The 129,425-nt window shown below is 37.8% G+C and overlaps 2 protein-coding genes and 2 non-coding genes across 4 annotated transcripts; 2 read left to right on the top strand and 2 right to left on the bottom strand.

Annotated features, from left to right (window-relative positions):
• Positions 1-14,759: 14,759 nt before the first annotated feature.
• Atoh7 (atonal bHLH transcription factor 7) lies at positions 14,760-15,218 on the top strand. The gene has a single exon (XM_076834126.1). The coding sequence runs from the start codon at positions 14,760-14,762 to the stop codon at positions 15,216-15,218; it is 459 nt and encodes a 152-aa protein (XP_076690241.1).
• Positions 15,219-21,489: 6,271 nt separating this feature from the next.
• On the bottom strand, positions 21,490-121,356 carry Mypn (myopalladin). The gene is made up of 21 exons (XM_076834135.1): positions 121,318-121,356; positions 117,674-117,964; positions 104,561-105,463; positions 84,258-84,433; positions 82,048-82,099; positions 78,701-78,815; positions 77,171-77,242; positions 70,038-70,179; positions 67,646-67,669; positions 64,556-64,672; positions 63,098-63,470; positions 54,943-55,533; positions 53,613-53,751; positions 44,400-44,621; positions 43,073-43,222; positions 41,679-41,761; positions 40,360-40,486; positions 38,802-39,009; positions 37,039-37,204; positions 34,044-34,177; positions 21,490-30,885 (listed from the first exon to the last, which is right to left on the bottom strand). The coding sequence occupies exons 3-21, from the start codon at positions 105,460-105,462 to the stop codon at positions 30,716-30,718; spliced, it is 3,963 nt and encodes a 1,320-aa protein (XP_076690250.1). The 5' UTR covers position 105,463; positions 117,674-117,964; positions 121,318-121,356; the 3' UTR covers positions 21,490-30,715.
• Positions 48,658-48,761, top strand: LOC143381706 (U6 spliceosomal RNA). The gene has a single exon (XR_013088875.1). It is a non-coding gene; the product is annotated as a U6 spliceosomal RNA (small nuclear RNA).
• On the bottom strand, positions 102,754-102,960 carry LOC143381707 (small nucleolar RNA U3). Its single transcript, XR_013088876.1, has one exon. It is a non-coding gene; the product is annotated as a small nucleolar RNA U3 (small nucleolar RNA).
• Positions 121,357-129,425: the final 8,069 nt, after the last annotated feature.

Below are 129,425 nucleotides of genomic sequence, written 5' to 3'. Positions count from 1 at the left end.
TTACTCAGGTCCTGGTTAAATCAGGCATCCTCTGTTTTTCCGCCCTCATTCCCTTTTAGCATCAGGAGGCCACCTATTTAATTAGTTGAGGGTGGGAGCGTCTGTAATCTCCTGGGGGTGGCTTCAGCCCCAGGGTTGGATAAGAGGGTGAATCCGACAACGGGTGTGGCTGGCCTCTCCCCTGCAACATATGGGGAGCCCACCATGCCTTCATCCCAAGTTCCAGCAGCAAGCATTAGAGGAGAGGCCTTCCCTGCTGGGAACACACCCTGCTAAGCCAAGGGCAGGCAGCGTCACTAGTAGAGGTCAAGGCAGTTCTGAGAGCAAACAGCATCTGGCAAACTATGCCAATTGGAAATCAATGGCCCTCCCTGGGTGGGTTTAATTTTATGGTTATTTGCACAAACTTACAGTCCCTAATGGGCCGGGCAGAGCTCCCAGCATCCTCCCAGAATTGTTCCAATGGAGTCTGATGTCTTGGCAGCCGGTGAATAGGTTGAATTGAAGAGTCTGTTCCCTGGAGGCTGGTGCCGGAGTCTGGCTGTCATGCTACGCCAGAGTAACGGTAGGGTTAGCACTGGGGATGTGACGGTCAGCACACTATGTGGAAGCTCCCGAAGCCATACACACTGTCTCCTGCCTGAGGGAGACAAGCAGGTTCCTTTGCAAGCAATACTGAATCATTATGTTCCGTCTGCAGGTTCCATGTTTTTCTTAGAGGTCAGTGATTCTTGAATTGACATAAGATTTCACAGTGGTCAAGAGGTTGTGTTCTATAGTCAGGTAAATCCAGGTTCCATTTCTCACCCACAAAAGGATCTTGGGACAAATTTCTTGTCCCTCCCTGGGCCTCACTTGCCTCATCTATGAAAGGGGGATAATAATAGTACCCACCTTACTGAGCTGCTTTGGAGATGGAAACAAGATAACATGCTGAACAGGCCTAATAGAGTATCTGACACATTGATGCGCTTTAAACAAATTTGGGGTTTTCAAAGTGACAATAGGGACTGGGGATGTAACTCAGTGGTAGAGCGCTTGCCTAGCACGTGTGAGACACACTGGGTTCGATCCTCAGCACCACATAAAAATAAATAAATAAAATAAAGGTTTGTGTTCATCTGCAACTAAAAAAAATTTTTTTAAGTGACAATGAAGATAATAATTCCTGCCAAATATGAACAATCTGGGACTCAAAATTTGTTAAAATAGGCAGGAAGAGAAGACTGGAATGAGCAGCACTAGTTTTAAAATATTAAATTTTGTCAGGTGTGGTGGTGCACACTTGTAATTCTAGCAAATCAGCAGGTTGAGTCAGGAAAATCGCAAGTCCAGCTGGGATAACTTAGTGAGACCCCTTTTATTTAAAAAATAAAAAGGGCTGGGGATGTAGTTCAGTGGTAAGGTGCCTCTGAATTCAATCCCCCAAATCAAATAAAAATCTTAAATTTTAATATTTTTACCATTGAACTGTTAAAGTTCTTAAAGTTGTGTGGGAATTCTTTCACTTGCTCATTCGCCCCTTGTTCTGACTTATTAATCTTTCTTGTTTTTCATCAGCAAGATGATGATCCAGCCAATATGCTATATTTTGGCTGCACCCTGTGATAAATTGGTTATCACCGTGGAAGGCCTTCAGGCCAATCCTTGGGTCTAAACAGAGCCAGAACACAGGGAACCAGCAATGGTCATGGTGATGACTTCTGCTGTGTTTCTTAAATCATTCCAAGGAGAGAGATGAGCAATCTAGACCAAGTGATGACCCACAACAGAGAAAAGCTTTTATGTAGCTGGGGATGGGGTTGTTTTCTTTAGAGCCAGACACTAACACTGTAGTTCATAAAGGACCAGTGGACGTTTGTTATTTGAAGAATTAATATTCCAGTGTCACTTGTTTTCAAGGAAGCCCACTTAGTCATTTTGTGTAGTCACAAATTTGAGTCCCAGATTGCCAGAGGATTAGAGTAGGAGTAGATCAACTCGGTGAACCAACTGGCATGAGCATCTCCTTGCAGCTCTTTGCCTCTTGGGCCTTATAACTGGCATAGCTTTTATGGGGAGATTTTATGTTATGATGATGTTCTCAAGGTTAGAGAATCCAGAAATTACAAAATCCCAGACACTATGTGCCTCATGTTCTCTTCTCCCCCAACAGAGGCAATTTCATTGCAGTGGACACTGGGTGAACAGGAGTGCAGAGCCCTACTTCTGGATAGGGCTGGGTGAGGAGGACAGGAGATACAGGGCAGGTTCTCCCAGACAATTAGATGGCAGCCAGAAGAACCGCTCCAAGTCAGAGTCACGACTTCTGCATGATGCTTGGTTACTTTCTTCCTTAGTCTACAGCGTTAATGGGGCCCTATCATTGGGTGAGCCGGTCTGTCTTTCTCAAGTAGCCACAACTACAGTGGCTTCTGGCTAACTGCAGGTCCCCTGGTGACCATGTTGATGCTCCTTGTCCTGTTTTCTGGCTAAACCTAGAGCCACCTGACAAACTAGCCAACAAAATTTTCTCTCCTAGATTTTTGAAAACTTGTCTGGAATAGTCAAGTGGGTGGAGCAGAGTCCTCTTGTGATAGTGCTTGAGGACTAGGTCCCAGGCTGCTTTTGTTCATGGCCTGCCAAAGAATTGGTTTAAGTTTGATTGAGTGAGCTATTCTAGTGTTTTCCCTATAAGTCCCCTAATTTTTGCTTAAATTTGCCAAAGTGTTTCATTTTGTTGATTTGTTCATAGCATACAGCATACATGCATGGAGTATAGTTTCCCATTCTTGTGGTCATGCATGATGTGGAGTTACACTGGTCATGTATTCATTTATGAACATAGGAAAGTTATGTCGATTTATTCCGCTGTCTTTCCCATTCCTGTCCCCATCTCTTCCCCCATTCCCCTGTCCAATCTGGTGAACCTTCACTAAGACTGTTACTGTTTTTGCTTCTGAAGGAAACTTATGTGATAAGTCTTTCCTACTGAAAACTTAAAAAAAAAAAAAAGAGAGAGGATGAGGTTTTGTACAATAGACTTATGACATTTACAAGAACTCTTTTTAAAAATTTTAATTTATGTATTTATTTTACAGTAGAATGCATTTGGACATATAATCCACAAATGGAACACAACTTTCCATTGCTCTGGCTGTACATGGTTCAGAGTCACTCCACTAGTGTAATCATATATGTATATAGGGAAATAATGTCTGTCTCTTTCTACCATCTTGTACTTCCCATCCTTGCAATCCCACCCCTCCCTTCACTTCCCTCTACCCAAACCAAAGTTCCTTCATTTTTCCTTATCCCCCCACCCTACTATGGATCAGCCCCTGTTTATCAGAGAAAACATTCAGCTTTTGATTTTGGGGGATCGGCCTATTTCACTTAGCATGATATTCTCTAATTCCATCCATTTACCTGCAAATGCCATAATTTCATTCTTCTTTAAGACTGAGTAATATTCCATTGTGTATATGTATCACATTTTCTTTATCCATTCATTTATTGAAGGGTATCTAGGTTGTTTCCACAGTTTAGCTATTGAGAATTGAGCTGCTATAAACATTGATGTGGCTGTATCACTGTAGTATACTGATATTAAGTCCTTTGGGTATAAACTGAGGAGTAGAATAGCTGGGTCAAATGGTGGTTCCATTCCAAGTTTTCTGAGATATCTCCATACTGCTTTCCATAGTGGTTGCATAAATTTGCAGTCCCACCAACAATGTATGAGTGTGCCTTTCCCCCACATCCTCACCAACACTTATTATTGCTTGTATTCTTGGTAAATGCTATTCTGACTAGAGTGAGATAAAAATCTTAAAAGTAGTTTTGATTTGCATTTCTCTAATTGCTAGAGATGATGAACATTTTTTCAATTGTATTTCTTCTTCTGTAAAGTGTCTGTTCAGTTCCTTAGCCCATTTATTGATTAAGTTATTTGTTTTTTTGGTGTTAAATTTTTTGGGTTCTTTATGTATCCTGGAGATTGGTGCTCTGTCTGAGTGTGTGTAGTAAAGACTTTTTTTTCATTCTGTCGGCTCTCTCATTACGTTATTGATTGTGTCCTTTGCTGAGAAGAAGCTTTTTAGTTTGAATCCATCCCATTTATTGATTCTTGATTTTACTTCTTATGCTTTAGGAGTCTTGTTCAGGAAGTCATGTCCTAAGCCAACATGATGAAGATTTGGGCCTATTTTTTTTCTTCTATTAGGTGCAGGGGGTCTCTGTTCTTGTGTCTAAGTCTTTGATTCACTTTGAGCTGATTTTTGTGCAGGGTGAGAGATCTTCTGAAGTCTTTAACCTTGTGAAAATCGTCATAACATAAAATATCCCCCATAGAAGCCATTGGAGCTGTAAGACCCAAGAGGCAGAGGGCCGCAAGGAGATGCTTATGCCAGTTGGTTCACCAGGTGGATCTTTTCCTTGGTAATCCTCTGGCAATCTGGGACTCAAATTTGTGCCTACACAAAATGACTAAATGGGATTCCTCGAGAACAGGTGACACTGAAGTATTATTTCTTTAGATAGCAAAGTTCCACTGATCCTTTGTGACTACAATATTACATTTAGTGAAGAGCTGGAATGTAGCTTCAGCTCTGCCAATCATACTGTGAAGCAGTCCCTGGGTTTCCCACCATCATCACTGGAAAGAGCTTCTTTGGTGATACATATCTTTCTACTCTATGTTTGGGCACTGGTTCAGCCTGGAAGGCTCTGGCCTCATCTTCTCCAAAAGGCTTCCTCTAAGATCTTCCACTGAGGTTGGATTCATTTATCAGTGACAGCTCTGAAGCTGGATGACATTTTGAGCAAGAGATCAAAATCTCTCTCCCAGCTTCCTCAAAAGGGGAAACATTCCACAATGGGGTCATCAAGGATTGTGTACCTTTGCAGCAAAGCTGAAGACACAAGTCCCTGTTAGGACCAGTGCAGCTTGTAATCTCTGGTTGTGGAGCACATCCTCTCTCCCATGACCAGATAGCTGCCCTTGGTCCAGCCCATACTCACTTCTACAGGATGGACCCAGAATTAGTGGCACTGCTTTAGCTTATGGTAGACATCCACACGATCTACCAGAACTTCCCTCAGGCTTCTTTTCATGCTTTGCATTATCAATTAATAGCAAAACTTCTTCTGGTGGTCCCTCTGGAGGACTCTTGCCCCCACATTCATTTCTAAGTCTCTTATCTCCCTCTCCCCCTCGACCTCCGCCACATGTACAGTAGCTGATAGGATTGGGATCGGGACCAGGGAAGTAGCTGGGTATGTGTCTAGGCAGTCCCTAGCCCTAGTCATGGAAGCTCTTCCAGACAAGAACCACTGAGCCCAGAATAGGACATCAGTGGAGGAAGAGATCTGGGTTCAGATTTGGCCACTGTGTTTATCAGTTTAACCAGGGCCACAGGCTTCTTGGCCACAGAATGAGGATTTTAAGAGTCCCCACACAAAGGAGATAGTGAGGATGGCACTAACACCTGGTAAGCATTTGGCAAATATTCCCTCAATGAGTTTCTTTATGGTGATGATATCGGTTTCCTTAGTTCAAGTTCAGCCTTAAGAAGCCTTAGCCAACCAAGCAGCATATATGTATTTATTAAACATTCTAGCAAGACCCAGATATCTAAAATTTGCCCCTCCCTCAAAGAACTTATAACTTATTTGGAAAAACAGGAAATAAATTTTAAAGGAAAATAATGACAATATCAATTTTAAGTATTCAGATCATTCAGTACTATGCCTAGTGCCTAGAACAGTACCTGGCACATAGTAAGTACAATAAATAAGTGTTGAACGAATGAAAATCAGTTCACTGGGTGCAGTGACACACATCTGTGATCTCGGCCATTTGGAAGGCTGAGGCAGGAGGATCACAAATTTGAGAGCACCCTGTCTCAAACAAAAAAGGCGGGGCTGTGTGCTGGGTATAGCTCAGTGGTAGAACACTTGCCTGGGTTCAACCCCCAGTACCAAAGGTGTGTCTGTGTGTGTGTGTGTGGGGGGGTTGCCAACAGCACTAAAATAAACAGAAAATAACTTCCCCCTGGGGCAGGGAGCCGACATCAGCCCACCAGTGAAGCTCTGGGCTTTTACACTGAGCTGACTCAGGTACTGTCTGAAACCTGGATTGTAACGAGAGCCACCCTTTGGGGAAGTAAGCCACCTGCTCATTGCAAAACAGCGGATGCCACATTTTCACAGCAGAAACAAAGCAGCAGATTTGGAGCTATTGATTTTGGAGGACATGATTCCCACAACAGGGACTATAAGCAAGAGGAAAAAGAGCTGTGCTGCTGAGTGAACAGGGACTGCGCTCCCCTTGTGTGAGTCCCTTCAGTTATCTTTTCCTCTTCCTTTGCTTTTTTTCTCTCGGCAGTATTTCTGGATCATCTATTCTAAGTGCTCAAGGTACAGCTAGGAACAGTACAGAGGAAGCTCCTGAATTTCTAAAGTTTCCAAACAAAACATTAAGGAAACTGAACACCAGATAGAGTAGGAGCTGAATGACACAGGAGCGGGATCGGAAGATCTGGGGAAATTGCATTTGACACAGACGGGGCAACAGTGAAGAAGCCCCAAGTTGGCGGAAAGGAAGAGAAACAGCAGCCTTTTGAAGGGACAGTTGTAAAGACGACATCAGAGACACCAAAAATAAGTAAGAAGTGGTGTCATTTCAGGCCACCAGCTGAACTCCTTCTTCCTCCAGAGCATGATCCATGGCTCTGAGCTCCTAACAATAGTAACTGTGTACTGCCTCATACCTAGGAGAGTGGGTTCAATTTTTCTGGTCATGTCCTCCTACCACAAAAGGTGGGAAAGCAGGAGGAGGATGAGTACATACTCACATATAAGTGTATGCATGGATATTTTATCTTTTATAAAACAGACCTCCAAACCGAAATTTAAAGGATGAGGTAAAACAAGAATCAGTGAAATGTCTACTCTTTTCCTATATCTTAGTGTCCTCTCTTCTGTGCCTCTTAATGAGTAAGACCTGATTTATTGCTCGGGGTAGTTTATAACGTGTTGAATCTCATTTGTACAAATGGACTGTGGATTCCAACAGCCTAAAGGCTATCTTTCCTTGTTTGCCTAGCAAAGGGCTGAACGAATGGAAACCCTGATTACTGTCTGAGAGATAAAACCTCTAATTGATAGTTGGCTTCTGGTGTGGAGAGTCTCTTATACGAGGTAAGGTCCTGTGGTTTGCATGAAGTGTTCCTTGTTTCAATCAGAGTCCAACCAGGAAAGCAAAGTCATAGTGAGTTTTTCGGCAAAAGAATCAGATCTTACACAAGTAGGGGAGGAGTTAGAGACATGAAGGTCCAAAAGAGATTGTCAAAGGGTCAGAGCACAGTGCTGCTGGGTGAAAGAGTCAGAGCTTCCAGGAGAATCTGGAAGCCAGGAATGTCCAGCTGCTAAGGTGAGACTGGGTGTTGGGGCTGGTATAGAAGTCAGGTTCTTTGTGGCTCCCACTTTTGTAAGTTCACATGAAACCTCTACTGTCAATCCACAGGACCAGAAGTTGGGAGGGTAGGATGAGAGAGAACAAGGACAAATAGTTCCATAGGCACTTCTGTGACTGTCTCGAGGACTCTAACCAATTGTCTTCACAGAATGATGACTTCACTTCTGCCTCCCAGAGCTCATAAAACTTTATTTTTGCCCAACCCAAGTCTGGAACCACAGAGGAAAGGGCATTCTGAGAAATGTAGTGTCCAGCCTAAGTTTACCACAGGACAGTCCAGCACTCGTGGACTATATCGTTATAATTTGGATCTGGAATGACCGCAAAAGGTGCCTGTATTGAAGGCTTGTTCCCAATGTAGTGATATTCAGAGGTGGGGCTTTGATCATGAAGGCTCTAACCTCATCAAATAATCAGACCACTGATGGATTCATAGCTGAATGGACTATTGGGAAGTGGTGGAAAGTGTAGGAGGTGGGACTCTATCTTGTGCCGCCTGTTTCCTGGCTGCCATGAGGTGAGCAGCTCTCTTGTGCCATACCCTTCTGCCATGATGCTCTGCCTCACCGCAGGCCCATAGGAATGGAGCCAACTGACCGCGGACTGGGTTCTCTGAAACTCTGAGCTAGAAATAAACCCTTCCTCCTTTAAGGTGATTTTTTGGGGGGTTTTGTCATAGCAACAAAAAGCTGACTAATACACTCATGAAGGAATATCATGATTATTGATTTGTCTTCTGAAATACCTCAGTGTTAGGAAGGGCCTTGAATGATAACCACAGTAGATAGTTAAGCATCTCTTGAAATTTTTACTTCTGGGGGGGGGTAGTTTTTATGGTCTTATTTAAACACAAATAAAATATTCATATGAGCTTTCTGTTTATTTTCTTGGCTGTGCAGCCTGGCATTGGAATTGGTGAGTCTGATGACTGACTTTAATCTCAGCACAGTAAGATTTGTTGTACATCAGCAGAATTTCCAGTTCCTTAAAGTTATGGACCAAGACTCATAAGCTTTTTTTTTTTTTTTTTCATTGCTCCCAAATCAATGTTTGGCTTCAAGGTCTGGCCCTGGAATCTCCTCTGTATCTGTAATCCATACCTCTGGGTTTCTACCATTTATTCTGAATTTAGATGAACTTCTCAGTCCTCCTTCTGATAATCTTGGGCTTTGCAGGGGGTCTGAGGATGGCCATAATGCTGGGCAGGAGAAGGTGCCACTATTTAGGAAGAGAGGCTAGTGTGCAAGGGCTGATGGGGCTCAAAATTACACTTAAATATGTGTCTTCAGCTGTAAAATTGAACCTTAAACTATGATGAAACCACTAAATTACTACCCAGTAAAGCTTTGCCTGAGCTGACTTTCGTCTTCTGTCTGATATTTCAAGCTCAGATTGCTCCAATATCAAAACCCTAATGAACTCCTTTGAATTTTCCTTCCTCTTGTTCCCCCATCACTCTATGGTATAAGCGCTAAAGAATGGAGAAAAAGGAAGCAAAAATGAGCAGAAGGAGCAGGTGACTATTCAGCACCCTGGAAAATTGCAACAGGTCATTTAGTTTATTCAAGCAAATACCTATATCACATTTAATTGTATGTTAGGCATAGATTTAAATGCTTACAAAGAGCAACTCATTTGATTTTTTTTTTTTTCATTACTGGGGATTGAACCCAGCGGAGCTCTACCACTGAGGTACATCCTCAGCCCTTTTTATTTTTTAATTGAGACAGATTCTCACTAAGTTGCCAGGCTGGACTTGAACTTGCAATCCTCCTGCCTCAGCCTGCTGAGTCACAGGTGTTTGCTACAGTGCCCAGCTTAACTCATTCAATTCTGTTCCATGAAATTGACTTTATTATTAACCTTCTTTTACAGTTAAGTAAGAGACACAGAGAGGTTAAGGCGTCCAAGGTCAAAAATCCAGGATTCACACCATGAATTTATGTGTGAATTTAGCTTTATGTGTACAAGGCTCAAAAATTATTAATTACATCCAAAAGTTGTGGAAACTGATATGTTTACTTTCATTATAATTTATAAAATGTTTAGTATATGTATTCTGAGTTGTTGTTTAAAGGATGGCCTTTTTAGAGGCCAGGCAGAATCTTTTACAAGCACAATCTCATTTAATGTTCAGCGCTGCCTGTGAGGTAGGCATTATGATTCCCACCTTGTGGATGGAGAAATAGAAGTGATTTACTCAAGAGCATACAGCTCAACTAGTTGATGGAGATTAAGGATCTAAACCGGACTCCAAAACTGCAAAGATCCATTGGCGGGGGTGGGGGGGGTGGGGGGCCTGGGGTTGTGGCTCATTGTTAGAGTGCTTGCCTAGCATGTGTGAGGCACTGGACTTCATCCTCAGCACCACATAAAGATAAATAAACAAAGTAAAGGCATTGTGTGCATCTAGAATTAAAAGAAGAAGAAGGAGGAGGAGGAGGAGGAAGAGGAGGAGGAGGAGGAGGAGGAAGATCATCCATTAGCAAGAAGAGTGAAGGCAGAGTTCAAACTGCACAAATCAGTGTGGCTCATGGCAGCTGGAAATGAAAGCAGGATGCTGAATCAGAATTCTCAAGAAGTGTGTAGTCACTAGGGTTAGAGAATCCACTTGGGGCCTTTTGGAAAGCCTGTACTTTCTGGTGAGTGATAACTTCTGTGGCCTAGGACAGTGTTTCACATCATTGTCATTTTTTTTTTTCTGGATCCTATTATTAGTTTTCCCTTTTTAGTTTCTGCCCTTTTTGTGATTTTCTTTTTCCTGGACCTTTGAGCAGAAGGGAGTGAAAATCAATCCTGGTCTCTCCCTTCCTCTTTCTCTACATACTAATCATTTGGGGATTTTTTTTTTTCCTTTCTAGTAACTACATTATAAAGCTACAAGAGCCCTTAACACCTTCTACTTGTGGCCTTTAATAAAATGTAAGTGAAACTCAACTTTATCATTCCTTTTTGCTGCCTTACCTTTTTGTCTTTTGGGTATCCATAGTTCCCTGATTTCCACACCCTTCATAAAGAAGGCTTAGTCTTCTTTTCCATATTTTTCTCTAAAAATTTCAGGATAGACATTTTTGGGGGCCTCTTTTTTTTTTTTTTTTAATGGTGTGGAATTTTTGTTTTTTGGTGTTTTTTTTTAAGAGCTTCCATTGTTTATTTATTTGGTACCAGGGATTGAACCCAGAGGCACTTAACCACTGAGCCACATCCCCAGCCCATTTTATTTTTTATTTTGAGATAAGGTCTCACTAAGTTGCTTAGCCTTTCACTAAATTGCTGAAGCTGGCCTCGAATTTGCAATCCTCTCGCCTCAGCCTCCCAAGTCACTGGGATTACAGACATGAGCCACCACACCTAGCTAAGATCTTCCATTTTAAAAATGAAATACGGTTTTGAATAATACAAGAATGTTTACCATGGAGTCTATTCCACATGTGTAATAATTCCCAACCTTTGATGTTTTTTAACTCTAAGATAGTATTTCTCCCATTTTCTACCCATTTTACAGGTGTAAGCTCCTTCTTGTCTGCCCTACCCTCTGCCATCTCCATATCTTCACCCACCAATTTTAACTTCTGACCGACCGGCCACCAGATAATAGTGTCAAAACACAAAACTGCAATAACTTATCAGATCTTATATTTATGTCTTTTATTTATGATTCCAGAATTGGGCAGGCTTCTGAATCATAACATGTTCAAAGAACTTTGGCCAGGGACATGATTAGATAGTACTTACAAATAGTAATTACAGATAGAAAACAGAAGTCAGGTATAGCACTTAATTGGTTGTAGCTTTTACCTTAATCAGTTGTCTGCCTAGGATTGACTAAAGCTTTGCTGCTATAATTAATTGACAGTCAGCCATTTGTTATATGAGTATACTCCTAAGTCAATTAGTTTCATTTAGCATGAATGACTCCATATTGGTTTGGTCTGTGGGGCCCAATACAGGAACCAATTCAGATCAATGGTCTCTTATAAACTTTATTTAATAACAGTAACTGTCCATTCAACTGATAGGTCTTAGCCTCAATATAGGAACATTTTGGAAATTAGTCTAATGTGCAAAGGTTCAAATGCTATGTTTGAATTAGGTTCTTCTGGTCCAAATGCTATGTTTCTTTCTTTCTTTCTTTTTTAATAAAAATAACCCATTCTGCAAACAAAATATCGAACAGTTTCTGTTCTTCTTAAGTGAGGGGATGAAAATGATCAGTATGAGTTTATTCACTAGGAGTGTGATCATTCTGATCATTTTCTATCATTTATCTAATTTACTTTTCCAGTCATTTTATCTGGTTTGTTATTTTTAAGGTGCTGCTAGACACTAGAGTTGTAATATAAAAACACTATCCTTTAAGCACTACCTTTCTAATTATATTCCTGAAACTTTTATTCATGACTTGCTTGACTGGGCTGGATCTCTGTAACTCCATTACAAAATAAGGGTCCTAAGTGATCTCATAATTTTAAAGCGTCTAAAACCAAAGGACGCTGGAGACTTGACTTCTTGTTTTAATCCTGTCATTAAATGGCTTCATGCCTTCAAGCACAATGTTCAGTATCTGGATCTCAGTCTCCTCCTCTACAAAATAAATGGAAGATGCTAGAACAAGCTTGGAAAATTGTCCAAGGAAGGTTAATAGATCCTTTTAGAAAAAAAGAGTCTGTGTTCAAGCAAATGCTGAAGTCTAGGTCTAGGAAATGCGGAAGTCAATGTGGTGCTGAGAATAGAACCCAGTGCCTCACACATGCTAGGCAAGCAATCTACAACCACAACCCCAGCCTCATTAGGTTTTTTTTACTTCAGGATTTCTCAGAAACTTTCCCATGCCAATTCTGCTTCATGACTCACCAAGTGAGACGTAGTACACGTGTTTCCCAAACTTATTTGATGGTGGGATCCTTTCCCCAGAAGCATCTTTATAGTACTAAAAATGTCTTTCAGGATACATTTGGGGAATGTTTTACAATATGCTCATAGGCCCTTTAATTTCAGCAATACTCTCTATCCTTGGATCAATTTCATGTCACAGTTATCTTCTAGTTTATGTTCCAGTCTAGCTGTGTTGTTCACATAGTGCCATTTCCTTTTTCTCTTTGAGTTAATGCTTTCAATGCTTGGGTACATGGGCTATGCTCATGTACATGACTTGCAACCCAGGTACATGACTTGCAAAACCCAGGTACATGACTTGCAAAAGCACACATGTCATTACTGCTTTGTACAATTGTAACCAGAACGAGCACATGTACTGTTTTGCAGAGAAACATTCCATGGAGCAGCCCACAGGGAGCTCTTTAGGGGAAAGAGATTAGATAAATGAACTTGAGAAGCAATAGCATTAACAGGGCAGATTTCCAAGAAAAAATGGGGGAAAAAATCCTCATATATTTGACATTTTGATGACTAAATAACACAGTGTTTGCTGTCACAGGACTGCTGTTCCTAACCAAGACCGTTTAGGACTCAGGGTAACAGAGCTGAGTGGCTCCTTGCAAAAGTCTGTGTTCAACATCTGTCATGCTGAAGATCATTAATGTTCAATTGCATCCTATTGTCTTCATGTTATTCAACTTCATTTCATTGTCATCGTTTCAGCTGGGGATTAATCAACTATTTATGGGAAGATGGGACTTGGAGTCAGGGCAGTCACAATGGGGTTAAGTCTGAGGCAATGATGGGGGAAGCAAGTCACAGTTAAAAGACTTGATTTGTGAGAGCTTATTGATAATTAAATTAATCCAAAATATCCAAAAATAATGCTGACACATCCATAATTCAAAAGGAAAAATAACTTATCTGGTCTTCCTGAAATATCCAGAATTGATTCTGGATTAGACCTATTTGGAGTCTCTTGATTCCTCTTAAGAACAAGAAACAAGCTGACACGAGAGAATCAAAATAATAATTTTCCTGTATAAATCATATAATCATTACCAGTAGTGAAAATCAGGGCTTCGTTATTGTTCCTGAGGACTGGTAACATAACTGAACCATTTAAGTTGTATGAAATATTTTCAGCCTTAGGAGATCAGCAAAAATCTTTCAATAGGAATTATTTTTAAAACCTCACAAATTACTTAGATTTTTGAATTTTGCACTCCTAAGTGCATTATTAGCTTTTTTAGATTTAAATGTCAAATCACTAATAAGTTGTCATCTCCATGTCTACCCCACAAACATTTATGAATGGGGAAATGAAGTATAGATAATGAATTAATTTGCCTAGATAACTGAACTCATGCAATGCAATTACATAATTAGAATAATATAAAGTTTTAAATATACACGTTAATATCTTTTGATATAATCAGTGATTTTGCAGAAAACAGCCAAATTATTTGCACAGTAAAATTCCAGGTCTACGATATTAGGACTTACTGATTTGTTCCAATTTACTTAGTAGATAAAACAAAAATGTCAACATATTAGATCACCATTATGCAAAATTGTCACACTTCTCAACAAAGCTAGCCTATACTTGATTTCTGATACATCTATCTCATAATTCCAAGATTAACATCTTCACATAAACGATTTCTAGTAATTTAAAAATCTTAGCTAAGTTTTTGATATGTAAGCTGCCTGCTGATATGGGAAAAGATGGACCAAGCTCTTCCCCCACCCCCAACTCGTTATTCTTTTGGGGACAGCCAGGCCACTCCAGATGGTGTGTTAGTTAGTGTTGGACATAGCTTTGGAGAAACTTCAACAGACTAGGCAGTAATGTCAGGATTTTGCTGTGCGTCGTCCCCCTCCCCCCTGCAGTTCCCAGGGTAGGAAGGTGCTGAGATGGAAGCCGAGGGACGCCCGCCCACCTGCCACCACCTGTTCCCTCCTTTAGCCGTCGACTATAAATTCTCCTCGCTCAAAGATTCATCCCGCGCTCTCCGACAGCTACTGCTTGCGGTAAAAGCGCTCCTTCCTTAGCTGAGCTTCTGAAGAGATTTCATCTTCCTGGAAGCCAGCCTTGGCTTTTCTCAGAGGACTGCAAAGGCCTTCCCCGAACCAGCCACACTAAACTCTGCTGCAAGGTTTCCTTCTGTTTTTCAACTTCACGTTGGGAAAAAATGACTTTTTCTTGAGCCTCTCGATTCCCCCTACATTGGGGTAAGTGATCAGACAGCCTCAGGTCAATCAGCAGAACAGAAGGCCGAGCCCCGCACTCCCCACTGTGGACTGCTGGCACGTGAGTTATTTTGTTTGTGACTTATTTGCTAAGAAGCCGGGTAGACAAGTCCACGCACAGGTCCTGAGCCCGCGGCTGAGCTCCGCCCCTCCCACCTCGCGGCCGGGGATGAAGTCCTGCAAACCCTGTGGCCCGTCAGCGGGAGCACGCGCCGCGCCCCCGTGCGCGGGCGGTGCCGAGTGCGCGGGCACGTGTGCCGGAGCTGGACGGCTGGAGAGCGCGGCGCGCAGGCGCCTGGCGGCCAACGCGCGCGAGCGCCGTCGCATGCAGGGTCTCAACACAGCCTTCGACCGTCTGCGCAGGGTGGTACCCCAGTGGGGCCAGGATAAAAAACTGTCCAAGTACGAGACCCTACAGATGGCGCTGAGCTACATAATGGCACTGACCCGCATCCTGGCCGAGGCCGAGCGATTGGGCTCAGAGCGGGACTGGGTCAATCTCCACTGTGAGCACTTCAGCCACGACCACTACCTGCCTTTCGCAGGCGCAAAGCTGCCGGGCGAGAGCGAGCCGTACGGCCCGAGGCTCTTCGGCTTCCAGCCAGAGCCCTTCCAGATGGCCAGTTAGGGCGCGCGGCTCCGCGGGGGTGAAATGCCCAGGGATCCCGCTCCCCACCGCAGACTCCCCTCAGATAGCTGCAGTGTCTTTCGGTGGCCTAGGATTCTTCATATCAAATTAATAAACTTCCAGGTTACTTTCAATCGTATCATCACACCTACGGACGCAATCATTTTATTGCATCTTCCTTTTCTGTATTTTGTAGATTTCATTAATGAATCTTGTGAATTACATTGCTCTGATAATAATGCCCTATCCCCTTTCCTGGACTACTTTGAGGGGAAAACAAGCTTAACAGAAAATAGGATTAGCCTCTACTGCAATTTCAGTCCTCAGAGAAATAATCACCTTAAACTTTGTAAGTTTGTCGGGTTCGGGTGAAGTTACATGATGCGTTGCTTGTGTAGACTCAATACAGCTGCCCTCCCGTCGTGTAAATGCATTTATGCCCAGTGTATCGTGTGTGCATGCGTCAAATAGAATCAGACTTTCGCTTTTGGGTAGAGTTCTTGGGCATGGTTGCTTTGTATTTTTTAAACCTGTGTACACATTATTAAATATAGATTTTGTAAAATATAAATAATGGGGTTTGTTTTTCATGCCAAGCACTCTGCTAGTTGCCTAATATGTTGAGTGTTTCCCTGAATAAAGATGTGTAATGTTTAAATCTAAATCCCACAAATCAGCAAATGTGCTGTTTCCTAATACTTCGTCAAAATAGTCAAACTGATGAAAGTATAAGTAATTAATTTGAAAGTTTTCTCTGTTATCTTGGAAAAACATTTTTGGTGGCATTTAAAAAAAATTTAAATCGAAATAATATTTAGCTTTTAAATAACAAGACTTGTAGTTCCTCAATCTTATTTTTCTTACTAAGTTAATTACTAAATTCTTTCCAAATACCAAATATGTTTATTCCTAGATGTATGTAAGAATATATAATATATAGTACATGTACACACATAATGTAAATACATAAGAATATGTATTTGTATATATATTTCTACAATGAACACTGGGAGAAAAGTTGCTTGTAACCTGGTGCAGTGGCACAGACCTGTCATTCTAGCAATTCTGTAGGCTGAGGCAGGAGGATCCTAAATTTGAGGACAGTCTGACCAACTTAGGGAGACCCTGTCCCAAAATAAAAAATAAGCAGGGATAGGGATATAGCTCAGTGATAGAGTGCCCTGGGTTCAATCCCCAGTATCCTCCCCCACCAGCTAAAGAAAAGTTGCTTGTGGAAGTAATTTCTGAGTTACATCCCTAATCCTTCTTTTTTTTTTTTTTTTTTAATTTTGTGACAGAGTCTCACGAAGTTGCTGAGCCTGACCTTGAGGTTGCAGTCCTTCTGCCTCAGATGAATTATGGGGTGCACTACTATATCTGTGATTTTTTTTAATCAGTAAAAGTTTGAGTGATAAAGCCTTCACTACCATTATGGGTAATCAAAATGGGAGCAAAACAAATTAGGAAAATGAAAATCAAAATACACTGAGATTTAATCTCACTCAAGTCAGAATGACAGTCATCAAGAATACAAACAATGTCCATCCAGGCATAGTGGCCCAAGCCTGTAATCCCAGTGACTCAGAAAGGTGAGGCAGAAGGATTGCAAATTTGAGTCTAGTCTCAGAAATTTAGTGAGAACTTGTCTCAAAATTTAAAAAAAATTAATAATTTAAAAAAGGATTGGGGACGTGACTCAGTGGTTAAGCACCCCTAAGTTCAATTTAGTACCACCACTAACAACAAATATGAACAATCATAAATTCTGGGGAGGATGTGGAGAAAAAGGAACACTTTTACACCGTTGGTGGGATTGTAAATTAGTACAACTACTATGGAAATCAGTATGAAGATTCCTTAAAAGACTAGGAATGGAACCACTATAAGACCCAGCTATATCACTCCTCAGTATTTATCCTAAAGAACTGGTTATCATACTATAGTGATACATGCATACCCATGTATGGAACCAGCCTAAGTATCCATAAATGAATGAATGAATAAAACTCCATACACAGCCATAAAGAAAAATGAAATTAGGTCATTTGAAGGAAAGTGGATGGAACTTGAGACATTATGTTAAATGAAATAAGCCAAATTCAGGTCAAGGGATGTGTGTGTTTTCTTTCATAGTGAAGCTGGAGAGGAAAAAGGAAAAGAGAGGTGGGGTTTGGGGGATCTCATGGAAATGGAAGGAAGGTCATTAAAATAAAGGAAAGGAAACAGGAAGTGGGAGAAAGGAAGAGAAAGGGGAAATACTGGCGAATGATATTGGCCGAATTATATTATTATATTGTGTGTATGTATGAATATGTAACAACACATCTCATTATTATGTACAACTATAATGCACCAATAAAAAATGTGGGGGAAAGGAACAAAATAATGCACATAGTATTGTTTGAATTACTTTTATAAATTTGCTTAACCATTCATTCATTCATAAAGCAATCCTTCACGTAAAGAGTGACTTGTTGGTTAACTTATCACATGCATTTGGGTAAATGTCTTGCTCATAATTAGGAAAAGCAGAGCTCTAAGTTATATATGCATTTGGAATTTGTCACAAATCAACCAAAACAATTTTATCTTCCAAATCCTTCTATTATAGATTCCAAAACCCAAACTTACAGTCTCCTATCTGTAATCTTCTATAGAAAGCTTTCATCAAAATTATTTTCTTAGTTATACCTAGTTGTTAAAATCCATTTTGTAGGGCTATGGATGTAGTTTGGTGGTAGCTTACCTAGGATGTGAGGTTCTGGATTCAATTCCTGATATGCCCCCCCCCCAAAAAAAAAACAACTATTTGGTTTGTAATGTGGGAAAGAGACTTTAACTTACAAAATCACATGTGTTTCCCCAGGCATCCACAGGAAGACTGATGGTGAATTTCTTTTTCCACCTGATATCAGTTAATAGAAAACCAAGGAGCATTCAGAACTTCTTTCACTGCAGATTAAAGAGTTAAATATTTCACCTTCTTTTATCTGGAAGATGCTGTGTAGTGCAGCAGAAAAACAACACAGCTCTAGAAGTGACAACCCCAAGATATCTTTCCACTCTGCAGCCTGCATTGGAGTTGACAGCAAGACTCAAGGCAGTTGCCTAAGTCACTATCTGGGCACAACAGTCTGCTTGCTTAGACCTAAAAAGCTTCATTGATAACCTGAAGTTTGTGAAGTTTTAGAATAAAAAAACATTAGTGCTAAAAAAGTATGTTCCTTGGAGAAATTCTCATAAGCATTTTAAGATCGTTAGTCATTTTTCAGGTAGGGTGTCACATTTTCCTCTCTGGACCTTTTCCTTTTATATTTCCTCCTTAAGTAGCATCATCTACTCACAGGGAAATGGTTGGTTGCAGTTTTATGTTCACGATTGCCAAATACGTTCTCAAATTCCAAACTTTACAACTGGTTCATATCCAGCTGTCTTCTTTATTTCTCTAGTTGAATGATTAGTAGGCATTTCAAATTAACATGGCCCAAATTCAGACCTCATCAAAACTAGTTCTGGTTCAATATTTCCCATCTCAAAAAATGGTGCCTCCATCCATTCAGCTATTCTTTTACTCTCATACCTTATGAAAGGGAACCATACTTTTCATTATGTCTCTATGGATTCTAGTATAGGACCTTGGACAGAATAATTATTAAATAAATTTTTTATTTTTTGGCTATCAATTTAAAAACACTTTCTTAATGAAATAAAAAATTTAATTAAAATAATGAGATTCTAATCCCATAGTCTCTTTCCTCAACCTCACTTTCCCAAAAAATGGAAATTTGTCTCTCAAATATTATAGCTTTAGCTGTCTGCTTCTATGTTTTAGAAATTTCTAGAAGCAAGTTAGATCTTACCAAACTCCTAAACTTTCTACCCAATTGTATTGTTTGTTTTCCTGCAAGACACTGAAGGAAAAGTAAAATGATCAAAGTCAATGTTTGATAAAATCCCTTAAGCTGAATTTTGGGAGATTCATTTATGGTTCATAAATTAGTAGCTCAGATAAAGCATATAAAATCTTTTTCAAAGTCCAGATTCATGTTTTATTATACATAATAGAGTTTAGATTATCAAGCAATCCAAAAGTTGCCTCAGTTATTTTTAACTGACAGAAAGGGCATTCATTTATTTTTATACTGTTCACACTTGAAAATCCATTTTCTTTCTAGAAAAATATTTCAAAAATATTCTTGTACCTGGGCTCCCTTTTCTCACCAACAAATATTATTAAGTACCTATTCCTTCACATCTTATTCAATACTTTCCTTGCCTTTGGCAAGGCAGCCAAAAAGAACACACAAGCTCTAATCACTAAACCATTCTGACCAGAATATAAGTGAATCCTTCAATAGATTAGAATTAGTAATATGTGCTAGAAGAGATCCTAAGAGCAGGTATTAAATAATAAAGGAAGACCTGCCCCCAGGTAGGGTTTCAGTTTGACCAGCTATTATATAGGAACTCTCCTTGCATGCCATCTGAAGGTTGAGGTACCAAATCCCAAGGTCAGAATTCTTGAAGAACCATATAAAAGCCAAAGGAACTACCAAGATGGGAACAGCCAATTAACTTAGTGGCTTTCAATCCCAATTGCTCACTAAAAACACCTCAGGAGTCTTGGATACAGTATCCAAGCCTAGGGCCCCACTCCAAGAATTGATTTAACTTCTCCAGTGTGGGGCATAAGCACAGATCTTTAAATGCTCCCCTGGTGATTCTAATGGGCTGCCAAGATTGGAAAAATCACTTAATTAAACTAGATCTATGATTACACCATTAATTTCATTGTTCAAAACTGGTTGTGTTGACTTTCTATTTTTTGTAGATCTTAAAAGGAAATAGGCTATCTTTCTAAATCCAGTGCAGCCGGTTTCTTAGTTAACAAGGTGGCCTTTATACTAATAAGGATCTAAAATTTCTGCTCGTTACAGGCTAAATGGGATGTATTTGGGTTGTTCACAGAGATAAAGGATTCCACAATTATGGCTCAGTCCACTCAAATTTTTTCCTTGTTACAGTGAAAGCGAAGTTTTATTTTGGGGTTGGAATTTGACTAAAATATGCTCTCTGCCTAGGAGACACTGAAGATATTTCTTTTCTATACCTATGGGTAAAGAAATTTCAAAGTCCACATAAAACCATAAATACTGACCTGTCTTCTCACATGTATTCCTCTCCCCTTCTTTGGTCTTGAATATACTATGGAACAGAAACTTTAACAAGAATTTAATTGAGTTAACTTAGGACTTTGGGATTACCATTTCAAACTGATAGTGTCTCCTCAAATGCCCCCAAATGACTTAAAATAGCAGAGAATGCAAAACCAGAGACCAAAAGATATGCTCATTTTGGAGGGTCTTTATTTATCTGTTATCCTAAAGTCAATCAATTTCAGTGTAAAGTCGCTGACAGGCTGGCAGAAAACATTTCTAGGATTTGGAACAATATTATGGAGTAGTTCTGAGTGGGGAGAAAGAACTTACCCATCTCTTATACTAAGTATACTTGTTTACGTTCAATTTTTTTTTGTATATTATGAAATTCTAACATCTTAAAAACTTTTCTGATTGGAGAAAGACTGTCTCTCTCAGCGCTAGGCAATGCTAAGGGACAGAAAGGTCTCAAGATGTGCCTTTGATATGGACAGACTAACCAATACAGAGCCAAACCTTTCCATCTGCCACTATTGTATTGCCTTAATTATCTGAGGGCCAGGTACTGGGCATCTAGGGACCTCTCCTATAGCTTAGAGTCCTAAACAATTATTCAGTCCAGCCTTGACTTGCCTTTCTCGCAGAAACTCCAGTAAAGACCACATGGGGCTGGCGATGTCACTTAGTGGTAGAGCACTTGTTCAGCAAGCCAAAGGTCCTGGGTTAAGTCCCAACATCATTAAAAAAAAAAGGCTATGTGGTATAATAAATTTTGTTTTCCTCAGTCTCTCCTATACCTCCTCCCCCCCCATAATTATTTTTTAATTTGTTCTAATTAGTTATGCATGACAGTAGAATGCATTCTGACATATCATACATAAATGGAGTATAACTTCTCATTCTTCTGGTTGAACATGTTGTGGAGTTACACGGGTCATGTAATCATATATGCACATCGGGTAATTCCTGTGCCTCCTTTTGTGGCCACACCTGGCTGACCATCTGATGACAGAACAAAGAACCCTAAGTTGAAGACTAAAAACAAACCACCCAACAATTAATTGAGAATAAATAAAATTTTATTTAATGAATAAAGAAACAGTCCATCACATCCTCTAAATTGCCTTTAAAAACATCAAGATTAAATTAAATATGATTTTTGATTTTTCTTCTAATTGCAACATTTCCTAAGACGACACAACCCCAGCAAATCTTCAAGAAAGCATGGTGAGGGGAAGCAACAGGTGTCACAGAAATGATGTGGTCTACCAGAATACAGTACCATATACCTTCTGAGGAAGGTCACGACTTGTGCTCCCAAACATGTTGGCTTAAATGATCGCTTATTTTTCAGTTCCACAGAATGTCATAACATGCGTGATGCAGAGGAATAAGAATAAAAGCCTAGGTTGATTCATTACTAGTACTAGTGGCAAAATATACAGCTTACACAATCCACACCTTTCAAAACTGCTACCAGAGTTGCTTTTCCATTAAGAATTCAATAACCAAAAAAGTACTTTAGAAAATAAGTTGACTCAAGCTTCCTGGGAAGGAAGCATACCATATTTCTGAGAGTTGGAGGGCCTGGTGTGTCTTCAAGGGGAAAGAACTTATGCAAGGAGAGAAAGCAAAAGTGGTAAGAGGTGTCACTGATTCTGATTGAATTAAGTCGGCTGTGGGTGCTACAGGCTCTTCACTTGAAATGTGTATTTGTGTGTGGGTGTGCATGCACATGCATGCCATTTGTCAGTTTTTATGGGTTTGTATTAATATAGCTGAGAATGCAAAAAGCAGAGACCAAAAGTATGCTCATTTTGGAGGGTTCAAATCCACCTGTTTTTCTAAAGTCAGTTTGTTTCAGAATTAAGTCACTGACAGGTTGGCATGGATCGTTAGCATGAAGGTTAGGATTTGGAACAGTATTATGGAGTAGTCCTGTGCTGCTTAAACCAGAAGGGACTGCCTGTGGAATCACCATTTTTACTTGTTTCAATCACAGAAGCAGGAGTGGGCATTCTTCTAGGCCATTCTGCCTAGCTCAAATAAATTCTCCTGGAAGTCAGGCACGGTAGCACACGGTGTAATCCCAATGTAATCTCTGGAGGCTGAGGCAGGAAGATCACAAGTTCAAAGCCAGCCTCAGCAACTTAGTGAGGCCTTGAGCAACTTAGTGAGACCCTGTCCCAAAATAAAAAATAAAAAGGGCTGGGGAGGTGGCTCAGAGGTTAAGTACCCCTGGGTTCAATCCCTGGTGTATACACACACACACACACACACACACACACATACACACACACACAAAATCTCCTAGAATCTGTTTGCAAAAAACAAATAGGATATTTCTTAAATTCATTTGGTCTGCCTCCAGATTTATTTTTTTATTTTGTTGGTGGAGATTGAACCCAGGGCCTTGAGCATGCTAAGCACAGGCTCATCACTGAGCCACTACCTCAGCACCTATTTTTAAAATTTATTATTATTATTTTAATTTTTATACTACATACCACCTTGGAAGAAGAAAGTCCACAATTTTTTGTTACTCTTCTAAGGAAAAGCAAAGTTGGTGAGGGGGCAGGCAGGAAAGAAATGTGAATTTTAAAAACAGATCAACTATTTACTTTGGATTTTTTTTTGTTTGTTTTGACAGGATCTCACTAAATTGCCCAGCCTGGCCTCAAACTTGAGATCCTCCTCCCTCAGCCTGGGATTACAGGTGCACTCTAATTAGCCTGGCTGAGAAAGATATTTTTAACATTTTCCTTGGAATAAAAAAACCTGCTACCACAAGGTGGGGTGGCACACACCTGTAATCCCAGTGGTTTGGGAGGCTGAGGCAGGAGGATTTAGAGTTCAAAGCCAGCCTCCGCAAAATTGAGGCACTAAGCAACTCAGTGAGACCCTGTCTCTAAATAAAATACAAAATAGGGCTGGGGTTGTGGCTCAGTGGTAGAGTGCTTGCCTAGCACACATGAGGCACTAGGTTCTAAACCTCAGCACGACATAAAGATAAAATAAAGATATTATGTCCACCTACAACTAAAAAATGAATGTCTTAAAAAATAGGACTGGGGATGAGGTTCAGTGAAGGGGCACCCCACCAAACAAAAACAAAAAAAATTCTGGTACCCCTTTTTATTGGAGGGTCTCTAAAGTAAACCTTTCATAAGTATTTACTTATCCTACCTGCCATCCTGGGAAAGGCTCAAGTGTTTGGTTTACTTTACAGTTAAAGAAACAGAGACCCAAAGTTATAGTAAAATTAGGGAATGGATCTGAAATTCATTTTAATTATGAAAGTTCCCCTTAAAATTCACCTAAGAATTCTTAGAAATAAGGAGCTCCTATTATGCAAATTTTTATGTCTACAGGGAAGAAATGAAGGGAGAATCTTTGATCAAAGAAGCAAGGCCAAAGTTTGTAAAAAAAAAAAAAAGTGAAAATTAAGCAGAAAGAAGGATAAAGGATAAGGTATTTCTGAAGCCAAAATGCTGAAAGGATCAAACTTAATTTACCAATGTGTTAAAAAATACCATTGCATTTGAAGTTTTTTCATTTGAATACTTTCAGGATTTTTACTCTCCTTAAAATATACAGCAAAACCTCCCATACCGTGTACACATACACATTCAGTGATCTTTTGTAGTGACTACTTAGCCAATGTGAATACTTAGTTCACCGGATTCTTACACCCTAATTATGGCAAAATTACCAGAATCTATCTTTTGTTTCCAGATAACTCATTGAATCTCTGTAGAAACATCAAGTTCTTTGAAATTTTCTGAATATTGAGAAATTAGCTTTTATCATTCTAATCATCATAACATTATCTTCAAATATGAAGACAATGTATGCTTCTTGTAGTTATCAAACAATTTTTATTGTAATACAACTATACACATGTCTTCATTTCCAGTCTAAACTGGTCAAACCATCCCCATCTTTAAATCCCATTTTTTTGTGTTTCTGTTTCAATTAGAAAGCATTTAAGAATGAATGTTTATCTTAGAGAATTGAGGAACATTCTATGAGATGTCTTCTTCATGTGCTTAATATTTTAGAAAGACCAAAACACAATTATCTTTCTTTTACTGTAGAGTTATGTTATAGGTTATAACTCATGTAGTAATTTATATATTTTGATAGGGATAATTAAGAAAAAAATCACTTTTGTGCCAAATAAATTTGTACACTCAAAAATTGGTTTAGTCATTGTTGAAAAGTAATCTGTAAACTAGAACTATTTCCTACATTTTAAAGAAAAATGTCCATTCATTTCAGCCTTAATATATTTATCATTCAATAATATTGAGGTATTTTAATTTTTCTTATTAGGGAAACATTTTCTATGTTAAAATCTTCTAGCAAATTAGTGTTTATATGCCTCTTACACAGCAGGCTTTTTTTTTTTTTGCTTACTCTCGGCAGTTATGGCACAATTCTCAGAGGATTGGAAAGTGTGGTCTTTCTCTATTTCTTGCAATTTCAAGGCTATTGCTCTTCAGAGTTTGAAGTGGCTATTATTTACACTTAAAAAAAAAGGAGCTTGTTCATGGTTCTGTAATACTAAGTGTGCTAACTAATATAATTAGACAGAAATAAGAGGTGCACATATTTTTAACCAATATGCAATTTTTTTTGCACTACACAGATTTTTTAAAAACACGATATTAGCAACTTTTAAAGTATACTGATGACTATTGCATCGTCAAAGTTTTGAAAATGCTTGGCATTCTTCAAGCAGTGCCTCAGTAATTAACTCTTTAAATATTAATCCACTTAAAACATGAAAAGGCCATTAGTGGTGGGAATTACTTCAACAAGCTCTATCAAAATCTAGGTAACGGTTCATCTTACTGGTAAGGCACATTGATTTTCAGCTCAATCATTCTTGGAAATACTTTAAAGTTCCAGTTACCCAAGTACCCTGCAAGGAACCTTAAAAAAAGGCCATTAGGACTATATTTACTTATGCTATTTCTCCTGGCAGCTTTGTTTGCCACCAACTTATAAAAAGCCCATATGTAAACAGACTTAAGATCCCAGCTTGGAAGATAGATTGGGAGGATGTGTGGGAAAAGGGAGATGGGAAGAGACTATCATTAGCAAGAACAATTTAGGATCTGACTTAGTTTCCTCTCTCTCCCCTTACAGCCTGATTCTTTAAAAGCTCTGCCAGCAATTCTATCAATTTCTATTAAAAGTTCATGGGAGTGAGAAAATAACTGCTTCAAAAAATGCAGCACCTCTGTCAAGTAAAAGACTCTCAAGCATTCCAGAACCTATTCAGTTGGATGGCCTTTTTTTCCAAACACCATGCATGGAGCTAGACTTAGGTCACCGTGGAGCAGCAAACACGCTGGCAGACTTTGGGAAGGAGTGAGGAGATGGTTATAGCAGCAGATATTATAGAATGAGAGGTACAGGGGCCCTGAGGAGGAAAACAAAGAATGGGGGCTAGATGCAGAAAGGAGCATGAACACTCTTTAGCTTTGACATATCACAGACACGAAAAAGAAGGAAAAAGTCTTTTTTCTCTTACTGGCCACTTTGCCTGGATCTCAGTGCTTGGGTCCATAAACCAAATCTATTATTATAGATTCAGTCATGTTATTATAATTCAGTCATGAATGGACTTTTCTGGATTCACTTGGAAATCTAGTACTGGGTGATATGTATGTAGGGAAATATGAGTTTTGAACAACCAAATTACAAGTAAATTACTTATTTGAGGATTATCTAAATGGAACTGTCCTTACAAAAGTTGGCTTTTTTTTTTTTTTTTTTTGGTACTGGGGACTGAACTCAGGGGCGCTCGGCCACTGAGCCACATCCCCAGCCCTATTTTGTATTTTATTTAGAGACAGGATCTCACTTAGTTTAAGCTAGCTCTTTGAACTTGCAATTTTCTTGTCTCAGCCTCGAGGGCCACAGAGATTACAGGAGTGCACCACCACACCTGGCCAAGAGTTGACTTTTGACTTCTCTGGGAATGGTATGTGTCATCCAGAGCCCCAGGTTAACCCACTACTTGCCTCTTGACTATTTCATTTCTCCCTGGATGCCTACAAAAGTTAAGTGAAGGATAAAAAGAGAAGGATGCATTTAAACCAATTTCACTATTTGGAATTCTGATTCTCTTTCTATTTCCCTTTGATTCCCATTTCCATGACTAACCAAGGAATAAAGAGCTCTTCAGTTGCTTGCAGAGAAAGGTGAATATGGAATTGTGTGGCATTTTGAAACAAATGGCTAGGTGAAATTGCTCCAACTTTCCCTTTTTCCCTGCCCTAATTTTGAGCTTCCTCTGGGGGCTTCATGTATGCTGCATGTCTAATGAGGGAAGCACAAAATATCAGCGTCTAATATGATGAACTTTTTTGAAGGGGAGGTACCAGAAACTAAATCCAGGGGGCCTTAACCACTGAGCCATTTCCTCAGCCCTTTTTATATTTTATTTAGAGTCAGGGTCTTGCTGAGTTGCTAAGTTGCTGAGGCTGGCTTCGAACTCCTCCTGCCTCAGCCTCCCAAGCTGTTAGGATTCCAGGCATGCAGTTCCATATCCAGCATATGTACTTATTTCTATGTTCCAGGCACACACTGCATGTGCAACCAGGGCACAGTATATTCTGCACGAATATCAATCCTACAACTTTATGCTATCTATATTTCTTTGGATGTTTCTGAGACTAAATCATTGGAATAAGATGATGCTCCTCAACCTTGACTGCCCTTTGGAATCAACTGGGAAGCTTTATAAACTAAGATTGTCTTTGTCACAACCCCAGAGCTTATGACTTAATAAATTGGAGTGTGGGGATTTTTTAAAAGCACAACAGGAGATTCTGATTGTGCAGCCATGGTTAAAATCACTGCATATACTCAATCACTGTATGTAGAAACATACTGACTTTCATTGAATTTTAAATTTGAATTAGGTCAATCAATATTTATTGAGTGCCTACTCCATATATGGCACAAAGGCAAACTTCTGACACAGTCCATATCAATGAATAACTAAAATCTAGCACAAGCAAACAAAAGTGGGCTAGGGTCAGGGGAGAGAGCAGCAGGTGTCTAGAGTTTATGCTCTGTAGAAAACACTGTAGAAAGTAATCTCTTCCTCCAGACCCATGAAATTCACTACAAATTTTCAAAGAAATTATTCTGTTTGATTGGGGCATGGGAGTCAGAAAATATTTCACAGAGAAAGTGGCATTTGAGATGAACTTTATGGAACAGGTAGGATTTCCAGAGATGGAGACAGCCTCCAGGTAAAGGTCGGAGAGAGGCATGTGGATGGAAGGCAAAGTCTTGTGTGGTGTTGCCACTGTGCTGGGTGTTTTTTCTGAGTGGTGATGGGGTAAGCTTGAATACCCCGAGACAGAACAGCTGGTATCTACCTGAGTTGGCTCCAGGTAGCCATTGGGGATTTGAAAATTAGGGAATAATGTCAGTAGAGCAGGACTTTGGGGAGAATGAGGTGATGTTGGGGGCTGGGTTGGATTTGAGTAGGAAGAAGCCACAGTATTAGAGCCAAGAAGACCAGTTAGAAGTCTCTTATGGTTGAAGTTAGAAATATTGAGGGAAATTAAGATAGTAATGAAAGTTGGAACTGGGTGACTGTAGGGGAATGGAAAGGAAAGGCTGAAAATAAGATGAATAATAAATTAGGATGAATAGAATTTCCTGCTTGATTGGAAAAAGTAAGAAAAAAAACTTGAATGTTTCTTATTCTGATTGTGAGGAACGTGATGGTGTCATTACTAGAAATCATTAAGTTTGGTTGATGAATGGTTTATGAAAGGGAAGATAATGAATCTGATTTTGGTTATGTTGAAAGCAAACACGTGCAGTGGAACTAAAATTTCTATTTCAAATGACTCTCATTGTCATTGAATTCTAATAGAATTATGAAAGCAGGGCACTGAAGTGTTTAGCACAGTGGTTCTCAACAAAAGGGAAGCCGTTTGGGGTTGCTACTGCACCTAGGGTAGAAGCTAGGGATGCTACTAAGTATCCTCCAATCCATACATCAGTCCCCCTCCACAACGAATTATCAGGCCCCCAAGGTCAATACTACCCAGGTTGAGAAACCCTAATTTAATATAATTCAATAGCTCAAATTTCAGGAATTTTTAGGTTTGTTATATTTTGAGTGAGGCAGCGCCACCTAGTGGCCAATTACGATACTTATCCTAGATCTCTGTTGAACACAATCAAAGAGGACTGATAAAAAAATAATTCAGAAAGCTAAGACATATAGAGACGAATACCCGCGCCCCCCCATGGGAGAATGTCTAGGGCTTACAAAGGTGTATGCAATAGGGACATCAGGTGTACAATCTAGAAACAATCTCTGAGTCACAAAGTACTTCTTGGTTATGAGATTTCATAATAGAAGCCAATACAGAAATATTTTATGGGATATACAAGATGCATTCTATTCCATTAAAGTTCCTATATTTTACTACGGTTACTGCATAAATAAAAAAGGAAACAAAAACCTAATAGTTCTGCTGAACATAGTTGACTGAAATCTTCATTTCTTACAGATGCAGCTTATGGCATTTTTAAAATTAAGAAATAAAGACTAAAAAATAGAGAGTTTAAAAGTTATGAAAAAATAGGATGAAGAGAACTAGAAACTTTTGTTTGCTAAAGAATAGATCTTTGCCTCAGGAAACATCCATTCCCCATGCCTTAAACATTGCCCCTCCTACTAGATCACAGGGTCTCTGAGGGCAGGACTGTGTCTTATTTATATGTTTGCATCTGCATCTCCCATAGTATCTACCATGGTATCTTATATAGAGTAGACACACAAAAGATTTTTTTGAGTGAATGAATTTATTTTTATTCTGGAAATTTCTTGCCTTGGAGCAAAGAAAGTTTCAAGCCTTTCTAAGCAATTACTATCTCTAACTCACTTAAATAAGATGCCCGCAGAGGGGGCCTGACATAGAGAACACCAGAGATTTGAGCAAAGGGAATCAGTGGAAAATGTGCTGTGATGACCATTCCTTGGGCAGTTTTTGGACTGCTGTAGATTGTAGACTCCTGTGTCTAACAGATTTACTCATCCAGCAAGTATTTGTTGCATGTCTACTTTGGGCTAGGTACTTTTCTAGGCACTAGGGATATCACTGGGATCTTAAGTCTAAAAATTCCTTAAATTGAGAGGCAAATTTTGAATAGGTGGATTAGAATAAAGATGCAAATTCCCCTTTCCCTCCACTTTCCTGGTTAGTGTAATATTTTCTATGTAGAAAATGCCATTTGATCAACGATCTCAAAGCAGCTCACAGCTATTAAAGACCTCTCGTTCCACAACCACGTCTCGGCTACTGTAAATGGAAAGCCAGCACTCTCCCATCACTTCTTTTCTTGTCTGCATCTCTTCCTTCCTTATTGCCTTCGACACTTCCAGACTTTTGGGAGGGAGTAGGAACATACTGGATGCTCTTTTACAAGCAAATGATGAAGATGACTCTTGCACATTTTGCAAGTGGTAACTAAAGCTTGTAGTTTTTAAAGTGACCCTGCAGAAGTCTTTTTTCCCCCTTGATTGGTTTATTAACAACCTTTTAGTTTCAGAGTCTAGAGATGCAAAGTCAGAAAGAAGAAAAATCAATCACCATTTCAAACCAAATGGTGCAGACAGGCTGGTGGGTTCCTGTTTTGGCCACAGAATAAATGCACAGTGCAACACTGAGTGTTCAGGTGAATTTTTTTTTTCATGTCTCAAGCACCTTTTGGCACCTTATTATATGGCTCATGTACACCCAGGATATGCAAATCAAAAGTGTTTCACCACAGGTGATATTTGTATGATATGATCTCCTAATGCTAAGTGATTTAATGAGTTCATCAAAACGACTGCTATGAATGTAACTAATGAAAGGTGACAGCAACTTCCCCACTTTTTGATTGCTGGATGAATTAGTTATATTCTAAGGTCTCTACTGTGTAACTCCTCTCAGCCCAGGCATATGGCCCCTAATTTCTTCTAGTAGGACCTAAACATTCCTAACATAATGGGGACAGGGAGCATGCTAGCCTTTCCCCAAAGTAGTAGATGGCTGCAGTATGATATCTTTGGTTCATCTGTATTGCTCACTTTTTTGTTGGAATCTTTAAAAGGCAGAGCCCTACAGCTCCCCCAACTCCCTCATCTGAGACTGCAAGAGTCCCCAGCCAACTTATTCAAAGCACTTCTTACCACAGGTCCAACAGCATGTGTACTCACTCAAATCCTGTTGCTTAGAAACTGCTGTGACTTGCCCTTACTTCCCCCTCCACAGTCTGCCCCCTTACACAGCAGGCACCCAGACATCCTTAAAGTTCATCACTTTCCACTACACTCCGAGAAGAGCATGAATACACCATTGTGCTTTCCATGGAGGAAAAGGCAGAAAAAATGTCAAGTCCTTTACTGGTGAGAGATCCGTAGCGACTGCCACTGGGCCGGATGGACATGGGTGCTGGGATCTGCTGGTGCCACTGAGCTGGAAAATGGAGCAAATAATGTATTATGATCAAGGGCATGTAGTCTGGCAGGTACCCCACAGAGGTGCGTTCTGTCCTCACCCCAATGCTCCCTTTGAATTCTTGGTAAAGCATTTAAGGATATCTAGATCTGAATGATCTCATTTGTAAAAGAGAGCAATAAAACATTCCCTGCCATGAACAGGGAAATTGATATGGTGATCTCTTAAGAGTCTATTTCTACAACCTGTGATTCTCACTCAATGAGAGGTTAGAATTCCTGTAAGAAGGAAGAGTGGATGACTATGGTGATTTCTCAAAATTATCCCCTCTCACTGACAAGGCGTGGGGTCTGCTGGCAACTGTGTACAGGGGATTGTAGGCTCACAGAGGAGGGCACCTCATGAGGTAGAGGCAAGAAACTGTGGCTATAGAAGCCAAAAGATGGGTTCAACCCTGAGGGAAGTACCCATCCTACACCCGAACCACCCTAAACAGGCATTACCTATCTACCCACCCAGAACCCTAATCAGATTCAATGAGTTAAAGCAAGAAGACTAAAAAGTAGCTTATATGCAATCAAGCATGGTTCATGGACAAAAGAGAATTGATTTGAGTTTCCATATTCACCAGGTGCTATTCAAAGGAGACCTTGTTTTTAGCAGACTCCATCCTTAGGCTTGAACATGGCCTGAATAAAATACCTATCCCCACTGTGCAGTCTCTGCTATTATCTCTGATTCAGAAATTACCAAGTGTTGGGTACAGTGATGCATGCCTGTATTCCCAGCAGCTCAGGAGGCTGAGGCAGGAGGATTGCAAGTTCAAGACCATCCTCAGCAATTAAGTGAGACCCTGTCTTGAAATAAAAAAGGGCTGGGGATGGGCTGGGGTTGTAGCTCAGTGGTAGAGCACTTGCCTAGCATGTGTGAGGCACTGGGTTCAATTCTCAGCATCACATAAAAATAAATAAATAAAAATAAAGGCATTGTGTCCATCTACAACTAAAAAAATATTTTTAAAAAAGAAAAAAGCTAGGGATGAGGCTCAGTGGTCAAGTGGCCTTGAGTTCAATCCCTAGTACCAAAAAGAAAAAAAAATTACCAAGCAATCTCCTGATAAGTTTCTGGGTACCTTGATACGGAGAAGGGGGTATACTAGGTGGGGAACACTGGGGCTCTGGGTCTTAGGAAGCTGTGCTCCTGTTTAGCATTCTGATTTATAAATTGGTCCTTTGTTGATTTCATTATCTGTAATCAGTTTTTCAGTCTTAAGTTCCTCTGAGTGAGTGGAGAGAATCAAATTTGTGAAGTCATAACACTGAAGGCAAAACTTACAGCAATTCCACTTTAAGAGCATTTCTTATCCTTACCCTGATAACTCTGGCATCTTAACTGGATAGTAATTCCTAATTTTAGGAATTATTTCTGGTGCTGGGGATTGAACTCAGGGGCCTTAGACATACTAGGCATGTACTCTACCACTGAGCTACACCCCAGCAGCACTTGAGATGAGAGTGGAGCCTTACTATTCCATTTCTTAGAAGTGTGGTGGTGGTGGTAGAGGAAGAGGTGACAGTGAAATTATTCTAGTCTAAGGCCTCCATCATCTTCCCCACCCCAGATCCCAACAGACCCAACAGCACCTCCTATTGTTAGTGTCGTGAAGGACAGGAAAGAGGCTAGCTGGGAACTCAGCCACTGGAGGGCAGTGTTGATTTAAGTCATCCATTTCAGGGTTTACCAGTTGGAGACCTATTGCCTTCAGACCTGGAAGAGACGCCTAGACCAAGAAACCTATCATTGGCATCTTTCTCCTTGGACGTTTTTAGCTTCCTTCACAATTGATTTTCTTTTCCCTTTCCTTTTTTTTTTTTTTTTTTGATGAGATGAGGGGCGAGTACCGGGTATTGAACTCAGGGGCACTCGACCACTGAGCTACATCCCAAGCCCTATTTTGTATTTTATTTAGAGACAGGCTCTCACTGAGTTGCTCAGTGCCTTGCTTTTGCTGAGACTGGCTTTGAACTCATGATCCTCTTGCCTCAGCCTCACAAACCGCTGGGATTTCAAGGATGCGCCACTGAGCCTGGCCACAATTGATTTTCTTTTCAAGTCAGGAAAAATAATACAGATCTATATCTTTCCTCTAAAAATGAGACCTAGGGAAAATGGCAGGTCAAACCCCTTTCTGCATGGTACTAAATAAAGGGGATACCTGTTGTTCACCTGTAAACAGCAGGGCTATCGGGTTCTAAATAGAATTGCTGTTGTTATTCTGATTAATCATGTTAAACAAGTTACGAATGTGAAATTTATTGGTTTAACCAATTATTTAAACAAAAAAAAAAAAAGGAAAAAAGAAAAAAGAAGCACTCTTTTGGATTAAAGACCATGACTCTAAAACATACCAGTTAATGTCAAAGAGTTTAAGGAAGAGGAATAGAGCACACAAAAACGTTAATAAAGATTAATTTCTTAGATCCTTTGAAAATGAGAAACATGGGTTAAAGGAATGATAACGAAGACTTGAGTTTGTTTCTTAGCTGTAGTCGCTAAACTCTCTGAGTCTCCATTTTCTCAGCATTTAAATGAGGATAACAACAATTATAATAATTTCATGGGCCTGGGAGGACCAAGGATACCACTTTCATTAATTATGTTACTATTCAAATGTCACTTGAGTTTAATATTATTAATTTACTTCCACTTAATAGGGAACTCTGATTGGGGGATTGGAGTAATACACATTAGTTGAATGCATAAATAAATGAATGATGGCATCTAGAAAATTCTTCTGGGTGATCCCGGTAGTAGGGAGTTCCTGTGGGTGACCCACTGCAGAGGGAGACAGCATGAAGACACTGGATGGCTAAGAATGCTTGGCTGCACATTAGAATCTCAGGTCACACCTCAGGTAGGTTTGCACATTGTGGGCTAGCTGAAGACTTCTTAGGATCAGAATTCCTCTTTTGGAAGAAGGTTAAGCTCATGGCAAAACACAGAAGTGTCCAAAAGCCCTGAGGTACCTAGGACCAGATGACTTTAAAAATCCATCTCTTAAGCACTAAAATCTACCCAATTCTTTTATGGACACTTATTGATCCTAAAAAAAAAAAATGATCTTAAAGCTGCCTGTCACACACAGATGTTCAATCGATGGATGACGTTATACTTACCGTATATATCCAACCTAGCAGTGCACGACACTATGCCAGCTTCGTTTTTGGCTGACAGTGTGTACCATCCAGCATCTGATTTCTTGGCTGGCTGAATGAGGAGGCAGACATATCCTGTTGTGTCCTGGTGCATGCTGGAGAAGAGAAAGAACATACCCATATTTTAAGTAGGAGCAGAAGCATCTCTGTCAAATTTAGGAAAACTCACTCTCTAAAGGGGAAAAAAAAAAGAAATTCTGTTGAAGACAAGCACAAAGCAAATCTTAAGGTTAAAAGAAACTACAAAAGACCAGCAATAAACCTTATAATGCTTAGAAAAAGGTGACAGCCATCCAAGATGCTGTGACCAGTGTCTGTATGTTCCATTGCTCCAACTCCACCAAAGTTTTATTCTCTATCAGGAGGAACCCTGCTTTTCACAACCAAAGTACAGAATGATCTCTTTTCTAAACAAGTTTGGAAATTTCAGTGAGAACTTTTTTAAGAAGCTGTGGGAAAGCAAATCAAAACAAGATCCCGGGGGCAAATGTATCTACAGCCTGGAGATGGCATTTCCTAATGTGACCAGTGGGATGCATGCAGAATTCAGCTTAATATGATTGAGGAAATCAGCCTGCTTTTTCCTTCTGTTTTCTGTACATCAGTAGTTTTCAACCTTGGCTGCACATTAGAATCTCAGGCCACACCTCAGGGAACTACATCAGAACCTCAGGCTGGGACCCAAGCATTAGGATTTTTAAGAAATTCCCCAGATGATTTTGATCTTCGGCCAAGGATGGAGAACCAACCATGAGGCCCTTTTACCCCTTGTTGTTCTGCCTCTTTCATACCCTGTTCCAAGATCCCTTCGGAGACTGCCACAGCTCATTTACGGGACAGAGATAATACCAATAACTTCTTGAGTTCAAAGAATAAACAAGTGTGTTCCTTTGGTTGAAAGCTATTTATTATTTGTAAAATAATAAGACTAAAATAAAGTCATAACAAGTATAACAAAAGTAAAAAAATACCCATCACAATTTTACCACCACATTATGTTGGCTACCTTCACTTTCTGATTAATGAATTCATTCTTTGAAATATTTCTTTACTAAACTCTTGTTAAATACTCTGTTGGGCAGGGTCAGATGGCTCACGCCTGTAATCCCAGTGGCTCAGGAAGCTGAGGTAGGAGGATCACAAGTTCAAAGCCAGCCTAGCAATTTTAGTGAGGCTCTAAGCAACTTAGAGAGACCCTGTCTCTAAATAAAACACAAAAAGGTCTGGGATATGGCTCAGTGGTTGAGTACCCCTGGGTTCAATCCTCAGTACCAAAAAAAAAAAAAAAAAAGAGTATTCTGTTAGGCACAATCCTGGATGTGCTGCCTTGGGTGCTGAGGGTGTAAAGATGAAAATGACAAAAATTCTTTCTCTAGAAGAGTCTCTAAGCTTAGTATGAAAGAAAAACTAAGAGTTAAATAAGTAAAAGTAGCAATAAATAGAATGAAATACACGATAGAAAAAATGATGCAGAAAAGGTGCTTTGGGAACATAGAGGGAAGGTTATTTGGGGAAGTCCCTGGCACTAAGGAGAAGGTGTGAAGATGTTCAGAAGCACAAGCATATGTAAGATTAAGCTACAGAAAAATGAACACTGCACAAAGACCAATGATGAATAAAAAGAAATTACTTTAAAAATTTACTTTGTAAGTACTATAATATAACATACCCAATTAATTTGTGAGAAAGCTTCCCAAAAGATGTGCTAGAGCCTTTCTAAAAGGTTGAGTTTGTTCCAGCAGCTTGGGAGGCTGAGGCAGGAGGATCTCAAGTTCAAAGCCAGCCTCAGCAACTTAACGAGGCCCTAAGTAACTCAGTGAGATCCTGTCTCTAAGTAAAATACAAAAAGGGCTAGGGATGTGGCGCAGTGGTTAAGGCCCCTGGGTTCAATAGCCAGTACCAAAAGAAAAAAAAAAAAGGTTGGGGATGAGGCTATTCCAGGTAGTGGAACAGCTTAAGCACAGACATGATGGTGTAGGAGAGTGGGTGGCATGTTCATTATGGCCAGGAGTGGAGAGTACATGGGGACTAGCAGGTGGGAGGACTAGGGACAGGGCAGGAGAGAGAGCCACATGTACATGGTAAAGGGTTGGGATTCTTCCTTTCAGGTGATAAGGAACCGTTGACACATCTTAAGCTGCAGGTGGTGGGATCAGTTGGCATTTGTAAAAGATCACTCTAATAGTGGTGAGGAGGAGAACTGATTAGGGCTTGTGCCTGGTGTCAGAGACATATTAGAATGCTGTTGCTTCAGTTTAGTGAGTTGAGGAAATGCATGCATTTGTTCATTCATTCTGTATAAACTGCTACCAGTAAAAGGCAAGGTGCTTGGTGTTGTGAGGGGTCAGGACATACAAAGACAAAGGAGATGGCGTCCCTAAGCTCAGATGCTCACAGTTCAGTTGAGGTGACACAGAATGAAACTAATAACACTAACAATAATGGCCGTGTGCAACAGCGTGTGGCAGAAAACGGGCTCAGACCTGGACCACAGAGTACAGACCCAGTCCTGGACCGGGAAGGGGAGGAAGCAGGGGCACTGCTCTGCCTGGGGATCAAGATTTTTGAGCTGAGCCTGAGGGATCACAGACATTGGGGAGGCAGACTGTAGTTGGAGGAAGACACGGAAGAGAGTACTCAAGGAAGAAAAGCTATGAGCAGAGATACATCGGTGAGAAGGCAGGATGTAGAAGCCATAAATACTTAATCATATGTAAGACCTTCATAAATTTATTGTATAATTTTAAACTTAAAGTTTTTAACCTCTGAGACAACCGTACAACATACAACAAAAACAACAACAACAAAAGGAATAAATTCTTGATATACACAATAATGTGAATGAAACTCAAAAGCATATTGCTAGGAAGCAAGACCCAAAAGGCTACAATCTTATTAGGTGTCCCAACATGTGCTCCAAGCGCACAGGTCCCTGTGGAGGTGGTGGCTGCCATACCTGATCCTGTCTCTGGTGGAAGGGATGGTCTCATTGTCTTTCTTCCAGTAGAACACGGGTGGGGGCATGCCTATCACTCGGCACTCCAGTCTCACTGGGTGGCCCTCGGGAACGCCGCTATTTTGCAGTTTCTCCAGGATCACAGGTGCTTTCTTCACTTCTTTTGCTGAATGAGAGAAGAAATGTCTTGTTTGAATAGTAAGTGCTTTGAAGTTCATGCCTCAAATACACTACATTCTGGAATTCAGATCGCTTCTTGTACCCCTTAGTGAGGATCATTGCCTTGATCAAGCTCCATAAATGTTTAAAAAAAAAAAATTGGGCCAGCCATCTCTGCACATCCCGTGTGAGATAACACTTGAAGATCTGGGATGCAAATGTCGGGAATGGTTAAATTAGAGGATTTTCTTTAATTGTGCAAAAATAACTTTTGAGAAACAATATTTTTTTATATACTAAAATTGATCCTTTTTTTTTCTTTTTTGGAGGAATGTATTTTGTAGGAGATGTATCAGTTCCCCCCAACTTTTTGTTTTGAAAAAAAAAATCTCATACCTACAGAATCATATGGTTTTTAAAAATACACAAAATTACACTTTCTAAAAAGGTCTTTCTTTTGTCCTGAACCTCTTATGTCAGGGTTTCAAAGTCAAGGTTAAAGCAAAATGGTGGGGGAAAAGGTAAAGATCTGCAATCAATATATCCTTGCAAAATGAGCCTTTCCTATTCCGTTGGCAAGAGGAAATTCATTGTAAGGAATGGAAAAAGATAAATAAGCATTTATCTGCAGACAGGAATGATGTGCTGAAGATACTATGAGCTCATCAGACTGCAAGACAGCAGGAGAAACCCCAACTCCAGAATTCCTAAATTCTGAAACTTAATTCTGGCTGGACTGCTGCCCTGTAGGGGTGGCTCCTTGTAGATGATGTCTTGCTTTCCTCTTCTATAGGCATGACAACATTCTGTTCACATTAGCTTATAAGATAAGGGTTTGTTCTCTTATCAGCTCAAATTTGCCAAGCACCCTCCATGTTCCAGGCACTAAGGCTGATACTAGAGATACACACAACAAGTCAGAGTCTCTGACTTCAGAAGCTCACGCAAAGAAGCGAACAATTACACAGAAGGCCATGAGCTCTCTGTAAGTTCCTCCTTTTCATTTCTTAAATTTTTGGGTTTTTTTGAGATAGGGTCTCATTAAGTTGCCCAGGCTGGGCTGGAATTTGTGGTCCTTTCGCCTCATCCCTCCAGTAGCTGAGATTACTGGCATAGAAATACAGAGGAGGACTGGGAAGGAGTAGTTGTGCTTGGTGGATCTACTGTGCCAGGGTGGTGACACTTGAGTTAGTCTTTAGAGAATGAATAAGAAGCTGCTGGACTAAGAAGGGTATTCTAGATAGAGGGACTACGAATGTAAAGGCCTGTAACTTAAGGAGATTTAAAAAATCCTGGTATGTTTCAGGAATAACAGACTGACTGCAGGATAAATGACTGGAATGTAGTGACAGTCAATTTGTTGATTGTTTAATGAATAATTACAATGCTCCCTTTATTGCATATGTAATATGTACAAGGTTCTGCGTTCTGTTTTAACATTAACATTGTTTTTGAAAGCAATCTAGAAACATGGTCCTTACTACATTGAAGCGGAAACTGAGATTGGCGGAGTAAAGGACTAAGGAATTCTGCCAGAGGTTCTGCATATTTGCACAATAATTTTGAAGGGAGTTATGTCTGGGGGTCCCAGCAGCAAACCTTACCTACTACAGTGAGCTCCAGACTAAAAGAATTCTGCCCAGTTTTGTTGGTAGCCACACACGTATAGGTCCCCGCATCCCGCTGGGTGAGTGGGTCAATGAGCAGAGAGTGGATTCCCGTCTCCCTGACCAGCATCTTGTGGGAGGCATCTGGTAGCACAGGTTGGCCATTGAGCAGCCACGTCAGCTCTGGGGGCGGTAAGCCACTCACCTAATAAACAACAGGACAGCTGAGGCAAATGACAGACTGATGACAGGCAGATTTATTTGGTGGTTGAATTCTTCATCCTTGTTTGGCAAGTATACAGTGAGAGAAAACATGGAGTGATGAGAACCCTTTTGGAGCAGTACAGGGAGAAGAGGGAGGGTTCTGAATGAATTGCTGCATGAATTTAAATGATATGGTATTTTGTCCCCAGTTTAGGTCATGATTAATCTATTTGATTATATTCTACATTAGAATAAATAAGAATTAAGCTGTAGATAAAACAGACCTGAAGCATCAACATCAGAGATGATATATTGCGTGTATACTTAATAAGCATGAGTTAGATATGAGAAAGGTCAAATAATAAACCAGGGTTCTCAAATTTTGCTGCAAATTATAAGAGGATGGAGAGGATTTTAAAATTCCAGTGCCCAGGATTGTGGCTCAGCGGTAGAGTGCTCACCTAGCATGTGTGAGGCACTGGGTTCGATCCTCAGCACCACATAAAAGTAAATAAAATAAATGTATTGTGTACAAATAAAAAATACATATTAAAAAAATTCCAGTGTCCACTTAGAATATTAAACCAGAATCTCTAAGGAGAGGACTCAGACCTTGTAGTTTTTAGAGTTTTGGAGGGGGAAATAACAGTCAACCTGAATATTATTTAGGCAGCAATGGGAGACTAACAATCACTGATAGAGGTGCATTCTGAACGAACGCTTAACCTCAAGCCTTCCCAAATTTGCATCTAAATTTTCCACAGCATTCTGCATTTTGTCTGGGGTGGAAGTGGTGACTTAAGTTTCTTGTCATATTAAGAGGTATCTGCCCTGCTCATCTCACACCTAGTTTTTAATTTAAAAATTAGAATACAGATTCATTAAACGTGATGGATGTTTATTAGTATGAGAAACCATGTTCTGCTCTCCTAAACTGCCTCACAACCATTGTTTTATGACTATAATTTTTTCAAAGGCTACATCTCATAATAATCACTTCAAGGATACAAAGAAAAAAAAATCACACAGAAATAAAAACTTTCCAGACACCACGTGGAAGGAAATGTTCAAATTATATCACCTCCTTGTTGTATTTTAAAAATGCAATTAACTTGATACAATGCCAAAAAATATAATGACTTAAAAGTTTCATGAAATAATTTAATTTTGTCTGGTATTAGATTTTCCAAAAAAGCCTATGTGGAAAATGATCTATCCCTTTGCCAAGAATTCCTTCTTTGGAAACCACAGCTCCAACAAAACAAATACAAACAAAAATATAAATGCAAGCAAACAATCAAATGCAAAATCTGAGCAGATCTGAAACTAAGGACAAGTGCTAAGAATCTACCTTACAGTCCAGTCGACAGAGGCGCCCCTCGTGAGCTACCATATCCCCAGGAGCCTGCAGAAAATGTGGTCGGAAAAAGCGTTCCTGTAGAGGCTCTTTGTCTCTTTCTTGCACTCGGGACCTTCCCCTAGAACAAGTATGTTCAGGTTTCAAACATAGAAGCCATTTTACAAACTCATAGCAACAGGTATTTTGGCATGGCTATAGGACTATTAAGACAGCAGCAGCGGTTTTTTTTTTTTTTTCTTTCTTTCTTTCTTTGGGGTGGGGAGGGGAAAGAGCCTTCTAGGGCAGAAAATTAATAATAATAATAGTGTGGAGTTAATTAAAAAGAAAAAGAAAGCAAAGTGGTAAGCATGTCATAAACTGTAGGATTATCTTGGGAGATCTGTAATCAAATAAACAGGCTTTAGCTTCTTTCTCTCTGAAGTCATTCTGGGTTAAGTGGCTCAGCTTTCTTGCTGTGGGTTTGACCAATTGTTCAAAAGACATCAAAATAAACAAATAAATCAGTATTCAATCTGAACCTCAAAAGAGAGACCAAAAGAGAAGTCCTGTTTATTATCCAGAACAAGGCAGCTTCAATCTCTTTGGCTTTGAGTAATAAAGTTTAACCTGGTTATAAATTATGGCAGACCATTAAAGATGTCCATGAACTTAAACTGGGTAAGACTGACCAACAGTAACAGCTGTTCTTAAAAAAAGAAGAAGGTATAGTTGCAAGGCTGGTGAAATACTGTAGCTGAAACATGGGTTGCTATTTTTATTCCTTTGGTAAGTCACATTTAATTCATATGTGTCAGCAACTATGGAATGCTTTGCTAAGACTTTGTGGCACCATAAGACTCAAGCCACGCTCTATATTCTTAGTGGCTAGTAAAATCAGAGAGGATAAAAAACTAATTGCTGTAGTGGAGACAGCAAAAATAATTGCTCTATATACATATAATCATTAAAGGCTCCTGTTTTATTAAAGAGAATATAGTAACTCAATTCAAAGGATCTAATTTATATCTTATGTACACAGGTGCTACTGATGGTTACAAACTTTTAACCATTGAAATGTACCAAAGATCAGTATTTCTCAAATGTTAATGTGCTTGTGAATCACATGGCATGTTGTTAAAATGCAGATTCTGATTCGGTAATCTGGGGTGGGCTTGAACTTCTACATTTCTGACAAACTCGAAAGTGGTGCTGATGCTGCTGGCGGAAGCTACCTTTAAGTAACAATATGTAGATTCAACAACTTTGGTGCTTTTTGTGGAGGGTAGGCATACCGGAGGAGCCCCCAGAAGGTGGATTCTTCCTATTTTTACCTGTGAGACTGACCGGCAGGGGTTAGCCGACTGCGAATGGGCAAACTCTGAACCATCAAGTGGCCAGAACAGCTGATTCTCCCCTGAGAAATAAGAAAAGAATAAGATTAAATTAAGAACTTTAGAAGGACATGGTAGTGTGTACCTGCAATCCCAGCCACTGTGGTGGTTGAGGGAGGAGAATCAAAAGTCAGGTCATCCTGGACTACTCAGTGAGACCCTGTCTCAAAAGTTAAAAGGAATGGGGGCAGTTGGGGGGGGGGGTAGCTCTGTGGAAAGGGCTCATGTGAAATGACTTGGGTTCAGTCCCCAGTACTGAATTAAAAAAAAAAGAAAAAGAAAGAATCTACATTTTTTTCAATTTATATGTTTTTTTTTCTGCATTAGAACATTATGAAACTTTTTGCTATTATGAATTTTTCTTTGTAGGAGTGGAATGAAAACAATATAATATGACTTCTTGTCTTCATATTCTAGGAGGAGAGATGTTTTTAAAACTAACCTGAGAAATGAACAGAGCACAAATATAAAAAGTTTTTCTTTAAATTTTTGTGAACCTAATACAACTTGTAGCTACAATGCAGAGAGCATGGCCAAATAGTTTTATACTTTTCTCAATAACGATTCATCCTGTTCTTTCAATAGGAAGGATGGATGAGAGTAGAAATTATAATTCTGTACTTTGCATTTGAATAGTGATTAAGGACTGGGGTTGTACCTCAGTGGTAGAGCGCTTGCCTCAGCACCACATAAAAATAAATAAAAGATTAAATAAATAAGTGAATAAATAAACACATACATAAACAAACAAGTAAAATAAAAAATATTGAGTCCATCTCCAAGTAAAAAAAAACTATTTTAAAAATTAGTAATTAAAGACATTTTTTCTGGCCAATCTTTTAGGGAAATTTTAAGACTGGGCCTCATTCAGAAAAGAAGGTGAGAGATTATGACTTTTCAACTTTTGTCAAGAAAAAGAAGGATATGAATTTGAAGGACACTTAAAGCCTTTTTGAAGTAATTTACCTATTCTCTAAAGAACAAAAATGACATATTGTTCTTTGATAGAATAATTGATAGAATGACTCATTAACTCCTCAAGAGACCCAAGGAGTTAACAAACATAAAATTCAGCCCAACAGGTATGGGAGGGAAATGTAGTGAAGAAATAGTACCAATGTCCTTTGACAAAGCCTGAAATGTTGAGTGACCCATCAGTGGCTAACTAGTCTTTTAGGTTGTGATACTGAGCTCTAGTTACACACAATCACAATGCTTCTCATTCATTTTCCTCAGCAATCCTGAGTAACTCGCACTTCTCAAGGTCTCATTCACAATGACATCAACCGCTCCTTCCTCAGAGTGCAGCACAGTGCGTAACCCTGCGTCTCCACCTGGGGGTTGGCTGCCATGATGGTGTAGTTGCCATCGTCATCACTGGTGGTGGATTCAATGTGCAGAGAACATGTCCCATCTCCTTCTCGCCTCATTTTGCAGTGCTCATTTCTCTTAGAAATCTGCTTCCCATCTTTGAACCAGTAAACCTGAAGTGAAAGATAATCAAGAAGATTATATGCATATGCATGTGTGCATGTATATATGTGCATATATAATGTTCCATATATCTTTAGAAGATAAAGAACTAGGGAGTAGGGTGAGGCAAGTGTCAACTATCATTTCTACAACATGTTCCTCTTTTCAAAGCACTTGGAAAAAAGGCTATAAAACATATATAAAATGATGGTATGATATACCTCTCCATTATATAATACTTAAGTCAAAAATTCAATATAATTTAGGATTAAGATAAAACTTTTGAGTATTTTATTGTACTTCATTATTAGTTTAGAAGATACCCTAAGAACCAGATGTGTCTTCAGAGGCAAAATAATGAAAACCAGGAACCTGGCTCTTTTCTTATTACTTATATACATATTTAAGTCTCCTGCAGTTGCAGATCTCAGTACCTATGATAGCTCACCATGCTTGAAAAAGAGTATGGTTTAATATACCAAGTTGAATAAGGCTAGAATTAACTAGCTAAATTTCTCATCTAGCCAAAATAAAAAATTTTTCTTCCTGACAAGTTCTGCATATGTCAAGGATATCTCTCAAAGACAGGGGGGATAAAGTACTGGTTGCAACTGCCCTTTCTACTTTTCCTGGTTACCTAACCATAGATAATAACATCAGGCAAATGTTTGTGAAAGTAGAGTGAAGAGATCTCCTGCCACAGCCACACCAGGTGTAAATCCTTCTCTTAGCTGACTTGCCAAAAAATCTGGTGACTCATAAGATTTTTCAGCAGTCAGTGATAATGATATGACATTTTCGGCAGTTACCAACCTAATAGTAATAATACAAATATAGCTTGCTTTGTACAACAGGCGCCCTATGTGTATTCAATAGATTTTAAATATAATGAAAAATGTTAGATTGATGAGTTTGATGGTTAAGAGAATCAATAGCCCATAGTACAGTATTGTGACTACAAAATTTATTCAGAAATTTAATTAAAATTCTAACAAGTCTGATTTCTTTTTGCTTTATTTAATGATTCTATTCCTGATATTCTCATTTTAGTCAAATAACTGGGTTTTGCTCATTTCTCGAATTGATTTTCATTACCTCTGTAGATACACAAGAGTATGCTAAGACCGTTTTGAACACACTATCATTCTGTGCTGTTGGATGGTTAACTGGCTGGTCATCTTCCCCTACCTTTGGAACAGGTATGCCAACAATTTTGCAGGTGAATGTGACTGGAGAGCCTTCTGTAACCCGGAAGTGCTTGAGTCTTTTGTCAAAGATGGGAGCAATACACTTGCCCGTGGGGATCTCGTCGTGTTGGATTTCATCGTCTGATTCATCAACAGGCGTACGTTCCAAGCGAAACTCTATTTCATTCATCAGCCTCTGTTCAAAGCTTGAAATTTTGTACTCCTGTCAAAATGACAAATATGTTTAAAGTTCTATTCCTATGGTGAGGAAGAACATGTCCACCACTATAATTGAGGATGTAACTTACAGATTCAGATATCAGATTTATACTGTGAAACTCAATGAAGCAGGCATGTCCCACTGCCAGCCACTTGCCATGGAGCATAAAGGGAAATTTCAGTATTTCTACTAAAATCCCAAACTGCCTTAGTGAATTCTGATTTCTTACCTTGAAACTGGAACTTCAGTAGAATTCTGTAGGGACTGGAGTGAAAATGGAATATAATTTCTATAACTACAGTTAACATTCATACAGTTAACATGCAGAACTGCCTATAGAGTTTTTTGGCAAAGATGTTCTTCCCTGCATTCTGATACATGCCTGCATCACCAACTTCCTGTCTCTTCTAGACATTTTTTTTTTTTTTAAAGAGAGAGTGAGAGAGGGAGAGACAGAGAGAATTTTTAATATTTATTTTTTAGTTATCGGCGGACACAACATCTTTGTTTGTATGTGGTGCTGAGGATCGAACCCAGGCCGCACGCATGCCAGGCGAGCGCGCTACCGCTTGAGCCACATCCCCAGCCCCACTTCTAGACATTTTTGTCCTGAATAAACCTCCCTTAGTTCTACGATTGCCTTCACTACATTTCTCAGTTCCCTTAACAACAGAACTATTTGAAGTAACTCTAGGACTGAGGGTACAGCTCAGTGAGAGAGTATTTGCCTAGCATGCATGAAGCCCTGGGTTTGATCCCCAGTGCCACAAAAAAAAAAAAAAAAAAAAGCAACTGCAATGAAATACTCCTACCTCTATTTTACCAGATGGCTTTCTTGTTGCCTACTCTCTTGGTAGGCTACTCCAGTTAAGCTTGTGTTCTCACTGTTCCACTAAAAATGCTGCTGTTAGGGTCTGTAAATTAGCCAAATGGAATCATCACTTTTCTATTCTTACCTTACTTGACCTCTCGGCAGCATAAGTCAGAGTTGACTACTTTTCCTTTTTGAAACATTTTTTTCTATTGGGTTTCATGACACACCATACTGTTTTTCCTTCTTTTTCTCTAGCAGCATCTGATCATTCTCCTCTGCTGGCATCTAATCCTCTGCTCTTGGTGATCTCATTCAATCTCACAGCTGCAGACAGCTTCTGTATGCTGAGGACTCCCAAAGCCCTATTTCCAAGCCTGATTCCTCTCTAGAACTTCAGAATCATATACCCAATGATTAATTCTACATTGTGGTGCTCAATGGGCATCTCAAAATTAGTTTGGCTCAAACAACACACCTGATTTCTGTCTCCCAGAGGTGCTCCTAGCCTGCTCTTCATCTCAGGAAATGGTGCCACTGAGATTCATTTACTTGGTTAAATGGTTCAACCAGTGCTTCTCATACTGTCTATGGTAAAAACCAGGTTTTGAAAATTTTCTAATTTGTACTTTTGTAAAATAAAAACAAAATGAATTACTAGCAAAATGAAATTAATAAGGAAAACAAAATTATTATATTTATGCACATAATATTTCCCTGTTAAATTGCTATAAAAATTCCTTAATGGTTAATTTCCATTTCTGTAGTTATCTCAAGTTGACAGTTTGAAGTCTGGCGCAGGTCTTTGGGACACTCTTTGAATACACAAACCCTAATTTTAAGACTTATCCTGGATTCCTCTTACTCCCTCTCCCTGTTAAATCCTATCTGTCAAGTTGAAATGAACTCTTCCCAGTCACTTCATCTAAGCTAACTCTCCATTCTAATTCCCATAGCGCCGCTATACTAGCTGTATTTTTCTTATTTATTGATTGAATGACTATCTAGGTGTCAGAATGTTTGCTTCACAAGAGCAGGATCTTGGATGACTTTCTTCCCACTCTATCAACATCACCTAGAATAATGCTGCCTCCTGGAAGGTGCTCAATACATATATGAAGAATGACTGAATACATAAATGACATAAAGATCATCACTTGCTTCAACCTTACCACATCTTTGAGGAATCTGGAACAATGTACTTGGGTTAAGGGTAAAATTTTATTAAACTGGTGGCTCTATCTATACTACACTTCAATTCAAGTTGTCATTTTTAGTTATGAACACTGTGAGTCAAATTTCATCAGGAAACTTGCAAAAAACAAGAATATGTTTAAGTTAAATTTAAAGAAACTTTCTGCATACATCCAGCATAAAAGTTGCACTACTGATCCATTGTCAGTTGGATGTGTTTTAAACTCCCAGTACTGGGTTTATGCTGTGGTCTTCATTTTTCCTTGCCTCATTTCATTTTTTGAGTAACTACAGGAGTTTCTGTATCAGCTGCTTGTAGGTGACATCTGTGCCCAAAGGAGAGAATTTTTTTTTTTCTGTATGAATCTAGCCAGTATGGAAATTAAATCAGTGATAAATGACCCATCCTTTCCAGGCTCATGAACTGCCACCAAGCTATACCCCTAGCCTAAAGAAAATCTTATAGTTGCTTTATAAAAGCAATTGAAAAGCTAACTTAAATTTATTTCAGAAGCATATGACATTTGAAAACACAGCCTCATTTCTTTTCTTTAAATATAATCCTCTTAAGGATGATAATTTGACTACTTGAAACATTAGACTTCAGGAGTTTTTTTCAAATTGGCAGAGTTGTGGAAAGGCACTTTTCTTCCGTTGAGAACAATACATCCCAATCAGATACAGACATTGTTAACATAGGGGCAGGCATCCAGCACTCACTGCCCGAGCTCACTACAGCCTTCCTCTACTCTGAGTTCTGAGTCTGAACTGCAGGGGCAAATAATGAAACAGGTTCAAACCTCGAGAAAGGTTCCCTATGTATATTGGGTATGATGTGTACTAAAGGAAAAAAATTCAGCTGGGCACGATGGCACTGCCTGCAATCTCAGCAGCCTGGAAGGCTAGGCAGGAGGATCATGAGTTGAAAGCCAGCCTTAGCAAAAGTGAGGTGCTAAGCAACATGATGAGACCCTGTCTCTAAATAAAATACAAAATAGGACTGGGGATGTGGCTCAGTGGTTGAGTGCCCCTGACTTCAACCCCGGGTAGACTCCCCACATCCCCACAAAAAGAAAAAAATTCTTTTTTAATGGTGCTAAAGATAGAACACAGGGCCTCACACATGCTGGGTAAGTGCTCTACCACCAAGTCATACCCCTAGCCTAAAGAAAATCTTATGTGTTGGAGAAAGTATTCTCCCTTCCATTCCATGCATAGGCAGATTTGGAACAACAAAGTTTCCTAAATAAACTTGGAGGTTAACATACATAGAGAATGATTTCTTTACTATTTATCTAATAATCACTCATGCCCTTCCTTGAAATAATCAGTGTTTGTAGCCTACTCCCTGACCCTGCTCACAAATTCTTAGCAAGCACCTGCTATGTGCTAAATACTATGATGAATATGGAAAATGTGACATTTTATAAACCCAAACTCTGCCTTCAAGGAGGTTGTATAAAAATACTTTTAATCCAAATTGTATATTTAAGAATAAATCACTGAAAGATGCACAAAGTTATTTTATATTTAAATGTTCAAATTAACGCCAGAGTTTTGCTTAATTTTTGCATGTTTCTAAGTTTTCATCTTTTTAATCAGCTGATTAAAATGGATTGTTTTTTTTTAATTAATTTTTATTGTAGGTTGTTCAAAACATTACATAGTTCTTGATATATCATATTTCACACTTTGATTCAAGTGGGATATGAGCTCCCATTTTTACCCCATATACAGATTGCAGAATCACTTCAGTTGCACAACCATTGATTTACATATTGCCATTCTGGAGTCTGTTGTATTCTGCTGCCTTTCCTATCCTCTACTATCCCCCCTCCCCCCTCCCCTCCCCTCTTCTCTCTTTACCCCCTCTACTGTAATTCATTTCTCCCCCTTATATTTTCCCTCCTTTCCCCTCACTTCCTCTTGTATGTAATTTTGTATACCCCTGAGGGTCTCCTTCCATTTACATGCAATTTCCCTTCTCTCTCCCTTTCCCTCCCACCTCTCATCCCTGTTTAAAATGGATTGTTAATGCTCCTTTTGGTAGCACATATACTAAAATTGGAATGATACAGAGATTAACACGGGCCCTGTGCAAGGATAACAAGCAAATTTGTGAAATGTTCCATATTTAAAAAACAAATAAAAGGGGGCTGGGGTTGTGGCTCAGCGGTAAAGTGGTTGTCTAACACGTGCAAGGTTCTGGGTTCGATCCCCAGCACCACATAAAAATAAGTAAAATAAAGGCATTGTGTCCAACTATAACTAAAAAAAAATTTTTTTTAAATAAATAAATAAAATAAGAGGCTGAGATTGTGGCTCAGTGGCAAAGTACTTGCCTAGCATGTGTGACACACTGGGTTTGATTCTCAGCACTGCATATAAATAAATAAAATAAAGGCTCATTGACAACTAAAAAAATATTATAAATAAATAAAATGCATTGCTACCATAGCAGGTACTATCTACAATCAGAATCTATGTAGTCAAGTGAAGATTTTTCCATTGTTATGCAATAAACCCAAACTTTTCTATTTGGTTAAAGGTTTCATTATCTTACCTGAAACTAATGAGAATCTCATAGTTGTGGGTTAATTCAGCAAATACCCACTGAATACTTATTGTGTGCCAGGCTTAACAGGGATGTAACAATGGACAAGACAACCCCTAATCACAGCACCCAGGGAGCTCATAACTGGTGCCTCCTGGGTGAGCCCATGGCAGAGGACATGTGGACACTGTCCCAGCAGCCAGACTTCTACAATGCCAATGGCCTTACAGTATGTTCCAGAAGGCCAATATATAATAATTCTTATTAGAAACGGAATAGATGTCATGACTATTTGCTCACAAAAGAGGATTGCCATAAAGAATTCACCATAAGAGATGAAAGAGGTAAGATTTAAATAGAGGAAATGACAGAGCAGCTTAGAGAAGAAAAAGATCAGAGGAGCAAAAAGCCAGAATAAGCACCAAGATACTTACCCTCCCCTCCCCCATCCTCCAGGGCAGTATCTGGGAATCACAGACAGTTTCTAAAGAAGCATTAATGAAAAAGGCAGGGGTCCGGGGAACAGAATAAAGAGATAAGATGGTTTCCAGAGAAATGAGGCCAAAGAAGAAAGCTGAAAGTTGAAATATAACATTAGATGAGGGGGGTGGGCAAAAATTTAGAAATGAACAATCAATGGTATTTGCTGGTTGCAGAACATCATGCTGAGTCATGAGTGAATTAAAATCACTGGTCATAAAGGCTCCATTCCATTTTGTAATCCTGGGTTTCTTTGACCTCTAAGATTCCCCACATTAACTTAAACTATTTAGATTTAACTGGTGGCTGGCCAATCAAAATCCACTAGTGATGAATGCTACCCAAAAGGAAGAAATGATGCAGCCTAAAAAGAAATCAGGGCACCTTTCTCTTGGCTTACTCATCACACAAAGATGCTTGGTTGTCAGTTTAGAAAGCTAAAAATTTTAGTAAATATGAACACCTAAAAGGATGACACCATTATATTTCACAAAATTCTAAGAATCAATGGCAAATGTTAATTGTTAATTGGAAAGATGATGTAAAATGAGAGCAGGAAGATACTGAAATGTTACAAAAGAGAAGTACTTTTGTGGATATATCAAAGAAAAGTGGAGGATAGATAAAAGAAAGGGGAAGGAGATTGTTTACAGTGAGTGACATTCATCATGCAAGGACTTCTGATTTATTTTCATGCTCAGCACAATGTGGTAATGCTAGACCACAAGTATGTTCTAGAATAATTATTATTATTCACTTGTTATGTTAAAAGGACAAGAGAAACCAGCTGTCTCAACCTAAAAGTTTTCAAAGTAAAATAAAGCTTAAAACAAATGCATATTCTTATAAAGGAATCATTTGTTCACTACCACCCATACGTGCAGACTAATAGGAAAGTTAGAAAACAGATTCACTCTTTTGTCCCCAGACTGCAAGTATAAATAGCTATCAATTCACATATTTCTTTACGATTTTTCTCCAATCACCCACGTTTTTACACTTTTCTAAGTTAACTTTCTTAACCTTAACAGTTCTCTGTGACATTTTCACCATCATTCCTAAGGCAAGAATGCACAAAACAATACCATAATATGGTCATCATTTTATTTCTTCAAACTTTCTCAGAATTGTCATCTGTCAACCTAATGCAAATATTCTATCTCGACAGCTTCTTAGTTTCCTAAATTTCATTTATATAGCTTGGCTTTCATTGTCCACAGCATAGAATGAAGTCTAAAACCAATTCTGTAATGAAGTGATCATAATTCCTAGAATAATGATTCTCAGAAGAAGACTGATGTGTATATCAAAGACAATTAGAAAGAACTGAGAGGCTTTCAGGGATTTCCCTGAAAGTTAGTTCATGGACCCTGAAGTTATTCACAGTGAGGTTTAAGAGAGAATTCTTCTGGGTCTTTGGTACTCAACTCGTGGAAGATCATGTTTATGTGTTCTCACATCTCAGGTAATTTAGAGAAACATCCTACTTTCCTGGGAGTTGGGCAATGGATTCGCCTGGATTTACCTACAGAGAAATTAAAAAAGTAAAATCAAACAGCTGATGTGTGCGCTGGTATCATTTTTACAGGATTCTAATTGATCTCTCTCTGCCTTGTAAAAGATATAGGCTGAACACAGCTCTAATTTCAATGACATCTAGAAGGATTAACAACCACAAATGTGATGACAGCATCATAGGAAAACAAATCTGTGTTTGACAGAGCAACATTTGTGGGACTTGAAAGTAATTGTCATCAAACTGAAAAAGGCTTTTGCATTTCAAGGAAAACGAAAAGTCTCCAGGAAAACAGGGATCTGGTTCTAGTTCCACCACTAACCAATTGACAACTGTTTCAGTTTCTTACTTAGGGGATGGAAGGGAAGAATAGCTGATTTGGCATTTGCAGAAATAATATATGAGAAAGATATTTAGAGAAATTTAAATATTCTGCTTCAGTTCAGTAATTTAAAAATCAGAAATTAAGCTGGGTGGGGTGGCATGTGTCTGTAATCCCTGTGTTTCAGGAGACTGAGGCAGAAGGATACCAAGTTCCAGGCCAGCCTCAGCAATTTAGCTAGGCCCTAAGCAATTTAGCGAGACTCTGACTCAAAAAATGAAAGAGCTAGGGACTCGGGTTGTGGCTCAATGGTGAGGCACTGGGTTTGAGTCTTAGCACCACACAGAAATAAATAAAATAAAGGTCCCTTGACAAGTAAAAAATATTTTTAAATAAATAAATAAAAGGGCTGGGGATGTAGCTCAGTGGTTAAGTGCCCCTGGATTCAATATCTAGTACCAAAAAAAAAAAAAAAAAAAAAAAAAATCAAAATTTAAAAGGTTTTAAGTAGCATATTTTCAAAAGATTCTGCTCAGTTAAGTTGCCTAAGGTATAACACAATAGCAAAATATTGCATATCTATGACTCCGTTGGAAGTAAGAGAAACATCCAAAGAAAACAGCATGTAGTCAGGAAAATCTGGAGCTTTGTTTCTAATTTGCCCCTTATGGAACAAATTCTGCAATATTTGGCATATTGTTTTGACTGAAATTTTGTTATATTTCAAAATAGATTTTATCAGTTCTCATCTTGGGGAATAAACCAAGAGTTGAAATGCAAGTCTGCATTAAATATTAACCACTTGATTATCAAAACCACAAATAACTACATAATCTATCTTTCTTCTGTTTGCATGATGCTCATAGGCTTTCCTTTCCTCTTTGGTGAAACAGGATGTTGCCTGATGGCTGTTTCAGTGATTCAACCCAATACAAAAACTGAGAGGAACTTGTGATCACGAACCTCAGGGTACCTAAAGTTGAAGGATGTCAAGTGAAAGACAGCTTAAAACTCAAAGTTCCTAAAAGTCTCCACATCTCAAGACACAGATATCAAAATATCTCAGATGTTATGGTGTTTGTCTAAGCTGAGCTGAGGATTGCTGGAATAGACAACAGACACTCTCCCTGCTTCTTGAATATTGTAGTTTCCTCTTATGCATGACTTTGCTTTTCACAATTTCAGTTTCCTGCAGTCAGCTGGGTTCCAAAAATATTAAATCGAAAATTCCCCAGAATTAAATTTAAAAGTTTTAAATACATTTTATAACAGTATGTTATTATAATCATTTTTTTTACTGCAGTACTGGAGATGGAATCCAGGGGCACTTTACTACTGCGTTCCATCCTTAGTCCCTTTCATTTCATTTTCAGACAGGGTCTCACTAAATTTTCCAGACAGTCCTCAAACTTGAATCCTCTGTCCTCAGCCTCCTGATCCCTAGGATTACAGGTGTGTACTACCATATCCAGTTCATTTTATTTTATTATTAGTTATTGTTGTTGATCTCTTACTGTGCCTAATTTTAAAATTAAATATTGCTGCCCAGTGCAATAGACAGTGCATGCCTATGATCCCAGTGGCTCAGGAGGCTGAGGCAGGAGGATTGTGAGTTCAAAGCCAGCCTCAGCAAAAGAGAGGTGCTAAGCAACTCAGTGAACCCTGTCTCTAAATAAAATTCAAAATAGGGCTGGGGATGTGGCCCAGTGGTCAAGTTCCCTTGAGTTCAATCCCTAGTACCCCCTCCAAAATTTAAACATTATTATAGCTATGCACATATAGGTAAAAACAGTATATGTGGGGATGGATACTGTCTGCAGTTTCAGCATCCACAGAGCATTTTGAACAGTATCTCCTGCAGATTAGGAGAGACTACTGTATATTCTATCCTAGGCAAACACATAAACAAGTAAAATGAATTAACAATGGGGTAATTAAGAACTGCAGATTCCTGCATATGAGCTTCCTGTGTGAGTCTTAGCTTGTGCTCTACCACCTAAGCTGTAGCATCAACTTCACTGAGGTCAGATGACCTAAGTATGCAAGGACTGAATTAAATAAAATTACATTCCTTACAATAAAATTCCATTCAAACTACCAGAATCCAACAATCTTACCTGCTGGTTTGATCTGACATCGCTGAAACTCATTTTTTTCCCCAAGTCTAGAATCATTGCATTCTTAGCTTCACGAATGTAATCATCACTCATTGGTTGAGGAGACTTTGTATTTTTTTTCATTAATCCCTGGGAGGGCCTATAAAATAAATTCACACAGAACACATCATGAAAAGCATGAAGCATTGTACAAAGGCCTAGAAATCAGATACCAGTAGTTATTAGGCACTTGTGGGAGTAAGCACTATACAGAGAATCTGTTTCTAGAGATATTTTTTAAATTTTTAGTTATTAAAAATCATTCAAAGCTCAAGTTGAAGTTTTTCTTTTTTGTAAACCTTATTAATTCCTTATAATCACAAGGATTATAATTTGGTTTACTTTTAGAACACAACCAATTTGTAGGATTCTATTTCCTACTGAGTTTGCTAGTTGTTAACTATTTTTCCTATGTCATTTTGTTTCTTTGTTATTACTACATTATTTTTTCTTGTGGATGGAAGAAATATATATTTTCGACCTATGTTAGTCAAATTTTCTGATTCCCAATCAAATGATTTGTGAATATGGAAGTCATTTAATTCTTTTTAAATGAATTTCTTGTGGAGCCCCCTGAATTTCTATTTTACTTTGGAGTCAGTGTCAGAAACTGCTAGTGCCTGCCAGCATTCACATCCTCTTCTTTGGCACAAAACAAATACATCTCCAGGCTCCTTGTAATTAGACAGACATGCTGACAGAGGTATAGCTAATAGGCCTGACAGAAGTGATATAAACTTCTGGCTATGTGTTCTAACTTCTCCTCCTGTGTGCTATCTTCCCTCTTTCTCTTTCTTCCACCAACCAAATGAAGAAGACCCTAAAGACCTGGGAAATGGAGGGGTCCTGAGTGCCTGAATGACAGAATGGAAAAGACATCCCATAAACACGGTATAATCACACATTTCCAGCTTCAACTTGAGGTGTGAAACATATCCTTCATGTGAGTCATGTTTAGAGACACAGGGAAATACTTAAGACCTAAATCTTTTGACTCAGTGATTAATGTTTACAAAATAATAACGTGCCAATATAATTTACTGCTTTTGAAACTGTTTAGACTTGATCTATAGAAAAAATAAAGACTTAACTGTGGTTATAGAATTAAAAAAAAATCATTCAAAGCAATCATGCCCTGTGTTCAAGGTCCTTGAAACCCATTTTTTGTCTAACAGAGAGGATTTATCTAGGAATCCACTAAACAAGACTCCTGCCCCAGACCAGGCTATTCTAGGCATAGGTCCCCTCTTAACTGGCAACTCTTCCGTCAAAAAACTTTAATGACACTTACGTGGATGGTGCACTTTTAGGTAGTCCCATGGCATTGGTGGGAGGGATGACAGGGAGAGATGGCAGAACAGAGCTGAGGAAAGCCACTGGGTTCTGAATCCGGTTGGTGGGAGAGACAGGAGTTGGTGACACACAGTGAGGCTGAAACTGGTTTCCACTAGGGATGGAAAACACAAGTGGTGGTGCTGCTGGCTCTGCTGGACCTGGAGGGGGTGGCTCATTTGAGATGGAAATGGCACCTGGAGATTTGGTTTGCACAGAGGGGTGAGAAAGTAAGAGGCTTTCTTTGCTCACTGTCCTCTGAATGGGTTGGGAAGTGCTGCTCAAGGTGAACACTGGAGAGCTGGATGGGGACACAGTGGCTGTGGTGGTACTCGAAGAGGGGAAGAAATGCTTCGGCCTGGCCAAGCTGAATGTCTGTGATGGAGGGGCCTTCGCCTGCTTGCTGGAGGTGGTCACTGCCGGGGGAGCCACGGAGTTCAAAACACTCATGTTGAAAGGAAACTCTTTAGGCGATGAAGGAGATGGGTTTTGCAAATGTTGTTGTTCTAGTAGGACTTGGTTATGAAGTTGTTGTAACTGAGTGGAATCACTGCACACAACACAAGAGTGGAGAGAGAGAGGCATTACCATCAACCTCATCCTTCAGGAAATGTATATGGACTGTGTATAACCTGATGCTGATTATGAACCCACAACCAGAGCAGCAAGGAATCAGCTCATCAATTAGTGGTGAGTTTGTCTTTCCTTTTTCCTCTAAGGGCTTTATGGCACATTGTATTCTTTGTGCTGTGACCTTGGAGTTGTGCAACATAGAATGTCTATAAATTAGAAAAAAGAGAGAGAGAGAGAGAGAGAGAGAGAGAGAGAAAATGTTCCTTACTATCCCAGCCTTGGATAGGTGCTGAGCTATGCACAGGTGTGAGTTCCTGCAAGGGCTGATTTCTCTGAGACAATATGCTGTATTAATCACTTTTCTTTCAAGGCCTGTGCATGCCAAGCACACACTTCGCCACTGAGCTACAACCCTTACCTCTTGATTTTTCTTAAATTTTTTGGAGCTTAACACCTTTTTTCCTTCTTTTCATTAACATTTCCAATATATCATAGGTGGAAAGGGTGACTTCACAAAATAAAGACTGAGTTCTATTTTCATTACTGCTGTGGAGTGCTACAAATTGAGTAATCCTTTGCTCATCTATGAAAAAAAACTCTTGTCTTAAATAAAACTAAGAATTCAAGAGCATTGGTTCCTTGGCACAGTAACTTTCTCTGCCTCCTCCCCCTCTCCCTCATATTAGAAGTGAGTTCTTAAGCCAAGATAATAAGTAGTATAATTAAAATTTAATTAAACCTTTTCATTGCTTCATAATTGAAAAATTAAGTGATCAAAAGAAGCAGAAATACCTCTGTTGTATTTTCCTCTGAAAAATACAAACAGTAAACATTGTTTCTGTTGGTATTGACTTTTCCAATGATATGAAAGCATTAAAAAATCTTTTAATTTTTAATGGATCTCATATTTGGCAGGTCATATTGTGATTGCTATAGAATAAAAGTGTTACGTGTTTTTTAGAACATTTTTGTAGTCTGAATAAATTTTAATCTGATGACATTGCAGAAATATTGTACTGTGAACTGTTTATAACCTGAATAATTATCTTAGGGGGGAAAAGGATGATAAGGAGAGGCCAGGAAGTTATTTGGTGTTGAGTTGTTCTTATTTTTCTTTATTTCCCATTGAATAAAAGCCAAGATCCAGTTTTCTCCTACAAGTAAGAATTTAAATGGCCTGTTAGCCTCTACTGTTCAGTGGACCTTATTGGGTTAGAGAGGTTCACAAACCTTAAACAAAATGATACATAGGATTTAGGGTCAAATTATTTTGATTGAGATTCTGAAAGAATTCAGTTGAGACTATGTCTTTGAACATTTTTTTTTTCATTGAAAGAACCTCATCTTGTTTTAGAGAGGTCTTTAAACAGCTGTTTGAATTAGCTTATTCATTACATCAGGACAAGGAATTGATTCCAATCTTTTTTTTTTTTTTTTTTTTTTTTTGTACCAGGGTTTGAACCTTAACCACTGAGCCACATCCACAGCCATTTTATTTTTTATTTAGAGAAAGGGTCTCAAGTTGCTTAGGGCCTAGCTAAGTTGCTGAGGCTGGCTTTGAACTTGCAATCCTCCTGCCTCAGCCTCCTGAGCCAGTGGGATTACAGGTGTGTACCACAGCACCCAACTCAAAAACTTTCATTGAGTCTTCTAAGTGTCTACTTTGCTAGGTTGAAGATATAAATATGCTTGAGAGCTTTTGAGTACTGACAAATCTAGTGGGATATACATACTCCAATGCTGACATATAATAACCAGTGATTAATTAAAAATAACGTCTGGAATCTGCCATATCCTAACGAAGGTGCAAAATGCAATGAAAAGGTGAAAGAAGAGAAGATGAACCACCGTACAAACTAGTTCAAAATCCTAAGTGATTCCTCTTGTGCTAAATAACACCCTGCCAATAAATTGCTATAAACTCAGCTGCTCATTTCTAGATGCTATGCGGATTTCTGATATCAGGTTTATACTAAGGCTTTCTTGCCATATATTTATCAACTCTCTTCTCTTACTTTAAAATATCTTCCCTTTTGTACAACATAGTTTAAACAAATGGGTAGAAAGACATATTGAGTCCTAATTCTGACTCATTCCCTATTATGTGTGTGGCTTTGGGTAGTCTCAGGACTTTTCTGATCTAGAGTCCCTTATAAGTAAAATAGTAATAATATCTCACTGTTGTTGTGAGAATTGATAATCACCTAATACATTTAGGTGATCAAAAAGTGATGGCTGTGTGTGTGTGTGTGTGTGTGTGTGTGTGTTTAGCTTCTAAACTATAAAAGTCAACTTTCAAAATTTGTAAGAATGAACATCTGTGTTTCAGAATGATAAGGATATGAAAGAATTTATTAGGGATTTTTTTAAAAAATGTTTTTGGCACTGGAGATTTAACCCAGAGGCGGTTTATCACTGAGCCTTTATTATTTTTTTTTTAATAATGTTTCTTGATAAGTTGCTTAGGGCCTCACTAAGTTGCTGAGGCTGGTCTCAAACTTGCAATCCTCCTGGCTCATTCTCCCGAGTTACTGGGATTACAGTTGTACACCACCATGCACAGTAGGAATTTTGAAATTTTGAGATAAAATGTCACATAATCATAACACAACAAACTTGAGTATTAAGTACTTTTGAAAGCCTTTTTGGCATCAATGTTGGGCAGTGTGTTCTAGAGTTAGCTGTTTCTGGCTCAGAAAGACAACTAGAGTGCATCTTCTCTGAACTACTGATTCAGCGTCCTTCTTTTGTGATCTGAAATCTTCAATGGTGGAAGGAAATTGGCAACTGCTAAACATTATGGATTTCTCACCCTGTCAGTTTTTAAACATTTCCAAGGACATCACTGAATAATATAAGTAGATGGGCTATGGTTTTTGAGGTGCTCACTGACTGGTAGCACATTATATCACCTGGAAACTGTAAAATATAAACAAACCTCACTGATTTAGGCACCAATACCCAGAGAGTTGGCCTGGGAAGGGATCTAGGTCCAGTTATTGTTATCTTTTGTGAATGTAAGTCAGTTGTTCTTAAAGTTCAGCCAGACTTAGTATATCCTGTAGGGCTGGAAACACAAATTCTAGGCCTACAGTTTCCAATTCAGAGTAATGCTCTTACTGTAAGGTCGTAGGTGATCTTATAATCATCCAGGACTCAGAACCAATGTTCTACAGAAACACTTGTCCCCAAAGCATAGGCTTTCCCAGTATATCCTGACTTTTGTCTGACATTTTACATTTACATTTTAAATGTTAACAATTGTTTTTGTTTCCTGGGTATGGAAGGTAGCAATTCAGGTCATTTCTCTAATTCTAACAAATGGTTTCCAAGTTGGTTGCACATTAAAATAATCCACGAAGAGATTCTGGTTCAATTGAGATGGAAAGCATAAATTTTTTAAAAAAAACCTCCACAGTTTATTCTAGAGTGTAAGTAGGATGAAAAATCACTGCTTTGAACAGCTTGATATTCAAGTAGAAAATTTCAAAGTCAGACTTATCTAGGCTTTGATGATATGGTGTTTAAGAATGACAGCCTCCATCTCTATTTTCCATATGAATGACAAACTGAAGGAATAAGCAAAACACTACATCCTTGAGAAGAATGAGTCTATATTTTTAATGCAAAACTTGTGAGGTTAAAACCAGTGGGGTTAAAATTAGTAACAGAAACCCCAAACAATGAAATGACAAATTTTTGAGGTGATGGATATACTCATTACCTGATTCGATCAGTATACATTATATTTGTGTATTGAAATATCACACTTTACCCCATAAATATGTGCAATTATTCTGAGGCAATTTTTAAAAAACTGGCAAGAAAAGGTTATAGGCATGTGGATTTATAAAAGGTGTGTATGTGTATGTGTGAAGATACATACATATACATTCACACTTACACTAGCGTAAAATATATACACACAATTAAGAGAAGACTTAAGGAAGGCAAGAAATACCAAAGGAAGTATGTAGAGCTTAAGACTATATTTTTAGAGGGTACCACTACATAAATTAGAAGAAAGAATTTTTTTTTAACTAATTAGAAATCTCATATGTCTACTTAATTCTCCTCTTCATAAAGAATCTGATTTTATTCATGGTGGCAGTATGTGCAGCTAACTTTGCAATTATTATACCATATGCCTAAATTTTGGCCAATGAGATATAAGCAGAAGATTTTTGATGACACCTCTAAAAAGATTCCTTAAAAGGGCTTCTGACAGTAAGAATGTGAGTCCTGGGCTGGGGTTGTAGCTCAGTGGTAAAGCTCTTGCTTAGCACCTGTGAGGTATTGGGTTCAATCCTCAGCACCACATAAAAATTAATTAATTCATTTATTAAAGGTATTGTGTCCATCTACAACTAAAAAAAAGAAAAAAGGAAAAAAAGAATGTGACTTTTGCCCATTCACTCTTCCTGCTACCTGAAACGCAAACATGATGACTAGATGATCATCAGCTATCTTGGACTACAGAAGCTCCCTAGAGAAGCCAGCATTGGAGATAGCAGATGGGAAAGAGAGGAGACTTTTCCTCCCCTGTACTATGTTCTGGGAATTGAACCTAGGAGTGTTCCAACACGGTGCTACACTCCCTGCTCTTTTATTTTTTATTTTGAGACAGGTTCTCACTAAATTGCCCTTTAACTTGCGATCCTCTTGCCTCAGACTTAGGGTCGTTGGGATTATAAGTGGTGCCCCATGACTGGCGGACACTGGGCTCTTCATGACCATGTAACTACCAAAACAGCCCCAGAATGCCTTGTTTACTTCCTTTTTGTGAGAGAAAATAAACCCTCATTGTGTTTATTTTGGCTTTCTGTAATATGAAGCTCCATTTAACCCTAACCAACATACCTAATGGCCCCTAACACAGCCCCTGGGTAAAAGAAAGCCCTACAAAGAAGGCAATCCTCAAGGAAGTTGTTTGGGGTTACCTATTCCCCACAGCTCCCTCCTTTGAGTACTTCCATACATGGCTCCTGACCTGACCCACGTAACTTCTCTTCCTTCCAAACAAATCCTCTGCAAAGCTAGGTGGTTGGAGTGGTCATCAGACCAGTCTGGACCAATTAGAATTTGGAATCAAGCAGCTGAGAACAAGTAAATCAGGTGTGGTATTTGGCACAGATCATGTTAGAGATGGGGAACTTAGTCATGATGGGTCACAAAAGAATTGATAAGTCTGCAAATGGTGAAGAATAGAGCAGATATGTAAAGAAAAACAAAAAGACACACAGACAGAAGGTGAGTCAACTGGATGAGCTTCAGTGGGCAAGACTAGCATAACTATATGACCCCTGAGTCACAGGCCAGGAGGCCTAGCTCCCAGCTCTCGAGTTCTTTTGCTGGGAGAGTTTTGTTTTCTGTTCCTGTCTATATCCCTTCAACAATCTCCTCCCTTCTTTTTACTTTAAGTGGATTTTTGCTTCCTGAGACTGGCAGAACTTTGAGGGCACTAAGACATTTATGGAAGTGACTTGCTTAGACACATTTTATAAAATCGAATTTTATGCCCAGAATTTTGCCTTATGTGTTAAGAATATAGAACTGAAACAGAGGGATGATCTAAATAAACCTTCTCTCTTAGTTCCTGAATAAACCCTCTAGCCTTCACGTGCTCTTAGTTACTTGTTTCTCTTGATGGTAACAGTTGATGACATTTTTCTCTCTCCTTTTTAATTTATTTTTTATTTTTTTGCATTGCTGGGTATAACCCAGAGCCCTGCATATGCTAGGCAAGCACTCTACCACTGAGCCAAACCCACAGGCCCTACAGTTGATGAATTTTGATCTAATCACCCTTCCCCACGTCTCAGCCAATAAACATCCCCAAACTTTATTTTTAGGGAGGCAGATTAAGACTTGATCTCCCATCTGCACACCTCGTGAATGAACTCTCTTTTGCAAAACTCTTGGTTTCAGTGATTGGCATGCTGTGTGGTGGGCAACATGGGCCTGCCTGGTTCAATAACAAAACTAAACAGCATGACTTGTGTCCCGTGAACATCTCATGGTTAGCTCTGAGCAATACATAGTGGGAGCACTATTGCTATAGATGTTCTTGTTGATACTTAAAAAGTTTTGTGGAATTATAAACATAATTTCTATCATTTTGTTGTGTAGATGAAATTGAACATACTAGTATCATGCTTCTTATTTTTTCTTTTTTAATGGTACTTGGGATTAAACTCAGGGGCACTGGACCACTGAGCCACATCCAGGCCCTGTTTTTTTATTTTTATTTTTATTTTTTATTTTTAGAGACAGAGTCTCACTAAGTTGGTTAGTGCCTTGTCCTTGCTGAGGCTGGCTTTGAACTCTCGATCCTCCTGCCTCAGCCTCCCAAGCCTCTGGGATTACAGGAGTGCACCCCTGCACCCAGCTATTCTCTGTATTTGCTTTGGTTTGGATGATCATTAAACATTGCCACACAGCTCTGACAGAGGTTCTCTAGAGAGTTATGATGACAACCACAGTTTCTGGGTTGAATCACAAAACCATCACTTCTTTCATCCTATGATATTTATATAAAACCTACTATGATTAATACAGTGTATCCAGCAATAGCAAAGAACTATCTTTAAAAAAAAAACTAAATAGCTTTCCATAATCACTACAAAAGCTTAAATTGAAGCAGAAATGGGAAATACAAGGTTGAAATCACAGACTATCTATGTTATTAGACAAAATAAAAAGCTTTATAAAAAGAGCACACCTAGGGTGTGGTGGTGCACGCCTGTAATCTTAGCAATTTAAGAGGATCACAATTTGGAGGCCAGCCTCAGCAACTTAGTGAGACCCTGTCTCAGAACAAACAAAAAAAAGGGATATAGCTCAATGATAGAACGCTTGTGGGTTCAACCTCCAGTACTGAAAAATAAATAAATAAATAAATAAGACTGTAGGCATTTACCCAGAGAACTCTGACCTTAGACAGAGTTCTAAGGTCAATGTTCTTTCTGAACATTATTTTGAGGTAGAACATTAATCATATGGATGATAGTGAAAGTAAATCCACGGTGATGTAAGGATATAATTTTTGGGGGGGTACTGGGGACTGAATTTAGGGGACACTCAGTCACTGAGCCACATCCCCAGCCCTATTTTATATTTAATTAGAGACAGGGTCTCACTGAGTTGCTTAGTGCCTCGAAGTTGCTGAGGCCGGCTTTGAACTTGAGATTCTCCTGTCTCAGCTTCCTGAGCCACAGGGATTATAGGTGTGCGCCACCTCAAGGATGTACTTTTACAATGCACTTGATGCGTCTTTTTTTGTTTGATAATTCCCTTTTTCAAATCCATCATTAAAAATATATATGTATATATTTGGGTTTTTTTTTAGTTGCTCATGGACCTTTATTCTACTTATTTATTTACATGTGGTGCTGAGAATAGAAACCCAGGGCCTCACACATCAGGCAAGCACTCTACCACTGAGCCCCAACTTCAGCCCCAAATCCATCATTTTTAAGAAGATCAGACTCAACAAAGACTCACAGGTACTCTTGGTTATTCATTCGAATTTTTTTACTTACAGTTTGGGTTTGGCCAGAACTGGAGGGGGCTCTTTGACAGGCGAGGAAGGCTCTGGGATTTTTGTGGCCTGTCCGTTGAACCTCTCCGGGAAGGAATTGGGCCTGGTCTGGTTGGTGGTTGCAACTCCACCCTCAGAGGATGCTTCGCTTCCTTTGTCATCTTCAGGCAGGTTGAAGTGCACACGGAGCCCAATCCTGGAGCTGGATCGGGGCTCATTATGGTTTACCAGAACCCCTTCTAGTTTGGGTTTGGGGGCCTGTTCCACAGAAGGAGGCTCTGGGTTGGGTGGGGATGGCTGTTGATCAAGAACAGCCAGGTTGGTGGTGGAGCTGGCGGGGTGAAGAGACCCATTATTGCTGAGGTCTTCATTTCCTGAAAGGACAATCACATGACCTGAGTTAGCCTTATCCAACAAGGTTGAATAGGATTGTAACCTCAGGTTGGGGCACAAAAGGGACAGTAAGGGGCTGGGGTTGTGGCTCAGTGGTAGAGTGCTTGCCTAGCAAGTGTGAGGCACTGGGTTCAATTCTCAGCATCGCATATAAGTAAATAAAAAAAAATAAAGGTCCATTGACAACTAAAAAAATATTAAAAAACAAAAACTAAAGGGACAGTAATCAAACCAGGTTAAGTGTACAATAGAAAAATGTTTGACAAAAACGCATCAGCATCTGGGGTGTTAAAGAAGGGTGATGATGCAGGAAAAAAATAAATTTAAAATCTACGTACTCAGCTGTGGATATTGCTCAGTAGTAGAGCACATACTTAGTAGTCTACAGGCCCTGGGTTTGATCCCCAGCACCACCAAAAACAAAAACAAAAAGCCAACAAAACAAAATGAAAAATAAGCACTCTTTTAGAAAGAATTTTGGGTGTTTAAGACAGGCATGGTGGTGCACACACACCTGTAATCCCAGCGGCTCAGGAGGCTGAGGTAGGGGGATCAAAAGTTCAGAGTCAGCCTCAGCAACTCAGTGAGGCCCTAGGCAACTTAGAGAGCCCCTGTCTCAAAATTAAAAAAAGGGTTGGGTATATATGCTCAGTGGTTAAACGCCCATGGGTTCAATCCCTGGCGCGCGCGCGCGCACACACACACACACACACAAAATGTAGGTGTCTAGTCATTCATATAACACCAAGGAAGGCTGAGGATGTAGTTCAGTGATGGAGAGTTTGCCTACCATATATAAGACCCTACGTTTGATCCCCAGCACAGCAAAACAACCCAAGGAGAGGTTTTCTTATGAAGTATGAAAGCAGTAGCTGAAAAACTGAGGTGAGACAGGTAGTGGCTTTAAATACTATAAGAAATTGAATATTGGACATGATTCAAGAACATTTTTCTTAATTCAATTCTTTTTTGATTCATATGTGAAACACTAAGGAAGGATGACACAAACTCTGCACACTCACACTCCAACTCAGTCTAAACTGTTCTGGCACGTAAGAAGCCTTACCTCTCACATCCAGCTGTGCAATGCTTGACACTGTGCCATATTTATTGCTTGCAGTACATGTGAAGCAGCCAGAGTCTTCTGCAAACACTTCAGCGATGACCAAAGTGCAAATCTCCTCTACATGCCAGTAAAACAGAGTTGTTACTGACTTCATCATGAAAGTGAAATTACAGAATTTACTAATATCAATCAGATGATTCTATAAAAGTCAATCCAAGTAAAAAGGGGCTGGGGATTTGGCTCAGTGGTAGAGCTTTTGCCTAGTATGCATGAGGCCCTGGGTTTGATTCCCCGCACCTTTAAGGTAAGCTGGCTCCTCTCAACCTCAGGTGATGAATCATGATTGGTAAACCAGTCATGCTAACTAACTATTCTTGTTAAGTGGTAGTATGTGAAACTATCAGGTCAATGAGATGTCATGGAAAATCTGCTAGAGAGTTTCTGGGAAAGTTTTCCTTGCCCTTTAAAGGGAACAGAAGATAGTGAAATTTCCTGTTTTTGCCTCTGGATGTTGTCATATGGTTTTGATACCTGGAACTGTGGCAGCCATCTTAGGTCCAAGAGTAGAAGCAGTCTAAGAGAATACTCTGCTGATGGCAGAATGCAAAATGGAAAAAAATAGGCTTGGCCTCTGATATCTCCAAGCTGCTAAAGTAACCAATACCAGGACTGCCATTTCTTAGGGAGTCTTATTATGTGAGAAAATACCTTTTTATTATTGTTTAAGCTGTTTTATTTAAATCTTTTTAACTTTCTACCTAAAGAATCATAAATCATGTAGAAGCAAGTTTGGTTTTGGTGACTCTCAGACCTTATTTTAAACCCTTGACCTATGCTGCATTTTTCTGTTCCCTTTCCCAAACATTCACACTCTTTATCTTTCAGCAATCCATTCTCAGAAAATGATCTTGTAAAGTTATTCACACGACACTATACCTGCCTGTTATTCTGCCTGTGTTCTGTCTCCAAACGTATTTGGATTAAACAAGGTGGGAGAAAGAACTTTCTAGCTGCGGAATTTTCAATCATGGAACTGAAAACAGCAGGACCTATTTGGGTTTATTTTGGGGTGATTCCAAAGTTATTTTGTGTATTTGATTGCCTAATGAAAACTCCCACTCTGATCGGAAGTATCAAGGGATTTGACAGTAGCTAGCAATGAGCAGTGAAATGCAGGCAAGGTCACAAGTGTTCTTTAAATTACTTTAGGGTCCTTTTTTAAACTCCTTCCAAAGTAGACAAGAAAGCAAAGGGTGGTAGTTAATTTGTAAAAAATAAACAGAAGCAAAAGGACCTAATTTGGAAACATGTCAAGAGAAAAGGATTAATGGGACTAACTCTTGACAGGGTCCATTGATGTTAACATAAAGCTAGGAAATATGGCTATCAGTGTCTCCAATTGTCTGGGAAGGAAGATTCTTTTCTAACTAAGGTAACTTCTGACCAGCTAATGACCGTGCCCACATTAACATGGGATTGACTTGTAAATGAAGCCCCCTAAATAGGAAGGCTACCATGACAGTTCTGGAGAGGACCAACTAAAGTCAAAGACTCCACCCTCCCTCCCCACTGAAAAAGGAGTTGAACACCTGATTGGCAAAGAGTACAGAAGGTGGTCCCCACTTCTGGTAAACATCAAACAGTAGTAATAAAATTGGGGACAGTATTGTCTCCTTTATTCTCTACTTGGAGACGGCCCATTCTCTCCCTTGAGAGTGCTTTTTGCTTAAGCCTCACTTTTCTTCTACTTTATTTTCACTTCCAGTAAAGTTCTCTTGCATGATGTTTGGTATCTGATTTTAAATTTTCCCTTCATCAGAACAAAAGAATTGAGGTTTGAGTTTCAGCTGCCTGCTTTCCTGGGACAAAAGGCTAGAACGTTTTTGAAGGGCAAAGTACCACTCCACTATAAGCAAAAAAAAAAAAAAAAAAAAAAAGTAAATCCACTTCTTGTCTTTGCCAAATATCTCTAAGACCTTAGTGTAGGGTCAAGCAACATGAAGTTCAAGGTCTTCTTGAGTGAAATTCATTTCCATTCAGTTGTCAGGAAAAAAGAATTATGATAATGAAATTCCAAACCATCTTTCTCACCCAGGGATACAAACAATCTGATTCTTCAAGGTGGTTATGGAGAGGGTGCTTAGACGTTCACGGTTCATGTCCTGATTTTTGAATGACTTGTATTTTCTAGTGGTGAGAGTTTCACCTACTGTCACTTCCATCTATCTCATCTAGTATTCCCCTAATTAAATATAATAGCATCAAACTAAACATTTTATTGCGTCTCTGCAAATTTCAAAATTTGATGCATCAGGGCTGGGGATGTGGCTCTAGCAGTAGCGCGCTCGCCTGGCATGCATGCGGCCCGGGTTCGATCCTCAGCACCACATACGAACAAAGATGTTGTGCCCGCCAATAACTAAAAAATAAAAAAATATTAAAATTCTCTCTCTCTCTCTCTCTCTCTCTTAAAAAAAAAATTTGATGCATCAAATTTGAGGCACATAGGTTGTGGAATTGAATTGATCTGGTATCATAAAAATTGCTCTGCCCAGTTTAAGAAAGGGTATGATTGGAGGCCAAGGATGGTGGGGAAATAATTCCTGTGAAATAATCCTCAAAACTCAAGAACTAGGGCTGGGGTTAGTGGTAGAGCCTTGCCTGGAATGGTTCAATCCTCAGCACCACATATAAATAAATAAATAAATAGAATAGAATAAAATAAAGGACCATTTACAACTAAAAAAAAATATTAAAAAAATGAAGAACTCACTGCATTCATACCAGGTATTGCATATATATTCAAAATTTGCAAATTCTCCCATCTTTTCCTTTTCTTATAATAACTAGGGTTCATTTGGATCTTTTTTTACTAAAACTTTAATTTTCTCTTTCTCTTGACACCAGTGTAATTTCAACATGTTCTTAACTATATTAAATCACTCATTACATATTAAAAAATTAAAGTTGCAATAATCTTCGTTAATTTTGTTTTTTGGGGCTGGGGATCAAACCCAGGACCTTGTGCATACAAGGCAAGCACTCTACCAACTGAGCTATATCCCCAGCCCCTGTTGTAATGATCTTTACCTGGTTCTGCCATGGATCGAGGTTCTAAAAGAAAAAGAAAGAAAAAAATTCTAAGCATTTGTTTTTTTTCTGAGAGATTACATTTTTAAGTCAGAAGTTTCCTGTAGAATTTAGTAGTCTCTTGCATACTCAGGAGTAATTAGATAAAGTTAATCTATCGATGTTAATGACCTAAGCACCCACAACCTCAATAGGGACAGAAAAGGGGAGCAAGAGAGCATCTAAATGATGTTGCTGCATCTTGGAACACACCTGGGTCCACTGGGGTGCATAAACCTTTGGCAAGGAAAAGTTTCTGAGTTGGCTGGGACTCTGAAATGATTTGCTTTGATTGGTGCTTGTTCGGCCTTACCTGAAAAAAAGCTCGTGAAGACTGAGAGATCATGTTTGATTTTGGACTTTCGTATGCCAGTAAAATGTAGAATATACCTTTTGCTCTGTGGTTTCTAGGATCAAGAGCCTCAGAATAGATAATAGATTGCTTGAGAACAGGTTCTATATCTTAAATTTCCTTGGCATACCTGAAAATGCCCATTGTAGTACCAGATACTGGAGTTCAGTGAATGTTTATAGAATTGCAGGCTCTCTATTAGTTGTTGTTGAACTTAGAATATTTTACATGGATAGAAATATTGGAGTTTTTTTCCCCTCTCAGTTTAAATGGTATTAGAATATATTATTGTTTCTGCTACTACTGCTAAAACCTGGAGTAGTTCTTATTCATATTTCATACTGATCAAAGTAATACCATTTTGAAATTGGAAGAAACAGATTAAGAAAAAAGCAAATAACTCAGCCATGAAAGAAGGAGGGGGTGATGTGAGGTAATGCATGTTAGCTCAATTTAGTCATTCCACAATGTATGCATATGTCAAACATCATGTTGTATAAAATAAATTATATAATTTTATTTTTTGGTACCAGGGATTGAACCCAGGGGGTGCTTAATCACTGAGCCAATCCTCAGCCTTTTTTATATCTTATTTTGAGACAGAGTCTCACTGAGTTGCTCAGAGCCTGCTAAATTGCTGAGGCTTGACTTTGAACTTGTGATGCTCCTCTTCAGCCTCCAGAGCCACTGGGATTATAGATGTGCACCACCATGACTAGTTTATATAATTTTTGTTAATCAAAAAGATAAAGAGAAGTCTAATACTCCTATGTCTTTAGGCATGTAATAAGTTTTGTATGTTCTTTTCTCCGTTAAAAAAACCCCAAAAATCCTAAAAACTAAAAACAAATAAATAAAAGTAATCATGTTCATCACAGAAAAACTGAAAAACACAAAAATGCAAGTGGAAGCAAAACAATGGATCCTAGGCTTGCTGCTCAGAGAAATGCTACCAACATTTTAGTGAATTTCCTTCTCAAGTTTTTTCTATAGTAGATTATTCTATATAGTTAACCAAAGGAGCAAGTAAATTGCAATTTATTTTGTGACTGCAAAGGATCAAAGAGAAAGCATTGCAAGACAAACTGAAAAGTATGTGATTTAAAAAAAAAGAATTAACCACTTGACTATATTATATAAAGCTTTCTTACAATAAAAAGAATAAAAACCCAACATGAAATAAAAAAATTAAAAAAACCTAAATAAATACAAAAAAGTACCCTCTCATATCTGATTAATGATATACGGATTGAAATAACTGTTCCTATACTTGGCCTATAAAATTAGTGAAGACTTTAAAAAATGGTTAGCAACCATCATAGGTGAACATGTGAGACAAAAGGCATTTCCCTGCATTGCTGGTTGTGCTAGAGTGTAGGTAGGGCAACATGTATTTGGGACAGACCTAGTTTATACTTGGGGTCCCTGCACATCACAAAGGGTCTCAATTTGGCTGATCAATTGTATAATCAGTCTAAATTTAGCTCAACTTTTTGAGATGGCATTTTGGCAATTCATATAATAAAAGCCTAAAAACTATGTACTGACAGTAGCAATTCGGTGCTAGAAAGTTATTGTAAAGTAACAACTATGGATATTCACAAAGATTTGCGATATTAGCATCATTGAAGCCTAGTTTATAGTAGTAAAAAATTGTAACAATTTAAATTTTCAACAGGAGATTAAATATGAAATAGACATTTTTTGAGACTAATAAAGTTCTATATTAACATAGAAATATGCCCATGAAATATTGAGTAAAAAATACATTTCCAAAAAAAAGAGCATGACAGTTTTATTTTAAAGGATATGCATGGGAAAAAATTCTTGGGGAATATACACACAAATAATAATAGAGTTTAGTCTTGTGGAATATGATTATAGAAGTTTTACTTAGTTTTTTACTATATTTTTAATTAGTTGCTAAAACTTTAAAAATAAACATATAATCAATTTATAAAAATAAATTATCAGAAAAATAGTTTTACAGCAACAACTTACTTTTCTGTAAAATCCTAAAATCTGGAGAATCTTCTATCAAGGTCCCTTCTCTGTACCACTCAACTTTAGGAGATGGAGCTCCTTTTACTCTGCATTCAAAGACAACCAGCTGACCCTCAGAGGCTGACAAATTTTGTAGCATCTAGAATGAGAAGAATATCGTTAGAACCCAAAAGAATATATCTTTGGAATGTAGTCTCAGTGTTGAATTTTAGTAAAAGACACTGTCTCACTGGACGTAGTGGCACATGTCTGTAATCCCAGTGGCTTGGAAAGCCGAGGCAGGAGGATCATGAGTTCAAAGCCAGCTTCAGCAAAAGTGAGGTGCTAAACAATTCAGTGACGCCCTGTCTCTAAATAAAATACGAAATAGGTCTGGAGATATGACTCAGTGGTCAAGTGCCCCTGAGTTCAATCCCTGGTATCAAAAAAAAAAAAAAAAAAAAAAGACACTCTCTCTTTTATATTTGGATTTTTTTTCCCAAATTTTCTACAATTTTGAGTCTGTGGATGTACATTTGAGTCTATTTTTTAATATGGAACCACTGACCTCTATAAAGCTCTTTCCTCACTATTTTCTCCTTTTGCAGCTGTTGCTGTGCAAAGTTAATTTATTAAATATCCTGCAAAACATTTTGAGTAAAGAAGCTAATTTTTAGTAAAATACTTCTGTTTGTAAATGCCCACATAGAATTTGGTTTTCAGAAGTAATAACAATAATGATAATAATTTAAAAATCTGTGGTTAATATATACTGGGCGATTCAACACAGAAGTATTATTCCTCAACGAATGTGGTTGTTCAGGATGTGGAACAGCTCTGTGGCTGATTTGTCTTGCAGGCTTTGCTTAGTTTACATTCTGTTGTCCTAGAAATTGCTTTTTATCTTGCTGTTTTGTTTTCCTTATGTGGTCTTAACAAGTATAGTCTCACTGATATATTGAGGCATATAAACAATGACAACCTTTATATAATCATAGTCACACATGGACTAAAATATGTTGTAATTCTGTGAAATGCTTTTCGACACCTCCATGATAAAAGGCTTACAAAATTCACTTTGAATTGTAAAGTTGATACTGTAATTTTAAAGTCAATTCTAGACTCTATGGGAGTATGGAATGCACATTTTTCTTTTAGAACTACATCCTCATTCATTATGATTGGTGAGCTTAAAAATCACACCTTCTTTGGTGTGGTTGGTATTCCGTTTGATTAGGAAATGTTTCTTTGGCATGTGTGAGAGCATATTTTTATTTTTCATTTTGGCCTAGACTATAAACATGGAATATTCTGATTAAACTTTCTCTAAGTTCTGTAAGTACCAAAGGCTGCAAGGCTTTCTGTTATTACAATTTTTGAACCTGCATTTAGGAAATACTGGCTCTTACATAAGAGAAAGGGAAAGTCAGTAATTCCTTCTTCCTTTTGTCATTCACTATTAAAAATAATTTGTGGTGTTTTTTACAGCTTTTGTTCCAACAACTTAGAATATTTTGTGCAAGGCCTTTCACATTTATAGCATTTGTCTAAGGACTACAAGGGTGGGGAGTAAGAAGTAAGAAACCACAAGCCTTTAACAGCACTTTTACCTCAGGGGTGTGTGTACGTTGATATTGTGACAGCCAGGGGGCACTGTAGTTCAACGTTTTTTTCTCCCCCATCCCCAAATTTGCTTGTTGAAGTGATTCATGATGGAATTAGCACAGGGTGGTGGTTTCTGAATTAATAGAGAACTATTTTATTGAAAATTTGTTTTTTCTTTGTCTACCTCACCCAGTGACAAGAATGAAATGCTGGAAGCATCAATGGGTCTTGGCTGCTCCTGGCAAACAGGTGAATATGTCCTTCACCTTGACCTCTGAGCAAATTCTGTGCTAAAATGGGAGCCTTGGGGCCTATGGAAAACTTTAGCAGTATCAGACATTTCTCTGGATTTCATACATAGTGGAGTTTTCATTCCATCTTAAAGCAAACACATTAGAAAACCATCCCTTCCCAACCGTCCCCCCAGTACTAAAGGTGGTGACAGAAGGAATTAAATGAAATATGACACATGTACAAAATGGATGTGAGCAAAATGAGGTTAACCTATATGTTCAACATGGCTTGCAGTTTGGATATGTAAGCCAACTCTCAATCTACAGAGGATATACTAAAGCCTTGCTTGAAAAAGGACTTCCTTGCGAAATTGTGTTACTTATGGTTTAGACCAACACTGGCTGGTTGTTATTCTTCATTTGACACTGAAAACTAAGACCTTTGTTCTATTTGAGAGGCCAGCCAAGATACCTTTGAGCTACAGTGTATGGAACAAACCCACTAATTTCCATGATGGGAGGTGAAATTTCGTTCCAATGTGAGTCAATACTCAGTAAAAAAAGATGCCAAAGGTCTTCTTACAAGCCACTTAGAGAAAGCTGATGAAAGCCATAATTATAAGGACAATAATAGTTGTTACCACTGAAAATTGTTCTTTCTGAAAAGTCTCTTAAGAAGGAGCTAGGATGGGCACTGTGGTACATGCCTGTAATCCCAGAGGCTTAGGAGGCTGAGGCAGGAGGATTGTGAGTTCAAAGCCAGCCTCAGCAACTTAGCAATGCCCTAAGCAACTCAGTGAGACCCTGTCTCTAAATAAAATATAAAACAGGGCTGGGAATCTGGCTCAGGGGTTAAGTAACCCTGTGTTCAATCCCTGGTACCAAAAAAAAAAAAAGGAGGGCTGGTCATATTGCATATATCAGGGTCCAAGTCAGTTGTTTGTCATAGTGGGTCTTAGGTTATTTCCTAATGGAAAGATGATGTGCTTTGGATATGGTTCAAGTGCTCCCATAAAGGTATATTTGTTAAAAGCTTGGTCCCCAGTATGATGATGTTAAGAGATGGTGGGATGTTTAAGAGGTGGGGCCTGATGGGAAATTGTTACTGGTCCCTCTCCTCACTCTGACTTCCCTCTTGCCATGTGTTCTCTCCTTCTCAAACCCATCATTGTGATACTATCCATCATGAGGTTTTTACTAGAGTCAAGCTGATGCCAGTGTCATGCCTTTGAACCTATAGAACTGTGAATTAAATACACTCTTCCTCTTATAAGTACCCAGCCTCAGGTATTTTGTTATAGTAACAGGAAACAGACTAAAACATAGGATATGTACATGCTTAGTCACAGTCATATTAACCTCACTACAGATGAATAAGACAAATGAAATGGCCTAGGAAAGATTAAGTTAATCTTTACTAGGAATTATGGATCTGGACTAAAGGCCCCCAAACCAAAGGTCTACAGAGGTAAACAATGTCCAAAGTGCAACTCTGTCTTGTGTGTCATCATCATACTGATCATTTGGGAGAACATTCTTCCAAACAACTTGACAACACAAAACCCTGAGAAGCATGGTCACTTGACATTGAATTTTTTTCCTTCTGCTCTAAAGCCACAAAATGTTGAAAAAAAGAAGAATCCTTTCTTAACTGAAATGGAAGTTCTTTGCCATAGAATAAATATTACAATGTGCCTGCTTTGTGCCAAACACAGTGCCAAGTGCTATAAATGTGAGTTGAAAAGATACAATTTCTGCTTGGTAGATCTCTTCCCACAAATATCATTTAGGGACATTCTTGAGAAGGAGTATCTCCTTTATTGATTAAAAGATATAAGCTAGGGGCTGGGGATGTGGCTCAAGTGGTAACATGCTCACCTAGCATGCATGAGGCACTGGGTTTGATTCTCAGCACCACATAAAAATAAAATAAAGATATTGTGTCCACCTAAAACTAAAAAATAAATATATTTTTTTAAAATGTCAGCTACAAGGTTCACTTTATCATTTTGTTTGTTTTTAAACCCAGTCAATATTTTTGCACCTTGGGACATGATGCAAGTGTATGTGTACAGCACTTTAGGCTGGAGTTGGATCAGAGCAGTTTTTACAGATTAAAAAACTTATTGAAAGTCCTTTCCCTCTGGATTGTCACAGGTGCTCTGTGAAAAATTCTCTGGAATTGATGGGTTAGGGAGAAGAGCCCATGAAATCTTCAGAAGTCTGGATTCAACTACTGGGCCCCATGATTTCAGGGTTTCCCTCCTCTGCTATTATATAATGAAGTGCTCTTCAAATTCTCACTTCCCCTGCCCCCTTGCACTCTTCAAATTACTGCTGAAGTAGTTGGAGCCAGAGCCACTGCAGCCTTGAAAGCCTGCCAGAGCAGCTGCTGTTGAGTGGGAGCAGTGATAGGAGCAAGATTCTAATTTGATCACCTCCCTCTCTCCTGCTCAAGAAGTGTGAGTCCTGTTCCCCCCATGGCAAAGTGAAAATATTTTCGATGCTGCATAGAGAACGAAGGATAGTCTAGCTCTACCCACAATTAAAAGCATTTAAAAACCTAAGAGGGCTGGGGAGCTAGGAGCTCAGAGGTAGAACACTTGCAGAATATGTATGAGACCCTTGGTTGGCTCCTGGCACCACAAACAAAAACACAGAAATTCTCTTAAGTAGATCAGTGGACAAGTATATATATATATTCCATCACCTTCTTTTAAACTCTACCACTGCTTTTCTGGGCCACTCTCCTTTTCAGTTTAACCTTGTTTAGAAAGTAATTTTCCATGGCGAAAGGAGTTAAAACTCTGCTCTCTAATCATTGCTTTAAAACAAAACGAACCTTCTTGCCATAACTGGTGAAGAAATGCTTTGTTGGGCAGTATAGAAAGTGAGTCATAGGGGCTGGAGCTCTGGAAGTTCCTAAAGAAGTAAATAGAGCAGGGATAACCCGAACAAACATATGCAAATGATCTGTTATCATTGCTCATGGCCACGTGAAACCATCCTTGGTAGCTCTGACTCAGAAATTCGCTAATGACACTGGCAGTGACTATGACCTCAATCTTGCCCTGGCTGACGGAAACTAACGCAAGCACACTGTGGTTGATAAGTCTCTCTGGAATTTGAGCCACAGCCTATCCTAGTGCCCTATGTCTGTACAATCCTCATCCCATTTATGGAGGCGAAATCACAAGTCCAGAGGGCGGAGAAAGCCTTCCCCGAGTTTAGGTACTAGGGACCATTTTCCCACCATGAAGCTGATGCATACAGAGACTTTACCTGACAAATGCCTTATCTAATGATTAATTCATTTTCCCATTTTATTTATAAAAGGCATATGTATCTGCCAATCTAATTAGGAGGTGATCAGTCACCACACAGAAACCTGATGTGTTCATCAACCTGTGAAAATGAAGTGTAAAGAATTAATGTTAAAGATTTCTATCAGACTTCTTAAAATAATAAAAATAGCTTTGGACCTATTATTACCTTATGAACTCCTATCTATTCAGTACAGGGAGCTTTCAAGGTGATTGGGAAAGAGAGAGTAAACAACTTTATCTTTGATAAATGTACCAGACATGTGCTCTGAGTGATCTGAATGCCTGGAACCAGGGCATCTAAGATTTGAAATTGAGTGGAGATAAGGACACCTCTCTGGTGTCAACTATCTGGCGAGGCAGATGGTGTTGCAGAACAGGAGAGAGGAGACTTTATTGGGACTAGGTATAAACTCCTTGGTGGTTTAGCTGCCTTGAAGAGTCAGCAGTCTCTAAGGTATGACAAATGGGCACGGCAAATTTAAATAAATAGAACATTTTTGTGGCACTTACGCTGTATCGTAAGACTAGGTGATTTAGCAGTGGCAATAAGAGATGACAAGAAAAAGCTCTGTTAGCTATATTTCACATGTGCACCCATGCACACACTCCCCCCACCCACACACAAAGGTCCTTCTTTAATTCCTCCTCAAAGTCTTGTATCTTCTAGTCACAACACATTGCTTTTCTATTTCAAGTCTGAAAATAGTAAAACTGAAACCTCAGGGGCAGGTTATAGGAAACCAACCTGAAAAATTGAGAGGCATCTTGTTTTATCTATGAAGATGTGCCTAACTGATAAAGATATAGGTAGTCACACCTAGACTTTGTGATGGATTTTGGAAAACCATCTTGGATGAGTCGGTATGATATGTCAGGATTTCCTTGAAATGAATGCTTCTGTGGAAGTTGTGAACTTAGCTCTTTTAAGTGTTAATACTCATTGCAAGAGACCATTTTGCTTGAAATTGGGATTTCTCAACTTCAGCCCTACTTGACACTTGGGGCTGGATAATTTTTTATTTTGGGGGCTGCCATCCTATTCGGTATAGAATGTTAGCAGCCCCACTCAATTGTGACAACCAAAAATGTTTCCAAACATTACCAATGGACCCTTGGAGAAGAGAGTTAACCACAATTGATAACCACTTCTGTAATACCCATGCTTATATCTTAGAAGATAAAATCTTTTGAGACCTAGGTGGGTGTTCATACAAACAATGAACATAAATCCAGGCATAGGTTGCACCTATTTGGTCTTCAGAATACTGAAAAATGCAATGTGACTTAACTTTTTCACCTTTAAAGTTACTGTCTGGGGCAACATATGAACAGTTTATTATATAAAAGAAAGAACGAAAGGCTGAGAAGTGGGAGAACCTGTTTCTCATCCTCATTCTGCTACTAACTAGTCCTGTGACATTGGCCAAATCGCTTAATCTCTCTGGCTTTCCCGAGTTTTTTTTTCATTTGTAAATGAAAGTGCCCAACTGAATTTTCCAGTTCTAAATACAAAGACTGTGTGACTCAGAATTTGATGACTCCACAATAGCTGACACCATGGTACAGAAAGAGAAAGCTCTTTGTCCTTGAGTGAGGCTTTCCATTAAACCTCCCAAGAGCATTTAACTTCATCTCCTTGAGCACAAAAACAGGTACCTGCAACTAGATTCTTCTGAAAGTCCAGAGAAACCTCTAGAGTAGTAAGTGGCTAGAATCTTATCACCTGATCTTCAGGTGTGACCATCAGGATCAGTGTAAAAACTGACATTAGAAATCAAGGACTGGGAATGATATCTGGACAACTACCTCAAACCAACCAACCAACAAAACAAAACAAAAACAAAAACAAAAAACCCTAAAGCTTGTTTGTACTTATAAAGAGACTGAAGTCCTGAGATAAAAATCAGTAAATCTTGTATCATAAAACTTCATTTGGATGCTGCAGTGTCTCTAAAGCCAGGACAGAAGGAAGCCATATTTTGATTACCTTTGTAAACACAGGAGCTGCAATGATAGGTTTTCCATCCAATCCTTGCAAATAGTTGGTAGGGCTCTGACACTGTTAGAAGAGAACAAGCAATAGAGTCATGGTCACTAAAATCATTACATGAATAGATAATACAACAAATCTACAGAATTTGATGTGTAAAATTAATCCCAAATCAAAAGATATGCTTTCTAAGTTTATGAATCATAAACTTCAGATTTTAGTCTGAATTGATTGCATTTCTTTCTAGGTCATGGTGGCTGTAAAATATGTGGTGTCCATTCTACTCCAGCCCCTTCACATGGATGCATGTAATTGGACCTAATCTCCTGAAGAGGTCCCATAAAATCCCTAGGGCTGCCTCAATCACAGTTTGAAAACCTGTGGATTAGGACTAAAACTTGATCTCCCTGCATTACTAAATGGGCTAGAGAAGAAATTCTGAACTTTTTTCAAAAAGGTTGTAGATAACACATTTAAATATATTATCATTGGTCAACAAACATATCTATAACATCTTACGAACATATTTAGATAGTATGATTTTATATGTTTTAAAGTATACACATACATATTTATTTTTATATTTGCCTAGAAAATTCCTGGAACTATCTGCTAGAAACTATTAATAAGAGGTACTTCTAAGAAGAGGGGGCATAGAGGTAGAAATTTGGCCAAAGTTTTTATTTAATATATGTCTGTACTTTTTAAATGTTTTGTTGTTGTTATTATTACTACAGTTCTAGGGATTGAACCCAGGGCAAATTACCACTGAGGTACATCCCCAGCCCTTTTTATTTCTTTTGAGACAAGGTCTCACTAGTTGCTGAGACTGGTCTTGAACTGGTAATCCTAGTGGCTCAGCCTCCCGAGTTACTGGAATTACAGGCATGTGCCACCATGTCTGGTTATAAGCATATATTTTATTATTTTTATTGACTCAAAAGATAAGAGCCTTTTACTGTTTTCTAAAACATAATTTTGTACCTGCTTACTCAGAAAGTAGAATTCTTTGCATCTCCATGAAACTAAGTTTTACAGTATAGAATGTTTGTCCTGGGTCAATCTGAGAGCTGGCAGCTCACTGGATATGTAATCAGCCCTCTTTATAATGCTGGAATGTCAGACAAGCTCATAAAGAGTTTCTTTTCCTTTGATATTTGCCCATGTAACTAGGTAAGAAGTTCACAAAATAATAGCAATCACTTTCCCCATACATGGGAAGTACAAATTAATTATCATGTAACTTTATTTTGTATGTTTTTTTAAATTGAATTTATTTTTAAATTAAATTTAATTTTTTGCAGTGCTGGAGGTTGAACTCAGGGTTTGATTGTGCATGGATAGATAATGTCACAAATCTACAGTGGCAAGTTATTTACCACTGACCTGCACCCCAGCCCCCAAGGTGATTATTATGATGACTAGTTGCAACAAAGAAGAGTATGATCATGCTACACAAGAAGCTCATGGTCACAGTGCATGTCCATCATAATCCAATGCACTTGTGTTTCACCTAGATTCTTATACCTGCTGGATGGTTGACACTCTGGGCTGGGTCACCAAATGCTGAGCTTGGGGCACTGCTGGAGGAATGGCGGCAGAGGTAGTAGGAGGTGATGACACCTCATTTGGCTTCTGGATTCTGAGAAATTTTTAAAATATAGGTTATAAATCTGAACTATAAATGTGTGTGAAAAGTCTTTCAATAAAACTAATAATGCCATCACTCCTTACAGTTGGATGTAATACAATTTTTTGTTTGACAATATTCTACAAATGTTTACCGAGAGTTTCCTTTCCGTACATTAGGAAATGCAAACATGAAGATGGATATGCCACCATTGTCCTTGTGTCACTTGCTTTCAGTGTAGCCAGGGAGTCAAACCACCTGAGATCTAAGATGTGACAGAACCCGGTGCAGAGGATATCTTGTTTAGATTTATTTTATTGTTGTCTGTATTTTCCTTCTTGTTGTTCCAAGTAAGAGGCCAAGCTTTGCATATTGTTACCTCTGGGATTGTGACATGGCAGAAAGCAATAATAATCCAAAATCTTCAAGTTTACATAAATTGAAGGGATTTTTTTTTAAGGTCAAAAGAACCAGGAAGTATTCTTGACAAGGTTGTGGAGGAAAGATTATTTGGTTTGTGGGGAAGGCAGAAAGATCTGTGGATCTGGCCAGACAGCCTGGCAAGGGGAGGAACCTAAATTCAGAGGAAAGGTGGAAGGTTCCAGTCTTGCTAAAGACATCAGTCCTGAAGCATGTCGGGAAGAAACAACACTGGACTTAAAGAGCCACTGAGATCTAGCACATGGGCCTCTCACCTGTAAACCAGGAGAAGAGATGACCATTGACAGAGGGCTTCCCTGTCTTTGGTCTGAATGTTACCTCTCTTGTGTCTCAGCTTCCCCAACTCTAAAATGGGGAAATAGTAATTCTTATTCCACAGGTGTTTTGTGAAAGTTAGATAATTCATGCCAGGTGCTTAGAATGATGCTTGCTCCCACACTGCTCCATATATATCAAAGGAATCTTTGCATAACTGTAGAGGGGGGAAGAGACACCCAATAATGACAGATCTTAACCAGGCAGGATGGAGTCTAAGAAGCAGAATTAAATGGTGATGCAAAGCCTATCATTGTCTCTAAAACATGGGTTTTCTTCTGCAATAACAAAACCCCTGATTTCCTTACATGACTGCTCCAAAAGACTACATGCCCCAATCTTCATTGCAACTAGGTGTGGCCACATGGCTCTTTTTAGTCATGGAATATGAGGGATAGTGAAATATGCTATTCAGAGAGCTGACCTTACAAAGGAGATGGCATACCCTTTAGTCCTTGCTATCTTAAACTAAGAAAATGAGGGTGAACCTTAACATGAGATGAAGCAGAAACCTGGAAGCAGACTGAAACCTACTAGAATGCGAAGCCATTTACCTGGTTTTTATGTAAATGAGAACTAGCTATCTCATTTAAATCACAGTTAATTTGGGTTTCTATTATATAAAATTGAAGTTAAATTTTAACTACTACAATTACACTTACAGCAAATAAATAAATGAACTATTTCTTGCATAATTAATGTATCAAAATTCATACCATTAAATTTTTAACATATTTATAGGAACCTTGAGAAAGGAGTGATGAATGTGTAATAGAAGAGGAATTTATTGCAGAAACCCAAGAGGAAGAATACTTAGTCCAGGTTGTGAAGGATAAGTAGGAGTTTGCTATGAAAAATAAAAAATGAACCATGCATTGTTTTGAGTGAGATGTCAGCAGTGTAGACAGCCCAAGATGGAGGTCAGGTAAGACTAGTGGATCCTCCACTGAATAAGGCTTTAAGTGTTTTTTTAATGTTACTTATTTTGTTTTCCCATAGATGATCTTTTTTTTTTTAAGTAGGAAAATGATAGGAGCAGAATGATCTCATAAAGAATAATCAGTAATATTTTGGAGACTGTAGAAGAGAGAAGAGGGCTGGAGCATCCCTCTAAGAAAGAGGCTGGCATCGAAGGCCAGCAGGAAGAAGAAACAGAAGCAAGGCCTTGAGAATGATGAAGAAGTGGGTTAAAGGGAGCATTCTTTACTCTGGTCCTGAATGTTCCTGCACAGGAGCTGAAAGCAAATTCTCATTGCCAGGTAGATACACACAAGAGATTCTGAAGAGTAAAATGATTTCTGCCCTCACGGAGCTTACCCTCTATAGGGGTAACACAGTTTACGTCTCTTCAACCAGGCTCCCAGATATTTCTGTTTGTTTCAGGAAGCCTCAGGAATGGTTACTATGTCTGTTTCTATTCCCAGGACTTCTGCTGGAATGCTCCTCTCTCCCTTTTGGGGGTTTAATCCTCCTTCTGTTCTTCAAAGGTTCAGTTTAGGGTCACCCACTCTGTGAAACCTTTCCTGATCTCTCCCTGTACCCCTAACCAATAACTATTCTTTTGTACCGAGTCCATACACCATGCACATGGTCATCATAGACTATTATATTACTCTTATCATCTATATGTTTGGTATTCATTTCTTGCTACCTCTATATTGCCTTCTACTAGGTGTGAACCTCTTGAAAGAAGGAAGCATCTGATCTTTCTTTATTTTGTACTGGAAATTGAACCCAGGGATGCTCAACCATTGAGCCACATCCTCAGCTCTTTTTTATATTTTATGTTGAGATAGGGTCTCACTGAGTTGCTTAGGGCCTCTAAGTTGCTGAGGCTGGCTTTGAAGTCAAGATCCTCCTGCCTCAGCCTCCTGAGCCGTTGGGATCATAGGCATGCACCATCATGCCAGGCTTGACTTTTCTTAATATCCATAGCATCTAGTATAGTGCCCAGGGTAATGTAGGTGCTCAGTCAATGGTTGCAGAAACTAATGAATGAATGCAAGTTTATTCAGTATATAGTACAACTATTTAGCAAAAAGGATATAACTTTTCCAGATCAAATGTATGTATATGAACATATATACACATCTATATATATACACACACTGTAAATAAGAGATGTAAATATTTTTAAATGATATGTATATAAAATACATAAAATTATGAATAATATATAAAAGTTAAATATATTTCATATATAATTTAGGATAACCAAATTTTGTGTTCTTATAGTACTATCTAAACATGAGCTTTTTAAACCATTGGGTTATTGGTTTTTATACTCTGTAGATATAAGTACAATATTTTATAAGTATCACTTCATATTTTAAATACTGAGAATATTCCAATTAATCTTAAGCAAGACTTAAGCAAAATAAGTAGAGTCTTCTCCAAATCTGCCTCTCTACTCAAGTTCTAGTAACCAGTTAGGACTTTTTTTAGTATCTGAGGATACTGAGTCTATAAAATAGAAAATTAGAATTACCGATTCATCTCTTCCTTGTTAGGGTCCCCTTCTGAATCAGAAGAAGAAACTCCTGGAGAAATAAAAACAAAATATGAGCTTTTAAAGACAATAATTTCAATATTTTTAAGGTAATTCTAGATATTTGAAGAATCTTAGACTTAGAAATGAACTCAGTGATTCCCTACACTAACATTCAATTTGACAAATGAGGAGAAAGACACCTAAAAATTGAAGGAATTGTTCAAGGTCACATAGCTAGTTATGATGGAGTTCAAGCTAGTTGGACCAACTTCAAAGTTCTCTACTATGTAAAACATCTCCTGATATCGTTGGACTGTCCAGGTTTGCAGCCATTCTCTGGTGTTAGAAATTCTCATGCTCTGGCCTACACAGATTGACTAGAAGAAGGGATTACATTGGATTCTAGACATTGTAGGTGTAGGTGGATGTTCTTCCGTCCTGCCCTAATATTAGCAGGTCAAACTTCATCTTGGAAGTGGGGGTGTTTGAAGTCCAGTTGCCACAAAGAATAATATCCAAGAATCCAATCTCAGCACTGTTAGCAGAGCCTTGATCCCGGATTTACTTCTCAAGATAGTGAATTCCAGGAAGATATAACAGAGCTAAATCTGGAGGTATTTATCATACTCTGAGAATTTGAGGATTAAAACATAACACATTCCTACTAGTGTATTTCTTTAATAAATGTTTATCAAATATTCACTATGTACTTGGTACTATGTAAGGTATTGGAGATAAAAGAAAAGAAGATGAGACAGTCCTGGCCTTGCAATCTAGTTGGTAAAAAGACATTTATGCCATAGTAGTACAACATGTAAGTGCTAAAACCAAAGTGTACCTAAGGCATAATAGGTGGAAAAAGTACTGACGAATGGTCCCCAGAAAAAAACTCAGAGGATGACTTAAAATAGGAACAAAACTTAGGTAGATACAGGAGTAACATAGATTGATTTCTTTCCTGAAATTAATCATGCCTTTCCAAGGTTCCCAACTGGTCTCCATGCTTCTACTTTTGACTCCCTGCAATATATTCTCAACAAGAAGCAAGAGTGACTCTGTTAAAAAAAAAAAACAAAACTAAAAAAACTAAATCAGATCATGCCATCTCTCCGCTCAAAACCCTCCAGATTTTCCTATCTCTCTCAAGAGTAAAACCAGAGTCCTTGCAACAAGGTACAAAAATTTGTATGATCTGCACATCTACCTCCCTCTACTTTAACCCCATCTTGTACTTTTGACCTCATCTTCTATTACTTTTTTTGTTTTGTGTTGTTTTGGGTGGTACTGGGGATTGAAATCATGGCCTCACATGTGCTAAAGTGCTCTACCACTGAGCTACACCACAGCCCCAAATTCGCCTTTCATTTCTCTTCTTTTTGTGGTGTTAAGGATTAAACTGAGGACCTCACAAATGCTAGGTAAGCACTCTGCCACCAAACTATATTCCCTGTCCATTCCCCCCCACATACACACGTGTGTGTGTGTGTGTGTGTGTGTGTGTGTGTATTTTTTTTTTTTTTTTGAGCCAGAATCTCCTTAATTTGCCCAAACTAGCCTCCACCTTGTGACCTTCCTGCATTAGCCTCCCTAGTAGTTCTCATATTACTTTTTCCCTTGGCATGAGGAGCCTAGCCATGCTGGCTCCTCTCTACCTTAAGGCTCTCACCCCAGGGCCACTGCACTTGCTGCTTCCTTTGCCTTGTGTGGTTTTCTCTTGACTATCTTTGGGGCTCACTTTCTCACTTCTCTAGGTCTCCATTCAAATGTCACCTGGTTAGGGAAGTCTTCACTGCCACCTTATCTAAAATCACACACACGCACACACATGCACACACACCTACACACTGACACGCATACACATATAACTCCTAGCCATCTTTCTTGCTATTTTTCCAGTTACATATACCTATCATATTATATATTTTATATATTTATTTCACTTGTTTTCTGTATCTCATCATAATACATACATTCATCAATATGTAAGTCTCCTTTTTTTTTTTTTGTTTATTTAGGGCTGGGGTTGTAGCTCATTGGTAGGGTGCTTGCCTAGCATGTGTAAGGCACTGGGTTCAATTCTCAGCATCACATACAAATAAATAAATAAAATAAAGATAAAATTTTAAATTTCATTGACAACTGAAAAAAAATTAAAAATGTATTTATTATAAATATATGCATTAAGCTTCAAGAGTATTTTGCTTTACCTTCTATATAAATTTCAGCAGAAGTTGAATCTGTCCCATAGATGTTGGAAGCAAAGCAGGAATAGCGTCCTGTGTCCTCTTCAAAGGCTTCAGCAATGGTTAACGAATGCAGATTTCCTGCCTGGACGATGTGAATGTCTGGGGAATTTTCAAGCTCCTTGCCTTCACAGTACCACCTACAAGTAAGAGAATATGGCCTTTGGACACAACTAAAAAAACAAGACAATAATATAGATGGCTCTAGATACTTCACAAGAAGAAAACTGTGAAAAACTAACAGTCAGAACATTAAACAATCTGTTATTTGATTGTGACAATGAGAGAGTTGGCAGTATTCAAATCACATTAACACTTTACTCATGAGATTGGAAAGTTGCTCTTATTAAGAATGATACAAGGGCTGGGGATATAACTCAGTTGGTAGAGTGCTTGCCTTGTGTGCACAAGGCCCCAAGTTCAATCCCCAGCACTAGCAAAAAAAGATACAAGCTAGGTACAGTGACCCATGCCTGCAATCCCAGCCACTTGGCAATCTGAAACACAAGGATAGCAAATTCTAAGGCAGCTTGGGCAATTTAGGAGACTAAATTATCTCAAAATAAAAAAATAAAAAGGGTTGGGCATGTAAAGGCCTTGGATGTGATTCTTAGCACCGGGAATTTAAAAAAAAAAAAAAAAGGTGTGTGTGGGGGGTTACAATTGCAAGAAGACAGAAAGCAAGTACAGCCAACTAGGAAGAGTAGGAGAGTAGGGTAGAAAGACGAGGGTGTTTGATATGGAACTTGCCTTCTCCAAAAGTGCCTTTCAGCTTTTATAGTGGGCATTAAATAAACACTTCTTTAGCTTATTTGGAGAACACTGAATAGATAATAAAGCTTTGTGAAGTGGTATACACGCATCCCTGCTGTTAAATTGTATCTGACCTAACTGAAAATTAATTTGTTCTGTTACTTGAGTCACTAAAGTAAGAAGGATGAGTCATATTCCCCAGGAGAGAGCCCACTCTGGAAAATAACCTAAGTTAAGGTATTTAATTATAATTCTATATAACTGATGTTATACTATAATACAAGTTTCTACCTGGCCAAGTTTTCTGGCTAAAAGTTTATACAAAATAATAATATAAAATGATATTGAAGATGTGGAGGTGCATAATAAGAAAATAAACATTAAAGTTCAATGGAAATGTCACTTCTCATATCACAGATTGGCAAGTCTAAAGGTTTGATCATTCTCATACATCATTAGTGGGAATGTAACATGGCATAACACCTGAGAGGAATGTGGAAATATTGCCATAATCACACATACATTTATTCTTGGACCTAACAAACCCACTTGTTAGAATCTACCATCCAGATGGACTTCCACACACACACAAAATGATATATGTACAAGCTACTTATTGAAATAGCCAAAGATTGGAAATAAGCCAAGTGTCCATCATTGGGGAACAGATCAATAAACTACAATGGAGCCACACAGTGGAACATGCTGTAATCTAAAAAGAGAATAAGATCACTGATGTGGAAGAATCCTAAGATACACAGTTATATTTTAATTGTAAGCTGCAAAATAGTAGATATAGGGTGCTAGCTCTGTTTGAGAAATGAAGAGTTACGGGTTGAATTATGTACTCCCCCAAAATATGTTGAAGTCCTAACCCCCTGTACTTGAGAATATGATCTTATTTGAAAAAAAAGTCTTTAAAAAGTCTTTGCAGATGTAATCAAGTTAAGGTGGACCTTAATCCAATATGGCTGAGGTTCTTATAAGAGAATGAAAATCCTACGTAAAAATAAAGACACATGGGGGACCCCATGTGATGACAGAGGTAGAGATGGGAGTGATGCAGTTGTAGGCCAAGGAGCACCAAGGACTGATAGCCACTACCAGAAGCCAGGGAGAGGCAAGGAAGGATTTTACTCAGAGTCTCAAATGGAACACATCCTGGATGACCCACCCACCTTTTTTTTTTTTTTTTTTTTTTTTTTGGTATTAGGGATTTAATCCAGGGATGCTTTATCACTGAGCTACATCCCCAGCCCATTTTCTTTTTTATTTTGAGACAGGGTCTCACTAAATTGCATAGGGGGTCACTAAATCACTGAGGCTGGCTTTGAACTTTTGATCCTCCTACCTCAGCCTCCTGAGTTGCTGGGATTACAGGTTTAGGCCACCATGCCCAATCTTGATGACACTTTGATTTCAGACTTCTATTCTTCAGAACTGTTTGAGAATAAATTTATGTTGTTTTAAGTCATCCAATTTGTGATAATTTGTTATGGCAGCCATAGGAAACAGATTCAGGGAGGCAAGAAATAAGATATTAACTCATTTGCATTTGCATAAGAAAACTGGATAGAATAAAATGAAAGTTAAGAGTAACTGCCTGTGGGGGTAACACAAGATGGATGATGATTTATAGGAGTAAGATGTGTCCTTGTACTCTTTTATATTGTTTTTACTTTTTGAAATAATTATTAATCAACATAACAAAAAGCAATCAAGGGGAGTAATATTATAACTAATCAGTGTAAAAAAATTAAAGAATCTTGGTATTTACTAGTCTTCACTGTCATTTCAGATCTAACTACTCAGTACTTTAATTCTTCCTTCCCACCATTTATATAAAGTAAAATTCTAAAGCACATTAAAGGAAACCTACCTACTCAACTACTTTCTAACAGTCAAATTGTTCTCTGCTGTTCCATAAATATGTCATGGTCACCCCCATATTCAAGTCACTGCTCATATTTTTCTGAGATTCTTTTCCTCTGCCTTTCAGCAACTGCAAATAGATTTTATGCACCAAAACTTGGCTCAGATGTCACCTCCTACTCAAAGTTACATATTACCACCTATTTTCAATGATTGTTATGTTTTCTAAATTTTTTTCACCTTTTTGTGAGTGTGTTATTTGCTTCATCAAATTCTCTTCCAGTCTTTGAGTTCTGTTGTGGCAGTGGTACACAATAAAGGCAGTTGAGGAGATGGGTTTGTAAATCTCCCAGAGCACAAATCTCACTAGCTCTAAGGAGCTTATAATGAACAAAGCCTCAGAACACATAGTTCCAAATACAAAAACTGGGTGTCAAATCAAACATGACAAATTGAGAAAATGTGTTATCTTTACTCCCTGCCTAAAACGCCTCTAAAATGAGAATAAGATATATTTTTTTAAAGGTACAATACCACAAAGACAAAAAGAATGGAAGGGGAGACAACAGCAGACCTGAAACTTCAGAAACTTTTGGAAGATGGAAAGCATGTTGAATAGTCAGAAGAGTTGAGAAATGTGAAAAGCAAGAGCCTTCTTGGGGAGGGCAGTGAAGGATGTAGCCAATCCATGCAGCAGAATTCCAGAGAGTTTTGGGATTTGGAAACACAAGATTGCTAACAACAGGGAAGGAGATATGGAGGAACTCCGGAACCAAGTGTGGTGGTGTACACTGGTAATCCCAGCTACTCAGGAGACTGAGGCAGAAGGATGGCAAATTCTAAGCCAGCTTCAGTAATTTAGCAAGACCTTATCTCAAAATTTAAAGAATGAAAAGGGCACTGGGCACGGTGGCACACAACTGTAGTCTCAGCAACTCGTGAGGCTGAGATAGGAGGATCTTGAGTTCAAAGCCAGCCTCAGCAATTTATCGAGACCCTAAGCAACTCAGTGAGACCCTGTCTCTATAAATAAAATACAAAATAGGGCTGGGGATGTGCCTCAGGGGTCGAGTGCCCCTAAATTCAATCCCTGGTTACTCCCCACCCCCCAAAAAAGAAAAGGGCTACAGATATAACTCAGTGTAGAATGCCCCTGGGTTCAATTCCCCAGGACTGAAAAAACAAAACAGACAAGAAAAAGAGGAACAAAACAAAATTGATAATGACAACAATCAAGGCTGTTAGTTAAAAAAATTTGGAAAAATGAGCTCTAAACTACCATCTCAGGTTCCTTCCCTTCATCTGAGCAGTTAGGGAATATCCCTGGAAGAAGGCTGAATTGCAGGCCCAACAAGCAGCTATTCCATATTGGAGCAGGAGAAAAAGGCCTGCAGAAGGGATTTCTCTAGGGGGGGAAATGGGCCTGATGGAGCATCCTAGGCTTAACTGCATGGAACAGAATTTTTTGAATTTTCACAAATTGATTGGAAAACCAAGACAAATTTGTGATAGGACCAAAAACTGAGTCACATAAAAATAGACATCAAGAACCAAGACAATAATCACTTTAGGTCAAAATAAAAAGGAATACATTTGGCCCTATATATTTGTGGGTTCCTCATCTTCAGATTCAACCAATTGTGGATCAAAACTATTTGGAAAAAAATTGTGTCAGTACTGAGTATGATTTTTTTCTCCTGTAATTTCCCTAATTCCCTATAGTATAATAACTATTAACAAATCATTTGCATTATACTAAGTATTGTAAGTTATCTAGAGATGGGAAAGTCTGGAGGTTTAATTCAGTGGTAGAGCACTTCACAGCAAGTTTGAGGTCCTAGGTTCAATCCCTAATACCCTCCCCGCCCCCATAAAAGGTATGCTAGATGATGTGCATAGACTATGTGATATGCAAATATTAAACAAATAGCTTTATATAAGGGACTTGAGTATCTGAAGATTTTGGTATCCACTGGGGAGTCCTGGAATCAGTCCCCTGAGGACATAGAGATGACCATGCAAGCAAAGAAATATTCATTTTTTCTTTCTAGGCTTGGTAGTGAACAATATTCATATGGTAACAATAAAATAAAAATTAAATATTTCTTAAAAACAACAGTATGTTATGATCATATGGAAAAATGTAAAAAATGAAGTGAGGGTGCTGGTTTAATGTAGGGGAACTAAACTCCTACTTGACAGAACAGGAAATCAATAGAAAGTAGCTTACATTAGCATGGTAAGCAACAGCAGTGTAAGCATTTTACGGTGGTTCACTTTCTGTGAAAACAAGAATTTACTAGGTTATTTGCCCTTTCACTGTGTTGATATTTACACTGATAGTACAAAAGACACAGTGGGTAAAGCTGCTGATTCTTTATTAGCAACACAAATTAAAGCACTGTCACAAAACTGATGATGGTTTTTGGATCCACTACCATGCTCATAGTAAGAGAAAAAAAAATACAGTTTCAAGAAAAAATTGAAAAAGCAATAAAAATCATGACTTTTACTAAATTTCAATATTGAGCTGGGCATGGTAGAGCATGCCTATAATCCCAGTGGCTTGAAAGGCTGAAGCAGGAGGATGGCAAGTTCAAATCCAGCCTCAGAAACTTAGTGAGGCCCTAAGCAACTTAGTGAGACCCTAAGCAATTTAGTGAGACCCTGTCTCTAAATTAAGAATATAAAAAAGGGCTGGTGATGTGGCTCATTGATTGATTGAGCATACCCCTGGGTTCAATTCCCTATATAGAAAAAAAATAAAATAAAAATCAACTTTGAATTCATGTCTTTTAAAAAAAATTTTTTTTTAGTTGTTGATTGACCTTTATTTTATTCATTTATTTATATGTGGTGCTGAGAATTGAACCCGGTGCCTCACACATGTGAGGCAAGTACTCTAACACTGAGCCATAACCCCAGCCTGACATGTCTTTTTAATATTTTTTATTTTCTCAAAAATAATGGAAGTAAGCCTGTCATTTCAAGTAAAAACAACTGATAGTATTCATTGCCAATGGAAAAAAAAAATTGAGCTTTCAGGAAAAACTAGAAAATTTGTATCCCCCCAGAGTGAGTTTAGGGTTTCAATACTTAAAGACTTTTTATTTCATCCAAAAGTATTTAGATTAAATCAAAAAATTTTTTGAAATTATATAATAAAATGTTTTACCCTTTGGAAGATCTGCATTATTATTTTCCAAATGACCAAATGTTATCTATTCAAAGGTCAAAATAGACCAATAGGTTTTAGAATAGCAAAGGACAAAAGTTCATTGGTATGGTTTCAGATTTCACATCGCAACTAACCTTCAGGAAACTACTGCTAGTTGAATTTTGTTGTAGTATTAAATAGCAATAGCCACAAAGATCTGAAAGGTTATTAAAATGCTCCTCCTATTTCCAAAACATATCCGTATAAGACTGGATTTATTGCACTGACTTCAATCTAAACAGCACATTACAATAAACTGAATGTAGAAGCATATGTGAAAATCCAGCTATCTTCTGGTAAACTAGACACTAAAGAGTTTTGTAAAAACTGTAAAATAATACAACTCACTAAAACTTTTTGCTTTGGAAAAGCTATTCCTTATAAAATTAACATGTTTATTATTGTTATCTAAAAATGAATGAATAGCTGGTGTGGTGTAATCCCAGATTGGGAGAAGAAAGCAGGAAGATCACAAGTTCAAGGTCAGCCTCAGTAATTTAGGGAGGCCCTAGGCAACTTAGAAAGACCCTGTCTCAAAACAAAACATAAAAAGGGCTGGGACTTAGCTCAGCGGTAAAGACCCTGGTTTCAATCCCCAGTACAAAATGGGGCAGTGGGTGGGGAGGGGTCAGGGAATGCATGCATAAATATTTAAAACATTTCTCAGTTTAATTTTTAATACAGTAAATAATTATAAACAAAACCTATTTTGAGTCTCAATCATTTTTTAAGATTATAAAGGGGGGTCTGTCAGAGAATCAAAATTTTGAGAATCACTGGTATATTACTCAGAAATCAAATGGGAAATACATAGGAAACTGCAGAGAGTTGAAAGTAGTCTGTTCTTTAGTATTTGATTTTTAAACAATGTAGCTCTATTTATTTGATGAAACAAATATAAATAGCTATTTCAAAAAAAGAAATCCTTTATTTCTATAAATATTACAGGATTATCTCAATTCTTTAGATTTCTCATCTTTACCAAGATGAGAGTGAAATCATCCATTAATGATTGGCTAGCCAGAAGGAGTTAAGAGGAATGATTCAAACTGGAACTCTCAATCAAAAGTGATCTAATCCCTACTCAAATGGCCAGGATGGCTTCAAACAATTCCAAAGAACAAGTAGTAACCATGTCTCTGTCTATAATACCATGAGTGGCTCAGAAACAACATGCTGGTCAGGTGAAAGGGTCTTAAATCTACCCTGCTACCCTGAAGAATTTTGAGGTAGGAGAATAACATACTCTCCTCAAAGTCTATCTATGTTAGGTCATGCTTTCATAGAAATGTCCTTACCAGGGCACATTTTTAGAAAGCCAAGTCCTAATGACTCTTACAGAATGGCAGCAGGTGCCAGATGTGATTCATGGCTCAGCAGAAATGAGTCAATGTTCTGGGAAACAGGGCAGGTCCAAATGACAGAGAAGGACCCACCTTTGATGCACTGGTATAGCTGGTCAGATCTGCTAATTTGGCTATCTACCAAGCTGGGAAAGGAGGATACCGAAGAAACACATTTGTCAGATTTAACTGGACTTTTTGGCTGCAAATCACCATTCTGCTGTTAAGTTACTATTTCATCTAAAATATGACTTGGATAAATGTTATGACTCATTGTTTTAGCACATTAACAACTTCTAAATGTAATTTGAATGTGATATTCTGGCTCACCAGAAATAATGCTCATTAAAAGAATAATTACTCAGAGTCCAACTTCAACCTTGACCTAGCCCTTCCAAAGTCCTTTTCCCACCTATGCTTCTTTCTTCTCATACCCTGTTCTTTTCTTTTGTAGAAACTATGTCATTTGTAATCATATATTTATTTGTAGGTTTATTTCCTTAATGTCTCTCTCTTAATGTCCCTTTCTGGGCAATAAATACCACAAAGACTAACAAGACCCAAAGTTATGTTGGATTTTGTGACTCAATTTGGCCTTTTGAATGTCCTGTTTGATTGCTATTAAGTTAAAAAAAAAAAAAAAAAAAAAAAACAACTTAAGTTTTCATGTCCAGTGGCTGTGTTTTACTGGATAGAACATAAGGGTGTATGCAGGAAGATAGTTTTTTTTTTTAAGTTTTATTAAAATTTATTGAGTGGAATCTTCTTCCACCTGATGGTAACTTAAGAAAAGCATATATAAGCAATTATCTATATGAAGATGTCAAGACCATACCTTGCTACATCGCCAATTTTAGATATAACAAGAGAGAATGAATAAATGTGATTTTTTTTGAAGGGGGTACCAAAGATTGAACTCAGGAGCACTCAATTATTGAGTCACATTCCCAGTCCTATTTTGAGACAGGGTCTCATTGAGTTGCTTAGCACCTGCTTTTGCTGAGGCTGGCTTTGAACTCATGATCCTCCTGCCTCAGCCTCCCCAGCCTCTGGGATTATAGGCATACACCACCACCACCGTGCCTGACTGTGAAAATAATTTTTAAAAAATGAACAGACATTCTTCAGAAGAAGAAATACAAATGGTCAACAAACATATAAAAAAAAATGTTCAACATCTCTAGCAATTAGAGAAATGAAAATTAAAACTACACTGAGATTTCATCTCACTCCAGTCAGAATGGCAATTATCAAGAATAATTGGGGTTATGGCTTAGTGGCAGAGTGCTTGCCTAGTTTGTGAGAGGCACTGGGTTCAATCCTCAGCAGTGCATAAAAATAAATAAATAAAATAAAGTATTGTGTTCATCTGCAACTAAAAAAATATTAAAAATAAAAAGGATACAAGTAACAATAAATGTTGGCAAGGATATGGGGCAAAGGATACACTTATACATTGTTGATGGGATAGAAAGCAGTATGAAGACTCCTCAAAAAACCAGGAATGGAACCACCATTTGACCCAACTATCCCATTCCCAGGTTTGTATCCAAAATATTTAAATCCACATACCACAGTGACACAGTCATATTGATGTTTATAGCAGCTCAACACACAATAGCTAAGCTATTGTAAATTTGCAAGTAAATGGATGGACCTGGAGACTATCATGCTAAGTGAAATAAGCCAGTCCTTAAAAACCAAAGGTCTAATGTTTTCTCTGATATGTGGAAGCTAACCCACAATAAAAGGGGAGAAGGAAAGAATAGATGTTTAGTAGAATAGACAAAGGGGAATGAAAGGAGGGGAGGGGGAATAGGAAAAGGAAAGAAAGTGGAATGAATTCAAAATAATTTTTCTATGTACTTATATGAATATACCATAGTGAATCCTACCATCATGTACATCCATAAAAATGGGGTCCTAACTAGAATAAGATATATTCCATGCTTGTATAATTATATCAAAATAAATTCTACCATGATGTATAACTTAAAAGAACCAATTTAAAAAAAAAAGAATTGTTTTTAAAGTAAAAGAATTTCTTCCATCAATAGATTTAAAAAAAATTGAAAAAGATGAAATTACTTTGGACAGGGTTAGAAATTCTTCATTTCCTTCATCTCATTGTAGTTATTGCTAAATCACTACATAATTCATTTATTTATTTAATTTATTATTTATGGCTGGACACATGCATGCCTATAATCCCAGCAGCTCAGGAGGCTGAGGCAGAAGGATTGCAAGTTCAAAGTTAGTCTCAGCAATTTAGTGAGGCACTAAGCAATTTAACAAGAGCTTGTCTCTAGATAAAATATAAAAAATGGGCTGGGGATGCAGCTCACTGGTTAAGTACCCCTTGATTGAATCCCCTGTACCAAATAAATAAATAAATATAAAAATAAAATTTAAAAAGTTATTGTTTATTATTTATTCTCTTTAACCTCAAGTAGAATGCAATATGGCGCTGAACTTTGCTTTATTTGTAAGAACTCCTGAGTATGTGATGCATAGAGTGTGTTGGATGAATTGTTATTGAATGAATGAACGTGAATTTTCCAGTTTTGTTGTCTTTGATTCAATGTATTTGAATCTTTACATATTACTTTTTTTTTTTTGGTACCAGGGATTGAACCCAGGGGCACTTAACCACTAAACCACATGCCCAGCCCTTTTTATTTTATTTTGTTTTGACACAGGGTCTTGCTAAATCGCTTCAGGCGTCACTAATTTGATGAGGCTGACTTTGAACATGCAATCTTCCTGCCTCAGCATTTGGAGCCTTTGGGATTATAGGTGTGTGCCACCACGCCTGACTTTCCATATTACATAGTTTAAAGTATAATTTCTTCCTTTCTTCTGCTTGCTACTCTAAATTTTTCTTTCAAGAATAAATTCTTCTATTTGCTCAATTGGGAGCTTTTCACCGTGTTGATTTCCCCTACCTGTTGGAAAACCTTGCATGTTAGGGGATGTTGGCTCTGATTATAGGAGTGGTTGCTGGTGATTGTTGGGGAGAGGCAGACCATGATTTTAGGTAGGCGAACATTGTGTACCAGTAGCTCCTCTGACTTCCTGGCTATTGTTAGCTATCTGGGACACTGCCCTGTCTTTTCAGAACACATTTGCTGCTCTGGCTTCCGTGTTTAGGGCTGTGCTTGTTGTTCAGCCTAAACAAGGGAAGAGGGAGGCACTGACCTGCACAGCTGCTCAGACTGTAATTCCCAGATTAATCACCCTGACTGCCCCGGGCCCTCTCCTGCTTATTCTGTCTCATGCCTCTGAGCCTAGAGTACACCCAGAAGAGTTGTCAGCTCCACAGTATTTTTTTTCTGGGATATGATTTGGATTTTGGTTTTCCTTGTCAAACAGATTCCTTGTGCTTAGAGGTAAATTTAGTATAAAACCAATAAAACTAGGTTTCTCATTGACATGGCTCCCTTCTTAGGCCCTATGCTTAATTTTGCATTCATGATTTGGCTCTATTTATCTTACAGGGGACCTCCCAATTTTTATAAGCTTCAAGGCTTACAAAATTTGGATCTGACCCTCCATAAAAAATTTCTTTTTAATATATATTTTTTAGTTGTTGATGGACCTTCATTTTTATTTATTTATATGAGGGGTTAAGAATCGAACCTAGTGCCTCACACATACTGGACAAGCTACTCTACCACTGAGCTACAACTCAGCCCTCCATATGGAATTTCTACCTGTGGGAAATTTCTAAAAATTTTGCACTTACAGATGGTATTCTATGTTGTGTTCCAGTTACATTTTGGGGTGCTGGAATGTAAGATAGGCCCATGAGCTCAGTCTACCATTTTGATATGGTGCCCTTTTCACAGTAAAATCACTTCTAATTTGCCTTCTGTACCTATCACCCTCTCAAAACTGCTCTTACCGAGTCCATTGGTGGCCTTCATATTATTAAATCAAATGATACCTTCCAGTTTTCATTTCACTTGACTTCTAATTAGTATTCAGTGTAGTTGACTACTTATTCCATTCTGAAGCAACTCTTTTTTTTTTTTTTATGAGCCCCATTTTTCTCCTTCCACTTAGGATATAACTTTCCAACCTCCTTTCAGAGGGATTTCTTCCTCTACGCAAACTTTAAATGTCAGAATTCCTATGCAACATTGCAGAGACAGAAGTGATACTCAAAAAGATTAACAGCTGCTTCAGAAATGGATACCCTAACCAATCATAATGAAGGAAACCACAGGCACACTCAAGGGCTGTACCAATTATACTGATTAAATATCACTTTTGGAGTGATATCTGCTGCTTTTGTAGCAATTCTTTTCTGACAAAAGTATGAATAAGAAAATTGAGGTCAATTTCTTACAAAAATGTAAAAGTTAAAATATTAGCAAACCAGATCTAGAAATATAAAAAAAGATAATCAATTATGACCAATTTGTGTTTCTCTCGAGAATTCAAGTTTCATTTAACATTGTAAAACTAACATTCTGTACCAAATTAACAAAGAAAAAAATAACAATCTTAATAAATGCAGTGTTTAATAAAATTCCATTTCCATTCATTATTTTTAAAAAATTCTTCCTAGACAAAAGGATTTATAACAAAATCCTATGTAATATTGAAAAATGGAAAGTATTCTTGTTAAGATTAAAAATAAGCCTGGAGCACCTAGCATCAGCATTTCTGTTCAACATTGTACTTGAGGGCTTAGCCATCTGAAAAAGGGAAAAGAATGAAATTCAAGAGAGGATTGGACAGGAAGAATACTCAAAAAATCTATGATCAATTTTCATGAATTAGCAGTTTGTTGAATAAAAATTTCCTAAAGAAGAATTATTTCATGAAGTTTATAAAGTCAACTACATTTCTATATGTAACAAAAATAGAATATAATTTTTAAAAAGGTACCATTTATATTAGGTACCTATGCATAAAGCTAATTCAAGATTTGTAAGACTCTAAGAAACAATTATAAATCTTTATTAACAGATATTCAAGCAATGGAAAAATATACCTTGTTCTTGAATATTAAAGCTCAATATTTTAGCTGGGTGCAATGGCACACACATAATCCCAGAGGCTCCAAAGGCTGAGGCAGGAAGATCACAAATTCAAGGCCAGCCTCAGCAATTTAACAAGGTCCAAAGCAACTTATTGAGAATCTATCTCAAAATAAAAAATAATTGGATATGTGGCTCAGAGGCCGAACCCTCCTGGGTTCAATCCCTGGTACCCCACCCCAAAGCTCAATATTTTGAATATATCAAATCCCCTATAAACTGATCTATAGATTAAATTCCATAAATCTTTTTTTTTTTTTTTTTTTTTTAATTTTTTAATATTTATTTTTTAGTTCTCGGCGGACACAACATCTTTGTTTGTATGTGGTGCTGAGGATCGAACCCGGGCCGCACGCATGCCAGGCGAGCGCGCTACCGCTTGAGCCACATCCCCAGCCCCCATAAATCTTATTATATTTAAAAAATGTTAGTGAAATTTGTCATGATGATTCTAAAACTTGTAGAAAAAAGATCAAAATGAACCAAAAATTCTTAAAATAAAAAAATTGGAAATCAAGGACTATGAAAAACCTATTGTAATATGATAAACCACAGGAAAAGAACAGAAAGCCCAGAACTATATCCACAAGTACATGGAATTTTGCTGAATGATAGAACCAGCACTAGAGAAAAGTGGGGAGAAGATGTACTTTTCCATAAGCTGCTGTTGGAAAAATTGGTTATCCAATCAGAAACAAAAAAACAAAAACCACAATGGTTTGCCTGATTTACAAAATATACAAAAATCAACTTTAAGTGGGTTAAAAAAAGACATGGAAAGCAAATTATAAAACCTTTAGGAGAAAATATACAAGGAGTATATCTTTTTTACTTTTGAGATTAGAATTTCTTAAAATTGACACAAGCTACAAAACCCAAAAACATAAAAAGGAAAACTAATTAATTCGATACAAAAGTTAAGAATGACTAATATCAAAAGACACCATAGCGAAAACAAAACAAAACAAAAATCAAACTAGGAGAGGATATTTTTATAACACATGTGTCACATGATTGGTATCAAGAATATTTGAACAAGTAGAAAATGGGTCAAAGATTAAGCAAGCCCTTTATAGAAACCGAATCTAGAATGGCCCATAAATCTATGAAAAAATTCACAATCTTATTACTAACTCTGGAAATAAACATTTAAACCACAGGTGTTTCACCAATAACACTTCATACCCACTACCTTGGCAAAACTTAAAATATCTGGTGATGTCAATATTGGCAATGATGTAGAACAACCAAAATGCTTATACAATGTTGTTGGGAATGTAAATTGAAACAATGCCTTTGGAAAACAGTTTGATGTTATTATGAAGTTGAAGTTATGCATACTCTGCTAGTAATTCCATGCCTAGACACACTCATGCACCAGGGAAAATTCAGAGAATATATTAGAAAATGTATATCATCATTTAATGAGGAAAAATATTAGAAGCAACCCAAATTTACATCAATAATATAATAATCTGGCCATATAGTAAAATATTATAGAGCAATGAAAATGAGTATAATAAATAGATTTACCTGCACTTCTTAAGGAAAAGAGTAGCAAAAGAATATAGACATTCTAATTCCATTTACATAAAGTTTTGCAACCACATAAACATACTAATTTTTTTTTACATTATATTATGGAAACTTTAAACATACACAAGGTAGAGAGACTAGTACAGTGAACCCCTGTGCCCATATCAACAAATTATCAGCAGTTTGTTAAAACAAAGGCAGCTGGCCTCATCCCTAGAGATTCTGACTCAGTTAGACCCAAGTGTGTCTACAATGCTGTTCCATAAAGGTCCCAGGTGATGCTGACTCTCCTGGGTCAGGGACCCTCTTTGCCTCTTTTAGGAGGCTCTCAGAATCTGGCCTCTACGTCTCTGGACTTAACCTCAAATAATTTCCTCCTCACTTTATGTTCTAGCTGCATTTCAATTCCTTAAACTTAATATTTGCTTTGCTGACTCAAGGACTTCAAATTTTCCATTCTCTCAGCCTACAACACTTTTTCTTGCACCTTACTTTGCTGAGCTAACTCTCATCTTTTATGTTTCAGCTTTAATACCATGGTTCAGGAAAACCTTCCCAACCTATACAGCAGGTTTGGTCCCTCTGCTAACTTCTGCCTTCTTTATAACATTTATCACAATTGTAATTGTATAATCACTTGCAAAATTTTTATTACCTAGTTGGGCACAGTGGCACACGCCTGTACTCATAGGCTGAGGCAGGAGCATCAAAAGTTCAGAGCCAGCCTCAGCAACTTATCGAGGCCTCAAAAACTTAGCAAGACTCTGTCTCAAAATAAAATATTAAAAGGGCTGGGGAGGTTGGGGTTATGGCTCAGTGGTAGAGTGCTCGTCTAGCATGTGTAAGGCCCTGGGTTCGATCCTCAGCACCACATAAAAATAAATAAAATAAAGGTATTGTGTCCAACTACAACTAAAAAATAAATATTAAAAAAAAGCAAATTCCCCCTTTAAAATAAAAAAGGGTTGCGGGGTCTGGGGATGTGGCTCAGTGGTTAAGTGCCCTGTGTTCAGTTCCTGTTACAAAAGAAAAAAGTTATTGTCTGTGTCCCTTACTAGACAAAACTCCATAATCGCAGTGAATTTTTCTGTTTTATGGCTGCTTTTTTAAAATTTCCTTTTTTGCTGCATGGGGGTTCCACATGCATGCTAAGTAAGTGCTCTGCCATTGAGTTACACTCACAGTCCCTTTGAAATTTTTTATTTTGAGATGGAGTCTGTCTGAGGTGCCCGGGCTGACCTTGAATTTATACTACTCCTGCCTCAGTCTCCCAGGGATTACAGGTGCGTGCTGCCATGTCTGGCATGCTTGCTGCTTTAAATTTAGCACGTTCAATAGTACCGGGCACATAAATAGCCACTGGATATTTGTTGGATGAATGAATCTAAATTTTCCCCTAAAGGTAGAAGAATATCCTCTAAATAATATAATATGAAATCCCTCTATGTCATTTAAGATATCCTTTTTCTTCATAACAATTTTGTTTCCTTTATCTTTCCTTGGCACATAACTTGTAGGAACGTAACTGAAGTAGCAAAAACAAAACACAGTGGCCATCATTATCTATAAAAAGGTAAATTGGTGCTGTCTCAGAAGGTTGTATACAAGCAAACACAGAGTGACCCAGCTGTACATTCCTGGGAAAAGAATTTGGCATCAGGATACAAAAAGGGATCATGGCCATTTGCTGTGAATTCTTGCAGACTCTTTCATCTGTGGTTAACGCATGAATGTATTTCATTTTCTAAGACAAGGCCTCTGATGAAACTAAATTCAAAATTAACATGCTTTGAAAAACACTAGCTTCCATCATTCAGGATCCTGCTTCTACTTATAAATCTATCTCTACTCAATTAACTTGGAAATCAACCACAATATAAGCAAAAATGATTTTTCAACTTGCAAAACTAGTGTCACAAGAACATGGGTAAAACACTGATAACACATGGGTTAGCATATGGATAGTTGCCAAGTATACGTATATTTTCTTGCTAAAATAGTAAAACATTACTGTCCTTACTGACTGTGATTTTTTTGTTTGTTTATTTGTTTGGTACTGGGAATTGAACCCAAGTGTGCTTAACCTCTGAGCCACATCCCCAGCCTCTTTTTATATTTTATTTAGAGACAGAGTGTCACTGAGTTACTTAGGGCCTTGCTAAGTTGAACTTCTGTCCTCCTGCCTCAGTCTTCCAAGTAGCTACGATTATAGGCATGTCTCACTGTGCCTGGCTTGACTATGGTATTCTTATTCAACAAATTGAAATGACTCTTCTTAATAATTAAATGATTTGTGTGTGTGTGTGTGTGTGTGTGTGTGTGTGTGTGTGTGAGAGAGAGAGAGAGAGAGAGAGAGAGAGAGAGAGAGAGAGATTGAGGTAACATGCAATGGTTTTGGGGGGCAAACTATTGTTAAAAGAAAGCTGGAAAACACTTTTCCACTCTAGCACTGGACTGAACCAACTAGAAGTTGGTTTTAAATATTATGTGTCCCTCTGTAAATATCAGGAAACCACAAGTACTTAGCCATGTCAAGAACACAGGGTGATGATGGAATAGATGAATCCCTTTGATGAGATCGACTCAACATCTTTGTATGTGGGCACAGAGATATTGTGGAAGACTTTTCCCAGTGACCAGATTACTCCTTAAGGTTGCTCTAGTTCTCTAATCCTCTCATCTGACCTTCAGTCAAATTTCTGACTGCCTATTAGATATGTTCCCTCCACCCCTCAGACTCAAATCTCCATCAACTTCCTCCACAAATTGGATACCTCTTCCATTTTCTCAGTACTGGCCAGTGATCCCCATCTCTGTTTCAGGTATCCAGTTTCAAACTTATGGGATAAATTTTTTACTCAACCTTCCCGTTTAGTTAATAACCAAGTTCAACTTGATGATTGCCTCTTCTCTTCTAAATATTGATCATTAACATCTTTTCTCTGTCCCACTGTACCCATTCCAGTCCCAACGGACATGAGATGATTACAATGTCAGTGTCAGTATCTGTGACTTTATATAATCATGTTGAGTTGACCTGACCCGAAAGGACGCATCTCTAATCTTTCCTTACCTGTTACCCTGGTTTCAATACAGTCAAGTCCTTGGGATTCCCTGAGAACACTTACTTTGGATCTTTGCACTTGCTTTCTCCTACAGATAGCCTCCTATACCTCCTTAATTTTCCTTTATCTTGCACTCCAGGCAAGGTAACTCACATCTTCCTCTGGGCCACCATTGTGTCCAGTACACACTTGTGTTATAGCCCTTATTATACAATATTGCAAATCAAAAGTGCTTTGATTACGTGTCTGTCTGTTTTTTGTACTAGATTATGAATTAGCCTGTCAACATAGTTGGGACTTGATTTTAAAACAAGGTCCCTCACCTCCCAAACTCATGATTATTTTGTATTCCCAGTGAATGGTTTTAGTAACTCTATATTTGCTGAATTAAATGAGCTAATTTCTACCTAAATTTTTTCACTTTTCAAAATTCAATTAAAAGTCCCCTATGTCTCTGAAGCTTTCTTTGATTTTTCTAGTTCCCCTAGTCTAATACTAATTAAGATTTATGTATGATAAAAATTAGGGTGATTTTTTAAATAATTGGATTGCAAACTCTTTGAAGGCAGGGACATGTATTTGTATCATCTGAATCATTATATTGACAACACTGCTGAGCGCAAATTAAAAGATAAACAAATAGTTGCTTTCTGATTAAAGTTGTATAAATTCTGTGCTTAAGAAAACAGTGACAGCTATTAACCCATCTTGAAAATTATAAATTTTTTATTAATTGAACTGTAGTCATGAAATAAAAATACAAAATCATTCAGAAATGAATTTAGTGAGTTCCTACTAGTTTCCTAGAATCAAATCAGTGGTTGGGGTATAGATATAAATTTAATTAGTAATGAAATTCTTCTCAGGTAAAATGAACATTACCACATGAAAGCTGAGTATTTTTCTTTCACTTTCAAATTTGTAGATTTGTAAATTTTTACTTGGTTGATTAAGTAGTTTTTGACTTGCTATAAGATGACTTTGTTTTCAGGGAATGGGTAATTTATAGTTTTTCCTGGCTGATTTTTTATTTTTCTCATGGGTGCACCAAATTCATTCATTCTTTCTTTCTTTTGATACTGGATTTGAACCCAGGCATCCTCTGTCACTTAGCTACACCTCTAACTCTTCTTATTTTTTATTTTGAGGCAGAGTCTCACTAAGTTGCTCAGGCTGTCCTTGAACTTGTGATCCTCTTCCCTCAGCCTCCCCTGGGATTACAGGCATGTACCACCACACCTGACTGAATTCATTCTTGTATCTAAAATTGTCACGGTTGAGAAATGGCAAGGATGAGTCCCTGGATGATCTGGTCTGACCAGAGTCCCAGGGAGCATCCTTCATTAGGCTTGTTTACAGTAGAAGGGCAATCCCATCCTAAGTCAACTATTTCACTCCTGATTTAAATTTGAGTTTCTTGTTTTCCTCCTCTTCCTCCTCATCCTCCTCTTCCTTCTTTTTTTGGTAACAGGTATTTACCATTGGGCTATATCCCCACCCCTATTTTGCATTTTATTTATTTATTTATTTAGTCTCACTGAGTTGCTTAGGGCCTTCGCTGTTCCTGAGGCTGGCTTTGAACTTGCGATCCTCCTGTTTCAGCCTCCCAACTTCTTTTTTTAAAAAAGCACTCAGTTGGTGTCCTTCCCCTTTACTCTCCCAAGGAGAACAATATAACCAATAGCAAATGGAGGTTGCAATGAAGCAACACCAAGAGCCAGCTTCACACTTAGGAGATGATGCTATAGGTCCTCCTGGTTTCTGATGCTCTACGTGTCCAGAGAAACTTCTCTAGTACTCAACTACAGAAATGATCCCTGAAAATATAGTCTTTTTTTTTTTTTTCCTGTTTCTTTATTCATTAATTTTGCTGAGTGATTACTATGGGCCAGACTCTGCTTGGTACTCAAGATTCAAAGACAGAAACACCAGAACTCTGCCCTCAAGGAGGAGATAATAAAACCTGATAATAAAATGCAGTGCTGCTGTAGAAATAATATTTGATATGTCTTATGAAATTGATAATATTTGAAAACAAATTTCAATATATGAATATGTCTTTGGGGCAGATTCCCTTGAAATAGTATGCATATGGAAAATACTAATTATAATGATAAATATAAACGTATTAATACTATATTCTATAATGTGAGTATTATATCAGAAGTCATATTCTAGGAGTAATTAGGTGGTTAGGAAAGCAAGCAACTCTTATAAAACTCTAAGTACCAGTAATTGTCTACTAAAGTAAGATACTTCAACCACATTATTCACATGTTATAAGAGGCAGCAAATGTTACCCTGAGGACTAAGGCTGGTTCCAGGTTTGTAGGACCATAAATGTGAAAGAGATCCTTAAAAATACAAAATAAAGTTAGAACACAAAATTAGGTATAGCTTATGCAGAGCAGGAGGCCTAAGTTTATGTTTTGTCTGCCTCGAGGAAAGATAACTTTAGTGGGCACATGGGAGATGAATATTCCCTCTACTAATCAGTCATATTAGGGAAAGACTTGGGAACTAGGCAGACTAGTGTTCATTAATTTGATAATCAAAACTTTACAATAAATATATTACATGTAAAAATGAGTCTTTAAATTGATGTTAACCACAGCCTTATTTTGTATTTATCCTACCACTTGGCTTTCTTGAATATTCAAAAACAAAACAACAGGTATTCACCGAGTAGAGATCTTAAATGTAAAATAAGTTTTTCCTAGAAAAACTTAGCATCCAAATTGAGATGGGCTATAAGTATAGAATTCACACTGTGGTTTGAATACTTGGCATAAAGACTACAATGTAAAATATTTGATTAGATAATTACATTTTGAAATCTTTTTAATATACTGGCTAAAAATAAGGTCTATTATTAGTCTTAGTCTCACCTAGTTCTTTTTATTTTTAAAAAATAATGAAAAGTAGAAAATGAGTTGATTGATTACAGTGCTAGGGATTGCACCCAGCGCCCCATGCATGAGGCCTCATGTAAGACCTCTACCACTGAGCTACATCCTCAGCCCTAGAAAAAAACTATCTATCTATCTATCTATCTATCTATTTTTTGTACCAGGGATTGAACCCAGGGTGGTTCCACCACTGAGCCACTTCCCTAATCCATTTTTTAATCTTTATTTTGAGACAAGGTCTTGCTAAGTTGTTGAGGTTGAATTTGAACTTGCGATTCTCTTGCCTCAGCCTCCTGAGCCATTGGGATTACAAGCATGAGCCATGTCAGCCCTAGAAAATTTTAAACTACATACATTGCTAATATTATTTTTCTTTTCTTTTGAACAGAGCTTCTTTAGACACTCTACTTTTCTCAAAGGAAGTATATATAATTTCTGAAACCACATACTTAACAGGTCACACTTAGCAGAATCATGGTAGATGGAAAGCACCATGCCAAACATTACTAATGGGACATTTTTACCTTACTTGAGGAGGTGGAATTCCTACCACTATGCAATCCAACTGTACTCGGGATCCTTCGGGAACTTCTCTGCTTCGTAACTTTTGAGTGAACCGGGGAGGTTGACCCAGAGGTTCTTCATAGTACAAAGATGAAGGCGAAGACCCTGGGGTGGTGTCTCCACCAGATGCCTCACTGGCAGCCTGCTCAGCTTCACGCCTCTTGGCTTCCTGTTGTTCAAGGGCATGATTCACTTCGTTATCCCTGGTATCTGTAGGGATAGGGATGGGAACAGAAGATCTTTCTCGTCTTTCTGACAGATCTGAGAAACTGGGACTGTTTTCCTGCGTAACTTTGTTCTGAGATTCCAATTTACTCTTGTGGTTTTTGCAGGCACGAGGTCTAATCCTCTTGGAGCTATGGGCCTTGAAAAGGGAGGAAAGCTCCTCAATGAAATCGGCTGCCTTATTTAGGAATACTTTTTTGGACTGGGTTTCAGAACTATATTGTGGCCTTTTTGCCTCCTGGGGGTCCTCTTTAGAGCTAGTAGGACTTCGAGGGTTTTCCTGACAGAAGTTAGGCTCAAAACTTGATTTAGGTGAGTGTTTCATCTGATCAGAAGCTAAACGTTTTCTGGCTTGAGCTTCATCAGTTTTCTCCAAAGGATCATGATTGATTGCCAATCTTGCCAAATTGACACTTTCATCTAATTCTTCTTGGCTCAGAAAGGCTGAAAGATCTGGAAGGTCATCTTGGCCTCCTGCTCCTTCAGCAGCCCCAGAGGGACTGCCGAAATGGAAAGGGTTAGAGGAAGGTTCTGCTCGACTCCTCTCGTTGTTTCCCCGATGTCTGGTTTCAGCTAAATAGCTTTCTCTTAGAAGTTGAGATATGGAAGTAGAAGCTTCTATGCTGTCGTCTTGCATGCTACAACAAAACAATAATAACAAAAATAGGATCACTTCTAGGAAGTAATGTCTATATTTATTACAGCATGATGTATATTCTTAAGCACTTAGAACTCAAAATAAAAATCATCTCATTTTTAAAAAAAATTTTAATATTTATTTTTTAGTTCTCCGCGGACACAACATCTTTGTATGTGGTGCTGAGGATCGAACCCGGGCTGCATGCATGCCAGGAGAGCGTGCTACCGCTTGAGCCACATCCCCAGCCCAAAATCACCTCATTTTGACACTTTTACAAAATTTAAGGACTTAAAGATTACTTGCCAATTATAAAATAAGTAAAAATTGAAGGAAGTCTCCCTGAAATTGAAAATAAAAGCCTGAGAAGTTACTATTTTATTAAATTCTTTAAATGCAATTTCAATTGTGAAAGCTATGGTATAGTTATAGTGATATTAAATATAATGTCGAGGCTGGGGATATAGCTCAGTGGGTAGAGAACTTGCCTAGCATGTGTGAGACTTTGGTTTTTTTAATCCTCAGCACTAAAAAGAAAGAAAAGAGAGAGAATAGTAGAATGAATTGGACATAACTCTCCTATGTTCATATATGAATACATGACTAGTGTAATTTCATATCGTGTTCAACTACAAGAATGGGATATAATTAGAATGTTATACTCCATGTATGTATAATATGTGAAAATACATTCTACTGTCATTCATATCTAAAAAGAACAAATAAAAAAATAAAATGAAGAAAGATAGGGGGAGAGAGAAAAAAATACAATGTCTTTTGGATATGCAAACAAAGATTTGCTTTCCACCCTCTCCTCTTAACATTATTTACAATAGATATATAGAAAATTTTAAAAATATTACTGGGTGCCATGGATCATACCTGTAATCCCAGAAACTCTGGAGACTGAGCAAGAGGATTACAAATTCAAGTCCAGCCTCAGCAACTTAGTGAGGCCCTGAACAACTTGGTGACACCCTGGCTCAAAATAAAAAAGGTTGAGAATGTGTCTCAGTAGTTAAGTGATCCTGAGTTCAATTCCCAGTACCAAAAAAAAAAAAAAAAAAAAAGTGAGTTAGAGCCTAGGCTTTAAAATTTTTTCTTTAATATTAGTTAAAAGGGAATATGGGAGGTAGCAGAATGCAAGCTTGGCTGGAGACTTTTCACTAAGTTAACTTATGAGTTTTAAATATACGAATATATTACTTTTTCAAAAAATAGACATTTTTAAGTCTAAAAAAATTAGTACAATAGCCAGGCATGGTGGCACATGCCTGTAATCCCAGTGGCTAGGGAGACTGAGGCAAGAGGGTTGCAAGTTCAAAACCAGCTTTGGCAACTTAGTGAGGCAAGCAACTCAGAGAGACCCTATCTCAACATAAAAATTTAAAAAAGGCTGAGCATGTGGCTCAGTGATTAAATGCCCCTGGGTTTAATCCCCAGTACAAAAAAAAAGAAAAGAAAGAAAGAAAAGAAAAAAAAAATTAGTACAATAATGAAAACCGATTTTATACTATTAATCTCAGACTTATTTATTCATTTAAACATTTACTAGAGGAATGGCAAACTTACAAACTAATTTAATTCTCTTATGATAAATAGATGAAGCTCACTGTAATAAGTATTCTTCCCATTGACCTTCACTTGCCTTACACACCATGCTTTCACCACCACCAATCAGAGACAGTAACAAGAGAAAGATACTCTGTCATTCTTTGTACTGTGCTTTGGGCCTTGTGCTGGGAGGATGGAGAAGAAAGTAATCTTCCAAATTTCTCCTGGCTTTAAGATTCTATGTTGAAACCTATCTAAATTCATTCATCTCCTTTTCTTTGTACAATATAACCCCTCCACACACCTTAGGTCACCCTCAAGGCTTCCTAAGGACTGGCCTACTTTTCAAACTTCTGTAGTGCTATCCCAAACTAACCTCCCAGTTGGCAAAGTAGGCAGTCACCTTGAGAAGGCAATTAGAGATGGCTAAAAGGATCACTTACAGCAAAATATTTTTTCCACATGCTTGCTAGAGCCTGAGATTGTCCCTACTGGAGCCACTTACTTGGGTGAAGTCTATTGTGCCTTTATTTATTTTTTTATTTTTTGGTGGTACTGGGTACTCAGGGTGTTGTTACGCATGCGAGACAAGCACTGTATCAACTGAACTATATCCCCCAGCCCTCACTGTGCCTTTAAAAGAAATTAATTTAAATTCAAACATGATAGGAGGGCAAAGATTCATCTACAAGGATATTCGTCATAGTATGAGTTATAATATTAAAAGGTTAGAATTATGTCCAATAATAAAAAAAAACAGTTAATTGAATTATAATATATTTATGAACTAGAACGATATGGCTATTTAAAATTTTGAACAACAATGAATAATAATAAAAAATAGTATATAAAAATGTAATTGATGTCCCCACTGAAAAATTTTCTCATTTGTGTGCCAGCTCTGTGGAAGAAAAGATATGAAATAAGGTTCAAAATGCTATTTGAAAATATAATTAATATACTTATTGATTACAATCAGTAATTCATAAATCAACTGTTGTAGTTTTTCATTTGTAAATCAACTATTTCTTTAGCCTAGTTTGAGTTTCTAGTATGTTTGGATTCAAGGGTGAAAATTAAGTGCCTTATAAATCAGGATGATTTTTTTCTCTATTAGCTGGACATAACTCTATTTTGTGTTGTAATGTGACTTTGTTTTGACTCTTTATTTTACGATACTTAGATCTTGAGGCAACATGGAATGAGCACTGGCATTGGATCTAGATACATTCACTTCCAAATTCTGCCTTCATCTTTTAGCAGTTTTGTGACTTTGAGAAATTTACCTTCTCTGAGCTTTGGTTTTCCTCATCTGTAAAAAAATGGATAATACCTACTTCTCAGGGGAGGGAAAATTAATACATCACAAAGGCAAAGTGCTTCAAACAAGGCCTGTCATGAAAATGGGTACTTAACTGATATATTTATTTATTTATTTATTTTAAATTCTTGGCTGGGCTCAGTGGCACGGTTCAGTGGCACAGCTCAGTGGCACAGCTCGGTGGCACAGGCCCATAATCCCAGTGGCTGGGGGGTTGGGAGGTGGGGCTGAGGCAGTGGGATCATGAATTCAAAGCCAGCCTCAGCAACTTAGTGAGGCCCTAAGCAACTTAATGAGATCCTGTCTCTAAATAAAATACAAAAGAGGGCTGGGGATGTGACTCAGTGGTTAAGTGTTCCTGGATTCAATTCACAGTCTCATAATTTTTTTTTTTTTTAAAGCCAACAACAACAAAAACTTGGGGTAAGGGATATTGCTCAATAGTAATGTGCTTGCCTAGAATGTAGGAGATCCTGGGTTTGATCCCTAGCACTGCAAAAAACAAAACCACAATAAAAATACCTCTACTGCCAGGTATTCTCGGGAGACTGAGACAGGAGGGTTGCAAGTTCAAACTTGGACTCAGCAACTTAGTAAGGCCCTGAACAACTACTAAATAAAACAACTCTAAATAAAATACAAAAAGAGGGCTGGAGATGTGGCTTAGTGGTTAAGGATCCCTGAGTTCAATCCCTCTCTAGTACAAAAAAAAAACAACAAAACTCTACTTAGGTGAAGGTGATGTTAATGTTGAAGAACTTTCAAAAAGTTTATATTTATGGTGGAAATAAAAAAAGAATATTCATATTCATATAAGTAAACACTGCTTTCTTTCTTTCTTTTTTGCTTTAAATATTGTTTTATTTACAGTTAATGTACTCAACATGCAATACAAAGCTAATAATCACTGGTCATCTGCTTTGGATAGACATTTTATTCCCAAACAGCCATTACCATAAATTTATATAAAATATATAGGACTCCACTAGACCCAGCATGACAAGACCTTATGCCTCTGATCACATAGGGCAAAGGATAGACTGCTATGCTGACACTAACAGGTCCAGTTTGGATTCCATCTAGTTAAACACTGCTTTCTGCATGCAATATTTTAATGTTTTATGACCTAACGCTTCGGTACTAGATAGACTGGTTCAAATCCTAATCCTGACAGTCCTAGTTGTATAAACTTGAGAAAGTCTCACCCTTGTAAGTCTCAGTTTCCTCATTTATAAAATAGGAATAATAACAGTAGCCACCTCATGTATTGAAGTGATAATTAAATATGCTTCATATTTAGAAAATATTCAGTAAATGGAGGTTACTATTACTCTTATCATTATATAACAAGTATGGCCACAGATGGTCTCCATTTTGTAGATAAGAAATAGAACCAGTGAAGTGACTTGATCCAAGGAAAAACTGTGAAAAGAAACTGAACTTTAGATTTGTAGTTAATTCAGCATATTATATTCTATTGAAATACAGGCTCATGAATGGACTGTGCTGACTTTAGATCTTTGTACGTGGTCTCTTTATTTGGGCTGCTCCCTGTCCCCTCTCCCTTTACTCTTTGAAGGGACCAATTTCATATGATCTGCAGTTCCTAGTTGGGACTTCAGTGTCTTAGGGTTTCTTTTCTTCCCTGGGTTGGGTCCTCTCCAATGTGCTCCCAAAACTCACTGTCCTTATCTCAAAACATGCACTTAACCCATTATACTTAATTTGCCTATTTATTTTTCTCTCTTCCTCACTTTGTTTTTGCACACTCATCTCTACACACACAGCACCTAGAAAGTAGTCAACAAATGTCTATTGGATTGTTTTATTCATGAGAACTTCCTGTTAACTCTGTTGTTGCTTACTTTTTAATTGCTGGGTAAAGATAGATAAAGTAGGACAAAAGAAACTTATAGACAAAAAGGAAAAAACTATAAACTAGTAAAGGAGTCATAACTTTAAGGTGACTGTCAAATGTATCTTTATTTATAGTAGGGGAAAAAAAGCTGGAATTATGCTTTGTTTTCATTCCAGGAGTATCAAAGAGCATCTAATGATAATCAGAACATCTGGGTTTAAATCCTAGCTCCAACACTAAATAATTTTGTTATCCTGAGAAAGTTGGTTAATGCATCTGAATCTCAATTATCTTCATCTATCAAATAGGATAACAATTCTATTGGAAATGGTTCTGAGATGAAAATGCATATATAAATTGTAAAATTGATGAGTAGTAATTAAAAATAGAAAATAGGATGCATCTCTTTCGAGTATTAATTTAAAAAACTGTCTCCTTTAACTATTAATTTAAAAACACTTGTTATAAAATTTTTGCTTTAAAAAAGTTCAAGTGTTACTATGTGGATTACCTTGCTTTCATTTATTTATCCAATCATTTTCCCCCCCAGAGCTGGGAATAATACAACACAGGACCTTGCAATGTTAGGTAAGTGCTCTAGCACTGATTTATACCCCATCCCTCATCTAATAAATATTTATTAAGCACCTACTGTGTGGTAGGCACCATTCTAGGAATTGTGGATTCTGTAGCGAGCAAAGTTAAAAGTAAAACTACATTTCTATGGAGTTGACATTCTAGTGGGAAGGTATCAACGTTAAGATACCTGGAGGCTTAGATAGGAAGATCGGAAGTTTAAGGCCAGCATAATTTAGCAAGGCCCTAAGCAACTTAGTGAAACCCTGTCTCAAAATAGAAAATAAAAAGGAATGGGGATGTGACCCAATGGTAAAGTGTTCCTGGGTTAAATCCTTCATATCTAAAAGAAAAAATAAAATGAAGTAGAGAAAGGGAAATGGTGAGGGAGGAAGAAAGTTATGTTCTCTTAGCTAGGAAGGTGGAGCAAAGATTCTAATGTGGAAAAGTTAGTCATGAGACCAGCTAGGGTGGGGGACCAAAAATGTTCCTGTTTGATGAAGAAATGTCAAGGCCTAAAGAGAAGAGTGTTTGGTGTGTTTGAGTCAAGACCAGTGTGCCAAGTGAGTGAAAAACAAGAATGGAAGGAAATAAGGCCTGAAATGTACAAAACCAGATTATATTAGGCATTGCAGACCATGGAAAGGAAACAGATGACATGGTTTTTAAAAAGCTCCATTGTGGAGCTTTTTAAAGCTCTGCAAAGAATCAAGTTGAACAAGGCAAGAGTAGAAGTGAGCAGATCAGTTGGAAGACAATTGCACTCTGCAAGGATAACAGTGGCTTGGACCAAGGAGTACTTACAGTGGGAGGTGGTGAGACATGGGCAGAGAGTTTGAGATATCTTTTGAAAGTAGAGCTGAATGATTTGCTGACAGATTGAAAGTGGGATATGAGAAAAGAACAAAATCAAAGGAGACTATATTAAAGTCTCTTTTAATTATGGCCTGAACAATTGGCAGAATCATTGGTAGGATGAGGCAGGAGTGGGTTTCAGGAAGGGAAACCATAAGTTAGTTCTCTGAGGCATTTCATCTGGGGTGTTCAGAGTGACATTTGGCTTGTATTATTTCTTATTTGAATGCATTCCTACCCTTTACAAATTGAAATGTTGATTTCATGCCACTTTTTTTTTTTTTTTGGTACTGGGTATTAAATTCAGGGGCATTCAACCACTGAGCTACATCCTCAGTCCTTTTTATATTTTATTTAGAGACAGGGTCTCATTAAATTGCTTAGAGTCTCGCTAAGTTGCTGAGACTGACTTCAAACTCAAAATTCTCTTGCCTCAGCCTCCAGAGCGGCTGTTATTACAGGCATGCACCACCATACCTGGCGATTTTATGCTACTTTCAAAATAAGAATGAGTCATTGCCCCTGTTAGCAGATCATGGTATTGGTGGAATGGTACCAAGTTGAAAATGAAACAATTAATGTGGCATCAGTCATCAAGACAGACTTTAGTAAATCATGTAAACCAATTAAGTCACACAGAAAACTTACTTTTCTGAGTCTATTTTTTTCCTAGGACTTTTCCTGAAAAAAGGATCTATCCTAAAAACTTGTTTTGTTTTATAAAACGAAACTTGATGCTAATACCTTGGAGTATAATTTTCAAGTCATACTAATTCAGCATTATATTATTATTATTTGGGGAGGGATGCTGGGGATTGAACTCAGGGGCACTCAACTACTGAGCCACACCCCCAGCCCTCTTTTATATTTTATTTAGAGACAGGGTCTCACTGAGTTGCTTAGGGCCTCACTAAATTGCTGAGGCTGGCTTTGAACTTACAACCCTCCTGCCTCTGCCTCTTGAGCCACTGGGATTATAGGTGTGCACCACTGCTCTTGGCTTATTATTGTTTTCTTTTTAAACTTTTTTCCCCCATGGTACTGGGGATTGAACCCAGGCCCCTCAGCCTGCTAGGTAAGCACTCTACCACTGAGCCATATCCCAAGCACTTTTATTTTTAAAATTTTTATTTTGAGACAAGGTCTTGATAAGTTTCCCAAGTTGGCCTTTAACTTGCAATCTTCCTGCCTCAGCCTCCCAAGTAGCTGGGATTATAGGTGAGGGCCACTATATCTATCTAATGCTACCCTTGTTTAGGATTTTCTTAGAGTTGTTCTTCGACTCTGTGGCTGGAAATATCATGTGGTATAAATTAATCACTTATTTAATATGATTATTTAAATTGGGGCATTGACAAGAAAATTGACAAAAACCTTATATGAAGTAATTTGAATCCAAATAAAATTATTGATGTTTTCTGACTATGAAATATCATTAATTATTCATTCATTGTCTTATTTTTATTAGTAGTATTATTTCATTTATTTTTGGTGCTGGGGATTGAATGCAGGGCCTCAAGCATGCTAAGCATATGAAATATCATTAGATTTAATGAGGATGAGGAGATACTGATCAAAGTGTAACAGAGTTTCAATTAGAAATAAATAGTTCTGGAAACTTATTGTATAGCATAGTGTCTATAGCTAATAACAATGCAATGTGTACTTGAAAATTGATTGAAGAATACATCTTAAAGGTTCTCATCACACACAAAAAAATAATATGTGAGATGATGGATATGTTAACTAGCTTGATTCAATCATCCCATAATATGTATATATACCATATATATATACATACATATACATATATCAAAACATTATGTTGTATATCATAGATATATACACTTTTTATTTGTTAATTAAATCTTAATAAAGTTTTTTAAAAAATGAAACATTTTCTACATGTTGTAAACATTGCTCTGCATTCATTATAGTATGGAACACATCCATTAACAAACAAACAAACAAAAACCCCCATAAAACTCAAACCCAGTCTCTAGGTCAACACAAAAATAGCCTAACATTTAATAATTATTTACAAAGAAAGCCCAGAATAGGAAAAGAGAAGCATGTTTAAATTATTCACCTTCAAAGGGGGATGAACAACTAACCTGCTGATTCCCTAGGTTTATTTGCGAAAGTACTTTTAAAATGTACAGCACCACTCAAATTTAAGAAGATTCTTTTCTGTCAGGGCACAATGGCACACACTGGTAATCCCAGTGACTTAGGAGGCTAAGGCAGAAGTATTGAACATTTTCAAGGCCAACCTCAGCAACTTAGAAATAAAAATAAAAAAGATAAAAGGAACTGGAAATGTAGCTTAGTGGTAGAGAACCTTGAATTCAATTTCTAGTACCTTGGGGGTGGGGTGGAGTTGGGGAAGATAATCCTTTTTTTGCTGATAAGTAATTACTATGCTTAGAACTTTCTTTAGGAAAATAATAATAAAAAACTATTAGACTTTGCTTCTTCTCCTTAATGCTGGTATTGACCTATTTGTTTTGCTTTCTGTATCTCATAATGTCACACAAGAGAAGTATCTAAATTTCTTTTGGAGAAACTCTTGCTTAGCCAAGAACCAAATCCCAGTACATAGGAACTGGTTCTGTAGAGATGTGTCCACGTCACCTTTTAAAAATTTGACTGCCGATGGGTTACCCTATTATAATGTCCATCCCCTCACTATTTCAATGATCACCTCCAAGTCAGTTTTATTTCCAGTCTATTTTGGGTGTGAAAGGCATTGGTAATTTAATAAATTAGTATATACAGTTTTACGAGTCAGTGCTTGAGGTATGTGGTTATGCTATGCCAATAATAATATAGAAATAATATAAGACTCATTCTCTCAAAGACTTTTCAGTTGGAAGGAAGAAAAACAGCAAAGATAGATACAGACAAATGTATTTCTTAGAAGAGCATGTTGAAATAAAGAGGCAGAGCCTAGATAACACATAGATAGGAATAGAAGTGGGGATTTGTTAACTGGAGACTAAAGGGCAAAGGCTAAAGGAAGGAGAAGTGCATGGGCCATTCTCTCATTGTTTCAATCAGAGGGTAGGAAAGAAAATAAAGATTTCACTTAAGAGGGATAAAAAGTTTGGCTATTAAGAAACAGTATTCATGTTAGAGTATTTAGAAGAGGCTAAACCTATTAAGGTTACTGAAGATTAATTGAATTTGAAAGACAGAAAATAAATGGTATAAAAGTATAAATCTTAGGGCTCACAGAAAGCCTAATGGAAGGCAAACAAAAAGACTTCAGGAATCTAGGATTAAAAAGGGGTTTGGGGCTGGGGGTTAGCTCATTGGTTGAATGCTTGCCTAGCCTATCAAGGCCTGAGTTCCCCTCACCCACAAAAGGGGGGGGTTTGGTGGTAGTCGTACAAGTGATTGGCATGGGAGGCTTCTCTCTCCCTCTCCTTCTCTCATGAGTTCACTATTCATAGAGGACTGAGCTGCTATATAGGAAATCCCAAAGGAGAAATCTTTGTCAATCCTCATTAACTCCAATATTTCTTATTTTATATTTTAAATTAAAAAAAACCTAAGAAAAAAATTAACATTTTCATTCTATTTTAGCCTTCAACTATTGGTATGAATTTTTCCTCCACATTTTTTATTTGTACATTATAGTTTATATTCCAATGGGATTTGTTGTTACATATTTGTATATGTAAACAATATATTGATATTAATTTTTAATTTTAGGTAGTTAAGATTTGGAAGAAAGATTAACTTCTCTAATTAAGTTGACATAATAGGTTTGCTAGATTGAGAGAGGAATAGGTGCCCCAAATAAACTTGAGATCTCAAGACGTAGTTCTAGTTCAAGTGTTTGGTGGGAAGGCTCTGCTGGGCCCCTCCCTGAGTGTGCATTGTGACTCCACTGGGAGGGCTATGTACCAGGCAGCTGTCAAGGTGACTCTAGTTATATATGAGATCTGAGAACCCTTTGACTGCAGGTAAATAATAATACTGACTTTTGTTTCCACCAAAAATATATCTGTTCAAACTTTGTTCAAACTTTGTTCTTACATTTCTAAATAGACTATTCTGTCTATACCTGGGTTGTTCCTTTGAACACATGTGCAATGCTCCAGTCGTTTTAAAAGCACTTTGTTAACTGTTTTCAAAATTTATGAAAATATCTCTCTGGTGCTTGATTATCTTCCATCTCCCAGGAAAGGGAAAAGGCTGTTAAGAAAACCCCTTTCACTTTTCTGTCTCGTTATTGGCAGTAACACCACAAGGCCAGCAATGTCTTTGTCAAATCTCAATGTGAATGAAGGAAATGAATTATTCTGAGGTTAGTATTAATCGCCTTCTATTTTCAGGTTAGTGAGCTGAGACTAGTATTCCTGTCACATATAGGAATTAATTGTTGAAAAACTGAGCTGTCACCTATTCACATACAAGTATTAGTTTGTTAAAATAGAATCTGATTTCTATTGCCCAATTTCTTCAAAAGTAAATATGCAAAAACTATCTGTGACTTCTAAAACCAGCTTAGATAAAAATTCAAGTTCCTACCATCCATGAATTGCAGTTCTGAGTCTGTTCCACTAAATATGGGCTTTGGAAGCTCATTGTAACAGAAATATATAATATTCAATATTATAATTGATAGATGTATGGAAGGCTGGGGGTTAGGGTTTTTACATTATTGTCAGTTCCAATAGTGTTAGCCATATGCTATAAGTGGGGATAGAGACAACCTTCCAGAACTTGGATAGTGTCCAACTGTTTGTTTCATAGTCCATTATTAAAAGATTCTGTAATGCCTGAAAGTCGGTCTCTCAATATGCATGGAAGTATAGTGTGTATATATTTCAGATATCCTCAAATGGCCTTGAATTCAAATATTTTACTTGTTTTCAAACAATGCGTCTGATAGTATAACTTACTGTTTGTTTTTAAAATGTTTATTATAGCTATAAGATCCTTAATTTTAATCAATGGAAGATTTATTCTCGTGTAATCACTGACATATTTGAGGAAATTCAATCTTGAAAAGTCAATATGAAGTATAGACAGTCTTGATTTCCTAGGAAATGACTATGGATTTGATGTGAACGTCAGAATTATTAAGGAAAAACTATAAAGTTAGGAAAAAATTCTAGTTTAGAGCTTGTAGAATTCATTTCATTATCACTAAGGTGAAAGTGATTGAGTCATCAAAATGTTTTGAAAACTAGATATCTGTTTTATTTCTTCAAAACTGAATGATGCTAAAAACAACTTCAATAAGTATGTAAAAATCTGTTGATAAAAATTTCTTAACACCATTACCATACTCTTCATTTTGGGGGCTGGAAATACAGAGTAATTAATCTTTTCTCTTTTATTGTTTATACAGTTTTAAAAATATATTCAAAATGTGCATCTAATTACTGCTAATAGTAAATGTTTCAGGCCAAACATTTGCCACTGACTCTCAAGTGTCTTTCTGATGCAGCTGGGGAGAGAGAGAGAGAGAGAGAGAGAGAGAGAGAAAGAGAGAGAGAGAAAAGGAGAAAGAAAGAGCAATGTCCCTTGAGCAAGACTTTCTGCAGCTGTTGTGTACATTAATCCAGGGAGCAGATCTCCCAAAACTAAATATAGCAAAGCGTATCCTTTTACATGATAAAAAAAATTTAAATGAAAGTCTTCAACTATGGAGTCACATTATTTTAGATTTGATTTCCTTTAAAAAGGAAATGGCATCTCACACATATTCCCTGCATAAAGAACATTATTTTAATAAATGAAGTGTGGAAAATGTCTGTGATAGTCACAACATATCACAACTTCCTCTACAAAAAATATTTTTCTTTAGTACTGAAATAGGCTATGATCTCTATGAGTCTCATCAATCTCCTCCAGATTTACATGTAGAAAGTTTTACTTTTTACTTAAGTATGTGTCCCATCATACATAATTAGAAAGTTAGCCTAAGTTTCACTCTAAGTAGTGGTAATTAGTTCTCTAAAATATTCCTTTTTCCCATTGTCAGTGCCCTGTTATCAAAACACACTTGTGAGCTTCAATGTGGACATTACCTTTCTTTTTTCAGTTGACCCAGATGGGGATGTCCAACCCAGGCACTCCACCGCGATGATTATTTTCCAAGGAGAACTTTCAGATGAAAGCACAGGAGAATAGGAAAATTCTTCACGCCCTTGGAAGTAGAGAGTAGCCGTCCATAGAGAGTGAGGAGTTAACCTTAGTTTCAGTGAAGATGGCTGTAAGAAGCTGGACAACCTGTCACCACCGGAGCCAGAGCATTTGTCAGCTCACAGGTCCCAAGTTATTTTGAGCTGTATAAACCATGTGCCTGTGAAACATTCCACCTGATTGGACAGGAGAAAACTGAGCAAAGGGATTCCATAGCAGGACAGCACCTATGGGGGGTGGGGGTCAATTGGATTTTCTACCTAAAGAATTTTACTTACATTTGGGAGTCCAAAATATGTGTCAACTGATGTTTGAAATTCATACTAAATGCTGTATATAGTTGTATATACTGATGAAAATGGCATTAATTTTAAAACGGATCAAAATACTTCATTTATAAGATCCTTAATTTTAATCAATGGAAGACTTATTCTCGTGTAATCACTGACATATTTAAGGAAATTCAATCATGAAAAGCAGAGGCCTAAGGTTTTAAAGCAGAACTTTTTTGAACTGTTGGTCCAAAATCTAAGCAAAAGCACAGAACATAACTAATACTCAAAGTTGCTAATTAGAATTCACAGGGGAAAAGAAGAGGAAAAACCCATTAGTCTGAGAATCAACTTTGGAACAAATTAGTTTGAATAAATCTCTTCAGAAAAACAAATCAGATACTGCTTAAAAGTCAAAATGACTAAATAACATAGTATATTACAATTCTTATCCATGTATTAGTACTTGGGAATAACTTCTTGTATATTATTTAGAAAAGTACAACACTAGCTGGGCTCAGTGGTGCTTGCTTAGTATCCGAGCTACTTGGGAGGCGGAGGCAGGAGGATTGCAAGTTCAAGGCTAGTCTGGGCAATTTAGCAAGACTCAAGATAAACACTTTTTTAAAAGGGCTGGGGTTGTAGCTCGATGGTAGAGAGTACTTGACTAGCAAGTGTTAGGTTTTGGGTTCCATCCCCAGCACTGAAAGAAAAAAAAAGTTAATGATAGATATATATCTTCTTTCACAAGCACTACCAATCAGTAAGGGAAAAAAATCCTTAGCTAGACCAACAACTACTCAAATACTTACTTTCATACAGGTATAGATAGCTCTTTGATATTAATTTCAGACATTTTTAGAAAATGAATTTGAATAAAAAGCCCTATTGGTTAATACAGATTAAGTGATGCTGTAATGTTATTAATCTTGTTAGAAGCCTGGGTTTTGAAAATTCAGGCCAAAGCCACTGATTATCATTTAAAACATTTGTTCTGAGATTCCAATAGCATGAAATAAATAAGTTTAAATCTAATTTTATAATTTAATTACTGAATTGCTTATAGGGTTTCTTCCCATTCATTCATTTGACAAATTTGTACTTAATTATTACTATAAACCATGTACTAGTTATAAAGCAGAGCCCAAAATACACTGTATTTCCTGACATCATGGAGTTTACTAAGAGATCTTCTTCAGTCATTTTGAGACTATCTACAGCACATTAAATAAAGATAAAATTTCTTTTGTTATTGTGCTCACATTAGAGATTTTATTACTTTTTTTTTTAATACTAGGGACTCAACCCAGGGGTGCAATACCACTTAGCTACATCCCAGGCCTTTTTGTTGTTGTTGTTTTTGAGACAGGGTCTCACGAAGTTTCTGAGGCTGGCCTCAATTTTGTAATCCTCCTTCCTCAGCCTCTTGAGTAGCTGGGATTACAGGGGTGAGCCACTGTGTCTGGCTCACTACACCTTTTATTATAGGGCTTTATGTTCACACAGGCAAAACAAAACAACAACAAAAAAGAATTAAAAAAACTTTTTAAATAATTCAAGTGAAAAAAGGAAAAACTATTTTCAAGGAAAGAAAAATGATTCAGAAAGGGCTGAATTATCTGGATAGGTTATTATTACCAAAGAAATTCAGATCCTCAATGAACAGGTTCATTTACTCTCTTACCTAATCCTGTGCTGAAACAAACATCAAGAATACTTACTTTAGTTGGGCCTGGTGGCACATGCCGTAATCCCAACTGAGGCAGAAGGATTGCAAGTTCAAAGCCAGCCTCAGTAACTTAGTGAGGCCCTAAGCAACTCAGTGAGACCCTGTCTCTAAATAAAAAATAAAAAGGGTTGGGAATGTTGCTCAGTGTTAAAGCACCCCTGGGTTCAATCCCTGGTGCCCCCCCCCAAAAATGAATACTTAATTTTATTTCTGCATTTTCTGTTTATGTATATACTCCAACAAATTCTTTTTACTTAAAAGAAAGAAGGGCTGGGGAATGTAACTCTGTAGTAGAGTGCTTGCCTAGCAAGTGTGAGGCACTGGGTCAATTCCCCAGCAAAACCAAGGGGAAGGTAAAAGAAGAATTACAGAAGAAATAAGCCATGGAAATTCTGATTTCTCTTTCATTCTTTTTGGTACTATTTTCAAATATAGTCAGCATACAAATTTTTTTGTTTTTTACAAAATGCTAGATACAAATATTTCGAGTAAGTATTATTTAATAACTGTGAGTACCTTGCTTAAATTCATTAAACTCATATTCTAGATTTTTGTTTTTTTTTAAAACTAGCTTCTATTTCTACATAACCTAGTCCCTATCTTGCTTATGATCAGTAATAATTATATAAACATGATATCACAAGCCTACTAGTTCAGAGTTTACCAGAATTTATTGGTACAAAGAATAATCTTTAAAACTTTAATATCCAACATAGTTAAAAACAAACTCCATTAGTGACAGGCAAACACAAGGTTACATGTCTTAAGCATTCCCCATAAAGCTGAGTGGTCCATCCAACACATGTGTTTATTGTGGTTTAAACATGATCCTGTGCTTGCCCTCAGCTGTTTTCTTAATTCAGTCACTCAACTACAGAAACAATTTACTCACATTGGGATGATCCACAGGAATGCTGAGGAATCTGGAAAATCTATGGCAGAGGAAGTCTTCACTTGGAGAAGAAGCATGAGAGAATTTTCTTGCTGGTAGATTCATACAAAATTTGTATTTGCTATTTTTCCATTTTGCCATAGGCTTTAATTATTTAAGAGAAATTGTTCACATATACCAAAGCTTCAATAAGTTTTGCTCACCATTCATAGATTTATGTTGAGGTATAGCCCTCCAGTGTCAGATAAAAAAAAACAAAACCAAATTTCTGTGTCCTATTTTCGAAGACCAAAGACATGTATATATTTTCTAACCTTTTGTAATGAGAAACATTTTCACACCAGAAGCAAGTACTTGACTATCCAAAATAATAGTTAAGTGGTAGATTATAAAGCCTTATACAAACCCTGTGATATCATTGAGACATACAATAAAATCCTTAAGAAATTAAGAAAATCCTTTTTCGTCTGAACAGTTTTGAAAATGTTTGCCTGGGAAAACTAAAAAGTTAAAAATAATTTTTTAAGTTCAAAACCTATTTCATTTTAAAACTAAAAACATTAAAAAAAAAAAAAACTTAACAGAACACCTGTTTAAAAGTATGATACTGATATTGAAAAGCAAATTTATAGTTACCTGTCTCGGGAGAGGCACCATTCCTACATCAATCAACCAGGATCATCTAAAGTCCAAATCTCACTGCCTAACTTGTGTCAGCCACAAAAGTAGCATGAAGGAAATGTGATACTGCCGCGCCAGAGCAATGAAGAGTATTTACAGGGTTCCGTTGCAGATCCAGGGACAGTAGTTTAGAACAGATTGCTCTTTCAGATCAACTTTAATAACTCAGTCTGTATGATGTTCTTTGCCTGGAGGGATGGTGGGGGTGGATAATAACTAAGATAATGAAGATGACTAAGGAAACGGGCTTTCTTGAGCTCTTCGACCAGTTGAAAATGATAGTCAAGATATTATAAAGAATGAAGTGCAAGAAAGAAAGAAAGAAAGAGTAAAGAATGCACAAGATATCCACATAGGTCATGTAATTGTCTTTATTGGTACAAAACTGAGGTTATGGTTGATGCATTTCGTAAAATAAATATGGGAAAACAGCAATCTTTATAATACTTCATATTGGTCATCCTTTAGAGTAATGGAAGTATTGGTGTGGATTTAGAACACAATAAGGCTTCCTTTAATTGTGTACATATCAAAATTTGTACTTTTTAAGAAGTATTATTTCCAAGAATAAAATCAGCTCCCAGAACTTTTTAAAAGAGCATTCCGGGACCAGGCACGGTGGCACATGCCTTGGAGACCAACCTCAGTAACTTAGTAAGGCTCTAAGTAATTTAGTAAGACCCTGTCTCAAAATAAAAAATAAAAAGTGCTGGGATGTGGCTCAGTGGTTAAGTGCCCCTGGGTTAAATCCCCAGTACACCCCCCCACACACACACAAAGAAAAAAGAAAAAAAAAAAAAAGAAAGAAAGAAAAGATCAAAGAGCATACTGGTTGGGGGTGGAGCTCAGGGTAGAATGTTTGCTTAGCATGCACAAGATATGGAGTTCAATGCCAGCACCAAAAAAATAAATAAATAAATAAAATAAAAATAAAAAATAAAAAACAAAAGAGCATCCTCTAACACTAAGTTACTAAAGAAATCCTGAACAATTAGTATTGTGTATACAGTCTTTTTTTTTTTTTTTAATAAAAGTATACCAAAGTTTATTAGGAAAGAAAGTACTCTGAAGAGGGAGAGAGAGGGTTTACTCTAGGACAAGAAAGCCATCTCCTCATGTATAGTCTCTCTTTTTTTTTGGGACTAGAAATTGAACCTGGGAGTGGGGTGGGGGTGGGGGTGGGGTTTTCCCATTGAGCCACATCCCCAGCTCTTTTAATTTTTTGTTTTGCGATGGCTAAGTTGCCAAAGATGGCTTCAAATTTGTAATCTTCCTGCGTTGTTGGAATTACTATATATGTAGTGTTTATGATCTTGAAGGTATACAGTTGATTCTTACTTTCTACTTCCCAAACATGAATATAATGATTATATTAATATAACATCTTGGTAGAAATAAGTTAACATTCCTAGCTGTGGGCTAGGTACTGTGCTAAGCTCTTTATGTACATTGTGCTTTATTTAATGTATTCCCTCAACAGTCTGTGCAATGGGAAAAAAAAAAAAAAAAAAAAAGGACAACAATATATGAAGTGGGTACTGTTAAAATTCTCATTTTACATATAAGAACTCAGGGCTGGAAAGAGGTTAAAAACTTTCCCAAAGTGGGCTGGGGTTATAGTTCAGTTGGTAGAATCCTTGCCTCACATGCGCAAGGCCCTGGGTTCAATCCCCAGTACCATCAAAAAAAAAAAAAAAACCTTTCCCAAAGTCACACAGCAAGTAGGTGCCCAAGTCAGAATTTAGGCCTGAGTCTAAAGCTGTGCTGCAAATATTTAAATTCATTTATTAAAAAATTAAGGATAAAAGTGGATATAAAAGGAACACTTTAGAACTTTCAGTTTTTAATTTCTCTGATCAAAATCAATTCTGGAATTCTTTGGTATGACAAAACAACAAAAATAAGAGAAAATTTAGGAGAGACAAAAAAGGCAAATATACTTTTTCTGTGATATTTTACCTGGGAGTGTGACTTGCTATACAGATAAGCATCAGGCATTAATACTCAAAGGTAGGACACTGGAAGGCAGTCAGAATGCTTTCACAGACTTTTTTTTTTTGGTTTCTGTTTATTACAGTCATTGTGCTGAAACAATTTAAGAGCTTCATTCATTTGAAACTAGATTTAAATGCCTTAAATGTTATTTCTGAGCAAATCAACACAGGGCGGGAATGTTTTTAAAAGTTAGGGTAGGAAAATGAGTTTGAATTCTCCTTTCATAATGTTAGTTAGCATGGAATATGCCAGTGTGCCAGGCTCTAGGTGATTTCACTCAGATTCTATTTTTGGGCTGCACAGACATCTCAGAAAGCTGAAAACAAAATTCAGGCGTTCTTACTCATGATCAAATAATCACTCCAATGCTAATAATGTGAGGGAAAGGAAAAGGGAACTAACTTTTCTTGCAGGTATACTCTAGGGTGGGGAGTAGCCTGATTTATTCTAATTTAATTCCCACAATCCTGCAAAGTACTGTTATCTGTATGATATTGGGAAGAAATTAGGTTTAACTAAGTGTAGCTTTCCCAAAGGCACCAACCAGTGGGCTGCAAAGCTGGGTGGATTCAAACTTAGGTCTTCTAGTTTAGAAGACTTAGATCTTGTAATTTACTCTCTTTTCATTGATCCCCACTACCTTCTCATAAAAACTAATTAATCATTCAGTTCAGTAAAAAAATCAGAAATAGCACCGGGCATGGTGGCACATGCCTGTAATCCTAGCAGCTTGGGAGTCTAAGGCAGGAGGATCACGAGTTCAAAGCCAGTCTCAGCAAAAGCGAGGCACTAAGCAACTCAATGAGACTCTGTCGATAACTAAAACCAAAATAGGGCTGACATTATTACTTTGGTTTTATGGAGTTGGTGTCTATTTGACAAAAACAAGAAGAGACCAGAAGAATAGCATATGACCAAGTCTAGAGCCATTTTCACAAGGAAGACTCAATAAAATTAATTGACTGAAATAGCAAGAGCTAACACACATTTTTGAGAAGTCATCATCTTATTACATACAGTGTGTCACAAAATTTGCAAATACCTAACGGAATGAACTTGTTGCCAAAGAGGGAAGTGTACAGAGTAAAATCTTGGAGAAGGTAAGTTGTGGAAAATTCAAAACGAATTTGTAGTTTAGATCCCTATCTATGCTCACATTTCTTTCTTTTCTTTCTTTCTTTTTTTTTTACTTGTTGGTGTTTTCTTGATTTAGCAAACTTCCTATTGAACAAAGGCAGCATACCTTAATGTAGGAGATGTGCAAAATCTTTTTGTTTTGCTTTTTTCATCCATTCTGTTCATCTTCAAATTGCTCTTCATTCTAGTTTGGGAATGAGTTATTTAAAGTCTAGTCTAAACAAAGTCTCCTAGTCCAAGGTAATTACTATGTGTGTTAATGTCTTAGAGCTCTTTTTCTTTCATCTTCTAGCCTAGGCAGTAAGCTTTAATTCAAAGTGTGAGTGATAGTGTCACTAAAAGGGATAAGTAAGCAGACAATATTACAGAAAATATTTATTTATTTTTTTGGTATTCGGAATTGAACCCAGGGACGCTTAACCACTGAGTCACATCCCCAGCCCTTTTTATTTTTAATTTTGAGCCAAGTCCCCACTAAGTTGCTGAGGGTCTCATTAAATTGCCAAGGCTGGCTTCAAACTTCTGATCCTCTTGTCTCAGTCTCCCAAATCACTGGGATTAAAAGTATGTGCCACCATGCCCAGCTGTTACAGAAAATTTAAACACAGAAATTTATCAAGTGTAAAGTGAGATCGAAATAAATCTGTTTGTAAATAGTCTACTGGGCTGAAAATATTGTACAAATTTTAATCAAGATTAACAAATTAGAAAAAGTGAGGCACTAGGCAACTCAGCTCGAGACCCTGTCTCTAAATAAAATATAAAAAAAGGGCTGGGGATATGACTCAGTTGTTGAGTTTAATCCCCAGTACACCCCCCCTCCAAAAAAAAAAAAAAAAGAATAACAAAAGACACATTGAAATATCACACTATATCCAATAGATATATGTAATTATTATGTGTCAATTAATTTTTTTCAATTTTAAAAAAGAATAAGAAAAACCTTGGTACAATCCACAATGCAATCATCCCAAATCTATAAAATAGAAACAATTTTTCTGGTCTTACTGGCTGCTTTTCTACTCAAATCCTCATCTCCAACATAAAAGTTCCACCACCTATTTTCTTGTCTTCTCTTTTCCCTATGCCTTTGTTCATTATTTCTTTCACTTATTGTGTCAACAACAAGCAGTTGCAATATTTCTTATACTGCTGAATTAAACTAACTTTTCATTTGTATATTTATGGGGTGTTTTTTTTGTTAGTTTTTTTTTTTTGTTGTTGTTGTTGTTGTCATTACCAGGGATTGAACCCAGAGGTGCTTAACTACTGAGGCCTGTCCCAGCCCATTTTATGTTTTATTTTGAGTCGGGGTCTCGCTGAGTTCTTAATGCCTCGCTAAATTGCTGAGGCTGGCTTTGAACTTGAGATCCTCCTGCCTCAGTCTCCTGAGTTGCTGGGATTACAGGCATGCACCACTTTACCCAGCTGTATATTTGTTTTTCTACCAAACTAGATAAACTCTTTGAGAATCAGAGCTGTAAAAAAAATTTTAGACAGACAATTCTAATCTTAAGGCATGTCATAAAGTAGGCATGTTATAAATACTTGTCTATGGCATACCATAAAAATTATGTATAAATTGTTGAGTAGTCCTAAATTATTCTCTCAATTCAATGCATATTTACTTAACTTTTAATTGTGTGCCAGAAGAGAGCAAACCAAAATTAACATTGATTGAATTATCCTTGATAGTTATGATACTATCAAGAATTACCATCAGAAAATACTATCAAGAATTAAATCAAGGGGCTGGAGATGTAGTTCAGTGGTAGAGTGCTTGCCTAGAATGTGCAAAGCCCTGGTTTTGATCCCCAGCAAAACACACACACACTCACACATATACAAATAATCATCATCATCATCATCATCATAATCATCAAGCTGGTTGAGATGACACAAGCCTGTGTAATCCTACTACTCAGGAGGCTGAGACACGATGATTGCAAACTTGAGGCTAGTTTGGGCAATTTAGTGAGAGGTTATCTCAAAAATAAAGTAAGAAGGGTTCAGGATGTAGCTCCATGATAATGAGTTTGCTCAGCATGTACAAGCCCTGGATTCAATCCCAGGTACTTGGCGGCGGGGGGTGGGGGGTGGGGGGTGGGGGGTGGGGGGGTGGGGGGGTGGAAACTATTGCTAGGCATGGTGGCACATGCCTATAATCCCAGTGGCTCTAGAGGCTGAGGTAGGAGGATCTCAAGTTCAAAGCCAGTTTCAGCAATTTAGTCAGACCCTGTCTCTGAATAAAAAATAAAAAGGGCCAGGGATGTGGTTCAGTGGTTAGGAGCCTCTGGGTTGCATCCCTGGTTTTTAAAAAAAAAAAAAAAAAAAAAGTTTTAAGTCAAATGAGGACAGAGCCTAAAAAGATTGGATATTCACTGCACACCAGTGAAGAATTGTGTATACTTTTGGCTCAATGGATATTTACAGTTCCTGAGATAATTGGAAAGGTGGATCCTTGTTTCAGAAAAGACTTGGTGCTTTTTACCTTTTTTCCCACTGTGGTACTGGGCCTAGGCATGCTAGGCAAGCATCCTACTACCTAGTTCCATTCCCAGTTGGTGCTAGTTATCATGCACACATTGCTGAAGAGTTCTTCTAAAGGGGTCCTATAAGAGTACTTTCACATCTTTGCGTCCTCGTGAACTAGCTTTCTGCTATTTTTCCTGACCACCTTTCCACAACCTTTGTTTTATCTCATGCACTTTCTCTCCACCCCCAAAAGATCATACTCATATTTTGCTTCTATTGCTGTTTCTCTTGAATTTTATACTTCATGACCCTAATTCCATAGATGATGGACAGGGCTCTGTTCATTCGCATGTACTGGATGCCAGATCAAGCCAGTGCTGAGCTTTCTGTTTGCCTAGAAATAAAGAATATACTTATCACACACATAATATTCTATATTTCAATTAAGATTTCAACCATTTGTAACCAGGCACTGTGGTGCATGCCTGTAATCCCAGTGACTTGGGAGGCTGAAGCAGGAGGATCACAAGTTTGAGACGAGCCTCAGCAACTTATTGAGGTCCTAAGCAACTTAGCGAGAACCTGTCTCAAAATAAAAAATACAACAAGGGGTGAGGATGTTACTCAGGGGTTAAGCACCCCTGGGTTCAACCTCTAGTACTAAAACAAAACAAAAAATTATTTCAACCATTTGACTGATTTCAAATTGTACTTACTTCCTATAAAGCAGATAAACACAATGAATTACTTAGCTGTAGCTGACCCCAGCCCAGTTTCCACATCAAAACCAAGCCTTGTTGTTTGTATTTAATATGTAATTTAACTTAGTTCAACAACCCAAGAAGTATAGATCATTATCTTCATTATCTCCATTTTATGGAGTATAAAACTGAAAAGATTATATGCTACTGTGGTTTTTGTGAACTTGGTGATCTGAAAAAGTCTCAGGAAGTCCACCTTGAGATTGTCCAAGGTATACTGTCATTATCCTCTTTTTATAGAGGAGGATCAGAGAAGAAATTTGCACAAAGCCACTCAGAGCTGTGATTCACAGCCAAGGCCCATGTGAGACTGAAGTCCAAGCTGTTCTCTCCTATACCACGCCACCTTTCAGATGCATCCATGCTCATTAGTATTCAAATTAGAGTCAATTTTTTTGTGTGGGGGGATGGGCCCCTCAGAAGAGGTAGAGTAACAGGAAAGAGAGACATCTTGTTATATTGGGATTATGTTGATTTGGTAACTCTCTCCAAAGTGCTTCCAAGTCCTTGGAAATTCAGATGATTTATTACCTCTGACTGGTCAAAGAAATAAAAGAACCAAAGTAACAATAAATAACAGGTAATCCTTGCCACGTATCTCTATCTGCAAATTATTACGCATAGTAAACTCAGGCATGAGAGACCATATGGTTAATATATTTTCAGTAGACATCTGGTTAGCATGTCGTTTTAAAAGTTATTTATGGGGCTGGAGTTGCAGCTCAGTGGTAGAGCGCTTGCCTAGCATGTGTGAGGCACTGGTTCAATTCTCAGCACCATGTATAAATAAATACAAATGAATAAAGGACCTTTGACAACTTAAAAAAATTTTTTTAAAGTTATTTACAATCATGTGTTGATTATTATAGTCCAATAAAAGCAACAACAAGCTGAACATAGTAGCTAATGCCTATGGTTCCAGCAAAGTTCAGGAGCTCGAGGCCGGCCTAGGTAGGCAATATAGAAAGGCTGCATCTTAATAAAACACAACAACAATAACAAAGCAACATTAGGTCCTTGAGTTTGATCTTTTCTTTTCTTTTTTTTTTTTTTTAAATATTTTATTTATCGGCGGACACAACATCTTTGTTTGTATGTGGTGCTGAGGATCGAACCCGGGCCGCACGCATTGGGCCAGGCGAGCGCGCTACCACTTGAGCCACATCCCCAGCCCGAGTTTGATCTTTTCAATGATTATTTTGTATGTAGGAAAAGTTAAGCACTAGGAGAGTGCTGGCCTTGAACTTGAGATCCTTTTGCTTGAGCCTCTTGAGTGGCTGGGATTATAGGTGTGTGCCACCATACCCAGAATTACTTGCTTCTTAATTTTGCATGAATGGTAGATAGAAAGAATCTTATTACTATATTAACAGATATGACTGGACTGCCTATTTGCTGATTGTTCACTATGTTTGTGTTGCGATGGAGGGTTGAATGGTTTTATTTTATTTTATTCTCTCTTCTCTATTAATTTAGAAAGCAAAGAGCAGAGGATGTTTCCAAACCCTGGTAATGTCTAACTCAAAATAACAAGAAGAAGCAGATGAGCTAAAAGTCATAGTAAAATCAAGACCTTGAAGGTCCTAACATTCAGAATAATGCTCATAAGTCAAATTTAAGTAATTTACATCATTGAAAAAAATAACAATAACTAGCTATATAGGAAGATGTTAAAATAAGAAATTAAAAAATGCT

Source organism: Callospermophilus lateralis, chromosome 15 (genome assembly GCF_048772815.1).
Source record: "Callospermophilus lateralis isolate mCalLat2 chromosome 15, mCalLat2.hap1, whole genome shotgun sequence".
NCBI lineage: Eukaryota > Metazoa > Chordata > Mammalia > Rodentia > Sciuridae > Callospermophilus > Callospermophilus lateralis.
The sequence above is the reverse complement of the archived record's forward strand: the minus strand, read 5'-3'. Positions and strand labels throughout refer to the sequence as shown.

Coding starts and splice junctions, on each gene's coding strand:
- Atoh7 (XM_076834126.1), top strand. CDS start 14,760: ATGAAGTCCTGCAAACCCTGTGGCCCGTCAGCGGGAGCACGCGCCGCG.
- Mypn (XM_076834135.1), bottom strand. CDS start 105,462: ATGCAAGACGACAGCATAGAAGCTTCTACTTCCATATCTCAACTTCTA. Junction 67,670..70,037: donor TTTTAGGATTTTACAGAAAA/GTAAGTTGTTGC, acceptor TTTTTCTTTTAG/AACCTCGATCCATGGCAGAA. Junction 55,534..63,097: donor GTTCTGGCCAAACCCAAACT/GTAAGTAAAAAA, acceptor TGTTGTGTGCAG/TGATTCCACTCAGTTACAAC.